Source organism: Podarcis muralis, chromosome 1 (assembly GCF_964188315.1).
Source record: "Podarcis muralis chromosome 1, rPodMur119.hap1.1, whole genome shotgun sequence".
NCBI classification, from domain to species: Eukaryota; Metazoa; Chordata; class Lepidosauria; order Squamata; family Lacertidae; genus Podarcis; species Podarcis muralis.
Genome location: NC_135655.1, coordinates 103,735,577 through 103,879,755, shown reverse-complemented (window position 1 = coordinate 103,879,755; position 144,179 = coordinate 103,735,577). Strand labels below are relative to the sequence as shown.

At 41.3% G+C, this 144,179-nt stretch overlaps 1 protein-coding gene across 3 annotated transcripts; it reads right to left on the bottom strand.

Annotated features, from left to right (window-relative positions):
• Positions 1–30,720: 30,720 nt before the first annotated feature.
• KCNJ3 (potassium inwardly rectifying channel subfamily J member 3) lies at positions 30,721–141,892 on the bottom strand. 3 transcript variants are annotated; one of them, XM_028746079.2, is made up of 4 exons: positions 140,753–141,052; positions 139,710–140,402; positions 133,046–133,262; positions 30,721–37,413 (listed from the first exon to the last, which is right to left on the bottom strand). In XM_028746079.2, exons 2-4 carry the CDS (start codon positions 140,388–140,390, stop codon positions 36,824–36,826), a joined length of 1,488 nt encoding a protein of 495 aa, XP_028601912.2. In that variant the 5' UTR covers positions 140,391–140,402; positions 140,753–141,052; the 3' UTR covers positions 30,721–36,823. The 3 variants fall into 3 exon arrangements, with proteins under 3 accessions (XP_028601912.2, XP_077792438.1, XP_077792434.1); XM_077936308.1 differs by lacking the exon at positions 30,721–37,413 and adding an exon at positions 136,386–136,481 and having other exon boundaries at positions 133,131–133,262; positions 140,753–141,892; XM_077936312.1 differs by lacking the exon at positions 133,046–133,262 and having other exon boundaries at positions 37,278–37,413; positions 140,753–141,890.
• Between the last annotated feature and the right edge of the window lie 2,287 nt (positions 141,893–144,179).

The following is a 144,179-nucleotide window of genomic DNA, read 5'->3' as shown; positions in this document are numbered from 1 at the left end:
CTCCCTTTAATTCTCCTTTTATTTCTAAAGTTATTGAATTATGGTCGGAGAAAGTTCTCGGTTGGATTTCACATTTTATCACTCTTAGGGTAATTTCTCTTGAGGCCCATATTTGATCTATTCTTCCCCAGCTTTTATGTGCTTCTGAGAAGAAGGTGAACTGTTTTTCTATTGGATGCATATGTCTCCATACGTCCGTTAGGTCCATGTTCTCCTCCAATTCTTGAAATGATTCCGGTAACTTTCCTTGTTTTCGTTTTCTCTTTTCTGTCTGTCTGTCCATTTCTAATGTCGGCACTGCGTTAAAGTCTCCCAATAATATCGTCTTGTTATTTCCTAATTCTAGTAACACTTGTTCCAATTTTTTATAGAACTCTGATTTATTTGTATTTGGGGCATAAATGTTTACTACGTCGATCTTTTCTCCTTGAAAGCTTATTTGAACCCCCAATATCCTTCCTTCTTCGTCCTTATAGATCAGTTTAGGTTCCCATTTTTCGTTAACATACATTGCCACTCCCCTTTTTTTCTCTCTCCCAGAGTTTATAAATTCTATTCCCAGGTTCTTATTTACTAATACATGTTTATGCTTTTTGGCTACATGAGTCTCTTGTATACAAATTACATCCAATTTTTTTTCTTCTTCAACACATTTACAATTTTATTCCTTTTCGTTTTTTCATTCAGACCATTTACATTCCATGTTAAAATTTTAAGATTCATTATTGCTTTTATCAGTTAACAAGTCAGTAATTTATCGGCTTAGGTTTTAAGTTTTAGCCGATTTGGATTCGAGTGTTTTAATTCTCTACTTCCTCCTGTTCCTCCTCTGTCTCTCCCTCCTTCGCCTCCTCCTCTTTGTCCTCCTCCTCTCCCTCTCCCCCTCCCCCCTCCTCCCCCGACCCCCCTCCCGCTCCCCCTCCCCCTCCCTCTCACGGCCTCCTCCCCCATGTCTCTCCATCATCCCCCCTAGCTCTTTTTCGTATCTGCGAAGGAATTTACTGACTTCCTGAATCTCTGTTATTTTGAACTTTTTTCCTTTGTAAAAAAAAATGAAATCCCTTCGGGGAATTCCCATCTATGCCGTATGCCGTTCTTTTTCAAAGTGTTGACTATCTGTTTGTAGCCCTCTCTCTTGCGAAGGAGTCTAATTGGTATTTCCTTAAAAACAATAATTGGTTTCCCATCAATCATTAATTTCCTCTGATAGCTTTCTCTCAAAATTGTGTTTCTCATCTCTATCGATCTGAAAAGCACTAGGCAGTCTCCTGGAATCTTTTTCTGTTTGTTTTGCTTCGATCTTGTTTTTATTCTAAAGGCATTTTCTATAGTTTGGGCAACTTCCTCTTCACTCAGTGCTAGCCACCTTGCCAGTTCTTTTATCATTTTTCCTTTTATATCCTCGTCCCTTACTTCCCCTATTCCTCTAAATTTCAAATTTAGCTGCTTTTGCTTCATTTCCATCATGGCTAAATTATCTAAGACTTGGTCTTGGCTTTTATTTAGTTCTTCAAAATTCTCTTTAATTTTTTCTAGCTCTCTTCTATGGTCTTTCATTTCTTTCTGTATTTTCTTGTTTGCGTCCTCTACGGACTTTGTTCGGCCCGTTAGGTCTTTAATTTTATTTGAAAGTTCCCCTACCACCCCCTCTATTTTTTTATCAAAAGATTCTTGCATCTCTTCTAACTTTTTCCCCATATGGATTTCGTTCTGTCTAAATTCTTCTTTTATTTTCAACCATAAAGCGTCCAAATCCCTTATTTCCTCTTGTCTTGATGTTTTCCTCTCTATTGGTGTTCCCACCGACTTTTTCCCGTCCCTCCCCGCCATCTCGGTCTATTCCGATCCTCTTTCCCCAAACCTTAAAGATAAACAAACTAATGTTTCTTTTTGCTCACCCCTAGGGGGCGCACACTCTAAAGGGGGATTCGGCCTGCTCCTTGAACAAATCAGAACACTATTGTAAAATTCAATAAAAAGGAAAAAAAGAAAAAGAAAATAGAGGAAAATCGGAAGGGGGAGGGGGATAAAACGGGGAGAGGACTGAAAAAAAGAGGGGGGACAAGAAAGGGGTAGAGAAGATCCAGCGACCTTAAGAAAGGAGGGAAGGTTTGAGATTCTTTCTTCAAGTCTGGCTTCGGCCACTTGTTTGACCCAATCCAAAGTTCGTTCCGACCTTGTATAGATTAATGTCTCCGTGGGGGCTGCCCGAATTGCGAACCAGTGATGGAGGGGGGAAGGGAAGGGGGGGTAGGCGTGGGAGGAGAGAAAGGAGGCAAAGGGTAAGGTGGTGCTATGAGTTTCGGAGTCTTTCTACGAGGTTTTAATAGTCTGTAGAGGAAGGGAAGGTGGCTAGGTTTCACTCCTAGCTTCCAGCTGGAGAGAGGTGAAAGGCGAAAGAAAGAAGGTGTTCTTCAAATTAAACAAAACTGGGCGGAATCGCGTCTTTCGTAAATCTAGTTGAAATTAAGTCTAAGCAATAATTTGGTCTGTCGAAGTCCAGCCAAGTCTCAGAGTCGCGCCGGGTTTCCAAGCCAGGTTTCGCAATATCTGCTTAGTTGCAGCCCTAATGGAGGTAAAAACTGGCGTACGTGCTCAAGCTCACACAAAGTTTTCCTCCCCCACCCGGCAAGTTGCGAGAGCTATGAAAAACCGGCAAAAGTCGAAAAGCCGAAAAGTACGAAATGGAGAGAAAAACAAAAGAGAGGGGGGGGGACGGAGGCTCCAAGTCAGCAAAGGTTGTTTTATTTATCTCCGCTGTCAAAGACCCGCGGGCAGTTGGAGGTATTGAGGGGGGGGCAGGGCTCGTCTCTTCCGCGTTTCAGGGCTCTTCCCCTCTCCCCCTCCTTCTCCCTCCTCTCCGACTCTCACTGTCGCCTCCTTATCCCTCTTCTTCTTCCAGAACTCCCTTTAGTCTCTCTCCAAACTTGCCGTTAGCAATCTATTTAATACAAAGTCTCTAAGGTCTCCTTTCCAAGTAAACTCTTTCTGTCTTGGATACTTTGCCCCGTGAAACTCCCAACGGGGACTTCTCTTCTTTGTTTCTACAGCGGGTAAGTAAGAGTTTCTTTGTTTCCTCTCCCGATTAGCGTCCCAGCGCCATCTTGGCTCCGAAATACAGGTCGGGCTCCTTAGTTTAATCAGATTAAATCCAACACGCCTTGGGCTCCATTCTTCAGATTTTCAAATTTGACAACTGTTTGACTACCCAAAAGGCGGTTATTCTTAAAGTTACGGAGATTTGTCGCCACTATTCAGCTGGGGCTCGAGGCATTACTGCATGGGGTTCGCAGAGCTTACCATAGTGCGTCTCTCGATCCGTCACTCCTGAGTCCTCTCCGAAATAGAGAAGGCTCAAGAAGGGGTCCCTCCGACGCTGCCGGTTGCGCTTCCCTCAAGGGGGCCCCCCTTGAGGTTCCGGGGGTCGCAGTGCCTTTGCGTAGCCCCCTCAAAACCCCCTATGCAGTTCGGAGAGGCTTCTCCGCGCACCCATACTGCGGGCGATCCAAACCGGAAGTCAGCAGGGTTGGTTTTAAATGGTCCCATTAGTGTTCCAGAGGTAAATTAGCTTGAAGGGGATAATTGAGAACCAAGGTTGAGTGCTTTTGAGGCTGCTACCCATCACTTACGTCTAACGCAGGTAGAAAATTGCGTGGCAGAAGAGGTTTGTGAGTGTAGTAGTACCGTGCTTTTGCAGGGACTCAGTGTATTTCAATGGCATATGGGCAGGAGAACTTCCCACTAGATTCTGTGCCTACACTCCTTACAGACAAAAGCCACTTCATCTGCAGGGGATGAGAGACCCACTTCTCTGAGGACACTATCGCTAGCAGACAGCTCATAAAAACAAGATCACGGGGATTGATAAGCAAACAAAAAGGCCTTTAGAGCTGCAGGATAACCATTTTCTGAGCTCATTAGAAGCTGCTCTACTGTTAAATATTTCATCATTCCTTGATTCAAGAGTTTAAAAATATTTACCCACAGAATATTGCATGGTGAGATTGTTAGACACCGACTTGCTATCAGATTGCAGGAGACACAATTCTGGCAGAAAATAAATGCTAAGCTCTAGCAATTGTGGGTGCGCGTATATATATATATATATATATATATGCTTTCGTAGATTTTCACGGGTACAGGAATGCAGGTTTTGGTGTCCTCGGGTATCTTCCCGTGTAAAAGTTGGGGTGTCTAGGCGACGTTTCGACGAGGTCTCACTCGTCATCTTCAGGCTGGTGCTTTCGGCTTCTTGTTACTGGAACAGAGCAGGATCTCAGTGTTTGAGTTCCTATAAATACTGTTGAGGAGGTGTGGCCTCCAATGTTCTGGGCAGAGAGGAAGTTCCCAGGCTAGTGTGCCTTTTCTTCTTTTGTTCCTTAATTGCTTGAGGGATATCTTGAGTGATTTCTTGAGTGATATCCTGAGTACCACTTAGGTGGGTCATTAGGTGTGGATTAGTTGCTAAAGCCTTTGTGTCTTGACCTCTTGAACTTTGTGAAGAGTTTTTCTGAGAAGATGGGTGTACTACATTTAGTTGTGCTCTGGCTTGGCTTCGTGTATAGGGGCGAGCTGTGGTTTTGTGGCCTGTGCCAGCCAGATCTGTGTAGGGATTGCAGGGGGGTGCAGCATCCGGAGGTGCCACCATGGTTTGGCTACTGGATGGTGTCTGTAATTTATCTGTGGAGAGGGTCTGGGTTTGGGTCTGGTGTGGTTGATTGGTGATGGCGTTCTGTGTGCCTCTGGATCTGGTGTCAGTTTTTGTGGGGAGGGCTAATTTCCAGATGTCTGGCAAGCGGGATGTGTCGTCACGCTTGTTCATGTTGTGAGGGTGTTTCTCTATCTCGATGGCTTCCATGATTATTCTCTTGTGGTGATGTTCCATGTTAGAGAGCAATTTGGAATCTGCAAAATTAATTTCGTGTCCTGTTTCTTTCATGTGTTGGAAGAGAGAGGAAGTTTTTTCTTCTTTTTTGACGGCATTCTTGTGTTCTGCGATACGTGCATTTATTCGTCTGTTTGTTTGTCCAATGTACGTGGCTGGGCAGACTTTGCAGGGTATTTCATAGACCCCTTGGTTTTCCAACTGGATTTTATCCTTGGGGTTTCTGAGGATATTGGCTATTTTTTGGTTGGCGCAAAAGGCTGTTTTGATATTGTGTTTATGGAGGATTTTGCTAATTTTATCTGTAGTGCCCTTGATATAAGGAAGGAGGGCCATGCCATTGTTTTCTTCTGTGTCTTGGTTTTTGGGGGGTGTTTCTTTTTGGATTAGCTTCGTAACCCTGTTTTGCTGGTATCCATTGGCAATTAACACATTTGAGAGATTCTGTAACTCAGTTGTCAAGTGGTCTTTGTCAGCCAGGCGTTTGGTTCTGGAGATGAGAGTCTTGGCTACGGAGTTTATTTGTGCAGGGTGGTGGTGTGATTGTGCATGTAAGTAGCGGTTGGTGTGTGTTTTTTTCGGTAGATAGTGTGTCCTAGGGAGCCATATATATATATATATATATGGCTCATGCTGCAAAGGGAAGCCACTGAAAGCAGCATGTGGCCCTTCCCAGAGCTTTTACACTTGGACATACCAAATCTTAGCCAATTCAGAGTTAACCCATTGAAATTAATGGACCTAAGTGAGTCATGCCTAATTATTTCAATGGGTCTGCTCTGAATAAAGCTTAGCTGCATGCAACCAAGTGTGTGGATTGCTGCCAGTGCATTGTAAATCTCCATGCCCTTATATCATGTTACTGGAGGGTCCTGGCTGACACCTAGATGATGATCCATTCACTCCAATTGCAGGTTGCTACCTTCTCTGTTAAAAGGAAGGGGAAGCTCTTAAAGGCTGGCATATATTCTGTTGAAAGTCATGCAAAGTGGTTGGGGCAACCCAATAAGATAGGAGGGGTACAAAAAAACCCCTATATTATTATTGTGATTATTATTCTTCCTAACAATAACCTCAGCCCCTGCAAATGATTACTTAACACTTTTGGGTTGGAGTAATCTGATGGAGGCTGCATGCCAGCAATAGGTGAGGCTGGAACCAGTGATGGATGAAGGCAGAGACAAACCTGGACAGGTTGCCCATTCCTGGTTCAACCAATAGCAACAGAATTCATAGAATCATAGAATTGTGGAGTTGGAAGGGATCCTGAGGGCCATCTAGTCCAACCCCCTGCAATGCAGGAATACACAGCTGTCCCATTCAGGGATTGAACCTGCAATGTTGGCATTACCAGCACCACACTCTAACCAACTGAGCTATAGAATCCCTCTTTCCCTTTAGTCCACCAGGTGAGCTGTCCTTTATCTACCTCAGAGCTAATCTTCACATAGAGAAATAATGTGTGTCCCTGCACTGGTTGTCTGGCCTGAAACCAAATAGATAATTTATTTTAGTGTTTTATACATATTTGGAAACTGCTTGATGGTGTTGTTGTTTATTGGTTTTTTATGACATGTGATGAGGCACATGGAAACAATTAATATAATGCAGGGTAATAAAACAGTTTCATTGGTTGCACATTGGCACTATTAATAACAACTTGTTAAAACAGAGGTGGCCAGCAGTACACTGTCCGGATGTTGTTGAACTAGGACTCCCATCATTCTGGCAACACAGGCTGGAACTGATGGGAGTTGGAATTGAATAGCATCAGGGGCAGGGGGACCCATGTAAAAAGCTGGTTCACCATTATACACATTCTTTATATACTTTTAGTTTTGCATAAACCTTAGAACTGAGCTAGAAAGCTCATCTGAAAAGTGTAGTCTAAAGGTTCCCTTCTCCTTTATCTCATTTTCTAGGAGGTAATCCATTATTTTGTACGAGTGAAAGAAGAAAACATCTTCAGAATTGAGCACATAGCTATATAATTAGATAAAAAAACATTGTTTCACGGAAAAAAAACTGTTTGCCAATTTGTTCTATGCCAATTGTTATTAATGCTATTCTTGGTAACATGCAGAGATCAGGTAGGCACCAGCTCCAAGCACAGCAACCACAGCACTTTGGAATACTTGAAACAAACTAAAGCAGATTGCTGTACTTTTCAACATTCGTTCAAGAGCTTATTTATTTATTCGTATTTATCTACCTGCACTGGCGTGCTTTCGAACTGCTAGGTTGGCAGGAGCAGAGATCGAGCAACGGGAGCTCACCCCATCGTGGGGATTCGAACCGCTGACCTTCTGATCAGCAAGTCCTAGGCTCTGTCATTTAACCCACAGCGCCACCCGTGTCCCTTAAAACATACAGAAGATTACTTTAAATATTAGGCATCACCATAAATCTGTGACATTTTAGTTTCGGTCATTTCCCTTACAAATATGTTTCCTGACAGTATTTAGTGGTGAAATTCTATCCTTGGTGTCTAAGAATTTGTCCTCTTGCAGTCTCTGAATTTTTGGACTGAAATTTGATCCCAGATACTCCTAGCAGGAGAGGGAAATGAGCTAGAAGCCGACCTGTTTCCACTTCCACCAGATGGGTAGTTAACAATATCTTGAAGAAGATGGGTGAGGCTTATTAGCATAGACGAGGTGGTCATCGTGCAGACTACAGCCTAAGCTGCTCACAAATACCGAGTGACTATCTTTAGCATCAACTTTTGCAAGGCGTGGGGTTCCAAAAGCTGAAGCGCTGGGTTTTAAAAGTAGTTATTTATATGATCTACTGTAAGAAAACAGCACAAAGGCAATAATCACTTTAGGGGCAACAATAAGAGCACAAATATCGACACCAATTCAGTAGTGGGGTTTACAAAGAAATTTTGAAGATTTGTAACATCTTTCCCAACTTTCTGATTTATGTTTTCCTTGCTGTTCTTTTGGAATATAACTTAGTTTAGCTTCTTGTTTTGTTACTCTGTGCTGTGCTAGAGTTTCCCAGACCCATTTATCACAATTTTAGAAGACTCTTAGAACAGCTTTCCAACCTACTCAAGAAAATATCCAAGACCTTACTCCTGTAAGGTCCCTCCAAGCACCACACAATAGAATTATCTGTGATTACTGTTAGAAAATTGCATCTTAAAATGACATGCTACTTTTCCATAATTATTTCCCATCAAATCTTTTTTCTGTTTATAGTCAGAAGGCATTTTTTTTTTTTTTGGTTTAAATTCCCAATACAGAACAAGAATGCAAAACATCAGTCAATTGCACACCTTCTTCTCCTACTCAGACAATTAGACCTTAGGTAATCATTTGCATCAAATGGATGTCTGTGGATTTATCCTGTTTGTTGAATAAAATTAAACCTTTGCCCATCTCTCCAGGGGGCAAAACATAAACATCTTACTTTGCCACTTTAAAGGGTGAAAGATGCTTACTTTATACAGTCAATAACCAGAGTTTTTATTTTACAGATTAAATTGTAATAATGTTATTTTATAAAACTGTAGGAGGTATTTTTACATTTCAAATCTGTTTGATTTGTACATAAGTGGAACCTCCCTCAAGTGAGATATAAAGATATGCAATTGGAAAATGGGATTCTTGAAGTTCATGAATGGCATTTTAAACAGCAGGGACCGTGATTCCATTCCCGTTTTTCATCGAAGCAGAAATTGCAGGTAGCACTTATTAATGCATGCTATTCATCATTAGTCTCTCGCTTGCATGCTGTACGAGAAGGGTGTGATTTAACACTTTGGGGAAATTTCAGAATATGGCTGCCTAAATCTTTCTGCAGACATGTTTATGGCCAGGCCCTTTGAAAGCTCCAAAGAACCACTTCCAGCTTTTTGAGGCCTCTAGCCATAATTGCATGGCACCAAAAATAGAGTGATAGATAATTTGATGTTTTTATATGCAACAAACGCTTTTGTAGCCTGAGAGGACTATGTCGCAGTTTGGTCTTGTGTGCATAAAAACGAGTTTGAAACTCATCAAAGGCCACAAAATGAAGAGGGGGGAAAGTGTCTAAATTTGAGGCCCACTTTGAGTTGGAGGCCCCAGGCCTAATAGCCCTCCTGACCCCGTGCCCCAATTGGCTCAGTTGATGGTATCAGTACAAGCCATACATACATTTCTTGGACGTTCTGATTCAGAAAATGCCATCCCTGGAAGCCGTGTGACATCTATTCCGACAGAGCAAACTTGGGGACTTATGAGATGAACACAGAAGGCTCATACCATCCAAATTGGAGCAAATTCCAGAGTTTAACTATGCACTGTGTGGAGAAGCACTTTTTGCCTGTCCTCAATGCTCCAACATTTGCTGAACAAATTCTAGTGTTTTGAGAGGAGAAAAGCTTTTCTCTACCCGGTTTCTTCATGCCATGCATAATTTGTACCCACTTTTATCAACTTGTCTCTTACCTTTTCTCGAGTTTCCCACATAAGGAAGCTATTCCATCCCCCTTGATCATTTTTGAACTTTTCCGAACTTTTCCCAACTCTGCAATATCCTTTTTGAGGGGAGGCTACAGTAGGTGATATTCCAAATGCATCCAACTAACACTGATGACAGAAACAAAATATTGCACTAAATGTCCTGTCAGGCTAGCATGCAGACAGACCACTGGTTCTGCCCATAAGATGATGATGAAATAAGTGAAAGCTTGCTGCATATCTACAACACAGAGTGAGGATTTCAACTAGTGTTTACTCAGAGTAGACCCATTGAAATTAATGAACCTGACTAAGTTAGGTCCATTACTTTCTGTGGGTTTACGATGAGCAAACATTAACTGAATAGCACCCAGACACACCAAACTGGGAACCATGTGTCTAACCCAATGTTTTCCATATCTAGGCAGAGGAACTATTTCGATACCACCACTAGCAAACATAGAATTCTGCTACTCTGAAGATCTTGCTCACTGTTTCGATGTGACCAGCTGGTTTACTCCTCCCATAGGAAATTAACCAAGAAGTAAAAAAGGAAGAACTTTCTGCAGAGATAGCTTTTTTTATTGCTGGAAAATGAGTTTCCCAGATATCAAAGCAGACATGGAATTCATAAAAGTCTCCACCAAAACTCCTCTAGAGAGCTATTGTTGTTTCCTTTATTGCCACAGAAGATCTGGTGTAAGTCACTGAGCAAACACACATTGCAATTATTGATGAAAAGCCTGCACTACTTTCAGAGGGCCAAGGTTTGGGCATTAAAGTCTAATCAAATGCCTAGAGTCTCATAACACAGAAGAGCATGGAAATTGCTGCACCAAGTGAAGCATCAAGTGCTCTAGGTGTCATGTCTTCTTCACATAGGCCCTAGAAGACAAGGCCACCACTCATTCTTAAACAAGGAGGCTGTTTTTGCCCACCAAAGCCCTTTTTCTGGGGCAGACCTAGTTGTGTTTTATGTTTTCAGTAGTTGAGCTATCCATTCTCCCTTTTATGGTTGCCACTATATCACATCAATGAAGTCACTTATCTATTTTACATCATTTGTATTCCACTTTACAGTTTTTGGAAGGAAAACAACCCAAACACCTCAAGCGGTTTACAGCATATTTTGAAATACAACATTCCAAAATCCCAGAAGAAAACGTTACACAGACAAATCATTTGTTCAAAAAAAAAAAAAATCCTCATTAATGCAGCATAATTAGCAGCAAAACAAGACATCCTCTTAAATGTCAGAAAACATTGCGGACAGAAAAGTGGGTTTCCAGGTGGAAAAATCGAAATTGGAGACAGAATTGTTAGAACCAAAGACCAAGATACTATCGAGAATGTATGCTGCTCAAGTGGAATACACAGGATGAGACAGTTAAATCTGCCATGATAAAATGGGCACAGGATGTTGGACATAACATTATGTTTGAAGACTGGGAAAGGTTATGGAACACCAGAATGAAATTCACGGCATGTACTGCCTTGAAGGAAAATATTATGAAAATGATATACCGGTGGTACATGACCCCAGTCAAGTTAGCTAAGATATATCACCTGTCTGACAATAAATGTTGGAAATGTAAGGAGGCAGAAGGGACATTTTTTCACCTCTGGTGGACCTGCCCAAAAGTGAAGGCCTTCTGGGAAATGATTTATAATGAATTGAAAAAGGTATTTAGATATACCTTCCCTAAGAAACCAGAGGCCTTCCTGCTGGGCATGGTAGACCAGAAAGTGTCAAAGAAGGACAGAACCTTGTTTATGTATGCTAGCACAGCAGCAAGAATACTCATCGCAAAGCATTGGAAGACACAAGATTTACCCACGCTGGAGGAATGGCAGACGCAGTTGATGGACTACATGGAATTAGCTGAAATGACTGGCAGAATCCGAGATTTGGACGAAGAAACAATCGAGGTGGATTGGAAAAAATTTAAAGATTACTTGCAAAAATATTATAAGTTGTATGAATCTTAAGATAGTGCACGATTAGGAAATGCTATGCTTTTGCAATATGTTTAAGTAAACGGTAAAATAAGTGATAAAGGAGAAAAGGAGACAATGTGAATCAAACATATTATGTTTATTTTAAAGGTATTATAACTGAGTTACAATATATTGAATTTGGAGACATAATAATTGAAAGTTACAATAAGGTGTGAAAGAAGGTAACAAATTTGCTGACATTGTTAATATAAAGAACGCAGATCTGGAAGGTGTGGGGAAGTCCAACAGGAATTTATGGAAAGTGGAACTATTACATACTTATAATTTTTTTTGGTAATGTTTTTTGTCAAAAAAAAAATCTGTTTCTTGTATTGTCTTTTTCTGTACTTCTTGGAATGTATAAAACTACGAAAAGAAACGCAATAAAAAATATTATTAAAAAAAAATTAAATGTCAGAAAACATTGCAAGTAAAAATCAAATAAAAACCCTATGCATTAAAGCATTGTTAGCAGCCCAACCAAATAACTCAAATAGAAGCTGCACCCATACTTTCTGGCACAGTAACATTTCCCAAGCACATCCTTATTACCCTTCCACATACAGATTTCATTCTCAGGCATTTCCACCAACCATACCCATAATACAGTTGATCCCAGAAGCAGCTCAGGTGGGGGCTATGCCAGCTTCCTGGCTGGTGGCTCACAGTTGCTCACCAGGAGGAAGACGGAAACAGGAGAGGTGGCAGGGAGGTCAGCGCAGTGCAAATGCAGTGGCAGAGCCAATCTCATGCTATTTGGTGGTGTGTTTCTACCTTGCTCACCTTAATGCCATCTCATTCCTTTCCCGTTTGGTAAGCAACAGCTACCCAACTGCTGGGAAGCTAATATGGGCTCCAACCCAGCCATACAATTATGTTGCTAAGGCTTAGCATTGGGGGGGGAGGGGGAGGTGTTATCAGCCATCCACAGAAATGTCTGTGGGTAGCTGCCTGTCTTTAGCAAAGGCTCACAGAATCAACAACTTGCGTTTCTCTCTCTCCATCCAGTCTTACGTTTTAGCCAAAGAGACACAAACTTGAACGCTCATTATCTTTGCTCTTTGCTCCTGCTATTAGCATGTCCCTGTGATATTTTTTGAAAGGCGTCACATTAAAAACACAGGTTACTCAGTAGGAATTTAAGAAAGGTCATTCTGCTTATTAGAGGGGAACAATGACATACTGTTTTGTGCAGAAGGCTTTAGCTCCTGAGTGTCAAAAGACTCCTTCCATGTAAAACTGAACTTCAAAGTAGCATAATAATATGGTAAACAGCACAGTACAGTGGTACCTCGGGTTACATATGCTTCAGGTTACATATGCTTCAGGTGACAGACTCCGCTAACCCAGAAATAGTACCTCGGGTTAAGAACTTTCTTCGGGATGAGAACAGAAATCGTGCTCTGGCGGCACGGCAGCAGCGGGAGGCCCCATTAGCTAAAGTGGTGCTTCAGGTTAAGAACAGTTTCAGGTTAAGAACAGACCTCCAGAACGAATTAAGTACGTAACCAGAGGTACCACTGTATTTGAAGTTACAACCTTAACTAAGAATGTGCCAAGTATTATCTGGCTTTGATTTTCAGGCCAAAATTTGTGATTTTACAGATGGAAATATTTCTTTGCCCCCTCTCCCAATAACCTTGTGTAAATATTAATTAGGGCTGTGCATCAGATTGAGATGAATTGTGAGGTGAAGCTGGATGCCCCGGGGAATTTGGCCTTGCCAACGGTGAATCAGATCTCTATCAGGAGGCACAGATTGAAGCAAGGAGCCCTAAAGTGCTTTGTAGCACCTTGTTGATCCAGGCATCAAAATAATGCTGCAGACAAGCGTCTGCTGAAAGCAAAAGCAATGTATTTAAGCTTACCATAACATTAGGGTAGGGTGATGGGAGAGCAAACACTGAAGGAGAGAGTGGGTGCAGAGGCAGGGCCTTATTGTAATTGACACTCCAGCTTGCAGGTAGAGAATTATTTCACCCATACTCTCAATTCCGGTACTTTGGGAGAGCATTGCAAGAGTGAAACCTATGTCTCTACTGTAAAGGAAGATGGGGAGGTGAGAGAGTACCAACAGAACTCTGAATAAGTAATCAGAAACAATCATTTTACCTGGAAATTGAATTCTTTCGACTCCAAAATCATATTGTCTGCAGTTTGGCACATTTCTTAACTAAGGGTAATTCTCCAGTCAAATAAAGGAGCCTCCTAATTGGTCCAAGTTGACCAATGTTTTATCAGCACCAAACCGAATATTAAACTTTTCTTCTTTTTTATTAGTTCCATTGTTGTTTCTGCTGTTTGGGTTTCCACTGGTTGCGGTGTCTTTCTTCCCCTTTGCTTAGTCATATGGGTGATGCCTGCCAATCAGCGATCATAGAAGTACATAGCCAATCAGATTTGGCCCTGTGGTGACATCACTGAGAGCAAACGAAGTCAGTTTGGGAAAGTACACAAGAGAGGGCAGTATAAACAAATGGAAATATTTTCACTAGTAGCGCCAAAGATCATTAACAGAGAAGTCATTTTAAACGCTGCCAACAATGTTCTGGAAAACTAATCCCTAGCCTTAATGTTTCCAAGAAATCTAACATATAGAAAAGACGCAAATGCTTCAAAATGCTTCATTCATTCATTTAAAACTATTTTAAATGCTTCATGAATGAATAACTTCCTTTCCAAATAAACTTGGCAACATATTTAATTAATGCATTTTCTCCTCTTGAGGTCACCAGAGTAGCAGTTTAAAATTGCAGTGTCACAGCGTTCCATAATTCACTGGCAGTGAGTTAGTAGAAAGAGGCAAAGAGGCATGAACTGAGGAAGCTTTTAATTTGGTTAATGGAAACCAGATTCTCAAGGGAGACATTTTTTTTTAAAAAAAATCACATAATCTTAACAGACAAAAGCAGCACAAAGGGAAGTGTTTGTGTGTTTGACCATGGGATTGTTTCACGCAATCCATTTGGCTACAGTGGAACCTTGGTTTTTGAGTGTCTTGGAAGCCAAACGTTTTGGTTTTTGAACGCCGACAACCTGGAAGTAAATGCTTCCATTTTCGAACGCGCCTTGGAGGTTGAACAGCTTCCACTGAGTCCCCCCCCCCTAATTTTCTCCATTGAATTTTCAGACTGCCCTTTGCACCTCAGTTTTTGAACGTTTCGGAAGCTGAACGCTCTTCCGGAATGGATTATGTTCGAAAACCGAGGCACCACTGTACTTGATAAAGTAATTTTACCAGAAGGGTTCTTTACAGTTCCACCCAACGATAAGTTCTTTGGTTCAGGCCTTTGGTTCTCCGGAGTAATTAATGTATGAACGCATGGAATATCCACACCCTCAGGATACTGACATGCATGCTGACCATGCCCCTCAAGTTGACAGGAGCAGGCTGGTGAGGATGGGCAGCACTGTGTACCTTGCCTCCAGGAAGTCAAGTTGCTGCCACTTACTGGGAGGGTGCTGGGAGGGCTGGATTGGCCTCCCTGCTACCTTTCCCTCCCATTAAATGGCAGGGCCTCCACTGCTGAGAGTCCAGATGTGTGGTGGTGCCCTTCCTCATCTCTGTCAGTCTGAAGGCGCAAATGAGGGTCTGTCTCCATGACAGACCAGGGTTGACATCCCCATGGAAGGAGTCCTATGCATGCACAGCCATACTCATGTAGAGCATATCCAGATAGATCACACATCTGTCTTGGGAGAACAGCTGGCATGCATTGGCAAGGGGACTTAAATTATTTGACTAGGTCTCAAGTTAATTGAAGTGCAATAATTTGAGATTGCTACATAATGCTGCGGCAGAACTCCCAAAACGATAAAATATAAAACTGTATTAAGAAAATGCACCCAAATTCAACTTCCTATCTCGAGCTGACCAAGGTGCTTAAGAGAACTTTGCTGGCTAAACTTTCTTTTTCATTGGGTTGCTTATTGAAAGTACCTGTGCACCTCTAGAAGTAATCAAAGAAGTTAAGGAAATAACATTAAAACCGAAAATGACTAAATGTTTTGATTAAAACATTTTAAAAGGTGAAAGCTAAACGAAACTACCTAACAATGAGTGCAAGGGCATCAATAATAAACCAGGTGGTTTAACAACATGGCAATGAATTCGAATGTGACAAAAGTCACATCTTTGTTGATAGCCCTAAAGGAAAAAGAGAATTATTACTCAACAAGGAACTATTTTATACACTCTTTCCAGAGAAGCCTGTGGCTGCCAGTTATGTTATTTTTGTGCCATAAAACTGAATGAAGTCACTTCAAATTTGCCCACTGTGTTTCTTGAATTGTTTCTGTCTTTTGTGTGTGTGTGTGTGTGTAAGTTTTTGCTTTAATGCCATAGCTGTTGATACCACACTGATTTTAAATTATCACCTAATTCCTTCCATCTTCTAGCAATTGTCATTCTTGCTGCTGCTAATTGATTATTTCCCTCCCCCCCAAAGATCATTCCCCCACCTCGTCAAATACAGAAATGAGTGCCATTCTAGGATCCAGGCACAAGGATAGCCCAGTTTGTAAAATGCACTCTTCCCAAATTATTTCATTTTTGCATGGTACTGCAAGTACAAGTGGGGAAAGGTGCCAATCTTCCCACATACCTCTCCCCTGCAATGGGCTGTTAATTACTTGAAAATCTGCTGAGGCTGTGGGGAATCACACCTGGGAGTTGATTTAAAGGAACTCTGTCGGTGGCTAATATGTAGAATGTATGTGTACTACTTCTAGTACCAGAGGTAAAGTGGGTCTGAATACCAGCTGCCAGCAGAGCAGGGTGATCCCCCTCATTTCCTCCCTGTGGGCTTCCCACAGTAATCTGGTAAGCCACTAAGGGGGCAGAAGGCAGGACTAGATACTATCGATAATTTTGTAAGCTGTGAGTCTTTGTTTCTTAATTTGACCATTTTGTATGCATTGTTGTATTTTATGTCTTTGTAACTTGCCGTTATTTTTATTGATTATAGTTTAGTAATTATTTGTTGTAATGGTTAAGAGTGAAGTTCTGGTGAGTTTTTTTATTTGCTGATATTTGGAGAGTTAATTTTACTGCACTTTTCTAATGGGTTGTTGAATATTATTTGATCTAAGTTGGTTGTTTTAAAGCTGTGTTTTTATTATGACTTTTTGCATTGGATCAGATTATTATAAGGTATATGATCTTTGTTTATTTTGTTGTTGTAAAGTGTCTTGTGTTCAGTAATATAGAAAGGCGGTATACAAAGTGAAATATGAAATATACAGACTGATAATGAGCTGAATGGTATAGCATCCCAAATTTTACTCCATTTTGCTGGATCTGCAGTTTACACCTGAATCACTTCCCCAGTTATCTGTAAGAGAATTTAAGGAGCCCGTAGTTGCTTCTAAGAGTATTTTGCAAATTTCAGATAAATTTTGCTTCTCTCATTAAGTATCAAAAAGATGTCATTGGTCTGGTATATATGTTTCCTTTCCCACAGTGCTTTGTGTCATATGAGAATAGTAAAGCTGTTGGATAATTAGTGCCATTTGGAGGAAGTTGTCTGAGACAGTATATGCCATATAAGCCTACAAAGTGTGGCACAAAATTCTGGCTGTGTTGCAGTTCCAAAAAGTCATGTTTCTGATGCAGACATATATGAGGAGGGGAAAGAAGGCATATTGGTAGCAAGAAACCTTGTCCTGTGTGGTTGGGTGGAGAAAACAATACATTTACAGGGTTCTAGAGCAAATATAACAACTGATAGCTGATAATTTTTTTTTTACCAGTGTTAGCCAGGGAATTACCTCTGGTTGGTAAACTGAAATCAACCAACCAGAAATTTTATTTATTACATTTATATACCAATTTTATCTTCCAATGATCTCAAGGTGGTGTATATGATTCTCCACCTCCCCATTTCACCCTCACAACAATCCTGTGAGGTAGGTTAGACTAAGAGATGGAGACTGGCCCAAGGTATCCCGGTCATCTTCAAGGCTGAGTGGAGATTCGAACCCTGCTCTCCCAGTTCCTAGTTGAACAATCTAACCGTTACACCACACTGGCTCTCTAGAGCCTGTTACCAACTAATCTAAAAGTTTCAATGGTAGCATTTGCCAAAGGAAAGGAAGGACAGTTGTTATTCTTTCTTCAGTGTGTAACAATGCAGCAATCTCAGACCAGAATCGCAAACCTGACACATTTATTATAATAAAACCAAAGGTGGCATAGACCAGATGGCTTCCATATTCACTTGTAAGTGCATGATCAAATGGTGGCCAACTGTGGTTTTATTTTTGTGTGTGATATAACTGCAGAGCTGGATTTCTTGTCTATTTTTTTTTTTTAATATCTTACATTTCCTGGAAGCTTTTGTTGCTTTATATGAACATATGCAAAACTGGGTGATAATGATGCAAAGTTTTCTTTAACTTGGAAATTTAAGAAAGCTGATGAAAGTGCTCTGTTTAGCTTTGATGCTCTATGCTTGCTTCAGAAATTGGTGGTGATTAAATGGAAGCAGATCATTTTTTAAATAAGGGAAATGCACCCAAACATTGCACTGCGAGCCTCTCTCAGTACTTAGCATCTACAGTGCTTTAGACGTATCATACTAAATAGTGGAAAGTTCATCATATCTCTACAGAATAATTTTGGTGCGTATTTAATTATTCTTATTTTGTGGAAAGGAGATGGCACTGAGCTCAGCCAGTGTACATCAAGCAGAGCTGAGGAAAGCAGACAACCAAGAAATAAAAAAGCAATATTTCAGCCTTTGGATATTGCAGGTGTATAGCTGAGCTACAATGAAGAATGTGAATTCACCCCCTACCCACCTCAGTGCATAGCATGAAATGATGAGATTTCCCAGTCTCATAGCAGCCCTGGAGACATGCTGATGGCAATGAAAACATCTTATCATTCACATAAATCCTTTGACGACTAGGAAAACACGCTGCTACCAATCCAAGCTGGGGGGAATAAATTTTCAGCACAGGGGTTCAAATTCAGAAGGCAGACACATTTCTCTCTTATCTCCCTTCTGTTTTAAATCATTTGCAGTCACACGCTCCCGGATGCTGCTGGTTAGATCTCTGTCAAATTGACTGCTTAGGCTGACTGCTCTCTACACAGCTGTCCTAAAAAAATAAAAAATAAAAAGCATGTTCCAGCACATTCCTGGCTCATTATCACCATCCGACTAGATGGCACAAGTTCTGATGTGGTTCAGGTTTAAAATGCCCTGCTTTCTTCTCCTTCATTTTGTATCCTTGCCTGGCCTATGGTTAGCAAACTATAAAGGATGGCTGCTCTCCATGGAAGTCCATTTCAAATCAGCAAATTTTGTTGTCCCTTCTCCCCAGAACCCGAAGCACCTCATTCCAGGCAGTTTTAGGAATCAGACTGATCTGCTGCAGCTAGATCTCCCTGAATATTCATTTCGTTGAAGGCTGAAAAGGGGGTAAGCAGCGTCAAGCTTCAATTTAATATTGATTTAAATATGCATTTTTAGACATGCTTTACCTCAAATTGTGCATTTCTGCATGTATCTTCTCTCAAAATAGACACCTTTAAATGTGTTTTAGTATGTGCTTAGAACCAAGAGCTGCATGGTAACATCACCGAATTGTGAAAGCCAATGGATAAATCACAGCACACATCCCTGACTGCTGTTGTACATACATTAGCCCTAAAGGTGCATACCAGGTCACTTCATACTGGAATACTCAAAAGACTGAATTCTCAAGCAACTCTACTCCTACTTTAGGCACTGAAATGTCTTAGATACTGTAGGTCTTCCATTGACAACACATACCTACAGTTCTGCTTTGGTTCTCAAACGCCCTGGTATTTGAACAACTTGGAACCCAAACACTGCAAACCCAGAAGTAAGTGTTCCGGTTTGCGAACTTTTTTCGGAAGCCAAAGTGCTCCATTTGAGTGTTACTTTTCCGTTTTGAGTGTCACACTTCCGTTTTGAGTGTTACACTGAGGTCTGTCTGTTTTTGCTATTCCTTTTGCGTTTTTGTTTCTGTGGCTTGTGTGTGCGTATGTGACTGTGTGGAACCCAGTTCAGTTACTGATTGATTGTGTGACTGCAGTACATTGTCTATTGCTTTCATTTTATGGATCAATGGTCTCGTTAGATAGTTAAATTCATGTAAAATTGCTGTTTTAGGGTTTGTTTTTGAAAGTCTGGAATGGATTAATCCATTTTGCATTACTTTCTATTGGAAAGTGCACCTTGATTTTGGAACGGACTTCTGGAATGGAATAAGTTTGAGAACCAAGGTACCACTGTATCAAGTTTTATAATATGCTCTTCACCACCCGCAAGGCAGGAGTCGGGGCTTGGGGAAGAGGAAGAGTCAGGGACGTCAGAGGCTGGAAGTGTAGAAGGAAGGGGAGGAAGAGGCAGACCCTGAGAGAGTCTGGCTGTTTAAGATCTCCTCTGTCCCATCCGCTGTCTCCAAGGACAAGGAGGGGCTTAAAGTGCCAGAAGCAGCAGCAACTACCGTGCAGAAGTCTCAGGTTGTTTGTACACACCCTGGCAGGCGAGGTGATTTAAATTTGGGACCCAATCTGGTTTGGACCCTGAATCTGAATCTAAATTCAAAAATCTGAATCTTCAGTCCTCCCACTGAATTACATTAGGAAACCAAAACAGCCATAACTGTATTTTTCACATAGGTGAATGAAATTTTGAGACGTGGCAGCCCCTCAAGAATGTATTAACTCTGCAAAATTTCAGGCAGATAGGTAAAGGAAAAAAGTTAGCTTTTAAAAATAAATAAATAATTTTTTTTAAAAAAAAGTAGAATGGCCATCACGTTCTTGTTGTATTACATCATCATCCTCATTACCACCACCTCCACCACCACCATAATTTATTATTTATAGCCTGCCCATCTGGCTGGGTTTCCCCAGCTACTCTGGGAGGCCTCAAACAGAATACAGTGGTACCTCTGGTTGCGAACGGGATCCGTTCCAGAGGCCCATTTGCAACATGAAAGGAATGCAACCCGCAGCAGCACGTCTGCGCACGCATGGTTCTGACTTGCCCCTTCTGCGCATGCACGTGATGCCATTTGTGCGTCTGCACATGCACGAGTGGCGAAACCTGGAAGTAACCCTTTCCGATACTTCTGGGTCGCAATGGGACGCAACCTGAAAAAACATAACATGAAGCAAACGTAACATGATGTATGACTGTATTAAAAATGCCTGAAAAGGGTACCACACTCCTGGTATTTAGGAAGATTTCATATACAGACATAAACACGCACCCATAAGGGACATGTGTAGCATCTCAGTGGGGACAGAATATTTATCGGCATTATCGGCATTAAAATGCCGATGCAAATATAGTTACAAGGACATTGTAGGAAATTTCAGCTTTTCTTAATTATCAAATTGCAAAGAACATTTAAATTAGTGCTTACTTTAAATCAACTTCAGGCCATTTAACTTTCCTGAAGGAACAGTAAAGTATTACAGGTGAGTACCACTGAGCCTTGGACTTGCCAATCAGAAGGTCGGCGGTTCGAATCCCCGCAATGGGGTGAGCTCCCGTTGCTTGGTCCCTGCTCCTGCCAACCTAGCAGTTCAAAAGCACCTCAAAGTGCAAGTAGATAAATAGGTACCGCTCCGGCGGGAAGGTAAATGGCATTTCTGTGCACTCCTCTGGTTTCGGTGTTCCGCTGCGCCAGAAGCGGCTTAGTCATGCTGGCCACATGACCTAGAAAAACTGTCTGCGGACGAACGCCGGCTCCCTTGGCCTGTAATGAGAGATGAGCCCCACAACTCCAGAGTCGTTTATGACTGGACTTAACTGTTGGGGTCCCTTTACCTTTACCTTACATGCGCTGCACTTCAGCTCATGAGGTGATTCTTTGCCAATTTACAATGATGCAAGGAAACTGGTTTTAGCCAGCGCAGTGGGTGGATCAACTGTTTCTTTGGTTATCCTACACTTCTCTGTCAGTTCATAAGGGGAGGTCTTATGTTCAACACAAAGTGCCTCTGTAGCTGCTAAAGAAAGAGGCATAATAGAAGGGGAATGATGTGTGTAGTGTAATACTGTATTTCTCCAATAATAGTTTTTGAGCATGTGAACAAAGGCCCAGCTTCTAAAATTCATTAATCCGACCTACCTAGGCCAGTCCTATGCCCCACTGGGGATGAAACAATTGGATGTAGCCTAAAACCAACCAAGTACAAACCAAAGAATTCTGTTCTTTGTGCATAATTAAGAGATTATCACAGATGATTCTGCAATAATGTGATAATGGGAAATGGCACAGTGTTCAAACACTCTGGCTTTTTACACAGCCCTTTTTGATGTTGCTATCTTAGTTTTAATCAGTATCAATGCAATTTTACTTCAAGGCATTCCTGTCCTTTATGTTTTCTCTTTCTGTTGTTTTTTTTAAACTGAATTCTCTGGTTATTCATTCCTCTCTCCCCCAACAAGGGGGGAAAAACTGTTCTGAAATTACTGATATGATTACAAATTGAAGGTCAAATCTTAGGGTGCAAAAAATGGATAATTTTTTTTAGAAAAGTAAAACACAGATTAAGTAGACTCAAACCCAAACTGAGAATAGTAAAATCAACTGATTTATGCAATAGCTGTGATAGGTGATGTGTTCAGTAATGGGGAAATGTCGCTTGATACAGGGGGCCCAAACCTTTTTGGTCTTATGGGCACATTCAGAATTTGGGGAAAACCTAGTGCGTGTGATCACAAAATACCTGCAATGTGGAAATGCTCATTTGCAAAATGGCTGCTGTGGTAGGTGCATTCAGTCAAAGAACACCCATTTCTATAAATCTTCCCCAAAAAACCACCACCACCACGCACCTCTAAGTACTAGGCAGAGGTGCTATTTAGGCCCCCAAACACAAAGCCATTTTGGGGGTGGGGTGGGGAGAAACGACTACCAAAATAATTTTTGTTCCACTTTCCCAGAATGCAAAACACCAATTTTGGAGATTTTCTCTCTGTCTTCCAGGCAAACTACACACAGAAGGCAGTTCCCACCCCCAATTTCTCTCCATGTCAGACAAAATACCCATTTTATAGATGGCAAATCTCTCTCTCTCTCTGCCAGCCAACGCACACCATTCCCATATTTCTTCCCACCCATATCACTCATACATACTGTCCGAAACAGGCCCTGGGTGGTACATCTTTTTCCTCTCTCCCCACCCTCCAGACTGCAGCTGTTACGTTTTCTAATTCCACCCCCCCCACACACACACCATTACTTACCTTTCCTCCTAACACTGAAGCACAGGCACAGCCTCCTCTTGCCTCAGCTGGTGGTGTCCAATTAAAACTCTCTTCTGATGCAATGGCACCAGCCACTGGCAGAGAGGACCATTCTCTCTCCTCGTTTCCAAGTCTGCCAGCCAATCAAAATTGCATGAGGGCCTAAACAGGCAACATGGCAGGACTGTGTGGCCATTATAATTTTTGAACTGGGCCAGGGAGGATTAAAGAGGTTGGTAGGCAGCCTGGTAAGTCTCGTACAATAGTGCCCTCAGGCACCATGTTGGGGACCATAGCTTACTAGCTGGATTATTGTTAAATACAGGGGTTTGCTTGTATTTTGGGTGTCATGGACTGGTTGGACACAGAATGGTGGAAGCAGCTGGGGAACAAGCAAGGGGGAAAGGCTTACAGCCTGGGAAGTGGTGTTGGGACTGCAATGAGTGGTCACCTAGAGAAGAGGGAGAAGCCCCTGAAGGACCAGGTGCACAGCCTGGGAGTCATTTTGGACTCTCAGCTGTCCATGGAGGCGGAGGTAAATTCTGTGTCCAGGGCGGCTGTCTACCAGCTCCACCTGGTACACAGGCTGAGACCCTACCTGCCTGCGGACTGTCTTGCCAGAGTGGTGCATGCTCTAGTTATCTCCCGCTTGGACTACTGCAATGCGCTCTATGTGGGGCTACCTTTGAAGGTGACCCGGAAGCTGCAATTAATCCAGAATGTGGCAGCTAGACTGGTGACTGGGAGTGGCCGCCGGGACCACATAACACCGGTCCTGAGGGATCTGCATTGGCTCCCAGTACGTTTCCGAGCACAATTCAGTGTTGGTGCTGACCTTTAAAGCCCTTAACGGCCTCGGTCCAGTATATCTGGACCTTCATCGTTCAGCTTGGACACTGAGATCCAGCGCCGAGGGCCTTTTGGCGGTTTCCTCACTGCGAGAAGCCAAGTTACAGGGAACAAGGCAGAAGGCCTTCTCGGTGGTGGCACCTGCCCTGTGGAACGCCCTCCCTTCAGATGTGAAGGAAATAAGTAGCTATCATATCTTTAAAAGACATCTGAAGGCAGCCCTGTTTAGGGAAGTTTTTAATATTTAATGCTGTATTGTTTTTAACACTTGATTGGAAGCCGCCCAGAGTGGCTGGGGAAACTTATTATTATTATTATTATTATTATTATTATTATTAGTCAGGGAAGAAGTGTTGGAAGCTGAAGAGGTAACAGGGCTCAGTGAGCTGGGGAAGCTCAGTGAGCAGAGAATCAGAGGCAGGAGCTGAAGCAGGAGGGTGGGAGGAGGGAGACAAAGAGGCAAATATGATTCAGGCTGGTGAAAAGTGATGGGGTGTCTCCTGCTGCTGCTGTGAAAAGCTCCCATCCACCTTTGTCTCCCAGAACCAGAAGAGGCATGAAAAGGGCAGAGAGTTAGCAGGCAGTGTCTCCGATTGAGGACAAGCCCTGGAGAGGAGGGGACAGGCAGCTGTGATGATACAGGGACCTTCAGTCTCAACAACTGCTTCATGGGGGCAAGACCTACCAGAGAAGAGTTTCTGTGCTCACTGGGCCTGACATTCCTGTGCAGATTGTGTTCTTGCTAAGCGTCAAGCCCAATTTTCATGGTGTGATTTACTGCTGGCTCGCTCCTGGCAATGGGTTTATAATGTGGAACATAGGGAGTTAGTTGCCTTATTCAGAGTCCGACCATTGGTCTACTGAGCAAATGTGAGGTTGCGTAGTGCTGGCTGCTTTCTGCCTCCTATTCCACCTCCCAGCACTAGAAGCTAAGGGCAGGAATGCCCTTGTCCTGTATCATCTCACCATGGTGGCTGGTACCCTTCTGAGGCCACGGCCGCTGGCTTTAATCGCTTCATTTTGACATCAGCTATTTTGTAGACCATTTTCTCTAAAAGGGAGATTGAAATATTTTAATCAACAAAACATGTAAATGAATACATAACAGTGTGATCCTTAACACATGTAAATGAACAGATAAGTGTGATCCTTACTCATAAGTAAGTCCTACTGGATTCAATGGGGTTTACTCCTAAACAAGTGGGATTAGCCTGGCAGCCTTAATCTTTACATGCTGTTTTGAAAAGTCTCACTTCGCCACACAAATGGGCAAGAGGAATTAATTCTGTAAGTCTTTGGATCATCCCTCTATCTCTCTATCTCTCTATCATCTATCTATATCTCCAATAATATAGATTCATACATCTGACATTTTTACTTTGAGAGAAATTAAAATGATAACATGGTGAACCACTTACAAGAAGCCTAATTTTGAGCCTAAGTACTATTTAAAATGAGTGCAGTGCTGGTTTTGTTAATCTGTTTACAGCATTTCCAAGTACAGGATGATTGCTATGAAAAGCACTTGAAATATTACTCCAAAGATATGTGCATAATCTCCTAGATGAAACACACAAGACTGCTGTATCACAGTCTGGTGTTGTTGTTTTTAAAAATAATCATCAGGGTGACTTCGTGGAAATAGATCAAATAGTTTTTCATCTTTATTATCAGTTTCCCAGAAGAGTTTGCTTGTTGATACAATCCACAATTGCAATTTAAATTACCGGTATGTTCCAGGCTAAATTTTATTTTAAAAAATGCTCTTGGGCAATCCATTTTCTGAAGGAAGCCATTTTCTATGTATGGCTCCCCTTCTAAATTGGATCTCAGCCCCACTTCCTGCCACACATACAACACAGGTTTTAGAGAGGAAAATAATTTCTCATTCAACCTCTGCTCTATATATTTAGGACAACAACTAAATTCATAGTCATCCCTATGAAAATGGTAGTCTTTATTTATTATGAAAACTGATAATTTCCTGATTATCTAATATTTGATTAAACTAATATTTTATTAGTTTTCATAGTATCATCAGTAGCGTTTTTTTTACAAGCACACCCTAGAATAAGTCATGGCTTAGCATTTTATAGAACACATAACCTAGAAAAGTGCCAAATCATAAGAATGATACTACATTGTTACATATTTTTATCAGCTCAATCAGCTTTTGAAAAAATAAGTTCCAGATTCTTCATCTGTCATTGCTGCTGGAATCCTGTCTAAATTAACTTTTAACATCCGCTGGCACATTACAGTCATTACCACTGAGACTGGCAGAAAAGCAGTCAACCAGTCATTATCCAATTATTCTCAGCAAGAAATCCTAGGGTTAAAATTCTACTGTTTGTCTCTTTGGCCCAACAGTGGAACTCACAATGCAGTCGAACTTTTCAGCCAGGCTAGTCAGGAAATGGATGCAATTAAATGCAGATGAATTCTTGTGCCAAACCTAGTTTGGTTGCTTTTAAAATTGATGCTTTGCCCTTGCTGTGTCTGCAGTGTCCATTTCTTTTGAAATCAACTATGTAATCCATTTTCCTCCTGTAATGAAAGTTCATAATTCTGCTTTTGTGCAGATCCTATTACCTACAGACAACAGCCATTGCTTTCAATTAAAGGTTTCAATACAGTGCGTTTAGGGGAGAGCACTCACAGGAGAAAATGTGCTCTCAGCCAACAGTTAAAATCAAGCTTAATAGTTTTAAAATCTTGCATTGCCCAAACTGGCCTAAGCAAATAATTAATTGTACTGATCAGAGGAGGAAAAGAAATGGATTCGGATGTTCATGATACACCAATTTATTACACATACACACTTGATGTTATACCACTTTAAAACACTATACAAAGTTCAAAATCTGAGGACTTAAAGTGGTAAATAGAAGTTGCTAGTGACACAACTTGTGGCAGGGAGAAACTCTGAAAGCTTGAAGTACAGCAATGTAACTCCTTGTACATTAAAAAGAAATATCCTGCCAGTCACTGGAAGGTCAGTTTGAGCCAATTAACTCCCTCAAATGAGCTTTAGAGGGTATGGGGAGTGGGGAAAGAGAAGAACAGAGGGGGTTGCCTAGAATAACTTTCCCTGCATGGTTTTTATAAACATTTCTGTACCTGCCTCTCCATTAGGAACATGGGAAGCTGCCTTATACAGAGTCAGGCCCACCTGGAGATGCTGGGGATTGAACCTAGAACCTTTTGCATGCAAATGAGGTGCTCCACTACTGACCTATAGCCCTGAACAGCAGCTGCATCCCCTCCACCATTCCCCTGCCTGAATACAGACCAGATTCCCTCTGCCCCCAACCAAAAATAATCAAGGAGATGGAGGAACTCCCCTGTCACTTGTATTCTTGTTTCAGTTTTGCCAGGGCCTTTCTGGCATTTTCTTACCAACCACATTGGTGCAAACGCTCAGACTTCACACAAATGTAATCAGGGCTCCCCCCCCCCCCCGGCAGAACATGCTGGAACTCAGTTCCACATCTCTCAAGTGGGCTCCTTTGCCATTATAAGAGAACAAGGGAGGCGTTCATGGTGAGTTCCGGCACTTCTTTATATATAAAAATAGCACTACAGTGGTGCCTCGCAAGACGAAATTAATTCGTTCCGCAAGTTTTGTCGTCTTGCGATTTTTCCGTCTTGCGAAGCATGGTTTCCCATAGGAATGCATTGAAAATCAATTAATGCGTTCCTATGGAAACCGACTTCAGACCAGGTCCGGGGACAGTCTGTCCCCCGACCTCTTCTGAAGGCTGGGGGGGGGGGGGGACCAAGGGCTTTTCTTCCCACCCCCAGTATTTTAAAAAAAACCCGGGACAGCGGGGGACTTCTCCGCTGTCCGGGGCGATCTTAAAATGCTGGCGGGTGGGAGCGAAGCCTCCGCTGCCGCCCGCCAGCATTTTAAAAAGCCCCGGGACAGCGGGGGACTTCTCCGCTGTCCCGGGGCGATTTAAAAGCCCCCGGGAAGGCAGGCAGGGGGGACAAAGACTTTTGCCCCCCCGCCGGCCTTCAGAAGAGGTCCAGGACCTCTTCTGAAGGCGGGTGGGGTGCGAAAGTCTTTGCTCCCCCCCCCGCCTGCCTTCAAAAGCCGTCCGGGACAGCGGAGAAACACGCTGCGTTTCTCCACTCTCCCGGGAAGGCAGGCAGGGGGGACAAAGACTTTTGCCCCCCGCCAGCCTTCAGAAGAGGTCCAGGACCTCTTCTGAAGGCGGGCGGGGTGCGAAAGTCTTTACTCCCCCCCTCCCCCGCCTTCAAAAGCCGTCCGGGACAGCGGAGATACACGCTGCCTTTTTTCCACTCTCCTGGGAAGGCAGGCAGGGGGGACAAAGACTTTTGCCCCCCGCCAGCCTTCAGAAGAGGTCCAGGACCTCTTCTGAAGGCGGGCGGGGTGCAAAAGTCTTTGCTCCCCCCCCCCTGCCTTCAAAAGCCGTCCGGGACAGCGGAGAAACACGCTGCGTTTCTCCGCTCTCCCGGGAAGGCAGGCAGGGGGGACAAAGACTTTTGCCCCCCGCCAGCCTTCAGAAGAGGTCCAGGACCTCTTCTGAAGGCGGGCGGGGTGCGAAAATCTTTGCTCCCCCCCGCCTGCCTTCAAAAGCCGTCCGGGACGGCGGAGAAACACGCTGCGTTTCTCCGCTCTCCCGGGAAGGCAGGCAGGGGGGGGCGAAAGTCTTTGCTCCCCCCCCCCGCCTGCCTTCAAAAGCCGTCTGGGATAGCGGAGAAACGAAGGCTGGCGGCGGGAGGAGGTCTCTCCGCCCGCCACCAGCCTTCGGAGGAGGTCCAAGGACAGTGGGGAAGACGCGCTGCGCTTCCCCGCTGTCCTGGAGATTTCCCTATGGGCTTTCGTCTTGCAAAGGAAGCCCATAGGGAAATTCGTTTTGCGAAGCGCCTCCAAAACGGAAAACCCTTTCGTCTAACGGGTTTTCCGTCTTGCGAGGCGTTCGTCTTGCGGGGCACCACTGTATATGCAATGTTGTAAAGCTGGAAAAGGTGCAGAAAAGGGCAACGTGAATTACCAAGGGGCTGGAGCAAATCCCCGATGAGGCAAGGATACAGCTTTGCAGTTCTGAGAAAAGGCTAGTAAGATAAGATGTGATAAGAGGTGTATAAAATTGTGTGTGGCACCGAGAGAGCAGACAGTGAAACGCTTTTCTCCCAGTCTTGTAAATACTACAACTTGGGACATTCAATGAAGCTGAATGTTGGAAGACCAACTAGCACATGGTTCGGCTATGGAGTTTGCTCCCACAAAAGGCAGCGACGTCTACCAATGGCTTTAAGACGACTGGACAAATTCACGGAGGATAAAGCTTTCAGTGGCTTCTAGCCATGATGGCTATATTCTTAGCTCTACTGTTGAAGGCAGCATGGCTCTGAATGCCTAGCTGCTGGGAACTGCAGTTGGAGAGAGCGCTGTTGTGCTTTGGTCCTCATTGTGGGCTCAGGAGCCTCTGGTTGGCCACAATGAGAACAGGATGCTGGTGGAGATGAATCTTTGGCTCTTACGTTCTTGCATAACTGTTTCCAGTTGTGCTATTCCATGTGGCTGCCGTGAGCGCTTCTTCATTACACATCACACCTGCCTTTTTGCTTCCATGGGATCATCTGCTTTCATACAGAATGGCAACATCTGATGTGGCAACTCTTTTATCAAAAGCACAGATGTATTTTGTTGTGGGAATGCTCTTCGTCAGTTGCCCCATGCCTAAGTTCTGGTATACTGTGGTATACAGCAGGTCATGGGGGAGAGGCAGAGAGGCAAAAGGCTGGGCAGGCAGGTGGGCCTGCCTCATAGGAGGCTGAGTAAGATCCAAATGTGAAATGGTATCTGTTTGAACAAAGTATTTGCACAGCAAATATCCATTATACTTATTAAGCTCATGATAAACAAACTTTCCTTTTATTTATAGCTGTCCTTCATAGTGTAGAGGACATTTATTTATATATTCAGGTCTTTGGCACTGGACTCGTATTTTCAAAAGACTTGAATGAGTTTTATAGGACACATTTAATTTCATTTGCAGATGATAAATTGGCATGTTTATTTTGAGATATGTGCTGTGAAAGCGCAGTGGAGTAAGGAATAGAATTCTTTAGTGTGCTCCTCTATTCAGTCTTGTTACAGATTTATCAAATGAACAAGATGCATGTGCAGTCGTACCTTGGAAGTCGAACAGAATCCGTTCCGGAAGTCTGTTTGACTTCCAAAATGTTCAGAAACCAAAGCGTGGCTTCTGATTGGCTGCAGGAAGCTGCGGAAGCTCCATTAGATGTTCGGCTTCCAAAAAAAAGTTTGAAAATGGGAACACTCACTTCCGGTTTTCAATCGTTCGGGAGTCGAAACGTTTGGCAACTAAGCCGTTTGAGATCCAAGGTACGACTGTACTGCAAGGAAATGTTCAATATAGGTTGGTATAAAGACAGACTATGAACAAGTAGTACGAGCATAAAATAAGCTGCAGGTTTACTTCTTTGACTACTACTTCCATTAAATAGAAGCAATGTGATCAGGACTTGGTACCTAACAGCTGTCCAAGGAACACAGAAGAGGAGCCATGGGTGGTTCTACAAACATTTGAAGTTAATAGAAACTCAGTGGTTTGCAATAAATATAAATGTCTTGAATGTGATCAGAGGTTGCTGCACCCTAGATTACTGTAATGGTCTCTGACCATTAGCTCTTTGGCCAATCCTGATTATACATCAACTCCTCCATCAAAATGAATATGATTGCTGTTTGCACAACAGATCAGCCAGGAATGAGTTTGGGAAAGTTGATCAACAAGTTATGTGCTGAGAACCTGGCAGTTCAGCACAATTTAAAGCAGAGTTCTTTTCCTGTATTTGCCAAATATATGTAAAACACTTGGACAGAATAAGGAAATATGGCTGCTGATCATAAATTTTGAACAGAAAGGTAATGAGATTAGGGTTCAATATTATTTAGTACGTTTCCTCAATGAATCGGCAGATATGGTCTCTAGTTCGTTTTTGGCTAGTATCTTAATATTTTTACTTCTGTTTGTTGTAATGCTTGTTTTCCACTACTAGGTGTCACTATAATGCTGATTACTAATCTAAAAAGACTCCATCAGTGACAGATAATAAACATATGCTCACAGAACAGCTTGTACTTGGAAGTAATCCCCTCATTTATTAAGAATATGGTATAAGCCAAATTCTGAGGCTATTTCTAAAGTCTCTATGCAATTTTTAAAACAAACTGAATATTCTTTTGCTTTTTTTATATATAAAAAAGTCAATAATTAGATAAACTAGACAAACACTGGTGTTTAAATCCAATAATTTTCTGAAAGTTTAATATAGTTTTAGATAAAACTGAGCTTGCAGTATTAATGAGTACAAGAGTTTGTTATTTTTTTTTATATTATCCAAATAAAGTTGTACATTTATACAGTTATAGAGTGCATGCCAGAAAATGCAATTACTTGATTCTAATTTGAATATGTACAATTTACAATATAATTCAAGCATAAATTCAGCAGTCAAAAACACAGACCTGCTGTGCAGTCAAACAGAATTGTCTTGGTAGCATAAGCACTAGGGCCAGGCAGAAATGCAAATGATGGAACCAGAGTGGCCGCTTGACTAGTAAAAAAGATTACTAATGAAAAAAATATACAATTGCTTAAAAAAAAACTTCCAATTTTTTTTATAACCACTCTTTGATGTATTGATTAAAAGCAAATATATTTTAATCTAAGTACACAGTGCATGCTGCAGGGTTGGCTAAACAATCTTAATTCCAGCAGGGGGAAAAACTATTTTAGCTTAATATTTCAGGTCCTTTGAATAAATTGAAGTTAACTTTTTTTTAACACTTGTGCATCCTCACAAGTGACTAAAGAACAATCCTGTTTCCGTGTGCTATTTTGCACTGCACAGAGATTGCCTTGTACTGCATAGATGAGTAACTCCTCTTACTCCTATGCAAACTCAGATCCTAACACATGATTAAATAGTAGACGATTCATTCATTATTGAAGTTTCAATAATGAGGCATGGATAAAAGTTAACATTTAAGCATGGGACAGGCAAGTAGCACAAAATGTCCAGCCTCCACACTTGAAGTACAGAGAAGTGGCGTTTTTTCTCCAAGAAACAATGTGAGTTCTTTAAGATGTGTGTACAGTATGCCACAGAAATCAAATTACATATTGCCAAAGAGGCTCTGGTCACAAGACGGGTTCTCTATTTTTTGCTGTGTTTCTTCGCATGGAATTACAGACACAGTGAAATGAATTGACAGTTTGAGCTTAAAGGTCGAACAGCATGCATTTCAATTCACACATTTTAAACTAGTAAACGAAGTTGGAAGAAAATGCAAAGCTTGTACAAATACAGCGTGATAGACACATCTCCTTGTGTTATCTGGGTTTCACCCCTTGGCTCCACAAGCAATGTGGCATAGTCTCCTTTTCACTGCTTATAGTTTACAAAATGATTGACTATTTTCAGGTTTTGGTAGATCTGCTATTATTTTTGCCATTGAGTTATACAGAGCTATGAATTGGTCACTCATTCATGGTTTTCTTTTTCTTTTTTCCAAATGGTTCAGAGCCCTTTTGAGATGCTAATGTATATATGGATTCATATTTAGCTTAAATGTATGTCATTTGAATAAAATAACTTTAATTTTCTATTGTCCCACCAACACTCAAAACATACCCCACCCCAACCAAGCAATTTTCAGGTAATTAAAAACAAATGGCTTCACACAGAATCCAAAACTTGGACAGATTTAGTATTCATTGGTTTTAATCAACCCTGTTTTGTTCCACAGAATAACCGCTACATACTATACAAAGAGTTGAAAGAACAGCGATGAGGGTGATCTAGAAGATATTCATCAAAATGGCACTGCTACCAGTTATCTTATTATCACTCAGGGTGAGTCCATTTATGCATGTTGAGCACTTGATGGCAAGATCTAGAGATGACTAGTATGTCTGCAACAGACACTCCTGCATCTTTCATCCTGCCTCAGAGCAAACGGAGGATCCAGTGATTTGGGTCCAATGGGGCAATCATAAGAGGGAGTCCAAATTTCTGTTGATCCCTCTTCCCACCACAGCATCCCACATACATCACATCCTTTCTGCAGTGTATTTTTTTGGATGCATGGGGAGGCTGCCAAAGGGAGAGAGAAATAGGAAATCCCTCTTATGTGAGTGTTTTGCTGCAACTGAGCCAGAATGTTTCGTTTGTGGATGTTCACAAGTTCAGGTGAAATTCGTCAACTGATGAGAGATCAGGTGATGCACATTCATCTGTGGAATTAGCCCTCTGTTTGTAGTACTGTACTTTAAAACAAATAAAAATTGCTCAGTTCAGATAATCAGCACAAAACCTTTTCTCCAGGATGTAAAAGAAAATTTCCATCTACTGTCGCATTGGGGCTCAAAGCAAACCGGGGGGGGGGGGGGGATGTCAGGCAAATTCTCCTAATGTTATTTGCAAAAAATAAAATAAAAATCTAACATTTCCTTTATTTTTCAACATTATAAATACAAGTCCAGTTTAAAAGCAAACTAAATGTTTGCCATTCAAAAACTGGTATACCTCATGTTGCGTCCGCTTCAGGTTACATCTTTTCAAGTTGCGTCCCACGGCAACCCGGAAGTACCAGAATGGTTACTTCTGGGTTTCACCGCTCGCGCATGCACAGAAGCGCTAATTCGCACTGCATGCATGCGCAGACAAGCGCTTCTGGATGCGAACGCTTCGAGTTGCGGACGTGCCTCCAGGACGGATTATGTCTGCAACTCGAGGTTCCACTGTACAGATCACAGAACTTTGCTATGTTCTGAATTTGTTGTCATTTTCTTTCAGATCTACCCCAAGACAGCAGAGTAGGATCTAGATCTGAATAGCTACACAGCTAGCACTGTATTTCTAAGAAAGCTGTGTGCACTTCTGTTTCTCTAGTTGCATTCCCTCACTTCATATTTTGGCAAACTGAGACCAATTTCAAAATTGGGATCTGCAACTGAAAAGAGGGCAGAGGCAGTGAACTTTTCTTCTAGTTGGACGCAAGCCCTTGGGATCACCTAGTGTGTCTCTTGTGTCTACTGGCTAAAGATTATGCATTTATATCAATAGTAGCGTTTTTCTTTTGGTACTTAAGATGTTCAGTCAAGCCCCAAGCATGAAAAGCAAGGGCAATATATTATTGGGAAAGTTTTGCCCTTGGCCAGATAATCTCATTTATTTGTCTTTCCCCATAGCATGTAGAACAATTTCTATAATTAAGCCAGCTGGGTTTTATTAAACATTTTCCTGGTCCGACAGGCACCTCTGGCATGATTCACCTTGATCCCTGATGTCTTATGTGTGCAGCACACTGTAAACGGAATTATTGTAGGCTATATATTATGGGCTACTTGTATTACTCCAATTAGCAATCCTATTCTTAGGACTGTGGCTCTTGTCTCAGTGCAGGGGAGGTTCAGCTTATGACTTCCAGGCGATTATTGAACACTAATGCTTTAGAATTATATGAATTTCACAAAACAATTGAACATTCAAGTTTCTTGTTAACTAGAAAAAAACAACAACCCTATGAGCTCAGTGCTATATTTTGTCTTGTCTAAGATTGCAGAGAACAAAAGGCTTGTGCTTTTATAGCTAAGTTTCTCCTAAATAGGAATTGGCAGGAACACCTCCTATTGGGTCCCCTACCGCCATTATGGTTAGGTTTCTGTTGAAATTCCACAGATCATTACAGTATCTGTTGGGCGCCCAAGAAGTCTTCATCCTGGCTTCTGTGCACCTGTCAATGCTGCTTTTCACCAGGGTGAACCCCTAGCTCAACCACTGATTTCTGTATTAGGTGGAAGTAAACAATCCCAACTCTGGAGAATGAATTTCCTCTGAATTTCCATTCCGCATCTGAATGGAAAATGAAATTTCCTATGCAATTCTGACTCCTGCCAGGAACTGCTGACTTATTTGCCTATTTATTACACGAAAGGTGATGTGCAAAATTTGTTACCATTCTCCCGATACTTTCAGCATCATTTTGGCTGCTACACTGGCACGCAGAGGCAAGCACAAGGGATCAATACTGGTGTAGCAACATCGATGGCTCCTCATTGTATGACTTTGGATCGTTACTCCTGAGCTTGCCTATTCTGCTAGCAGATAATGTCAGCTTTGGACTGGGCTAAAAAGGTGCTTTTTAAAAAAATCATTTTTGTGCACCAAATGGGAGAGGCCCAGGGGACATTATAGAATGGATGCTAACTATGCAATATTTTTAATGATGCAGTCTTGGCACATAGTCACCATTTATCTTCCTCTGCTTTAATTTATCTGATAATTATTGCCTCACAAGGCAAGGTTGGTAGTGTGAGAAAGCACCCTAAACTAACAATGCTACACACCTTAATGCAGTAGCCATCATAAAAAAAAACACCCTTCCAGGTAGATTCAGATGACCAGGAGCCTTGCAATAGACAGTGAAGTACTTACCCTTTGTGTCACTGAAATGGTGATAATGCTAGGCAAAACCATAAACAATGCTTTCGTAGTTACAGGCAGGGGTAGCTAACATAGTGCTCTTCTGACGATTTTTGACTACAACAGGCACCCCCAAACTCGGCCCTCCAGCTGTTTTGGGACTACAACTCCCATCATCCCTAGCTAAGAGGACCAGTGGTCAGGGATGAGGGGAGTTGTAGTCCCAAAACAGCTGGAGGGCCGAGTTTGGGGATGCCTGGACTACAACTTCCCCCATCCTGTCCAATGTGGCTAATGATCAGGGGTGATGAAAGTTGTAGCCCAACATCATCTTGAGAACACTACACTGGCTACCGTTGTTAAAGTCAAACACTTCTCCCAGGATTTCAGATGCTACACGTTAAGCTTCTAAGCAGTTACTGGGAGGCTCTCAGTTGTCTAAATCCAACTGTATTCTAACTTGTTCTTCGGAGCCTTCTACAAGTTATGGAAAGAATAATAATCTACTTAAGTGCAGCCTTCTCCAAACTGGTGCCCTCCACATATTTTGGACTACAACTAACATAAGCCCCACGCAGCATGGCCAATAGTCAGGGATGGTGGAAGATGTAGTCAAAAGCACATGGGGGGTGGCACCTAGTTGGGGATTGGTGATTTAGGCAAGATGAAGCAATCAGCATAATAAATCAAGGGGGGAAAAATCTCTTTTTGAACTTTACTTCACTCTTAGAGCTTGTTTCATATTATTTAATATGTGACTAGAGGATGAGACTCTTAATCTCCCAAGGTTGTGGGTTTGAGCCCCACATTGGATGAAAGATGCCTGCATTGCAGGGGGTTGGACTAGATGACCCTCGTGGCCCCTTCCAACTCTACAATTCTATGGCTCTAAGCACCTATCACTCTTACATTCTTTGGGTTTTTATGCACTGTGTCTAAAATGGAAACCTGTCCTTATTTTGCACGCATTAAGCCCATTGAACTTTTTTTGTTTTTTAATATAAAGCATGGGTTCAGGGATCTCTGTAGCTCTCCCTCCCAAAGAAGTGGAGGAAACTGTTAAAAGTAAACAATAAAGTTAGGAGATTAAGGCTAAAAGTATTGGTGTTCATTATTCCTAATACTGATAGCCTGAATCTAACAAAGAAACATGCACTATAACTGTCTGAACGAAACATCACAGTTTACATCAGGAGAGTAAAAAGGTACTGGGCACGATTCAGCCAACATGAAACATTTATAATTTCCATTGATGGAAATAGAAGCCATCTAAGGTCTTACTTAAATTTTAAGAAAGTGACTGCTCCAAATTGTCCTTTATGTGCACTTCTGCATAGTTCTCCACCTACAGGGGGTGGGGGACAGAAAGAGAAGGAGGCTTGGCAGCAGATGACCTCTCCACATGCTGAGAGGCTGGGAAGATTGCAATGGGCAGATGGATCATGCCTAAAATGTTTAACTTTGGCTGGATCATGCCCATTATAAATAAATGTATAACCTGCCCTGTTAGTAACCCACTTGGATGTTTTATCTACTACTTAACGCTTAAGAAATATAGGAGAATAACACCCCATTTACACACCCCGCCCATAATATACAGTATAAATATAGTAAGAACCATGCCATAAAACTATATGCAAAATTTGCACACTATTATTGCATGCTTGTGGTGATATTACATGCCGATTAATATTAGCTTGTTAGCTTTCATATGGTCCTATACTGAAGTTCATGTATTTTATTGTATAACTCAACAAGAGTCCTTAATTTGGGGGAATACAGTTGTCCCAGAGTGCATGTAGCTCTTAAGGAAAACCAGTCATCAAATGCAATTTTCAACGTGTTTGCTTTCCTGCTCAATTGGATTGAATGGCAATTCAAACTTGAAATAATACCTAATATGTCTGTTCATGTTATGTAAACCGATCAGAATTCATTTTCCTCAGTTTTGGGGGGAGGTTTCCTTCCATTCTACCTCCTCCTCCTCCAGATAATCTTTGAAGTTTCGGTGGCAAGTCTGCCATAGACTGGCTCATAGGATCTGACAACATTTTTGTGGTTTTAGATACCAGTTTCTCTTCTGAGTTGCCAGGGACAGAACTTATTCGCTGGAGTTTCAAAGGTAGGTCCCCCATGCTGTAGGCTTTTTCCGAAGTGGTGGAACTCATCCTCAGCAGTTTTTTAGGAAAGTCATCCCTTCCAGTCATTTTCTGCAATTTTGACGGTAGCTTTGTACCAATGTCATCTATGCCATCTAGACATTCTACAGAATTATTCCTTTCTTTACTGTTACTTACAGCTGGTGCTATTAATGGGGAGGACATAAGGAGCATTTCTTCCTGTTCTTTCACACTGTAAGGTGCTGTAGGGACTTCAAACGTTGCATGGAACTGGGAATAGTCTACTTTGAAGAATCCTTCCTCTAAGGAAATAACAGGGAAGAAACGATGGCCCCAAAGAACTTCATCTTCTGTGTAGGATGTTCTGGCTTGACAAGTCATCCCTACAAGTTCAAAGGCAAACAAGAGCTTGGTCAGAAACTTGAAAATAAAATGGTTTGGTTCATATTTAATCCACTAGGTCTATTTATGACAGTGGAACATGGCAATGATTCACATGATAGAAACACCACAATAAACTAGCTTCCACATATAACAGAGCAGTTTGTCTTAAGGATCCAAGGCATGGTGCAGACTTTCTCAATTGCTGCTCCACCCCCAAGAAAAGTATAAATATTAATCACAATAAGAATATATTATTAATGCACAGCTGGCATATGGCACTGTACTTCTTGGAGACTCAGTTCATGCAGTAAGGTGCTGAAGTCAGAATTACTGTTACCTGGAATTGAAAATTGATCAAAAACAAAGAAGTCACATACTTATTGAAAGGAGAGGAGAGTCATACTTTGGTTAGAATTCCAATCAGTGGTAGAAACAGAGATATGAAAGCCAGGGGCAAAATGGCACCTTGAATCTAGATTATGGGTGCAACAACAGAATGTCTAGGGGCACTTTTTTAATAAGAATACAAAGCTGAAAATGAATGAACTGCAGCTAAAATATTATGTTCATGTTCCACATGATCTGGTCCTTCCCCCGTGGGTGGCGCTGTGATCTAAACCACAGAGCTTAGAGCTTGCGGTGGTGGTTCAAATCCCCGCAATGGGGTGAGCTCCCGTTGCTCGGTCCCAGCTCCTGCTAACCTAGCAGTTCGCCAGAAGTAGCTTAGTCATGCTGGCCACATGACCCGGAAAAATCATCTGCAGACAAACGCCGGCTCCCTCAGCCAGTAAAGCGAGATGAGTGCCCCAATCTAGAGTTGTCCGTGAATGGACTTAACGGTCAGGGGTCCCTTTACCTTTTTTTTTAGTCCTTCCCCTGCCAACCCCCTAATATTCTTAAAAGGGTCTCTTTTCCAGTCTTCAGACAGTATCTGGAAGTGGGGAGGCGGTAAAAGGTCCTCCTTTGCTTCCACTCTGCAGTTTTAATCTGAAATTTTAGCACAGTACTGCGCTCAGAGCTCAGAAACTGCTCGTGCTAATGAAATTCCCTGTCACAAAATGCGCCTAGAACAATGGGAGTTTCAAACACTGATTCCAATGCAGTGGCATCTCGGGTTAAGTAGTTAATTTGTTCCGGAGGTCCGTTCTTAACCTGAAACTGTTCTTAACCTGAATCACCACTTTAGCTAATGGGGCCTCCTGCTGCTGCCGCGCTGCCGGAGCACGATTTCTGTTCTCATCCTGAAGCAAAGTTCTTAACCTGAGGTACTATTTCTGGGTTAGCAGAGTCTGTAACCTGAAGCGTATGTAACCCGAGGTACCACTGTACTGTCAAATTTCAAGACTTGAGTGGTTTCCTATAACACATGGAAAACATTTCATGAGGAACATCTTTCTTATTAGGCCCTTGATTTATTCTTATGGTTAGGAATCACGTGAAGGATTAGATTAGATTCTTATTTATGTAACACCTTTGCCCAAAGGATATTGTATTGACTGTGGCAAAATGGTCATCTGTGTGGTTAACCATATACATAGTAAATAAGCAACAACACTAATATAGCATTGATACCAAAGGGAATTTCCTTTCTACCTTGTAGGCTAAATCCCTGCTGTTGAGGAGTGCTCCAATGCACCCACCCAAATGAGGGGCAGGTGAAAGCTGCCACTGGAAGCATCCTCCCTGACAGTAGCTAACCATGGCTACTGTAGTCCCAACCATGGGACATTTTGGGAACACAACTAGGCTGGCACAAGAGCTACTCAATTGACTTTGTATACAAGCTTGGTAAAGAAAATGTTACACAATGACTGCTGGGGAAGACTTTTCACCTAAGATAACTCATTACTTGGGGAGGAAAGATACATGCATGCAATTATATGCAAGTGGGGTTTTTTGTAATTATTTTCCAAATGGATATAAATTATATCACAGCCCAGTTTTTCGCCCACTCTTGTTTATGAAATTATCGCATAAAAGAACCACATAGCACAACAGGTTGGGTAGAAATTAATTTTAGACACAGAGCAATTAGTCTGAGTAGTAATTACTCTGAGCCTAGGGCTTGCCAATCGGCAGGTCAGCGGTTCGAATCCCCACGACAGGCTGAGCTCCTGTTACTCGGGTCCCTGCTCCTGCCAACTTAGCAGTTCAAAAGCACGTCAAAGTGCAAGTAGATAAATAGATACCGCTCCGGCGGGAAGGTAAACGACATTTCCGTGCGCTGCTCTGGTTTGCCAGAAACGGCTTAGTCAGGCTAGCCACATGAGCGAGATGAGCGCCGCAACCCCAGAGTCGTCTGCAACTGGTCCTAATGGTCAGGGGTCCCTTTATCTTTACCTTTTAGTCTTGCCAAGCCAGGTCCTTTATTTGCTGCTGTTCACTAGTTATAGCTACGTTGGATTTGGGCTATTATGCCAACAAGAGGACCATCAGCTCCAGCCTCTCTAGATCTGCATTCAGCTAGAAATCTCATTACTAAAGGTTTGCTATAAAATGAATGAGTGGAAAATGAACACCACATCTTTAGATATTAGGTACAAGCTTGCAGTCTAGATGTAAGAAAACAGTGAGATAAAGCTGGAGTGAATTAAAAGTGAGAAGGCAGTTTCATTGATGCTGTTCATAAAAGAAGGAAACCACATACTATCTGTCTCTAGGGAGTAACAAATAATTCCTAAGTCATTCAAGTAGTTGGTGATCCTACTTAATCGTTTTAGTAATGGATTTGTTTGTGGCGGGGTGTTAGGGCATGTGCAACCCCCTGCAATTGTCAAAATCCTGAGGGTGCATAATGATTTGGCACCTGCAGCCAAGGAACTAGCTAGTTCATTTCATGAGGACAGTGGTACCTCGGGTTAATAACTTAATTCGTTCTGGAGGTCTGTTCTTAACCTGAAACTGTTCTTAACCTGAGGTACTAATGGAGCCTCCTGCTGCTGCTGCCACCATGCAATTTCTGTTCTCATCCTGAAGCAAAGTTCTTATTTCTGGGCTAGCAGAGTCTGTAACCTGAAGCGTCTGTAACCTGAAGCGTCTATAACCTGAGGTACCACTGTATGTAAAAGTAGAACTGTGATCTCTCCCCCCAACAGATTGCTGTTGTCTCCCCTTCAGGTTATCCACTCACAATGCTGCAGTGACTTTGGAAGCAACTACTGACAAAACCCTGTTCAGATGAGTAAAGCTAACAACCTGATGCTCTATAACCCAGAGTACCCAGTTTGCTAATCCTCCCTTTTGCCTGTCCACTTCCTTCATGCCAACAGTGCACAGTCCTGCTTGTTCCTAGGCTCTTTGCCTCACTTTTTAAAAATATAGCTTGCCTGTCACTTCATCAGACACCTAATTCAATCCCCTCATAGCACTGAGCTCTTTCTGATGTTAGGGCTGGGGAACATTTTTTGACTTGAGCATTACCTTAGTGCATCTGTAGTATTCCAGGGGCCACAAGGCAGTGGTGGGCAGGCCAGAGGCAAAAACTGGGTGGCAAAATGGTTGTGACTCTTAACTTTCTATATTTCCAGCCCTGCAAAAGTCAGAGGTGCATATGCATATATACCTCTCTAATCCAGGAAACCAAGAGGCATTATCACAATTCATCCCACACCCAGGCCAGTCATGAGATTGCTCGCCCATACCTTAAGTGATTTCAGCTATGCTCAAAGAACCTACCTATCTCCTATTTCCATGTCTCCTCTGTGAAGTTTCTGATACGTTTGCTTCCTGGAAAGTTTAACACTGAATGCCTGGACTAAGTTGAACAGTTCAGCTCACAAACATTCCATGGGTTTCATCACCACAAGCAAAATACAAGCAGCTATTAGAAATAAAACCAACCAAGGCCACAATATTCCTGTGAGGCCAAGTATAAATTCACCTTACTTCTGTTTTTTGGCTAATGCCAAACAAGGGTAGAACTGAGATGTCTCAGTGTTTAGTTTGCTGCTTATTCTGTATAACTGTGGTCATCGATCGAGTAAAATCTGAGAAGAACTTGAACATAATTACCCTCCCCTCCTTGAACAAAAAGAAAGAGAGAGAAAAGAGAATAGGGGAAAAACTGATTCCAGATTGTATCCCCAATTAGTAGATCATTTCCCTTTCTGTTGCATTACACTTCCCCCCCAAATGCTTTAAGATGTACTGCCATCAATGTGATTTTTTCACTTTAGTATGCCAAGAAGCAAAAGCTATTGACTGTGATCCAGTTTGCATGTAATGCTAAGCCAAACCATGGCTTAAATGAGTATGAGGCTACTCAATGCAGAAATTGTAGCCACTTAGCTCCTCCCTTGGTCCTGTTATCCAGAGCGAAGCCATAGATTGGCTTAGCATTAGATTTGAAACTGGGCTTGTGATTTATCTCGCTCCAAATAAACCACAACAAGACAAACCACAACTCCAGGTTTGGCTATAACACCTTAGCCCTAGGGAGCACGAAAGCAGCAGGGTTGGGAAAGGATTGAAGCAGCTAAAATTTCTGCTATGAGTAAATGCACAACCATTCACCTTAGTGTTACATGTGAGCTGTACCACCATGTACAGTGGTACCTCGGGTTAAGTACTTAATTCATTCCGGAGGTCCGTTCTTAACCTGAAACTGTTCTTAACCTGAAGCACCACTTTAGCTAATGGGGCCTCCTGCTGCTGCCGCCACGTGATTTCTGTTCTCATCCTGAAGCAAAGTTCTTAACCCGAGGTAATATTTCTGGGTTAGCGGAGTCTGTAAGCTGAAGCATATGTAACCTGAAGCATATGCAACCTGAGGTACCACTGTATTGTGTCCCCATTGTTCCTGTGCTGCTCTTCATGCATGCAGGCTACATATGGGCTAAAAGCAGCACCGAAGGAAAATGAGAAATAACGATCAGCAAGTAAAAATATATAGCTGCAAAAAAGGCATTTTAGTGCAAAAAAATAGGTACTGAATGATTCATGCTTTTTCTACAGCATTCCCCCAAATAATCCTAAAGTAATTCCCAAATCTATATAGAGCTACTTATTAAGGATGGATAACACCCTTAAAGGGACACAGGTGGCGTTGTGGTCGGCGGTTCGAATCCCCTCAACGGAGAGAGCTCCTGTTGCTCAGTCCCTGCTCCTGCCAACCTAGCAGTTCAAAAGCACACCCAAAAGTGCAAGTAGATTAATAAGTACCGCTCCAGCGGGAAGGTAAATGGCGTTTCTGTGCGCTGCTCTGGTGTCAGTGTTCTGTTGCACTAGAAGCGGCTTAGTCATGCTGGCCACATGACCCAGAAATACTGTCTGCGGAGCGGACAAACACCGGCTCCCTTGGCCTGTAAAGCGAGATGAGCGCCGCAACCCCAGAGTTGTTCGCAGCTGGACTTAACTGTCAGGGGTCCCTTTACCTTTACCTAACACCCTTAAACAGGTGCCCAAACAAACTGTGAAAGAGAAAGTACATTTCAAGACTTCCAGAGAAGAGATTTAAGGAAAGTGAAGTTACAGGAAAGAAAGGAGGTAGTGTGTGTGTGTGTGTGTGTGTGTGCACACACCATTTCTTAGCAAACTTTGCTAAGATTTCCCTTAGAAATTAGTCATGACAAAATGCAAAACACTCCAAGAAGAAAGTAAGTAGTGAATATGAGAAAAACGAAATCAAACTTTGACACACAAAGGAGCTTATTCATTGCTAGTTCCTTCTATCTCAAGCAAAAAAAACCCCAGTCTTCTAAAACACTGTAATTGTATGCATTTTTTCACTTACAAAAAAAACACCCTTTAATTATTTAAATTAGGTGTGTATGATACACTTTTAGAGTAAACCTTGAAGGTGGAAATCTTTTTGCTTCAGAATATCACAGAGAAAAGAGCTATGTTAGAGCCTCAGAGAAAACAATTTTCAGGGAGAAGACTCGTCCACAGCAGGCAGCTGGAAGTGGCATAAAGTATTAAATGATCTGCTCACCAGTAAAAGGGGCTGACTAGAGAAATGTGTTAAGGCTAGAATTAGAGCACTATTTAAATCAACAACCTATTAAACTAATCATTCCAAGGCATTCTGATTTGTTACACCTTATTGGGAGGGGGGGTGACATTTATGTCACACTGCTTTAGGCAACAATTAAGTGTTTGTCTTCAAACTTGAGTGTACTGTCATGACTCAGGGATGCACTGCTTTTTACGGTCTAATCTTTCATTAATGCATTTTTGCATGATATCTGGAGCTTCAGTTATCTTAGAGAAGGTAGTATGAAAGAAGCATGCTGTTGCAATTGTATGCAGGCTATGTATAATTGCATTTCTTGGTGAAGCTTTCCCCTCCCACCACAAAAGAGTGTCCTTGGAGCAGTTTTTGTATTTTGCTGTGAAAGGGAAATGATGGCTCTTCACAAAGGCTTCTCCTGCACTATCAAGTTGTTATTATATAACATGATTTTGTCCTTAGTATTACCACTCGGTGACAAATGTGATGTGACAGCAGGGCTCAACTTGTTTGGGAAAGGGAATGGGCATTATTATTTTTATATGTGCATTAGGATTGTCTGATAATACTTTCCAATTTAAATGGTATCTGCAGCACGGTACACAATTCTAGCTCTGCATTTATAGAAAGGAGTTGCATAATTATCTCTGTGTTGCTGTTAATGCAGACAGCTTCCATCACTGTTACTGATCACTGTTACTGAGATATATAGTTGCTGCAACCCTGCAAACTGAAGCAGGCCACAAAATAAATCGACAGCTTCCTTGGTACACCGTGTTGCCTTTTAGGGGCAATTGGATTCGATTTCAGCTCCTGGGAAGGCTTAGTAAACATTTACACAAGTTTTGCTAGTGGTTTTCTTTTGACTAAACTTCAGTTCACAAGAGGTCTTAACGAGAATCGGGTGTTGAGAGACACCATGCCCATTTATCATCCTTCTTCGCATCACAGACCCGGAAGCTGGGGTCTTCTATGCTTCATGTTCAATAGACCATAATAAACGAAGGGTGGAAGAGATTCTACGAGTTGTATACAGTGGTTAAGAAGACCTTCCCTGGAAAGACTGGCTTAACATTATGTGAACCTTAATATTAGTAGCTGGCTTTGCAAGCAAGTCATGTAATTAGAAGTGTTTTAGAAATGTACAAGCACAAGTTAGGGTAATTGAGTATATGAGGAGTACAAGGTCCAAACTCTAGCCCAGTGGTGGGGAACCGCTTGCCAGAGACCACACACTTTCCAATTTAAATGGTATCCATCCACACTATCCATGAATGCCAGGTTGGAATGTGTCATTGAACTACGGTAATGCTTCTCGCTTGCCTGGATAAAGAGATGTGAAAATGTGTAGAAGCCTCTGACCTTTGCATGGCTACTATACAAAGAGTCACATCCATTGATCTGTCCACTTTTGTCCCTCAGCAACATTGGTATGCGGCATTTGGAAGTTTTATCACAAGGGAATGCAGCCCTCAGACTTAAAAGTTCCCCAGTGATGCTTTAGCTTTTCAGCTTTTAGGAATATTATACTTGGTCATCCTGGACCAAAGGAGTATGTTGGGGCTTATACAATCGAAGCGCAGCCCCTTTGCCAGTGGAGCCCAGCAGCTGAACACCACAAGCCCCAGCAGTGCAGATTACTGTCTAAATAAATTATTTGAAAATAATCCCACTTGCATCCATGAACCTTTCTTTCGAGTAAGTTCTATGACAATAGCCGAAAATGCTCTCCTTGGGATAACGGAGTTCTTAACAAATATATACCATTTCAGTAATAGTGTAAATTCTATGCAATGGTTCTATGCAGCAAAGAATGCCTGCTTCATATGGATTTACACTTTTAGCTAGTCTCCCTGAAACATCTGCATACCTGTTACTATGGAAAGCTACGGACAGTAATGCATAATTACCGTATTTTTCGCTCCATAGGGCGCACCGGACCATAAGGCGCACCTAGTTTTTAGGGGGGGAAATCAAGAAAAAAAAATCTTAGCAGCCTGTCCGCTTCTCCCAGAGCTTCTGTGGCTGTCAGGGGAAGCCCGCCCCCCTCCCAGCCCCAAAGAGCAAAGAAGCCAAGACAGTGAGCGGGATGGATCCCGTTCGCTGCCTTGGCTTAGTTTTTAGCCGCGCGCAACCTCTCCTGACTGGAGATGTTGCGCGCGGCTTCGGCAGAAGCCAAGGCAGCAAGCGGGATGGATCCCACTTGCTGCCTTGGCTTTGTTTTTAGCCGCGGGGCTGGGGCGGGGGAAGCCCGAGCTTCCCCCAACCCCAGCCCCCAAAACAGGTCGGGGAGCAGTGTGCAGCCTTGCCTCCGCTCCCGGAGCTGGCGGGGGAACCCCGGGTTCCCCCACCCCAGCCCCAGGGACCACACATTTGCTCCATAAGATGCACAGACATTTCCCCTTAGTTTTTAAGAGGAAAAAAGTGTGTCTTATGGAGCGAAAAATACGGTACTAGGATCAACATAAGATTGCCTATTAGTGGCAAAAAGGTATATTTGTTGCAGTTGTTGCTGCAAGGAGCATACAAGATGCAATCCAACTTTTTTAGAGACTACACTCTGGATTTGTGTAGGGTTAACTCCAAAGCCTTTCTTTCTCCCAGCAAAGCAGAGTATTCCTTCTCCCAGATGGGCTACGTTCCCAGGTTGACGAGCCCCATCTGTCCTTCACTTCCCTCTACAGCACAAGCAGAAACTGCCTTCTTGACTGTAAGACCCACTATTAGTCTCGTCCACTCAATCCACCGGAACTTGTAATCAACTTGTAACCAATTTAGCTATGTAGACTGTATCCACATTCTTCATACTTTAATTTCTGAAATCGCAATGTTAACAAATAGCAATGTTAACATTTCACAAATACTTCCTTAAAAAAAATATGGGGAAAAATACCAATTTTATGGGGACTGGGTCTCGGATAGGTGAATCTAAGATATGGGAAACGTCATTTTAAAACTTTTTAGAATTTTTTCCTGTAGGCTGTTAAATATATTGCTGCCTTAAACTTTTCTCATACCCCTTCAGTGTTTTATTGCTTTTAATTATCCCTTTTTCTGTTTACTGTAATAAATATGTTTACTCTACTTTGGGCAACCAGCTAACGCTATTCATCTAACTTCAGTTATATTGCTTTATAAGCTAGACAAATTTAGTTTTGCAAATACATTTTACAAAGCAAAGTGATAATAATAGCACATGCTATTCTCATAAAATTGTGATAAAAGATATAAAGGAACACCACTGTGTAAACAGCCTCGTTTATAACCATTTTCAGTGTTTGTCCTGAAGCCCTTCAATGCACACAGAGCTCAGGACATGGTCTTTTCACAATCTGGATGTCAGAAAGAAGGTGCCAAAAGTGGTATGGGATATTCATAACTATTTAAAACATTCAGGAAGCCATACATATTTAAATAAGACAGGAAATTCTAGCATGATTCATGTCTGAAATGAGAAGGTGACACTATTCAATCAAGTTATTCTGGAATAGATATGTGTATGAAGGGAAGTATATAGTCTCAAGTAAACCGTTTTAAGACCTGCGCATTTGTTTATGATTATTATTATTTTTAAGGTAAGCTACTATTCTGGCCCCAACATTGGAGTGTTCAAAATGAAACACTGAGCTAAAAGCAACAGTGAAACCAAGTCGGCTTTAAAGAATAGTGACAAAGGAGTAAGGCCTAATGAGCTCCATGATGCTGATTTCTGAGTAACCATGGTTTCAATTGCACCACACAACCAGCAGACATATATACTCCCCACCCCACTATACCACAATACAACATAATATTCAAATGCTTTAAGTCACCAGTGGAAAAAGCAGAGAAAGGGGAATAGTCAGAGTTCATTTGGAGGAGAGTTTTGAGGCACAGCACCACAATGGACAACTGCTCAGACGTAAGATACTGCAAACTGAATTCTGTGAAAGTAATTCATGTTTTATACTACTAAAACTTGTTAGTCGCTTTATCTTGCTCAAGGCAACCTAAAGTGACTTACAACCAACCCCAGATACCTTAAAACCAAGGGAAGGAAGCCACCCCAGTACATTAAAAACACCTGGTCCACTTCTAAAAGGCCATAAAGCCCAAGGCCTGGTTATAGAGGAAAGTTTTTGCCTGGCACCAAAATGGTGAGAGCATTCCACAAATGGGGAACCACAACAGAAAGGTCTGTTCTTGTGGGTGTATTTAGTGAGTGGTTGTCATGTCCAACTCACATCTCGATTGTGTTACTGCAATGCACTCTGTGTGGGGCTGCCTTTGAAAAGTGCTTAGATACTTCAGATGGTGCAGAATAGTGTGGCAAGATGGGAGGTGGCTATCAGGAGGAGCTGCAGGGTTATCGTTTTTGGTGGTAATCGCACATGACCTTTAGCATCTAGCATCAATCTAATTTTGCCTTAACTGCTGGTCACTTGCACCTCTGCTACCTAGCACTTTCTGAATGTTTTCTGTTCATACAACTGATGTCGTTCCCTGTCACCTTGGGCTACACAGATACACTTCTCAAAGCCGAAACGATTTCACTAGTGTGCCAGATGCCACCTTTTCTCATTTGGAATTATACTTTTTATTGGACTTTTTCTTTGACAAAATGTTCAGTTTAAAAGCTAATAATAACTATTATAGTGATTATAATGACATAATGCTACTCAACATTTGTAAGGGCCTGTTGTACAGAATAACAATATATTCTCTCTAATCTACCATGCCATTGTCTTAAGTACTGGCTTTCTTTACTGTATTAGGGAACTAAACCAGATGATTAACGTTCATCTCCTTTTTGTATGTTCTTTTATTTTCTGTAGATTCTTTTTAACAAGGAAGAAAAGAATTGGTTCATTACGAAGTTATGGTGACAGACACTTTTTCTTGCTTTCATTAAGTTAATGGCCCTATTAAGATTTAACAGAGTCTATATACTAATAATGTCTATCACTGAACACATTCTAATTGCACTTAGGAAGACAAGTTTTGTTGCAAGCTATATGTTTACATTAACAATCATCCGATGCACTGCTTTATTAAAGTTATCTTAATTTTATGTGCTACTTCCCATGTTGACATATGCGCTAGTAATTCAGACTGAGTTTTAATAGCATATGAGAAGACAACTGCACAAACCATTTTCTGTATAGCGATATCTATGTTTAAATAGGTGTTAGGTTGTTGGTCGAGGAAAACCAAAAAAGAGGCAGGGAGAGAAATGGAATTGGCTTATAGTAAATATTCTTAAAAGGAGATTAGGGTTGGAGGGATGCACACTATAAGGTTAAAAAACACACCCACCTCTCTCTTTTCCCTATAGGGATGTTTCCGATTGACAAGCCGAAGAGCAGGGGTCCTTAATAGGGATATTTCAGAAGAAGAAAAAGGGAAAGCAACAGCTATTCCTTTTCCTATTTTCCATACTTCTTCTACTCTTTATATCAGAGATAACCAACATGGGGCCCTTCTGATGTGGATGGGAACTATAACTGAAGAGCAGCTGGAGAGCACTATGTTGGCTACCCCTGCTGCCTTTTTCAGACTTGCTGGAGGCATGAACAGGAACGTGCCTGTTAAGAGTCTGGAGAAACACAGTAAAATTTTATTTTAGTTTTTTTAAAAAAATGTATTTATATCTATGTCACTCTTCCATATGAAACCAAAGTTGGAATATTTTGTTAAGGATCCTCTTTGTAGCCTGTGAGCTTCATGGCTCAGCCAGGATTTGAACAGGAGTCTCCCAGATCATAGTCCAATACTCTAACTACTACACCACACTGATCACAACTGAAACGAAAATATGACCTAGAATACTGACAAATACTTTGTTACATTCATAAATAGTAGTATGGCATTTTAGCTTTCACTTTTTGTTTCTAGATTACCATTTTTCACATGAGGACCCTAGCAGTTATTATTTTTCTGTCTTTTGCTTTATTGTTGACAAGCATTTTTCCTACTGAAAAGGCATAGCTGCCAACATTTTCCCTTTTTTAAGGGAAATTCCCTTATTCCGAATAGGATTCCTTGCAAGAAAAGGGAAAAGTTGACAGCTATGAAAAGGGCATCCAAATTGCCAACTTATAAATGATTAAATACAAATTATTGCATTCAATGAGGTAGAACTTTTGGCTTCAGAACAGAAGATCTATGACTATGCACAAGGCTAAAACACAAATGTAATTGCTTTAGCCTCAGCTAAGATAGGAGACTATTTAAGCTTTCATCTTAGCTAATGAAGAAGTGCAGCATTTTAATCCCAGGAGCATGAGAATGCCTCAGAAAGGCTGAGTTGCACAACTATTTCAAGCCAGCTTTTATGTCACATTACCTAATTAGTGTATGCTGGTTTGCTACCCCTAGTACTCCTCACATTACAAATACTTACACTTTTTGAACATGCTGGGTTTCTCTGAGTCTGCAGGAACAGTTTAGATTCTGCCATTCTGCTTTTGACTAACACTGAGTGGACTAGAATGAAATTCATAATGTTTATTGTCCACAGGCTTATTTCTCAATTCTAGTAAAACGAAGCATGAACATGATTCCTTTTCACATGGAAACACATGACATGATCCCTGTGTATTGTCAGAAATGAGGTGCCATTTGGTGTTACGTTACGCTTCCATGGCAGCCATTCTGTGAAATGCCATCTCCCACAGCAACATTTTGTGACGTGTTATGTCCCCACGGCAGCCATTTTGAGAGTGGCACTTGCAGCACCTTTGCAAAAATTCCAAATGTGGCCAGTGGCAGTAAAATGCTGGCGACTGCGGTATCAGATCGTTGTTGCTGTTGTGTTATTACAGTGGGGCCCCGCAAGACGAAATTAATTCGTTCCGCGAGTTTTGTCGTCTTGCGATTTTTTTCGTCTTGCGAAGCACAGTGTCGGAAAAGTTTTGGAAAAGCTTCAAAAATCACCAAAGTCTTCAAAAACCTCAAAAAAGGCTACCACACTGCGTGCTATGAGTTGCTCCTCGAAGTCAAGTCGCAACTGTATTAACGGTGTTAAGAAAAAGGAAACAAACTTGCAAGATGTTTCCGTCTTGCGAAGCAAGCCCATAGGGAAAATCGTCTTGCGAAGCAGTTCAAAAAACCCTTTCGTCTTGCGATTTTCCATCTTGCGAGGCATTCGTCTTGTGAGGTACCACTGTACTTTAAGCTAAAGGAATTGATGCTTTCCCATTCATACCAACCCCTGAATAGGTCCCATCTTTGCAGCATGCACTGGTGGTTTGAACTACTAAGGTCAGCAGTATATAAATAGGGCAGTTTGAAAATGTGGTGTTTTGCTCTGACTCATAATGGGTTCATTCAGCCAGCCCGTTGTCTCCTGCTCCCAACCAAGTTTACTCTTGGCGGTGATAGGGAAATGGCAGTGGAGATGGCTGGGCAGTCCTTACAGACTGCATCCTGAATGAATGCTTCAAGTATCCTTTGCTGCTACAAAAGAAGGGAGTTGCGGTTTTCAATGCCCCCCCCCCCCCCGCTTCAAGTTATTGAACTGTAAAAAAGAGCAAATTTCAAGGAGAACTGAGCAGTTTACCCATGACTAGCTGGGGCCAACTTTCAAATTCCAGACAGTATTGTTTGAAAATCACGAAAAACCCTTTCAAAAAATGTTATTTTAAGGAACATTTACAGAGCACACATGCAACAACTTCCCTTGTAGTAAAACTGGTGCATAGCCCAAAAGGACAGGCAGATGCCACAGTTGCCTTATACCACATGCTGTTTCTGTTATGTCAGCACTTGTCATCCTGTGCAAAATGACATCTATATATAACTTTGTACATTGGGATGCCAAAGTATATTACGTTCTGTTTCCAGTTATGTCTGAGCATGTTCAATATGACCACTGAATGTTGGCTGACTGGTAGAAGGCTGGATTAGAAAGCAAGGGAGAATGTGCTTTTTATTCATCTTGCTTTTTATAGCCTTGTTTTTAACAGAGAATTATTATTATTTTTTTACTGACAATCTTAATGTATATTTTATACTCTTCGTAAACTGTTTCGAAATGTTATACACAGTTAAATGGGTTACAAATTTTGTTAAATAAAATAAAATAAAATCATAGGAAGAGTCTGTGGCTGACAGGCTGGAATCTTGAACTGAAACATTCCACTTTGTCATGCTTTTCTGTAGATCCCACTTGTAAACCATTATAAGGAAATAAAATCTTGAAAATCTCGAGGTACCAATATGACACTGGAGGGAAATTCCTGGCACCGAGTTTACAATATTTTATGACTGATGTTATATTTAGAAGCAAAGATTATGGTCATTGTTGGATACTGACTTTGATGCTACAGCTCTAAAATGTATTTCGGTTGCTCCAATAAGTAAAAGTGTCTCGAGTATTTTGAACATATATAATTGACATATTATGTCAAACACGGAATCCATTTACACAGTTCTATGAGAAAACAGCAAGTGTGTGTATGTATGTTGTTATAAATAAGTAAATATAATAATTTTATTATTTATACCCCGCCCATCTGGCTGGGTTTCCCCAGCCACTCTAGGAGGCTCCCAACAGAGGACTAAAAACAGAATTAAAACTTCGAGCATTAAAAACATCCCTAAACAGTTAAGAGATGCAACGGAAATGTATTTTCTTACAAATAAGAAGTGTGAGAAATATATTTGAATACAGTGGTACCTCGGGTTAGGAACTTAATTTGTTCCGGAGGTCCGTTCTTAACCTGAAACTGTTCTTAACCTGAAGCACCACTCTAGCTAATGGGGCCTCCCACTGCCGCTGCACCGCTGCAGGAGCACGATTTCTGTTCTGATCCTGAAGCAAAGTTCTTAACCCAAGGTACTATTTCTGGGTTAGCCGAGTCTGTAACGTGAAGCGTATGTAACCTGAAGTGTCTATAACCCAAGGTACCACTGTATTTCTTTTTCATAACTGAATACTGAAATGCACACAGGGTGTTATCCAAACTATGTCAGACTCAGAGCAGACCTATTGAACTCAGTTGAGCAAGGTTCTATAAGTTCATTGATTTCAATGGGTGTGTTCTGAGTATCTAACACTGGATATCACCCATGGTTAAACCAGAATTCTCAGTCTGTGAAGGCTTATGCAAAACCTTAAAAAAATCGAATCTTATGATTTTTAACGCTCCAGTGTATCCTTTCAGGATTAAAAACAAAAACATTAATGTTGGCATGGTGGTGGTTGCTAATATAAAGTAGATAAGTAATAACACGAACTCCTGTTGGAATTTACAAACCCTTTCTGCGATATGATAATGAAAAGTCGACAAAGAGAGAGAAGGCTTAATAATCAGGAATTAGACTTGCACTGCTTCTGCACTTTCAATAATGATTTAGTATTTGCTATGAGGCAAATACCTTTGCTTTTTAACTCAAAAGAAACAGGAGCACAAAAGCAGGAGAAAATCTTTCCGTTTCTCAACTTATTACACATCCTGTAGACAAATGGACAGTGACAATATCTTGGGTTTTTCATTGGGCAAAAGCACTGGGTTGGGTGCCCTAGGAGAGATATAACTGTAATGAATATGTGCTTCATTTATTGTGGTATTAATTCTTTATTCCTGTTAGATATAGTAAAAAGCATCTTGGCTCCATTCTGGACAGCTAACCCTCCTGCTGGCTTTACTTATCTGTCTGTAAGCAGTGTTGCAAGAGCTGTGAAAATGCAGATTTCCACAGGCTGTCTAAACTAGCTATGTCTTCTTACAGAGAAGTCTCTTTTCACCTTTAAGTACCCTTTAGTACTGAGCCATTGCACCACTAGCTGATAAGCACTTTCTTTTGAGGGTGTTAATCATTTTTATTTTCATAGCCAAATGTACCAAAAGCATCCGGAGAAGCTCAGGGCAGTGTGGATATAAATATGACTTCCTTCACATTATCACATGAGGGCAGCCATCTTCCCCCTCATGCTATCTCTGGAACTAATGTTACATTATTTCGGTCCCCAGTATATAAATAAATATCTAAAATGATTAAATTACTTGTTCAGGCCACCACCCACAGCTATCATTACTGAGTACAGTGGTACCTCTGGTTACGTACTTAATTTGTTCCAGAGGTCCGTTCTTAACCTGAAACTGTTCTTAACCTGAAGCACCACTTTAGCTAATGGGGCCTCCTGCTGCCGCTGTGCCACCGGCACATGATTTCTGTTCTCATCCTGAAGCAAAGTTCTTAACCCGAGGTACTATTTCTGGGTTAGCGGGAGTCTGTAACCTGAAGTGTATGTAACCCGAGGTACCACTGTATGTGGACTCACAACAAGAAAGCTTATTGCCATGGAAAGTTTTAGATGCTGGTTGCAGATAGGATTTCAATATTCCACCAACGGAAAACCTTGAAAAAACTACATTTTTATGGTATGAGAAATTGTGGACTTTGACTGTTGCGGGAAAAAAATCACATATAAACTGTGTGTTTTCAGGGGTGGGGGTGGGGTGGAGGATCCAGAATGCTTTTATGTAACCTGGTGGGATTTTATTTCCTATGCTTCAGAACTGGATGCCCAACATTCACCACCCATGCCAGCTCAGGAAATATGGATGCCTTCATTTACATTTGTGTGCCACCATTTCCTTTCCTTATTATTTATTTGCTTTGTTCTGCTACTGTACCTTTTGGTTTGTTAGTAATGATCACTATGTTACAAAGTCAAAAATATACACAAATAATTACAAAAAAGAGAGGGGTGATTACATAACGCCATAGAGACTTTCAACCTCATTTTTGAAGGATGTAGCAGGAGTGGTGCTTCCTAGCCTGTCAGAGAGGCTTTTGCCTTTAAAGAAGTTAAATGAAACAAAGAAACAAATACTGAGTTCAAATCTCGGGAACCATGGCCCAATAACATAAATAATCAACACTAATGGTCTGGTTGCACAACATGGCAAGTCAAACTATGGTTTATCAGGACCATGCAAATATGTGGGCTCCTCTTGCTCCACCCCAATACTTTTTACTTCTGTGTTCACCTGTGCTAAGCCAAGGTTTGGTTATAGTGTAATATCTGAGCATGGGCCCATGGTAGCTAAGAATAAACCTTGGCTACAACCCATGGTGCATAACCACGAGTCTGGGTTCAAATGACATGTTAAGTCAAACCTTGGTTTAGCTCAGTGAAGTGCTGGAGTAAAAAAATACTGGGGAAGAGCAAAGTGGCTATAAGCTCCTCATTTGCAACTGTTTGTGAATACGTCCTGGTACGCCATAGTTTGGTGAATGTGCTCTGCATACCAGGCAAAAGGAAAAAGCAAAGCCTTCTGGTGGTTCCCTCGCTGCAAGAAGTGAGGTTGCAGGGAACCAGGCAGAGGGCCTTCTTGGTGGTGGCGCCCGCCCTGTGGAACACCCTCCCATCAGATGTCAAGGAAATAAACAACTATCTGACTTTTAGAAGACATCTGAAGACAACCCTGTTTAGGGAAGTTTTTCATGTTTGATGTTTTACCGTGTTTTTAAAATTCTGTTGGGAGCTGCCCAGAGTGACTGTGGGCTGGGTATAAATAATAAATTGTTGTTGTTGTTGTTGTTGTTGTTATTATTATTATTATTATTATTATTATTATTATTATTATTATGTGATTTTGCTCTGCTCAAGCTTATCACTGTTTTTGAACTTAGCTATAAATCTCCAAAGGGAACTTTGTGAAAGCTTAAAAGGCCAAAGCAAGATATTAGTGTTAGATAAACCTAATAGCAATATATCTTTACGGATTGAAAAAGTTCAGTTAAAGCTTCTCTTAGGTAATAAATTCAAACAGTGACTCGCGTCACTGCAGCGTTCATTTTATATGCTAAATAGTATAATCTGTAATGCAATGTTCAAACTAGGGCTTTGCTGAAGGTTTGCCAGGTTTTTTAACCACTTCTTTGCTGGTATCCACTGTCATTGTCTCCCCTCTCTGCAGTTCCAAAGGCAAAATTTCCCCCTTCAAATGACTTCATCTTCTCCCTCCCCCACTGTCATCCCAGCCAAATGAATGAATGGGATGATGTCATGGTGCTATTTCACTGCGGACAAGTGAAGTGAATTAAGAGTGAGGGCAGTTCTTCCTACATCGATTACATGGATGAGCTCAGCCAATCCAATTGCTTTCATTATGCACGGGTGAACGCTTTTGCTCACTTTCCAATGCAATTCCTGAAAAGCTGCCCGAGGGAGGGTGCTTTTTTTTTGATGCTGCTGAAAACATTTTGTGAAAAATGGCCCCTTTGAGCTCAGCCTTACTTCTAACTGCCTTGTAATATTTTTTTGGTACACCAAGATTGGAAAGTTACAGTTCTTGAGTTGCGACAACAGTGTTATGCTACGCTGGTACTCAGCAAAATATTACTTCAGCGAGATGTAGTTGAGACCTCTCACAAGATAGGAGATGAAAATGTCTCCTGTCATGATCTCATACTTAGGATGCTCACTGAATTGTATTAACACTGAATGCAATTCAAATATTAAATTAACTGCTGCCTTTAGGGAACAACTGCTTGCCATTTTCAGACAGTAATGCTATCTTTACTTGGAAGACAGGTGCTTTCAGCACTCTGCCATTATCTGTGCATCTATAGTTTATTACACAACCGCAGATGGAAGTTAAATGTTAAAAAACCATTTCTCCCTAACTTGATGCGTTTCTTCATTCCTATAAACAAATCATTTTGCTTCAGTTTTGGTTTGCTCTATAAGACGCAGAAAATATAGAGGAGCCTACAGGACCAGCTTCCGTTTGGAGGAAAGAACACTTGAAGACTTGCAAAGTCCTTGTAATCATCAGAGCCACAGCAATCATAAGGACACACAAAGGTAATAAGCCTGGGAGGCCAACTCCAGAACAGCCTCTCTCATGGAGACAGTGAGTAAGAAAGCACGCAGGCGAAGGCAGGAAGAGGTGGGAGGGGGTCGCACTCAGAACACTGATTGCTTTCAGTTCATTCTGCATCCAACAAGCAAACCCCTTTCTTTTGCTTGCACCCCTCTGCTGCTCTCCTTGCCACTTGTCTATCACTCCCCCTTGCAGCACAACCTTGCCACAAGAGTAAGGTAAGGTAAAGGGACCCCTGACCATTAGGTTCAGTCGTGACCGACTCTGGGGTTGCAGCGCTCATCTCACTTTACTGGCCGAGGGAGCCAGCGTACAGCTTCTGGATCATGTGGCCAGCATGACTAAGCCGCTTCTGGCGAACCAGAGCAGCGCATGGAAACGCCGTTTACCTTCCCGCCAGAGCGGTACCTATTTATCTACTTGCACTTTGACATGCTTTCGAACTGATAGTCCACTGCACCATTGCATGTGTGTCCCACCCTCTCTCTTTTCCCCATTTGCTGGCATGGTGGGGTTATAATTCATGCATTTGGTGCAGATCATCCTGCAAAATCCTATATGCATTTACTCAGGAGTAAAAAACCCCAAAATTAAAAGAGGCTTACTGCTTCCAGGTATGTAAGTTATATGATTGCAGTGCCCTGTACTCATATGTACAATTGTTGTTGTTGTTGTTTTGGGGGGAGGGCAAAACTTTTTTGCCCTGGGGTGTCAGATGCTATAAATATACCAACTGCCCTTTGGTTGAAAAAGTTCCCACCCCTGATCTAATCACTAATATACCAACAAAACTGGAGAGAAAGCGTTGTTATCCGGAAGCCAGCTCAGATGAGACAACTGCTGTGGTTCACCCAGAAGGCTTTCCCAGAATCATTCTTGCTTGCCTCTTGGCAGTCTCTAAGCCTGACCTAGATTAGTAAAGCACCCCTGGGTCCAGGCTTCAAATCCTTCACATTGCTGACATGGAGCCTTCCAAAGTTCCTCTTCAGCCAACCTACACTCCTCCGCTCTCGGTGAAACGGTGCAATGAGCACAACTAACTTAATCAAGATTGGTGTATTTGTGTTCCGCCTCCCAACATTCTATGCGCTCCGAGACCACCATGACACAAAGCCCAGCAGGGCAACCTCTGGTTTGCAGAGGTATTATATATATATGGGAAGCAGTCCAACTCAGAGCATGACACTTTTAAGCTCATGGTTGTTGAGCGTTAAGCAAAAGATTCCAGCATTACAGAGAGTTCGACTAGATGATCCTTATGATCCCTTCCAACTCTACAATTCTATGATTCTATTAGAAGTGTGCTCAGTGCCCACAAGATGCTGGCTGTTGAATGAAAAAAAAGGGGGGTACCTGAAAACTTGATATAAGTGGGAATGGAATAGAGGGATTCTCATCCCTGAAAAGAGGGATGGAAGAAGAGACACATATATATGAAAAGTCTTGAGAGAACCATATATGATTATTTCTATGGGCTATTTCTTGGTTCATAAGGTAAAGGTTCATAAGGTTGGCAGGAGCAGGGACCGAGCAACGGGAGCTCACCCCATTGCGGGGATTCAAACCGCCAACCTTCTGATCGGCAAGTCCTAGGCTCTGTGGTTTAGAGCACAGCACCACCCGCGTGCGTCCCTTCTTGGTTCATACTTATAAGCTATTTCCCCAGTGACAGGAATTAGAGCTAGTAGCACCTTAAAGACCAACTAAGTTAGTTCTTGGTATGAGCTTTCGTGTGCATGCACACGAAAGCTCATACCAAGAACTAACTTAGTTGGTCTTTAAGGTGCTACTGGAAGGAATTTTTTTGTTTGTTTTGACTATGGCAGACCAACACGGCTACCTATCTGTAACAGGAATTAGAGCTGTTTGTAGAAATCAATAGAGAAATCCCAAGATTTGAAGGGAGTTGGAACTGGGCACTAGTGTGTCCACTCAACTCCTGACCCCCACAAAAACCTCCCCCAGAACAGCCCAATAAGGAATGGGCATCCTCAGGGGGCATGGAATGTGGTCTGACTATTCGGCCCAAAAAAAGGAAGGAAGGCCGGGGAGGGGGTTTGCCTACATGTGCAACTGTACACAGGCTATGTATATAGGTAAAGGTAAAGGTAAAGGTACCCCTGCCCGTATGGGCCAGTCTTGCCAGACTCTAGGGTTGTGCGCTCATCTCACTCTATAGGCCGGGAGCCAGTGCTGTCAGCAGACACTTCCGGGTCACGTGGCCAGCGTGACATCGCTGCTCTGGCAGGCCAGCGCAGCACACGGAACACCGTTTACCTTCCCGCTAGTAAGCGGTCCCTATTTATCTACTTGCACCCGAAGGTGCTTTCGAACTGCTAGGTTGGCAGGCGCTGGGACCGAACGACAGGAGCGCACCCCGCCGCAGGGATTCGAACCGCCGACCTTTCGATCGGCAAGTCCTAGGTGCTGAGGCTTTAACCCACAGCGCCACCTGCGTCCCACGGCTATGTATATAGACTACTTCAAAAGATCTGGGTGGGAAACTAAATTATTCAAAGACATATGCACACTTCTGAAATCTGCCATGTCTTTTGGAGCGACATCTTCTGTGAGTTGTCTACACCACCTTGTCTCCACTGTGTCAGAGATAGTGTAACAGTTCCTGCTGCTACCCATGACATCAGAGTGATGAGCAAAGGAAGAATGCATGGCCTTAATGGATTAGAACCAATATAATTTTCACATAGGTTGAGTGAAAATCACCCATTCCACATGCATCTTTTCTGGGTACAGTGGATGACTGACTGTGGAATATAGATAAATGGGTCTATTCTGTTTGGATGCAGCTGCGCACCTCGTATGAATTTCATAAGGCAAGAGACAGAAGAGTTCTTACTGCTTCTGTAAGGGTATCCTGAAAATGTGAAAATGCATCAGAGGGTCTTCTAATGGCTTTGAGAAATATGGAGAAAGGAAAGGGGCTATGAAGGGTGATTTGCACTTGTCACTTCATAACTTGGAGGCGTGGAACGGCTATAGCATAAATCATTATGAAACAAATCACTATGGATCATTGCTTCTTATCACCTGAAGCCAAGGCACCAGAATTGGAGCAAAGAGAGGAGGTAATAAGGGACAGAGATCCCTGATGACCCCAGAATGTGATGATTTAGCTGCCTGAATGTGTGAACTTTCCCTAAATATTATGGCAACAGGCACAGAAAATGTCAAGCATATTTTGCTTCCTTCCTTTTTCTACGGAAATAGTGCATCACACTGAGAGGAAACACAAAAGGCTTTGCTCTACTATTTTTATATTTAAATGTTTAGGGCATGGCAGCACACATCATTGTTGTTATGTGGCAAAGTGTGAGATGCATGCTAAAAAATGAAAGTTCTTTTGTTTCCTTGGCTCTTTGCAGTACAAACACTTGAAAGCACCTGAATTTTATTATTTATTTATTTTATAGATTATTTACATGCCGCCCGTTGCACACCACATGGTGGTTTACAACAAAAACAAGATAGAAACAATATATAAATACGCAAAGCAATGGATCAGAAAAACTCATAAGTAGCAATTTATAGCAACAGCGGCTAAATCAGTTTAGCTATTCAAGTCTTTCCTGCTCCCAACAGGTATATCTTAAACAAGCCACTTGAAACTATGAAAAGATGGGGCCAAATGCACCTCAGTAGTGGAGGAGTTCTTTATGCAAGGAACCACCAAAAGAAGTCCCTTCCCTGGTCCCCCAAACTTCATTCTGAGTAGGGGCCAACAAGAATTTAGCAAATGGCTTAAGATGGCTGAGGTGAGCTTTTAAAAAGTTTGAATGGAAGTGAGAGGGATGGAGTGTACCAGATGAGTTCTCCCTCAATGGTGTCCCAGATTTTGGGTTGTTTCCTTTGTCACACAGAACTCAATGGAAGCCACTGAGAATCAAGCTGTGTCCTATAAAAAAAGGTAAAGGACCCCTAGATGGTTAAGTCCAGTCAAAGGTGATTATGGGGTGCAGCGCTCATCTTGCTTTCAGGTCGAGGGAGCCAGTGTTTGTCCACAGACAGCTTTCCGGGTCATGACCAGCATGACTAAACTGCTTCTGGCACAAGGGAACACTATGACAGAAAACAGAGCACACGGAAATGCCGTTTATCTTCTCACCGCAGTGGTACCTATTTATCTATTTGCACTGGTGTGCTTTCGAACGGCTAGGTTGGCAGGAGCCGGGACAGAGAAACAGGAGCTCACCCCGTCACACGGATTACCTCCCCCTGTTCATGTGACTGTTGCCATTTTGGCTACATAAGTGACAAGACTTAAAAAGCTGAGTTTGAACATTTAGATCACCTTTTTCCTCCAAGAGGCTCATCCTATACTCCCCCTCCAGTTTATCTGCCCAACAAACCTAAAGACTAAAACTGAAAGATAGTGACTGGACCCAGATCACCTGAACGAGTTTCATTGTTGGTTGGGGATTTGAACCTGGGCTGCCACTGTTCTAGTCTGACATGCACGCCAGAAAACCACACAGGTAGCTGAGCTGAAGTCTCTGAAATGCAAACTTGCTTGCAAAAGTTGCTTGCAAAAATATGGTCTCTATTTCTGTTCAGTCCAGTCCTAATTTGAATTCCTACAGAGGAGCCTATATAGCAGTATCTCCAACCTTACTGGAATATATACTAATAATAAACAAATGTAACAAATTGAATATATCCCCAACACAAAAACAGACAAAAGATTGGGATTCCTTTGCTTTCCTTAAATATATCTAGATGCCAAAAAAATGCATGCATCCACAATAACAACATTTAAAATCTAACCATGCAGAGTTCTCATTCTTTACTTGGCTGTTTTTGAATGCTGCAGAGAAAACTGGAGCTTTTGTTTTGTTCCTCAATTTAGATGCTTTGTTTCTGCACCATTACTATAAATACTTTTACTGCACATTTAGATTGTGTTCTTCTCCCTGGAACAATTTCACTTTGTGAAAATATAGTCCCTCCTTTTTTTTTGGGGGGGGGTGTATTCAGTCATTAACTTTGACTCATTATCATAATCTGGGATAGTATAGTTAGTAAGACTTAATATTATTATTATATGAAGCAAGGGCAAAATGGAGATCTGTGAAATGTCACATAAATGGTAAGCAGGATCTTTACATTTATGCTCACTCAACAAGGGGGGGGATATATTAAATGAATTACAATTATTTGGTGTTTTGTATTTTGGAAATATCTGCATTTAAACGAACGAACGAATGAATGAGGTAAGTGGGGGCGAAGCAGAGATCCCAAACAATGCAGAGCCATACTGGTGGTTTACTGGGAAGAAACTTCAATAACGGTCCATCATTATCCCTCTATCTATGCTACCAATGCCTACAAGGGTAATCTGTTTCTAGCCTTGAAGGCACAGTATTAAAATACAGTATGTATTCTGAACACCGAAAGTGGAAATTATTATATATGCTGTAGTATGACAATGATGGGACGCAGGTGGCGCTGTTGTCTAAACCGCAGGGCCTAGGGCTTGCTGATCAGAAGGTCAGTGGTTCAAATCCCCACGATGGGGTGAGCTCCCGTTGCTCGGTCCCTGTTCCTGCCAACCTAGCAGTTCAAAAGCACATCAAAGTGCAAGTAGATAAATAGGTACTGCTCTGGCGGGAAAGTAAACAGTGTTTCCGTGTGCTGCTCTGGTTTGCCAGAAGCGGCTTAGTCATGCTGGCCACATGACCCAGAATCTGTATGCCGGCTCCCTCGGCCAGTAAAGCGAGATGAGCGCCGCAACCCCAGAGTCGTCTGCGACTGGAACAAACGGTTAGGGGTCCCTTTACCCTTTACCTTTATGACAATGATATGTGCCTTGTTCATATACAGTATGTGAATGTGCATAATAAAGGCTATTTTTACTGAAACAAAGCATACAGCACCATACTAGTGATATATTGCTCTAGTTCTGCCGTAGATGCACAGACTGGAGTCATGATCCCCATAATGTCGGGTATGTACCACGTGGCAACAGAATGCCAAATAATGACGTGAACAGGAATAATAATAATATAATAATTTATTATTTATACCCCGCCCATCTGGCTGAGCTTCCCCAGCCACTCTGGGCAGCTCCCAATCAAGTATTAAAAACAATACAGCATTAAATATTAAAAACTTCCCTAAACAGGGCTGCCTTCAGATGTCTTTTAAATATAGGATAGCTGCTTATTTCCTTCACATCTGAAGGGAGGGTGTTCCACAGGGCGGGCGCCACTACCGAGAAGGCCCTCTGTCTGGTTCCCTGTAACCTCACTTCTTGCAATGAGGGAACTGCCAAAAGGCCCTCGGTGCTGGATCTCAGTGTCCGGGCTGAACGATGGGGGTGGAGATGTGCCTTCAGGTCTGGAGAATGGCTGGAGAAAGGGCTTGACTCCCATAGGAAGCTCATATTGACAGTGTTTGTGGACAACTGTTTGTCCAGCTAATTCAATTTTGCCAATGCTGACTGACAATCCTAGATTACGATAATGGGTCAAAGTTAATGACTAAAGAAAAAGTACACCCAAAAAAGAAGAGAGGCTATAATGAATTTGATCAATATATAGGCTGCCACCACTGTATTTTCACAAAATGAAATGGTTCCAGGGAACAGAATCTGTCAGCCACCATTGTGCCATGCTATCCAACAGCACAAGTCAATATGCTTTATATATCACATCCAGATTTGCCATAGAAATTATTCTGACTCTTCTAAGAAGCTGCCTTGTAAGTATATTGAGTAAGGAGTATGAGATTTGACCGGAGAAGTAAGGAAGAGCTGCTCATATATTCATTGTAGCTACTTCATTCCAAGCAGTAAAATGGTAAAGGTACCCCTGCCCGTACGGGCCAGTCTTGCCAGACTCTAGGGTTGTGCGCCCATCTCACTTAAGAGGCCGGGGGCCAGTGCTGTCCGCAGACACTTCCGGTTCACATGGCCAGCGTGACAAGCTGCATCTGGCGAGCCAGCGCAGCACACGGAAACGCCGTTTACCTTCCCGCCAGTAAGCGGTCCCTATTTATCTACTTGCACCCGAAGGTGCTTTCGAACTGCTAGGTTGGCAGGCGCTGGGACCGAACGATGGGAGCGCACCACGCCGCGGGGATTCGAACCGCCGACCATGCGATCGGCAAGTCCTAGGTGCTGAGGTTTTACCCACAGCACCACCCGCGTCCCTATTCCAAGCAGTACCAATAGCTATATCACTGAAGTGTAAGGATGCACTTTCAAGCACATTTCCCTATAAAATATATTTGAAATCAGTTGGTGTTGCTTTCATGTACTTGTACTCAGCTTTGAAATTGAAGTTATTTAGAATTTATAATAAGTACTGGTGAGCAGCATTTTGAAAATTCCTCCGGTTATGATGGGAGAAGGGCTGGAGTTAATGTCAAAACGAAATCCATCACGTTTACAAATTTGCAGAGTAAAAACCTGAATTGAAACTAGAGCCAGGAACTTGTATTTGAAGCTGACTGATGTGGCTGTCAATTTTTATTATTGGCATTGTTTGCGCTTGTGTGTTGATATAGGTAAGTGAGGAGAATGCTAAGAATAGCACAGAACACGGGCAGCCTCATGAACTGCATAAAATAAGCCACAGTATAAACATGGTGAAATGAATTAATTTTTTTCATCAGAATAAACACACAACAAATCTCGATCTTCCAGTACAAGAAAAATCTTGACTAGTTGCACTAGGTGTCAATCCTACAATTCATGAAATAAAGGCTGAAACAAAAGAATGTGACACACTTAAGAAAACCCAAGATTCCATTTTGTGTAGCTTTGAATAGAACAACTGAACAGAACATTCTACTAAGCAGCTTTGTTACCTAGTAACAGATATTGTAAAAACACCCCCCCCCTATACTACAACCAGGGAGTAAGGAATTTTAAGGTATAACATGATCTGGAGAACTGCGTGTTTATTATGATAGAAATAACTGAAATAAATATGAGTACGAGAACAATTAAAATGTCAGCTGGGGAAAATACAAGCCTCCTGCTTTCCCAAGAAGACTTGAGTGGATAAATGATAGTCACTGGAAACGGGTATTTAGAACATGTGCAATGGCAAGTTAATATTAAAATTCAAGAGAAGAACTACAGATGTCCAGCAACCCACAGCTTCTTTCTAAAGGCATAATGCAAAGGCAATTATTTTACTATTATCATCCCTTGAAATGACCATAAATCCAACACTTGCAGAAATCCACAAAGCGAGCTCCTAGTCTCTCTCTCTCTCTCTCTCTCTCTCTCTCTCTCTCTCTCTCTCACACACACACACACACAGAGAGAGAGAGAGAGAGAGAGAGAGAGAGAGAGAGTGCACATATGTACAATGTGCTAGTGTGCAGCCTTCCTTCCAGTCTGCGATGGTCATTTTGGTGGCTAACAGAGGGTCATATATGAAGCAATGGTGGAGTGATTTAATGCAGAGAGTGTATCTATGTTGAAAGCGAATTTGACTTACTTGGATACAACCTAGAGTTTATTTTGTTAAGATCTGCACATGATACAGCTTGCTTTTACTGATGCATAAGCTCACTACTCAAATGGGGACAAGTTAAGATTCTGCAATATATATGGAATGTATTATCAAATGAAGTGCACATTGGTCACAATAGAAATAGGACCTCATAAGAATAGCACAATCCTTTTGCCTCTGTCATCCAAAACCTTTATGATGCAACCAACTTCTGCCTTTTAAATACGTTAGTCCCACATTTTCCCCTAGCTAGGAGATTTTGGTTTTTAGCAGTTGTCCTGTTAAAAAAAGAGGGGGGGGGGATGAAAAGAAATGCTATTCTATTTCCAGTCTTGTGTCATTGTCAGAACTGTGAAAGCTTTAGGCTTTGGGTTCTTGTAAGAAAGGATTTCTCTGTAGATTCCACTGAATCACAGCCTCAGCAGTATTTTCTTTTCTTTTTTTAACCTAGCATGCTATTTCTGAAAACGAGTGTACATCTTCAAATAATTTTTTTTCTGAAATGGAAAGATGCTATTCAAGGAAAATGTCTTCTTTTTAAAAAATGAAAGAAAAAGTTTTCTTTTTAAAAACGAAATAAAATATTGTTTTGAAATGAGGGGCAGTCTGATGAATTGTACAAAAAGTTTGAAGTCAGTACTGAACTGCACCTCAATTTGACTGCCAGTTTTATTTGTCATAAAAGTGAAGGTTAAGCCCACCATTAATAGTTCAACGTCAGCTTATTTCCACCAGAATTCAGTCACTTCTATCAGACAATGCTAAAAACAGGAACAAAAGTTTTCAGAGGCAGATTTTGCCTAGTGGATACCATACTACTGAAGGGGTGGGAAGAGGAACTCTCAAATCTAAAAACTAGGGTACTAATATGCTATGCTTGCCTCCAATCGCATCGGGTTTCTGTTGGGCAGTGATAGGTAGGAAAATGGACATTTGGATGCTTCTCAGAAGGTACTCTCCATGTGATTTCACTTATGCACATGGGGAACGTAAGCCCCACATAAGTGGGGTGATGCCTGTATACATGGTTGAAGGCTGGCTGGTTCAAATCCCACAAGTTAAATACAAAGTCCACACTAGGAAATGGCCTTGCTCAGAGGCAGAGAGCTTAAAAGCTACTTTTCACAGTGGATTTCCCTAGAAGGGCAATGAAGAACACAAGGGCATAGTGTCCATTTCCCCCCAGCTCTCTAGCTCTCCTACTCTATCGCCACACAATTCTCTTTAGTTGAAAATCCCAGCTCTGGGGCCACCCGGAGGACTGGTGGGAAAGTGGCTACTGCTGCTGCGCTACTCCACGTATCAGCTGTTAGGCGGGGAGGCGGAACAGCTTATACAAAGCCCTGCTGCACCTCTGCCCTCACTGACATCCTTTTTGGGTTCTGGGGAGGGTCTCCTTGTGAGCCACAATGACTCTCCAGCTTTCCCCCTCCATTTCCTGATATGATTCTATTTATTTATTTCCCAGTGCCGCCTGTATATGCGATCACATTTAAGTGAGGGGGGGGGGGTCGTGTAGTTGAAATCATGCAAGTTAAATGTACATAGGATATTATCATACTGTACTTGAAGAGAATGCTTGTGGGGGATAAACAAACAAACAAACCCTAATAAGATTTTGAGCTGAATATTTGTGCAGCCCTCATAAGCCTGTTATTGCTTTGGTCAGCTGTGTTACTTAGGGCTGAATTAAAAATCTGGCAACTACCATTTCTCAGAATAAGGCAGGTGGGAGATTGCAAAGGAAAGGTAGCATATGAGGGAAGAGGGCACCAAAGCCCTTGCTCTCTGAATATCCCAGGCTGCAAATCCCAGGGGCAATTCAAAATAGCATTTGCTCAGAAGCCTTATATTTGTGTGCTTGCACAACCACATAATTGATCCGCTCCCAAATCACAACAAAAGTATAAACAGACAATTTCAAACTTAGCTCTCCATCATGCAAGGAAGTTTACAAAGCATTAAAAAAAAATAGTGTTTGTGGCTATCATTGAATTAAGCATACTTTTCAGATCAAGGTCTATTGCAGATTGGAAACACTTTGCTGATTTAGCTTGGAATAGTGTCCAGTCGCCTTCTACTACACAAAAGCCAAATTTGCACCAACTTTTGGTGCAAAACAACTGGATTTTACAACTTGAAGAGTTTTTGGTTTTAAAAAAATACTGTTTCAGTCCACACAATACTTAGTGGAACATTATGTCCAGGCATAGTGGAAACTAGCAATCACTCTGTCAGAAGGGAGAAATTAGAAGTTAAAAATACCGTGCACTGAAAACAGAACATTTTAATTCTAGTGATAACAATCCTCATCAACACCAACAAATAAAGTTCTTGGCAGTTTTGAAGTAATCCAATGAGTCTCTTTTTGAAGTCAACCTGTGTTGTATGGAAATGTAACTTTTCCACTGATACTTTGATTGTGTCCTGTCAAACTTAAATGTAACTTTTCCACTGATACTTTGACTGTGTCCTGTCAAACTTAAATGTAACTTTTCCACTGATACTTTGACTGTGTCCTGTCAAACTTAAATGTAACTTTTCCACTGATACTTTGACTGTGTCCTGTCAAAGTTACATGGATAACCCTATACATAAATATATTTTTGTATTTTTGCAAAACAGTCCCCTCCGAATGTTTGGACATCTGAGAAGTTTGTATTTGCATTTTGGCAACATTAAAATGAACAAAAATAGTTGTCTTAAGAGTAAAATGGAATCTGTTTTTTCTGTGTTACCAGGAGAACTTGTAATAGTGAGGATTCTTCCTACACTCAGATTTCAGTATCAGGCTTCCATGTGTGTTCACTTACAAACTTGATAAGCAGAGACCAATTATAGTTACTGTATTTACCATCTTTAAGAAAATGTACTTTAAAGTACATTTGCCTGGCAATAGCAGAGACTGCAAACACCTTCCACTGCCTGAGAAGATTATGACATTACTGTTTACCTTCCCCAGCTACTGATTTGCAGCCTGACAAAATCCTGCCAGACCCTTCATAAGGTGAGCAATCTGCCACGGCTGAATACTTGATCAATCTTCCCACGGTTTCAGTTTTCAGTTAGCTTTAAACTACGTACTTCTTAATGAAAACTATAATAGCTATAACAATGACTCTTTTTGTCTTCTTCTATAGATATTAACTTGGCAACTATTGACAGCGCACTGGATCCTGACATTTAGAAGAAATCCCCTCTCTCCAAGCACGTCAACCATTTGCTCATGATTCACATTAGTCTTAATATGAGGCTACAAATGTGCTTTTGAGGTGACTGAAAAAGCTATGCATCAGATAGATCTAATACTTTTCTGTTAAGCACGTTTGTGTTCTGCAAACCTGCATGAGGCAATGTGGTGCATGCCAGATTTGTGACCTAGAACTTCCATCATTCCTGGCAACTGGCCACACCTCTGAGGCTGACTAGAGTCCACAACATCTGGGGGGGAGGGCACCACATTGACTATCCCTGTTGTAAACAATCATGAGTAGAATGATGCTGTAATTGTTCCACATATTCACTGGTGCTTGTACCTTACTAGCCTAGAGAATATAAACAGAAACACAACTAAGAGGTATCCTGTATACATAAAGAAGATATAAAGGGCCCCAAACTGCTATTTTTTAAACAATTGCTAATTGGGCAGAAACTTAGAGTTTCCCCCCATGAATATGTCTTCTTGCATGAATTGTCCGAAAGAATACATTCTTAATATCTTAATATATTACTGATATTTAATAAAGTATACCACCTTAAATATGAGAATCTTTCCTTTACATACAGTAGGTTCTTATTACTGTAATTACTGTTGTGACTGACATAATATTTGAATATGATTTCCCTTCAAGTGAGTCAAGTTTACAAGGAAATAAGTTGAATTCACATAATGGAGTAAATAATTAGATGAATAATTTGATGAATCAGTAACACTATGACAGAACTATTAGGAAATGAAACCTGCAATTATGAGTATTGCTTTTTGAACCAAGCCCTGCTTATTATTCAAAGGATAAAAATACTTTCTTTCTTTTTTTGCATTTTCTGTAGTAGAACTTGAATGTGGTTATATGTTGAATGAAGAATCGAATAAAACCAATTGGTTATAAACAAAATTCACCTACCTACCCACATATTTTAATTTGGAGAAAGGGAAACTGTTCCTGCCCTGCAAGGGGTTGGACTAGATGATCCTCAGGGTTCCTTCCAACTCTGATTCTATACCTGATAGCATGTTGACAAATTTCTTTCTTCAGTTGCTTACCCTATAGACACTTCTTCATGGGATTATATGGATGACTGAACATTTTCCTTTGGTAATTCATTGAACTTAACGTTCAACCACGATTGAAGGCCATTTATGCATGCGAGCATACACTAAGAGTGAACTTACTTGGCTATTATTGCAGAGATCATAGCACTAAAAGTTAAAAGGTAAGTATGTTCACAATGACCCCAATTTTAATGTCAACTTTCTTCATTCTTCCAATGGATTTTTCCATTTATTGATTTTTTAAGTTATATTGGTTGAAGTGCTGGCTCAATGCACCTAAATCTTCACTAGCTTCTAATCATTTATTAATAAATTATAACTACTACTTCTTCTGAGAAATCTGCAAAAAAGCCCATTTGCACAGTAACTTTTCCCTCATGCAATGAGACTTTCCTCTCCTCTCCTCTATGCAGTCCCTCCCACAGCCCCCAAACTACTCTACATAGGAGTCGTGGGGGCTTCAGTCCTCACAATATAATATTTGAGGAGGCTGGGCTCCCACAAAGTTGATTGGAATTCCCATTCAAATGGTGTGTGTGCACTGCATCATGTGGGGTGGGGCTTACCTGGGCCCCCACAATATTTCATTCAAGTTGGCACCCCTGCTGCTCTAGATTGTTGGGGGTCCCTTCAGAGTAGATTGGGGGCATGAAAAGCTGCAAGAGGGAGCAGAGGAAGAAGTCCCACTGTCTCCGTTGGTGTGACACTGGATATTATTCTTAATCTACACTGCAAGCTGTGATTTTGAAGGCAGAACGATGTGCCTGTCAATATCTTTTTGATTTTGTTTTCCTGCTGAAAAATAAGAATACTGAAAACTGGTGTGCAAAGTCAACATTCACCTCAAATAATTCCCAGTGTGGGATCTGTTTTGTGATTGAACTAGCAATTAAAATGCAGCTGGAATGCAAAAAAAGAGCATCTGAGCATATGGTAGATGCATTTAGTTGTAAATGAAGCACACAACAGAAATCACTGGCTCAAAATGTATTTGTTTCGATTACTTTCCTGCCTTATACCGGGGCTTCATTCATTAAAGATTACCATTTGTCTTTACAAGGGTTGGTCCTCCTAGGAGGAAATCATGCAAGGTTTCTGATATTATTTATTTTTTGCCTAAGATGCACAGAATCATTAATAGCCAAGTAAGCATTTGAACCTCAGTCTCCAACCCAAATGAGATATTCTCTTCACTCTGTAAACTACACTGGCTGAAATTCTTAAATAAGCAGTATTTTTGTGTACACTGAGAACTCTCGTAGGTGTAACTGGACACAATTAATGTCATGTTTCCACCAAGCATACTGGTGGCCTTTGCAGACTTGAATTTCTTTACCTTCAGTTTCCCTCTTCTTCAAGTCTCCTAAAAATGGTACTAACTTCTTTCTTTTTTAAAAGCCCACCTAAGATCTCATTTGTTCCTGGTGGACTTCTTCGAGGTGGCACCCAGATTGTGAAATTCAGCCCAGGAAACCTTGTTTTACAGCATTAGCTAAGAACGGTGCTTTTTAAACCTGTCTTATACTTTGGTACCTCTAGTTACGAGCTTAATTTGTTCCGGAGGTCCGTTCTTAACCTGAAATTTTTCTTAACTAGAGGCGTGCTTTCACTAATGGGGCCTCTTGCTGCTGCTGCGCCGCCAGCTCACAATTGCTGTTCTCATCCTGGAGCAAAGTTCTCAACTCGAGGTAACTCTTCCAGGTTAGCGGAGTTTGTAACCTGAAGCGTTTGTAACCTGAGGCGTTTGTAACTCGAGATACCACTGTATAGACAAATTTACTGTTTTGGGTATTGCTTTTCATGCTGATCCTTGAACTTTGATTTTTATTTTGTTTTATTGTTAAATTATTTTAGATGCCTTGAAGGCCTCCGTTAAATTGTTGTGAGAATATGCAATAAAAGGACACATTTTAAGCTTAATATCAACCTTACTGAAAAGCCTTGGGATAAATCGAACTGGAATATAAAAGCAAAATGACAAAGGATTTAAGGGTACCCTTCAGTATTAATTAAGCAAACATCAATAGCTTTAATGTTTGTAAGAGCCATAAAGCAAGACAGAGAAACCTTTCGGGATGTAATTAGTACAATTTTTGCTACCTTTAGTGGACAATAACCATAAAAAGCAGAGCAATATTTACCATTACTCTTATGTTGTCAGTTTGAAACAACAAGAAGATGAATCAGAATTAAGTGTTCGACAGTGCCCTAAGAAAATATTTCCAAAGTCATTATGGGGTTATTGCTTATTACTGTACACTGCAGTGGGCTTTAAGGGAAGGAAGCCGGAGAATGCAGGGAAATAAAGCGAATGGAAAGGTACCATTTTCAAGAAAAGCTAGGAATTCTCTCTCTCTCTCTCTCTCTCTCTCTCTCTCTCTCTCACACACACACACACACACACACACACACAAAACTTTTTTCTAAAAAAAATGTTTAGGGGTACTCTCATTTTGACTCAAGAAAATCACCATTTTATAGTTCAAATGAGGGGAAATACAGTAAATGGACAAAAGTACAAAGATTCACAAAATGCTTAGGGGTATGCGTACCCCTGCGTCCCCTCAGAAAAAAAGCACTGTATGTATATATATATACAGTGGTACTTCAGGTTAAGTACTTAATGTGTTCCAGAGGTCAGTTCTTAACCTGAAACTGTTCTTAACCTAAAGCACCACTTTAGCTAATCGGGCCTCCTGCTGCCGTTGCGCCACCGCTGCACGATTTCTGTTCTCATCCTGAAGCAAAGTTCTTAACCTGAAGCACTATTTCTGGGTTAGCGGAGTCTGTAACCTGAAGTGTATGTAACCTGAAGCGTATGTAACCTAAGGTACCACGGTATAGATGATAGATAGATAGATAGATGATAGATAGATAGATAGATAGATAGATAGATAGATAGATAGATAGATGATAGAGATATATACACATATACACACATACATATATACACACACATGTGCAAGGTATTTATTAAGATGGATAGATACAAAGAGGACTGATCTCTGGCATCTTTTATAGCTGTACAGAAGAGAGATTTTCATCAGGTGTAGCTTACATGGGTACCCTAGTACTCATCAGCCTTCTACTTATACTTATACGGTGGTACCTCGGTTTATGAACTTATATATTGCTTTAGTTATTTTGTAAACCAAGCATCTGCTTAATATTAAAGAGCATACTATCATACACACCTAATCATATGATACAGATAAAACAAAGGAACACTTTCGTTCCCTAAGGACATAATTTATTTCAATGGTTTAATTCAAACAGTAGTCTACTGTTTTCTTTAAAAATAAGCAATGGTATCACATGCATTCTGAACATTGAATTCCTACATTGAAAATACTCCTTGTATTTTCACAGGCTGCATTATTTTTACAAGGAGATGTAGATGTTGCACATATTTAACATGCATGCCAACATTTGCAGACTTCTTAATATAAGTTACAATGTTATAAGGCACCAATCTTAATTGAGTTTTGGTGTCAGCTGAAGACCTTTTTTGTCAAGTATGCACAGACTTTAAAATCTAACCTTTAGGGAGTGTGTGTGTGTATTCTGTTGTGTTTTACTGTACTGATATTTTCACATTACTGTGTTTTAATATATACTGTTTAATACATCTACCTTTAAATATATTTTGTTTTAATATACAGTCGTACCTTGGTTTTTGAACAGCTTAGTTCTCAAACGTTTGGGCTCCCAAACGTTGCAACCCTGGAAGTGACTGTTCCGGTTTGCGAACTATTTTTGGAAGCCGAACGTCTGACGGGGCTTCTGATTGGCTGCAGGAGCTTCTTGCAGCCAATCAGAAGCCGCAATTTGATTTTCAAATGTTTCGGATGTGAAACGGACTTCCGGAACGGGTTCCGTTCGACTTCCAAGGTACGACTGTATATTGTAAACAACCTTGGAATTTGATAATGAAAGGGGTATATCTAAAAATAAATACTCTTAATTGAGTCTCCCATTCCAAATGACTTAAGCATTTCTCTCTTACATGCACATACACAAAATGAAAACCATCCCAGTGATGGTTTGAATCATGGGTAGGCAAACTAAGGCCCAGGGGCCGGATGCGGCCCAATCGCCTTCTAAATCCGGCCCGCGGACAGTCCAGGAACCAGCATGTTTTTACATGAGTAGAATGTGTCCTTTTATTTAAAATGCATCTCTGGGTTATTTGTGGGGCATAGGAATTCATTATTTTTTCCCCAAAATATAGTCCAGGCCCCGCCACAAGGTCTGAGGGAGAGACTGAAAAAGTTTGCTGACCCCTGGTTTGAATGGTTCTTAGCTCTTTAATGATACCTTATTTCCTCAGCTGAATTAACACATTTAGGTAAGAATGTATCATAACTTCCTACTGCTGTGGTAGGAGTAACAGGTCCAGATGGCGTTTAGCTGAGAGTTTGTCTCTGCTAACAAAAATATACAACTTCTTCCGAAGATCAGCCTTGGTACCTGAGAACTGGAAAGTGGCCAAGACAGCATCAATTTTTGCAAAGGGGTTCTGGGGGGATCCTGGAAACTACAGCCTTGTTGGCTTAATGCTTGTTCTGGGAAAGCTGGTGGAATGCATTGACATATTAGCAAACATATAGAGGAACAAGTCTTGCTGAGGCTGACCCAACATGGCTTCTTTAAGAATAAGTCCGATCTCACTATCTTATTATTTGAGAGTGCCAACAAGCATATAGATAGCAGTGATTCAGTTGACACTGTGTACTTTCAAAAAGCTTGGGGTTGATAATCCATTAAGATCTGGAGGTGACGACGTTTGCTACCCCTGATATAGGTGATGTAACATGACACAACTTATGAAGTCAGAAATGAATCGCACAATGCAACACTTTTTAAACAAGTATGTGCAAGGAGTCAGAATATTTACAGTAAAAGTGCAAATTAGGACACTAAGATCTCTCAGACTCTTGAACCACTGACAATTAACAATATTTTCTTACTTTACAAAAAAAACACCCCAACACCTTGAGACTGGCAACATGATAAATTAAAAATATCAAATGAAATCCCAAATGAACTTAAAAACTCTCTCTGACAGCTGGAAACACCACTTGATATGGCACACAAGAAATTCTTATCTGTTCCATGTTGAATTAATTCACTAACATGCTACAACTGCAAAGCCTCCACAGAGATTTTATGTAACAGTCACATTGCCAGTACTGTGCATGTTTTTCAAAGAACAAAACAGTAATGTGGGTGTTAATATGGCTGAGTTTTAAATAGCTATTAGTTAAGTAACTATAGCATCAAAATAACTTGGATGAAGAGAAATTTCGCAATCTATTATGCCAAATTGGCTTTTATCACCCCCCCAAAGGAAGCGCATTAATCAGTCTTCAGTGACTACCAGTACTCAAGGTCATGCAATGAAACCGAGTGTTGGAAGACAGACAAAGGGAGTACTTCTGCATAAACCATGCAGTTCAGCCACTGAATTTGGTCACCAGTTTGGTTGACTTTAAAAGATGGTTAGACACTTTCAGGGAGGATAAGGCTATCAATAGCTCTTTGCCATGATGGCTATGTTATACCTCCACTCTTGGATGCATTAGGCCTATGGATGGCAGTAACGTGGCCCTGTTTTTCTTCCATTTGGAGCCCTCTTCACATGTATAACCACTAGGGTTAGGAGCACAGGAAGCTGTGTAATCCTGGACCATTTGCCCATCTAGTTCAGTACTGTCTAGATGACTGATGGTGGCTTTTCAGGGTTTCAGGTAGGGGACACACCTGGCCCTACCTGAAGATGCCATGGATTGAACCTGGGAGCTTCTGTATGTGAGTAGATGCTCTATCACTAAGCTATGGCCCTCTGCAAATGATACCCATAAGTGTTGTCCTGTATTTTTAGTATTTCATCATCAGACAATTGCTGTAGTGCAATTTTTTTTTAGAATCATGGGCTAAACTTTGTCAGTGAGACTAAGTGTACCATCCTAAACCCAGCAAATGAGATGTATTTCCCACTGAACTCAATAGGACTTCTGAGTGTACCCGCTTTTTTCTACACATCAGCTTACTGTTGGGCACTCCTAATTTTGACTTGTTACACTCAGGGGCACCACTGAACTCGGAGCTAAATATCAGGTTTCCCTCTGTCCCAGTTGTATCCCAGACTGTTCCCTGTTTACTTTGCCTCATATCATCAAATAGTAGTGATTTAAAAACAAGTCTGTTTTTATCTTCTCATCTGCATAGCCCTCCTAGATTCTGGCACAGGGAGATATACAAATAGATATATTTAATAAGGGCTTGGCATTTCCATTCAACATTATATTTAATTTTCCCCACATTTGCTAAGTGAAAAGTAATTCACCTACTGATCATAATTTTAGCCACCAGTTTGTAATTGTTTTGTAATATTGGCAACATCATAATGACCAAGTGTTACTGTTACAACAAAGAGAACAGGGTGATTGTTTGGGCCTGTAGTTTCCCCCCAACCCAAGTATTTTAGAGATGCCACATCAAAATTCCTTTGCAATTCCTTTTATCACATTTACAGTGCAATCCTATACATGTCCACTCAAAGAAAATAAAACATAAAACACAGGTTTAATCTAAAGTAAGCAGACAGACAACTGCAGCTGTAACTGATTAATTACTGCTGTCCTTTCTCAGTATAGCATATTTTCTTATTTTTTTGTAAAGATTCATGACTACTTACCCCCACTGCTTTAGGACCAGTTAACTCTAAAATCTAATCGCCTCAACTGCTGGATGCACATCTGTAACTAGTTTATTCCATTACCCAAATGCTATTAATTATTCTGTTTGACTTTTCTGATGTTCTCAGGTTGAAATGCTCAGCACTAATGAGGCATTTACTCTCAATTAGAAAGCTCCTTCAGAATGTAGCTTTAATTCCAGAGAGTTTCACAGATGAATTAATTAGTGCCTACATTCAGGCACTTTTCTTGGAATGTGTTGACAATGTTTCTGAGCACAGACCTCACACTGATAACCACAACCCTTATTGTGCTCCATATCAATGCTTTTGTTTTATCTTGGATGAAGAACAAATTTTGTGGCTTAAGCAATAAATCACATCTCCTGGAACACATTTTTGGTAAGTGCAATAGAAAGCTGTGTTTTAAAAATAATTAACAAGGTAAGGAAAAGCTTATGTAATGATTCAACAGACCATGAAGCACTGGATTTCCAGGGCATATTCAACTTGCATTTATGTTATATAAAGCAAAGAACTGCAAAGCATTCTAAGGCAAACCTAATAAACCAGCAGCAAGCGGTGTAATTGCAGATTAAATAAGCTGTACTTCAAAAAGTATGGAAATCCCAATTGCAACCTATTGCAATAGGACCTAAGCGTTTCCCCCATCCATCTATTCAGCTTCCTACAATCATAATCAAACCATTCATTTCCACATTTACTGTGGTGGCATCTAAACCAGTATGAATCAAAGGGGAATGTGTGGTATTCAGAACTGTCTCTGCTACTAAGAAGTGCCTCCTTCGTTTGGGCAATGGAGCAAATCATTTTCTGAAATGGACTTACGGTATTTTAGAAATATTCCTGTTTCAGAGATACTTTACTAAAAGTACCTTGCACTAAAAAGTCTACCATATTGAATTGTGGCATTCTACTTGCACAATGGGATTTACCCAACCTCTCCTTTCCCCCTCCAGCGCCCATCCCCATGTGCCCCCAAAATCTGCTCTGGATGGTTGGGCAACCTTTACAGAGATACAGAAGCACTTTGCTGCTGAGCAGATAGCCATAGCTGTCAACCGTCCCTTATTTGGCAGGAAACCCTTATCCCAGCGCCGTGTCCCGCTGCTGTCCCTTACTGATGATGTCCCTTAAATTTCCCGGGTTTCAAAGGAAGCAGCTCATTTCCCTCCCTGCCTGCTGGCCAGGGAGGAGGGAGGCTCCAACTGTGTTGCCTGGCTGTGTTGCTCACCCAATAAAGAGTCTAAGAATGACTGGGGGGGTGGAGCTTGCATGCCTTGTGCCGATCAAATCGGCCGCGTTGCCTAGGGACTCGCCTTTGCTCAGCGCTTCCCAGCGGAGAGGTGACGGTAGTTTTCCTTGCTGCATCCCCTTTGCCAGGTTGCTGCGCTGTGGGAACCACCGCTTGAGGCTTCGTTTGGCTGCTAGCTGGGCTTTCTGCCTTTGACTCGGAGGGGCTCAAAAGTTGAACATACCTATGCTTGCAAAATCCCTTATTTTCAAGGCTGCTGATCCCTTATTTTTGAGGCTGCTGGTCCCTTATTTTCAAATCTGTAAGTTCACAGCTATGCAGATAGCGGTGCCTGGCACAGACTGTTGATGTACTGGCCCATGCCTGTGTGAGGTCATGCTAGCTAATTAGTAGCCACACACTTCTACAGCACCCTCTGCAGGTACCTTGCGATGCTCTGCTCAGGAAGACAGCATCTTCCATTTCCCTTTGCTCAGCAATAAGCAACGGCTGCCTATTTGCAGGGGAACCACACAGAGAGCTGCCATTGTGCTTTCAGCGTATCAAAACAAGTAAAGCGCACTGTTTTTAGATGCTCAGCATAAAGTGTACAGCTCAGGTCTTATTTTGGCACACAGGGTAGGCATAAAACTAATACAAGGAGCAAAAGCTATATTGGATTACTTACTACACAACATTCCATATTCCTTACATATTCCCTCAAATATTTTATTCTGAAATTAAAAACTGTCAGGAGATGGATGTCCTGAATTGCTATTTCCCATAAATAATTTCACTGAAGTCAGTGCACAGGTTTGGGATGCATCTTAGAACTCTTAAGCAAGAGGATGCCACATGCTCACGGAACAGCTAAAAATGAATGTTTTAAATATTAAGGAGCCCTTTTTTACACAGTTTAACACAAAAAATGCCATTGCTTTTCTTTAAAGAGGAACAAGCAGCAGGGAGGATTAAGGATGTTTTGCTTTCAATTTTAACAGGTCATGCTATTATGACAGAACCCAAAACCTAAAATTGTTTTATACAGCTAATGATGCACAAGAGATTTTATACACCTAATGATGCACCACTTTGATCCTTTAGTGCTCTTCCCGGGCAGCGTCATCAGTGAAACACAGACTTTACACAGGCTTTTGAATGCTCTAAATTGTATTCAGTTGACAAACCCACCAAAGTTACATTTTGAATGTAACAAGTGGAAATAAACAATCATTTATAGTGAGAGCTGTCTCTTCTGAAAGACCACGAGCAGTAAGTCACTGTATGTGTTCTATGCAATGTAATGAGGAATATTCCATACAGGCATAGCATTGGAGGAAACCCTGTAAGCCATTTGGTTTAACCCCTTGCTCAAACTCCAGAGGGAGAACATCTGCAAGAGAAGCAAGAGATGGTTGTCTAGTCTCCAACTATCTTAGGCTAAATCTGCTCCAAGTTTGGATTTTAAACAACATATAGTGAGGTGTGACATAACCTTACTATAATCACCCCAAATTGTAATTTAAAAAATCCATATGATATCAAGACTATATACAACCCTAAACGATATATATATATTGGGATCTACTGAGCCGCAAATCCATTTACTGACGCTAACCATTCACCTCGTAAACCTATTGCACTAAATGTTTCAGGATGAATTCGCTTTCCTTGAGGATTTCAGTGCTTATGTGCATACAAATCCAATGCTCACTTGCAGTGGATTGAATCCTATAGTTATAGAACTAAGGGCCAATTCTCACAAATTTGTGACCACAAGGTTTTTGGGGCACTTATTTAGTAGCAGAGATTGTGTGCAGCCCCTTTATTGCACTTAAGAATGAACCTATAAGACAAACCACTGCAATAACCTCATAAACCCCGCAAACCTAAAAAACAATAACAAGGGGTGCTTGATGCATGAGAAGTCATTCACTGGAGCACATTTTGAACTCATTCACAACAGAGTTGTCTGCATTTGTCAAGTGATGACTGACAGCCCAGACAGTTGCTGAGAGAGAAAAAACACACACACCCCTACCTATTAGTAAGGGACAGAATTTCATTCAGGGCTATGAAGCTGTTGCATAAGCATTCAAGAACAGCAAAATGAAGCAAACAGGAGATTGTTCATCATCATAGTCTGAAACTGGCCTTAGATAATAACAGATGGAGAAATATTATGTTCATTTTGGAATAGTCCCTGGCTGAGTGATTGCTCTCTCATACGACACGGAAAAGAATGCAGTGGCAATGACCTATCTAGCCAAGAAAACTGAAAATATGCATGTAGGGTTAAGAGAAGAATGGAAGCAAGTATGTGTGTGTATTGGCCGGCGGTGGGGCATCTCCAATACTCTGCAATGGATGCAAAAAGCCAAAACGTTTTGGTAGTTTCTTTGTAAAATAGCTAAGGCCAAAAAACAATATGAACAGAGGAATGAGGAAGAACATGATGATTAGCTCCACTAGGAGCACTCTTAATGCCTTGTTTCTCTCTCTTGCACGTTGTTAGAGTGCTAAGCTGCACTTCAAGGCTTTAAGAATGCATGAGAGATGCACTTACAAATGCAAAGATGTTATATTCTGTATCTAAAAATACCTATCCTTGCACAGGACTGCAGGATAACTGGGCTGCCAAGCTACCCAGTTGGTACTTGGCTCTGGTACAGCGACAGGACATTTTAAAGATTATTATGCTTATATAACAATGCTACATAAAATGAACTTTTATTATATCAAATTCAATTCTCAAACAGAAGCTGTTTTGGAGCATGCAGTGCCCTGCAGTCTGGGCCCCCAAATCCTCATCTTTTCTGTCACCTCCAAGCCCCCAAATTCTTCTTATTTTTTGTTACTTCCAAGCCTATTAAGCAAAGAAGTACCAAATACAGTCACTCAGAAGCTACCACACCTCACCTGGAATAGCATATCTGAATGGCTGTGCAAAGGGATAACTGGGAGGTCTGCTTTGATACAGGATTTCAGGACATTTTGTCTTCTGAACTGTACTAAATGAAGAGGTTTAAGATCTTGTAACCATTGTATCACACATTCAATTCCAGTGAGCCTTATTGGGACACCCTTTTACCAATGAATCAAGACTGGACGCCTGCAGTTCTTGTTTGTCAAATTCAATAATTCAATTTTTTGGGTGGTGGCACATCATTTACCAGGGATAAAGGAGCTTTACATTGAAAGAGCTTCTCTTGCCGTCTCCCTGACAAGAGGTATCGGCGGAGAAGATGGGACAGTAAAGTCAGCACAGCAAGTGAGCTAAACAGAATTAAGGGACTATCTCCCTCCTCTGCAAATCTCCCTCCACATTCTCTTGATTGACAGACATGTTGGTTGAAAATAAAAGAGCATTTCTTACCCAGACTTGACAACACCCCATCTTCTCTGCCAACATGTTTGAGTAGTGGGTACTGTTTTTAAACAATGCCTAATACATTTGTTCAAAATCATCTGGTGTAAGAAGTTCATATATGTGGAAACACTGACATTACTATGAACAGGTAACCTACCAGTCACTTTAGTGCACAAAACTGTTTTATAGAGTGGGAACTATGTTCACTTTTAAAAATAAAAATAAAAATAGCACACCAGTATTTCTTTAGTTCTCAAACAGCTCAGTTGGGTAGACCACGAGAGTCTTAATCTCAGGGTCATGGGTTTGAGCACTGCATTGCAAGGGGTCCAACTCTTGGGGTCCCCTCCAACTCTACAATCCTACGAGTCTATGAAATGATATTGCCAACAGAGGAGGACCATTTCAAACAATTAACAAGGTAACAACAAAAAGTAAATCTGAGTGATGAAAAGAATAATTTATGCATTGGAAGTGGAATGAAATACTAGCTGTAGACAGTACTATTCTTCCCCCACCCAATGTACATAAAACTATCACACTGAATCAACTTCTCCTAAACATAACACCAGAGGAAAACCACACTTACATCTTCATTAATACATTATTTTTAAAAGCTTTTAATGTATGAGAAAATGTGCAGAGCTAAGGAATACAGTGGCCTTCTGATCAAGAAGCCATTGCTTTTGATAGAAGAAACAGAGATAAGCAAGATATCTATTGATTTCTTTTCAATTGTCTCTTTGCAATATATATGCATCACTATCATCCATTATAATGGGAGTACACATTGACTTTGAGGAGTTATATGATGTGTAGCAATTCGAAGTAGGCTTTGTATCAGCAACAGGGAGCCATTACCTGTACAACTCCCTGCAAGCAGAGCTAATGCAAACACCGCCACATAGACCATATGAGCACAGGAAGCTGCCATAGGGCCAGAGAAGATGCACAACTATTCAAAAATGGGAGCTCCCTTCCCTCAATGCAGGTGGATTCGAACTTAGGTAGGTGGCAAAGAATGGAAGCCCCCATACTATCTGCACCCGGGTTCCAATATGGATCAGGAGGCTCCACACATGCCCTTTCCTTTTAAAAAGTGCAACCACCAACTGCATGAATGGTTTCTCATTTAGTTTGGGCTTGTACATAATCAGACCGTTGGACTAGTTACTCCATTGCTGTTTGCTCCAAGCTTGACAATGGTTCTCCAAAATCACAAGCAGTCTTTTTTCCCCTTTTCCATAACTGCAGTCTGAGATCCTTTAATTGGAGGTGCTGGTGACTGAATGTGGGACCTTGTGCTTGCAAAGTACAAGCTATACTACTCAGCTATAGCCTAGTCTATATAATTATCAACACTTAGAGCCTTTCTGCACTTACCATTTATAGTGGTATAGTTGTTGGCTTTTTAAATTTTTATTTTTTGTTACAGTGCTACATGACACCATCATTATTTAGCTATTATTCTTGAACAATATTCTAAAAACAACAACAACCCCAGTTTTTCTTTTACTGCAAAAAAGTGACCTTTGTGGAAGATCCAGAATAGATCCTCAATATTTTCATTGGTGTGGCATGTGTACAAGCATTGTCGTTGGTTCCTATGTGAAGTGGTTGGTGGGCCTGGTTTGGGGGACATCTGTGCAATCAATTACAAGTTCACTCGTAACAGTATTGGATCAAGTCGCAATTATACAACTGTATATGGGCAGTGCAGGGAGGGATATTATCAGAAATATGCAGAATCTCTTCCAGAAATATAGACAAGATTTTTAATGCACTGTTCTTTCCGGTGCTGCAGCAAGTTTTACAGTCACTGTTGTTGGCTCCATGTTCCTCAGTAGATCTACAAAAAGCATCTTCAGGATGTGGATATGCTGAAAACAGTTTCAACCATTACTCATACTTGGTCTGTTAAACATCATGTGTGAGGCTTAAAAATTATGTCACTAAACAACAACAGTCCCCCAGCAGGGGTGCATACCTGAATAAAATGTGCCCCACATAATCGATCACAAGATGCAGTGCACACACACCATTTGAACAGCACTGCCCAAAAACTTTGGTGGGTGGGTGGGCCTCCCCAAAAAATATTTTATGGAAAGGCGTAGGGATCTTGGCCCCTAAAGGGGGCTCCTATCCTCCCTATTAAAGCAGATCCCTTATTTCACAGGCTCTTCTGGGTCACAGCAGTTGACCCACTTCTGTGCTCTGCTTGTGTTATAAACTGAATATGACCCAATCCTTTAAGGGGGCTTGGTATATACTAGAGCAACTTTCAAATTAGTCCAAAATGAGCTGATGTAAAAAAAGTTCAGGTCTTCACAAAAATAACTAGAACCACTTTGGCAGTACTTGTTGTCCAGGCAAAGTAGATTAAAGAGGAGAAGGCATTCTCTAAATTCTAGAGGGGTGTTGAGGAAAGCCAGTGTAAGTTGTTGTTTCATGAATAATTAACAATAATTTATTATTTGTACTCTACCGCCCCCCCCCCATCTGACTGGGTTGCCCCAGCCACTCTGGGCAGCTTCCAACCTATATAAAAACATAATAATAATCATTGGCCCTTGGCATCAGCCATTAATTCAATAAGCACTCTCATATTGTGGGGGAAGGGGTGGGGGTGGGAGGAAGAGAAGGGGCCAAAAGTAAATTGGCAGTGCCACCTTCAGCCTGACGACATATGCCACACACTCTGAGAGAATGGTGGGAGTAGATTTGTCATTCAGGGCATGAGGATTACAATATCTTCTGGATCTTTTCCAAGTCAATACAGTAACTGCATGAGAAAAAGCCTTAAGGTTGGTATCCAGCTATATTTTACTCAGAGCAGACCCACTGATAAACCTGACTTAGGGCCATTAATTTCAATGGGTCTACTCTTGAGTAAAGGTTAGCTGAATACCACCCTTAATAAAAGGGGGAGGGGGAACCAGCAGTCCCCATGTGAGAAATGTTATCAAGACTGCCCAGAATTGTCTCATCATGCAAATACAAGCACTTCTTAATTTCAATATTTGATGTATAAATGAAAAAAGGCAGAAGCCACAATATTTCACCATTATGGAAGATATATGCTTTTATGCTGAAAGTTTTATATGGTAGCATCTGTGCATGCTCTCATGGGTAATGAAATAACGATACTGCTCTCCTGAGAGCCAAGGGATATTTTTAGAAGCTATTCTACAAGGACTGCTGCACTGCAGATTGAATGTCCTTCTGTCGTATTGTACACCTTTATGAAAGCAGTATTAATTATTAAATACATTTATAATACAATTTTCTACTCATGATAATATCCCAAGTGCACTCAAACACATTTTATTACTGTAGTCTTAACATCTTCATAGGATGACTGAAACAAATGCCACAGTTGGTTCATTTTTGCAGGCACTGGTGCAAAAATTCTAGGTTTCTTGATACGCTAGATTTTCCATTCTGTGGCATGCATATTCAAAACGCACCGTTCTAGACTGAAATTTGACAAAACACAAAACTATTGGCATATTTTAAAGGAACGCAGGATGTTCTGCATCAGAAAGAAAGAGCCACACACGTAAGCAGCATTCCAAACATATTGCAAATGCAGATGAGCCTGGATATACATCCATGTCCCAATGCTCACCCTTCCTGAACCCTACAGATCTTCAACTACTTGTCAGGAATACATCTCACCAGTGCAGAGAGCTCCACTGGTTTTCATTCTGTTCTCAAGGTCCTGGTGTTGATCTATGAGGCCCTAAACACCTGCTCACATCAGCCTTTTGTATCCGCCTGTCAGTCTGTAGGGTATTGTTGTAGGACAGGCTTCCTCAACCTCGACCCTCAATATGTTTTTTTGGCCTACAACTCCCATGATCCTTTACTAGCAAGACCAGTGGTCAGGGATGATGGGAATTGTAGTCTCAAAACATCTGGAGGGCCAAGGTTGAGGAAGCCTGTTGTATGACCATAAATGATAACCCTGGGTGACTTCAATATCCGCAGAGAGGTTGCTGTCGGGTCAGCTCGAGACTTCATGGCCTCCATGTCTGAGCACTGCACAATGTACTCAGGTTGAAATTCATTACTATATTTTATGGGGCACATTAACTGATGCTATTTAAGTTAGGAACCTTAAAATGGGAGACTTGTTTACTTACTTGCAGAGATGTCTGCAAATAACCATTTCATTTTTTCCCTTTCAACTCCCTCCTACAGTGTTCATTATACAGTGTACAACAACATTTCAAGCAGGACAGCAACTGGCTAGCTAACTGTACCAATATTTTAGCAGCTAATTACAGAAATACAGCTGAGAAGACCAGTCATGATCATCCTGTTAAAAATGCAATTAAAGTTTGGGCAAATGGTGCCATGCCGGGAGAGACTGTTCACTTATATTAACACAATGTAGATGTATCTATGGTGTTGCTAGGAGACAAGCTGTTGTTGTATCATACTTCATTTAATTTCTTGTTTATTTTTTCGAAATCAAATGCAAATCCCCATAAAAGCAAACAAGTTGTACAACCGTGAATAATATATACAGATAGTCCTGAAATAAGCAAAATTTAGTAATGCTTATTGAATTCTTCCTGCCCTAATAGTGATGCCAAGCAAAGAGGGATAGCTTTTTTACATTTTGAATGTAGATCTCTCTCTCTCCCTCCCCCCTTTAAAGATAGTATTAAAATAATGAGAGGCAATGAGATGGAATAGACAGGGGAAACAACTTTATCACTGCCAATCACTTGCTGAGGGACGAGACAAAGAAAGACCAGACTCCATCTCAGTATTCTCCTCTGTCAGAAATGACACTACTGACCACCTGTTCGTCATTGTGGATTTTATCCCAAAGCAGTAAGGTTTACCTTGGTAATGCTAGAAGGGATGGACCAAAAGGAACCATAATCACGTCTAGTTCCCAATCCCAAAAAGGATGACAACACAGAAGTTTTCTTCTGTGAGCAGATACCTTTGTCTTGGGGCACTAATCTTGGCTAGAGACCGAGAAAAAGATGCTCGTGGTGCTTACACTTTTCCCGTCTTTCATATCCGATTAACACACTTTGAAATATTTCTGTGTGGCTTCCAAACCCTAAAAAACCTATTTGACAGCTGTTATATCATGCCTACACATAGTATGAACCAACGCCTTCTGTGAAGCTGCATTCAACACTTTAAAAATTAGTACATATTTACAGCAACTCTAATACTCCTACAATTACATCATACATCACCCAGCTATGGTGCCACCACTAAACAGGCTCTTGGTCTTTTAGTGACCTTCGGCTCTTCAGATGGCTAGGTCACCCACAAGAGATACTCTTTGGACAACTTCAATGGCCTAGGCATGATGAGGAATATATGGATAAGGCAAACTAGCCAAATCCAATAATCTGCTCCCCAACTTTTTGAGAGCTGCAATTTTTAATGTCTGAATTCTGCTGATTAATTTCAGTTTGGCAGCTCCACACTGGAACCAGCCTTTCACACTTTTTTTATAGTATAGCGACCTTAAGGTCTGTTATAGAATGTCTTGGGAGACTGAAATGTTCACTCACTAATTTCTGAGTATAACCATTTTTTATGGATAGACATAAAAAAGGGAACTTCTCAGAAACCAGTGGGCAAAAATGTCAGTCTCCCAGGACATTTCGTAACAGGCCTTAAACATTGAAAACAACTAAAAACAACAGCAGCAACAAAATTCTCAGGAGGAGACTGTCATGAGTTCAGTTTGGGTTTCTATTAGCAAATTTGAGTTGGTGGAGGTTGGTCTTAACAAATCCTGAGAGCTGTTAGGTTGCTAAAGAACTGGTGTTCATTAATTTTGCTATGTCTATGTGTCACCAATGGCTGCTAGGCATTCTGTACTCATTTGTGCTCTGAAATTTACTATGACCCAAGTACTAATACTCTTCCATTGCTTGGCCTTCTGGCCTCACTTTGTAAACAAACAAACAACTTCCCATTATACCTGCATGCCCTTAGGTGACCCAAGAGAACTTTGGTCCACAAAAGCTTATCCCACGATAAATTTGTTATTCCTCCAAGGTGCCCAGAGATTCCATGTTGATTTTGCTGCAGCAGAGTAACACCTTTGAAATTTCTCATTAAAGAGTAAGAAATGTATTGTGGCATGAGCTCTGATAAACAAGAGCTTGCTTTATGAGATGGAGGTCGACTCTCAAAGCTCATGCTACAGTATCTATACCTATTTGGACATATGGGGCCTGATTCAACCAGGCCATTCCACCAGTGGAAGCAAGCACAATAACTCCTTGTAGCACCTCCTCCAAATCTTCTCTGGGGGGTTGGGAGAACCACTCCCTGAACAGTGGATGGAGAAGGAGAGGGGAGATAACTGGGGGAACCCAAACAGATGGACGGGGTATAAATAAATTATTATTATTAGTCGTCTTCTTCCTCCTCCTCCTCCTCCTTTGGGCTAACAGAAATGTTCACGCTGACAGAAAGACCTCCCTTGTGCTATGTTGAATACTACCCATAGACTGCTTATATTAATCTATACATTTAAGTTAGAATTGATGGAATAGTCTTATTATGTCAGCTAGCAATGTCTTTAAACCATTTTTTCTCCCCCTCTTTCTTTTTATTCGGATTTTTAAAGAGGCAATTCTTGCATGTGCTTTTTTACAGTACTGTAACAAGCTACTTAAGAGCCAAAAATCTGAAACTCAACTCAGATAAGGCAGAGAAACTGTTAGGTAATTTCTCGGCTTGACCAAGATGCACTACCAATTCTTGACTGGAGTACATTACCTCTGTAGTATCCTCCCTGGCACAAAGTGCCTTTTGACCAGGCACAGCTGGTAATCTCTAATACTGCCTCCTTGATCAAAATATTAGCCCAATGCAGTTGCTTTGAAGTGAAGAACCACCATACAGTGGTACCTCGGGTTAAGTACTTAATTCGTTCTGGAGGTCCATACTTAACCTGAAACTGTTCTTAACCTGAAGCACCACTTTAGCTAATGGGGCCTCCTGCTACTGCCGCGCTGCCAGAGCACGATTTCTGTTCTCATCCTGAAGCAAAGTTCTTAACCTGAAGCACTATTTCTGGGTTAGCGGAGTCTGCAACCTGAAGCGTATGTAACCTGAAGCATATGTAACCCGAGGTAACACTGTATAGGAAACCTGATTATACGTCTACCACATGACATCTAACTTTAGCCACAGGCCTCCAGCCTAAATGAGGAAGAAACCAAACTTTTTTGGCTCTAACAAAAAGAAATATATTCTGTCCTAAAACAGAACTATCCTACCAGTCCAACCTATCCCCTACCCTATGATCCAATAAAGCGTGGGGGGGGGGGAAAAATCACAGACCCTGCTGCCTTTCATCACCACTACACATTTATATCTTAAACTATTAGGTTTTCAGGGGGGGGGGGGGGAGAGAGCACTACTACAGCTTGAATGAAGAATAGCAAAGTTCTACTGTTATTCAATAAGGTGTGTGGCTAGAATTTCCTTTGTAGAATGTAATTATCTCAAAACACAGATTAGCCTAGGTTTACAAGGTAACATTAACAGTTTCACTCTCTCTCAAGAGAAACTAGAAAGGAGGAGAGACCCACAAAATATTGGGTCTCTTAAGCCCTTTTATTGTTCCTGTTACCTGTAAAGTGGCTGAGAAAATCTTAGCTACAAGGAAGAGCCTGTAAAAACTCATCATGGCCCATTTGAGGAGCCCTAAGGCTTTTCAGAATGGAGAAGCATGCTTTTCATTTTAGAATGATTCAGTCTGAGGCAATTTTCTTGTGGAACTTCCATTGTGTTTCTTATGTAATAGCACTGTTAGCCTGAATTGACTTTCATATTTTAAAAAGGAATAAGGGGCTAAATTTTGCCTAAGGATCACAAATTATTTCTTAACCAATTCTGTAAGAGTTTTTGAGAGCCAATGTGCTTTTTACCAACCTTTCAACATGAATAGCTCAGGGAAGCATGGATATTATGTTGTGAAATCCTGAATGATTAAATTTGCCACACTTTCCAGCTAGTTCACACATGTATGTTTATCGCTTGACAACAGTAACACCAAGAAGCATTTTGAATGTTTGAATTATCTATTCAAGATGCAACACAACATATAAAATACCCATTATAATCAATGGATGTCATACATGGTTGTAATATGATTCTGATATACCGGTTGTTTATTAAATAGTTTAGTACAACATTTGATTCAGAATATTTTTTTTCTTGTTTTCCTCCTCTAAAAACTACGTGCGTGTTATGGTCAGGTGCGTGTTATAGAGCGAAAAATATGGTGAGTGTTCACAAATAGTAAACCTTTTTTTACAGATTCAGAGAGTGAAATGCTCCTGTCTCAACATAGTGACTTTCATTTGGTCAGTTAATGAAATGGACTAGAGGATATTGCTGTTCAGCTCGATTTCTTCAAGCCCCAAGTATCTCAAAGTTATTTATATTCCTTCAGCATAAACATAGAGGATCACACAGCATATCTAATAGAATTAAGATCTAACCCTCTTGAAGTTAAATAAAAGGATCTAGTACACCAAGCGAATCCTATTAGCACATTTTGACAGGGTGAGCTCTGTGCTCCCCAAAAACTTTTCTATACAGTACTTTGTTTACAAGTTTGCCAAAGTTGCAAGCATTAGTGTATAAATCTTTAATGGTAATGATGCCTTTGCCTGAGGCTAATTTCTGTGCAATCTGGATAAATAGCAAATCTCTGATAATCTCTCCTTGCATCAATTGAGAGTGCTTTATTTTCAAAGATTTGTTAGATATGTCTCTCTCCCACACGGATTCTACAAATGCTTCGTGGGACAACTTCCCAGTACTGCAAGAGGATTTTTCTACAGTTTCTTCAACAGTAGTGCAGGAGGAGTTTCTGCAGCTATTTTTAACAGCTGTGGCCCACAGGATTGAGTGTGTGAACTGACTTTAGGATTTCATTATTTTACATTGGCCATTGGATAAATAATTGATCATCTTTGGCAGCTCAGCCAATACATTTTACAGCCGATACATCATGTCCATCTTGCCAACAAGTCTATGCAATGGCCCACAAATTGTTTTGTGTGTGATTTCATGTCAACATGGATGAAGAATCATGGCAAGGAGGCCCATAATGGACAGCCATAAACCACCATGAACTCCTAGCCCTTTTCCTCACCAGATAGAGAACTGTGGGGCAAATGACTGGTCTACAAAATGTCAGCAGTAGTGTTAAGCCCCTGTAATGCTTACTATAGTATAACACAAGACAAGAGAGGACAAAAAATGCTGTTACTTGCACACTATTGGATATATTCCCTTGTAATGCTTTGAAATTGTTATTTTTTCTTTAAATTCCATTTTTATAAGATAAAATCAATATAAATAATTATTCGGTTCCCAGAACCACTGAAATTTGAATTTAACTTAATCACACTTTCTCTTGGTTTAGTTTTCTTAGTTCATCTTCTAAACTGATTCAATTCATCTTCTAAACTGATTTTAGGTGACTATCCAGTCTAAAGTACAGTTTGTGTAGCTGAAGTCAGCAGCTTCTACAGTCCTTTGTAGCAATGTTTAAATCTGTTTTGCTTAATTTTGCATTGTTGTGTGATTGCTCATTTTGGTTCCAAGACAGTTGTTATTCTAACTAATAGTCAAAGGTAGTATATCTATTTTTATTTCCAGTAAACATTTCTCTGGCACTCAACAACCTTTCCTGATGTGAAAAAGTCCATGGATGGCGTTGCCTTGTGGTGTCTTCCCTTAGGATTTAATAGATGTGCAGGCACCTGGGAAGGCTGCAGAGAGCAGAACACCAGCAAGACAATTTGTAGGATGAAAGAAAAAGGCACCCCTCAGCCATCTAAAAAATAAGGTAAGCATTTCACCACAAATTTAGCATTTTCAAATGCTATTTCTTTTCTCACTAATTAATGGAGAATAGTAAAAAAACGTACCAACAAAAACCAACAGAGGATAAGGTTTTGAAATAGCACTAATTCAGACCAAGCGATTGTGAGCAGCCTGGTTGTAAAAATGCAATAACGTACAGGCAAAGTGGAAATTTAAGCTATGTCCCCAGAGTACCCAATACTATTTGATAATCCAGATACTGCATATGGCTCCCAGTGTGTTCAGTTACCTCACCCACTCATGGAACAGAAGCCATGTTCCTGACTGATCACACACAGTTTGCTCTCGACTGGCCGCCAAGGACCGATTCATGTTACTTTTTTGATATGGAAAAGTCAACATGAGATTATTGTACCTTGTCAGTTTTACTTGGTGAATAATTCTTGTGCATATGCCCACGCACTGTGACAGCTGGTATTTACTTCAGTATGTGGATCTGGATTAATAACAATTTGCCAAATTCATACTTGATATTAAATGCCTGTGATCCAAACTGACATGAATAACCTGAGCCTGACCCAAAACTAAACATTCTTGGTTTTCATAGTGAAATGGTCTGCTCAATAGGGGCAGAAAGAAATGTGATATGTGTTCCAAAGCAAGTAAAGATGTTATTTGCTAATAAGAGCTAACTCTAGCTGCTCCTGCAAAATTTATTGTTGCTAAGGAATTACAAAAGGTTGGTCTTTTGGAATGGAGCAAACGTTTATTGTGAAATGCTACTGTTCCCATAAAAATATAATGTTGGTTCCTTAACTTATTATCCAACATATTTATATCCTTCCTTTCTCCTAAGTTGGAATTCAAGGTGGCTTACGACATTAAAAAACAATCAATTATAGAATACAGAATAATAAAAACAAGCTAGTTAGAAAATAATTATTAAAAAACCTTATAACCTAGCCAAAGCCAGCAAGTAAATTACAGTTTGCCCTGACAGCAACCCAGTGATTGGGTCTGAAGCTTAGTTTTCAAAGGCCTGTCTGAACAGGAAGGTTTTAGTTGGTTGGCGAAAAGGTAATGCCAATCTTACATCTCTTGGGACACAATTCCATAACATGGGAGCAGCCGCAGAAAAAGCTCTATTGGGTAACAACCAACCATACTTCTGGTGGTAATGGAACTGAGAGGAGGTGCTCACTCAAGGATCTTAGTACCTAGGCAGGTTCACATAGGGAGATGAAATCTTTTAGGTGGCCTAGACCCAAGCCATATAAGAGAGTTACCGGTATATAAATGTTATATAAAAGAATGACAAGTGGAATGCCATAGGGTTCTGTCCTGGGTTCTGTTGCTGAACAAATGTAAGGTTCTGCACTTAGGCGGGAAGAACCAGCAGAAGAAATCTAAGATGGGGGACACCTGCACTGAAGAGTTTGGATTTGATATCCCGCTTTATCACTACCCTAAGGAGTCTCAAAGCAGCTAACATTCTCCTTTCCCTTCCTCCCCCACAACAAACACTCTGTGAGGTGAGTGAGGCTGAGAGACTTCAGAGAAGTGTGACTGGCCCAAGGTCACCCAGCAGCTGCATGTGGAGGAGTGGGGAAGCAAACCCGGTTCACCAGATTACGAGTCCACTGCTCTTAACCACTACACCACACTGGCTCTCACTGCTAGTAGTACATGTGAAAAGGATCTAGGAGTCTTAGTAGCTGTTCAAATCTTGGGCTTAAACTTTAGCCTGATACTGGATCCTTGTTTCAATGCCAGCTCTGTCATATCAGTATAAAGTATATACATACTTTTAAGTGCATAGTTTTATTGCTAATTTTATCCCACTGCTACCTCTGATAACATTTTTCTGGGAAGTTTTGAATTGTGAATTATATCTCCATCCAGTAAGACTGTACTTGACTTTGTTGAATGGCTCAGATAAATATGTATCATATAAATAAAACATTGAGGAGAACCGTGAAATTTCTATTTCATTCATGTAAAAATAAACTTGCTAAAAATAATTCTCCTCAGAAGAGAGATCAAATAAGTGCATTAATTCTTAGCTATGCAGATACTTACGCATTGCTATATAGTAATTTTTAAATTACCATATTAGATATGATACAGGTCAAATGCTTCTGGGAATAGAGCTTTAGCTTTTAAACAGCTTTGATAGACGATGACATTTCAGGCACTCACTACACTTTAAAATCCAATCTGCAATAAAATGGATTTTTTTAAAAGTTCAGGTTTCGAGCATGCTCAACTATTTGACTGAAAAAAGGTCCTTTTAGAGATAGCCTTTTCATACAAGAAAATTATGGTGTGGTATTTAATTTATGAACTACCACACAAGTGCAGTTTTAACCTTATACCCTGATCTCACAGAGCAGCACAAGTGGTATCTGCAGAAAAAGTGACTTGGGTCGTTCCTGCTACAGCGTCCCAACTTTGAGAAGGGAAGCAGAGCCATCTGCCTCTTTCCATTGCCAAACAAATATTAGCTCTAATCATTTTCATTCAGTTGAGGTTAGTGCATGCTTGTGCCAAGGTAAGCCTACAGGAAAAACCAGTAGGTGTCAACCCCAAAACCTTAGGTCCAGGTTACACCCAGGGACACAGCTCCAGGCAAACTAAAATAAACTGGAATTCTGAAAAAAAAAAAAATTGGCAGTCTTTGCAGAGTGCCCCAGTCTGCAGCCACAACCCTCGGCAAACAAAGCCAACTTGGAATTTCAGGCAAATCGGCAAGAATGTTAGGCAAACAGTCTGTTGACACCAGATACAAAAGTCCAAGGGCAGCAATCCGAGAAACAGATTAGACTAAATAGACACTAAAGCAAAAATGCTGGTAAGCATTGGAGAGCTAGACTAATAAGAGATGACACTTGAAGAATTAAACCAGCAGCCTCAGTATCAAAATGCTTGAACTTCTTGTGCAAATTCTGCGTTTAATTCCCTGAAGGTTCGCAAGGCATCCCAGCAGCCAATCAGGCTCTCACCGGTCAACACATAAGGTGGGGCTAAAACACACGGAGTTGTTGAAGTCACAAAAGTCCAACCAAAGTAGTCAGTAATGGCAGCAGGTGACATTCATTTAATATGGCCACCATTACCACAGCCCCACACTTACTGTAAACTGTCCTGGTATACGGGAAAACCACTAGTAAAGCAGAATCACCAAATCCTACTGTACAAGCATTAGTTCCTTGATTAGATCCAGGTGTTAGAGTAACACAGTCGCTTATGACTTTATACTGGGCAAAGAAACAGAAAGCGTAACTTGATATTTGCACAATGGGACTTTCTTCCTCTCCTCTCCCATTTGCCCTCTATATATGTTCTAGCTTCCGCCTTCCAAATTCCCCCCCATCAAGAACAGATTTGGAGGTGCTGTGAAGCACATGCAGAGGTAGGCAGGGGGAGTCCTGCTGCACAAGAAAAAAGACTTTCTGCCCATGCAATGATTTAGTTCAATACGGTCCAATGCATAATATACCATTTGCACTGGGCATTGATCTACCCCTCACCCAGATCAGGAAGGCAAGGGAAGAAAACAAGAGAGGAAGGGATGTGCATAGTGCAATGATTTCGAGTCATATGCTGCACAAAACTAGGCAGGATGCCGGCAACTGAAGCAAACCACAAAATGGTGCTCCCACCCTGTCATGGAAGAAGGAGGAAGTGAAGGTCTACATCAAGAACAAGGGTTGGAATAAAGATCTACATCAGGATCTGCTGCCCCTGTGGATATTGCTGCCCAAGGCGATTGCCTCACTTTCCCTCATAGGTTGGCCGGCCCAGAAACTAGGCATACTGGAAAGGAACACACAAGGCACATGGAACAGCTATGTGTGCCTTAACTTCTAGTGAAGCACAGACGCTTGTTCACTCTAGGGGATGTGGCTGATATAGCTAATACTGTATGACAGTTCAGACAAACATTAAAGATAGATATAATCAACACAGAGAGTGTTCACAGTATGAAGCTCCCTATGTAAAAAGCTCAACCCTTCAAGCAGTACCTTTTTTTTAACAAAAAACAACAACAAATTTGTTAATGCATTCTCTACTTTGCAAGCATTGAATCACCTGCTGAGAAAGATTTGACTTTACCTTAAGAATGGAATAATAAAGTGCATTACAGACTGCACCATTTCCCCTCCCCCTTGAATACTGAAATAAAAAGGACAGTGGTACCTCGGGTTAAGTACTTAATTCGTTCCAGAGGTCCGTTCTTAACCTGAAACTGTTCTTAACCTGAGGTACCACTTTAGCTAATGGAGCCTCCTGCTGCTGCCGCGCCGCCAGAGCATGATTTCTGTTCTCATCCTGAAGCAAAGTTCTTAACCTGAGGTACTATTTCTGGGTTAGCGGAGTCTGTAACCTGAAGCGTACGTAGCCTGAAGCGTAAGTAACCCAAGGTACCACTGTAAATGCTAGATACTGGGGGGGGGGGCACTCAAAATGTGCTAACATGAACAAGCTCCTTTGCCACTTGTGTAAATTTAAGTCTTGTCTAGATGAGGAATCAAAGAGTATAATACATTACATAATCATCATATATAATTATTAGTAAATAAATTGTGTATGGTATCCAGAGGTTTATTGCAGCTTGCACAAAAATTATAAACATGGTAATTATAGATGAGTGATTTAGAAGATCAGTACCACAGAATTAGATTGGAACAACAGATAAATAAACAACAAAAAAGTCTTTGAACAAGTAAGGATTTTCAATATTAGAAGGGGAGGGGGGAATGCAGCATTGCTGTAGAAAGATAATATGTGATGAAAAGTCTAAGCATTTATAATAAAGTTATTCCATTCTGTATTTTCAACCTTAATAATTTATTTCCCTTTGAAGGGATTGATGAGAACTTGCAGTACTGAAATCCTGAAAGGATAAGTCACATGGTTGTATCATTTTCAATAAAGTAAAACCATGGTAAAGATTTAGTACTGTACAGTCGTACCTCGGAAGTCGAACACCTTGCAAGACAAATGATTTGGCTCCCGATTGCCACAAACCTGGAACTGATTGTTCCGGTTTGCGAACGTTTTTTGGAACCCAAACCTCTGCCGCAGCTTCCGGTTGGCCGCAGGAGCTTCCTGTAGCCAATCAGAAGCCGTGCCTTTGTTCCTGAACATTTTGGAAGCCAAACAGACTTCCGGAATGGATTCCGTTCAACTTCCAAGGTACGACTGTAGACCTCTCTACACTTTTCTTTTCTTTTGCAGGTATGAAGATGCTTCATTTCCTATAGATGAACAAAGCAACTTCAGCACCAGACTCTGTTTCATAAATGATTCCAACACTTGGGAATCTTATTTTGTAGTAGAGTTTAATATGCATAAAATGTACAAACTAATGGTACAAGTTCATAGTATAAGAATGCAACCTTGTTAGATTCATTTGCCACATCCTACATGTACATTTACATGCCACAAAGTACATCTATGTACAGTGGTACCTCGGGTTAAGTACCATATTTTACGCTCTATAAGACGCACCAGACCACAAGACACACCTAGTTTTTGGAGGAGGAAAACAAGGAAAAAAATATTCTGAATCTCAGAAGCCAGAACAGCAAGAGGGATCGCTGCACAGTGAAAGCAACAATCCCTCTTGCTGTTCTGGCTTCTGGGATAGCTGTGCAGCCTGCATTCGCTCCATAAGACGCACACACATTTCCCCTTACTTTTTAGGAGGGAAAAAGTGAGTCTTATAGAGCAAAAAATATGGCACCTAATTCGTTCCAGAGGTCCGTACTTAACCTGAAACTGTTCTTAACCTGAAGCACCACTTTAGCTAATGGGGCCTCCTGCTGCTGCTGCTGCTGCGCCGCCGGAGCACAATTTCTGTTCTCATCCTGAAGCAAAGTTCTTAACCTGAAGCACTATTTCTGGGTTAGCGGAGTCTGAAGCGTATGTAACCTGAAGCGTATGTAACCCAAGGTACCACTGTACTTTGTATACAGTATATAATTGTGGTTCAGTATGATGATGATAAACAAATTAGAATCTCTACTTTAACAGAATGGGAGGGAATTAATGTTATTCTTATTGCGCCCTGGTTGTTTGGTTGAAGTCCACTGAGTATATACTAAGTTACATTTAGTAACATATAGACACGGAAGAGTTCAAGAGAACAAGAACATTCATGTTATGGTTCCACATATCAGACACAAACCAGCTCATTAGAGTCAAGAAGAAAGCAGCATTATGGTTCTTGAATAGAAATTCGCTTCAAATAAGAGAAACAAGTGAGTTGTACTGTTATCTAGCACAAAACAAAATGATGCAAAAACAGGACTTCTACCCCATCTATCTTGTGGGACAATATTGAAGAAAACGCTTCTAAGGGTCCATGTTTCTCTCTGGTTAGGGCATAGATAAAGTGAGGTTCCATAAATACACACACTATTTTTTAAGTGGGATGAAAGCTCTTCATGCCACAGTAAGGTAGCCTCTGATGCACTAGAACAAATTTTGTAAGATATCTATTGCAAGTGTGTTCTGTGTTTTATATTCTACAATTGTTCCAGGAAGGCTTTTCTATGCAGATTTTATTTCAAAACTGTACGTCTTATTGGTTTAAAATCTTTATTTCTGCCTTACACATTAAACTTGTTGTAGGTACCAGTTCTCGTTCCCACAAATGTGGAGAGCTTTGGGGATAGGCAAACTTGGTGATGAAATTTGTGGGTATAAACACTGGAAACACAGCAAAATATTTTAAATCATTAGTAAGGTGAACTGAATAGCCTTAAACTGGAGTTAAGCAAAATAATTTTTAATCTTGTAGTTTTTAACGTGTTTGGGGGACTACTTTGGAGATTTTGGCCCACATCAGATCAAATAATCCATGGCAAGAGCCAGTGGAAAATGTCTCTCTTTTGAAGAACAGAGTTAGCGGGAAAAGGGGTATACTGTTACTCTATTCTACAAATATATATATGAGGGAGTAACACAGAACTAATACTATTTTGTTGAAAGATAATTGTCACACGTCAAGGAGAATGGATCTTTTACCAAAATGTGTGCAATTATTTGAAGAACAAAGTGCATTAGCCACATGTTACCTCTTGATTTGCAGACTTAGACTGACACAGATGCTTTCAATGGGGCTATGTATGAATTAAGCACATATTAAGTGTGCAAAATAGGAGCAAAAAGAAGCTAATTTTAACTGGTTTTTTAAAAAAGAATCCATGGTAGAGGTTAAAGGTAAAGGTAAAGGGACCCCTGACCATTAGGTCCAGTCGTGACCGACTCTGGGGTTGCGGCGCTCATCTCGCTTTATTGGCCAAGGGAGCCAGCGTACAGCTTCCGGGTCATGTGGCCAGCATGACTAAGCTGCTTCTGGTGAACCAGAGCAGCACACAGAAACGACGTTTACCTTCCCGCCGGAGCAGTACCTATTTATCTACTTGCACTCTGAGGTGCTTTCAAACTGCTAGGTGGGCAGGAGCAGGGACCGAGCAACGGGAGCTCACCCCGTGGCAGGGATTCAAACTGCCGACCTTCTGATCGGCAAGTCCTAGGCTCTGTGGTTTAACCCACAGCGCCACCCGTGTCCCATATGGTGGAGGTGAGAGGGAGACTTATGTTTCATATTTTCAGACCCTCAGTTTGCTACCAAGTTTGGGGAAAGGAAGGAAGGAAGGAAGGAAGGAAGGAAGGAAGGAAGGAAGGAAGGAAGGCAATGGGAGAACGAGACTATATATATATATATATTTACACATCCAGTGATTTTTAATATACCTTCACAAACATATTTGATTCACAAGTCCCCTGTCCTAATGTCTTCTTTCTGCTCTCAGACCATGAAGTGCATATCCTAAAGTACTTTTGAACTTGAAGCATTCATGTCAACCTCAAACAAGATCAAATGAAGGGTGAAATTAGAGGTCACTTAATTAGTACAGCTCGCAGTTAAAGGAGGAAAGAAAAAAGTGAGAAGGCTCACATAAGCAAAATAGTTCTCTAAATCTAGAAAACTTATATAATCAGAAAAGGTTAACACGGGGGAAAAGGCTTGTTTTAATGCTGCACTGTTAAATGGGAAAAGACAAATCAGAAGAAGAATGTAAACAGAATTATCACCAGAGGAAAATTAAGAAGCAGCTGTGGGTGTTCAAACACCTACTGATGAAACATGTTCTCATTTTCCCCTCTGCTCCCTCCTTCTTGCAAACTACCAAATCGATACACATACATTTAGTAGTCTAGGAGAAGTCATAAAATCTATGAGCGCTAGTAATTTAGGATTAAAACCTAATTAAAGTCTCTGCTGTTTCAGAGACGTAACATAATTCATCAGCAAGAAACTGGAAGACACCATAAATGAGATATGAGTTTTAGTATAACAAGGATAAAGAACATTTGAATACTGTGCCTTAAGAGGGGTTTTTTTAGAACAAAACAAAACCCATCACATACTAATTTGTCTAAGGACTTGGACTACTGCAATGCGCTCTACGTGGGGCTACCTTTGAAGGTGACCCGGAAACTACAACTAATCCAGAACACGGCAGCCAGACCGGTGACTGGGAGCGGCCGCCGAGACCATATAACTCCGGTCTTGAAAGACCTACATTGGCTCTCAGTACGTTTCCGAGCACAATTCAAAGTGTTGGTGCTGACCTTTAAAGCCCTAAACGGCCTCGGTCCAGTATACCTGAAGGAGCGTCTCCACCTCCATCATTCTGCCCAGACACTGAGGTCCAGTGCTGAGGGCCTTCTGGTGGTTCCCTCACCGCAAGAAGCCAAGTTACAGGGAACCAGGCAGAGGGCCTTCTCGGTAGTGGCGCCCTCCCTGTGAAACGCCCTCCCACCAGATGTCAAAGAGAACAACAACTAGCAGACTTTTAGAAGACATCTGAAGGCAGCCCTGTGTAGGGAAGCTTTTAATGTTTGATGTATTACAGTATTTTAATATTTTTTTGGAAGCCGCCCAGAGTGGCTGGGGAAGCCCAGCCAGATGGGCAGGGTATAAATAATAAATTATATTATTATTATATAAGGCTGTCTCATGCTACAGAAGAGAAAAGGAAGACTACAACGGTGATGAAACCACCAATTGGACTCATGACAGAAGCGAGTAACTAAGCTAAGAACATCAGCAAAGAGTTTCAGAACCTGATATTTAAAATAATAATAATAATAATAAATAACAATGATTTTGAAAGGGCAGAATTATGCAAAGCTGAAAGTCCTGGTCAGGCATCCCCTGCCATTTTTTCTTCCAGGTAATTGCTTTAGAATGGCATGGGATAATTTGTAACTACAACATGAAAGAGATAAACCATATAAAATGTTTATTTTTAATAATAATAATAATACATAAAATTATTATGTGCACTCACACACTAGAATTATAATATGCACGAAGGAAGAGTATATATTAAATGCTTTTGAAGCCGTACTAACGTATCACCCTCACTGCTTTCCATTCTAAATAAGTAATTTCGTAACAGAAAGCATTCACTACAGATAATTTTTAAAAATGTATTTAAAAAGAGTAACAGAAAAATATATAATTAATTCCTTTGGCTATAAACAAATCTTTTTTGTACTCAGCTGATGCTAACTGGAACTTTCTATTGGCATCTATGCACAGAATTTGGCCCTAATACAGTGGACATGTGGTTTATGGCAACGTGAATGACAGCTATGATTTAAAAAAATTAAAGAACACTGAGTAGAAAAGTGAATATATTTGTTTAATGCTGCTCTAGCAAGACATTTCACATAAAATGCTAAACCACAAAGGGGAGGTGAAAAGGATGTCTGTGTTTGTGTTTCACAGTCGTGGGGATAGTGAAATTTAGGAAATCTTGACACTCCATATACAGAAATCTTAGTCAAATGCCAGTTCTACATCAAGGACTGAACATGCCTTAAGCAGTGAATCTGGCAATTCACATTACATATTTTTACTCACTCTTACTTTTAGACATTTAAATATATGTGAGTGCTTTTTTAATTCAGAAAGATCTAAATCTAAGAACATATAAAAAACTGAAATACCGGCACAGTAAAAGAAAACAATAAAATGTTTCAGAGAGAAATAAAAGAATACTAAAGAATAAAGAAATGGATTCTGACTCTTTATTTAAAGAAATCAAATATTAAGTCTTTTCCAGGGCACACTTTCTGGGCACGGGTTCAAGCAGTTTTCTCCTTGCTACACTCATTTCCCAGGGAAAGACTGGTCTTTAGCTCTAAATCTGAAGAACTGCAATAAGCAGAAAACCTGATTGTCGTTTTCTCCGACTGAGCACTGTTGAACAGTTTTCCCAAGTGGGACAAGAGGAAGTGTGGATAAGGCCTCAGTCTACGGACTCATCTACACAGCTGCAAATAAAACGTTCTAAATGTGTTGTAATGTGACACTAGATGGCAACAGTGAGCTATGCAAAATTCAATGTATTTTTCAAAACTTTTTTTAAAAAAGCATTTTCACAGCGTTTTTTTAATATGTGTGTAGATTCTACCTAAGAATCATATCAAAAGGAGATTTTTTAAAGTAGTCATGGAATACAAGCTAAATCAGTCTGTGTGTCTATGTATGTGTATATGTGTGTCCATGCATGCCTACACACACAAACACACATGTATTTGTCACCTGCTCATGCTTGCCCAATTTTGTCACCATCAGCTCCTTTCCATTCCAGACCAAACATAGCTGGAAAAGCAAGGTAATGTCCCACCCTGCTGTGTACTGTCTACCCCGCAAAGGAATAGTACTCTGACTTGGAATCAAGTGCTCCTCCACCTTTCTGACAATGCCTCCTACGCATGTTGCTTGTGTTGAAAGAGTCAGTGCAGGCTCCAAGGATTCAAGAACCCCTGACTTAGGGACCCACAGTTCAAAAGCCCCTTATACAACAGGCTTGTGCTGTTGCTCAAGCCCAGTCATGGCGTTGGTGCCTAGGTTAGTTTCTTGCATACAGCTGATTTGCTCATGACACTTTGAAAGGTATATGTTAGTTCATTAATAAATGGTAACTACAGGTGGCGCTGTGGGTTAAACCACAGAGCCTAGGACTTGCCGATCAGAAGGTCGGCGGTTCGAATCCCCGCGACGGGGTGAGCTCCTGTTGCTCGGTCCCTGCTCCTGCCAACCTAGCAGTTTGAAAGCACCTCAAAGTGCAAGTAGATAAATAGGTACTGCTCCGGCAGGAAGGTAAACAGCGTTTCCGTGCGCTGCTCTGGTTCGCCAGAAGCGGCTTAGTCATGCTGGCCACATGACCCGGAAGCTATACGCCAGCTCCCTCGGCCAGTAAAGCGAGATGAGCGCCGCAACCCCAGAGTTGGCCACGACTGGTCCTAATGCTCGGGGTCCCTTTACCTTTACCTATTGGCATAGCAGAAATCCCAGGTGTTAAATCTGAGCCTCTTAAAAATGGGAGAAAAAACATCAATCCTGACTGTATAGCACTAAAACAATGTACGAAACAAGCACTATGCAAAAAATAAAAAATGTAGCACAAAGACCTAACTGAAGAGATGTTGCGGTATAGCACATGATATTCACATAATCTAGAGCACTGGTCTTCAACTGGTGGGTTGGGTACTACTAGTGGGTCGCAGCCTGACTCAAGGTAGGTCACAACAGGACAGGAGCAGAACCACCACACAGTTATATGGCAAAAGGTTAAGAAGCGGGTCCCCAAATACATGTTTTGGTTAAAAGTAGGTTCTGGGCCTGAAAAAGGTTGAAGATACCTGATCTATAGTATCTGTAAAAACCCTGTGATCTGTTACTTTAACTACAACATCCAAATAAAAACATAAGTGTTAATACATATGTAGCGTTAAACGCAAGTTGATGTGTTTCATAAGCAACAACACGATTAATCAAATAGCACCCTTTGTCTTACATCCAAGATAAGAAGCACTTCAAAACAGTTTTTAATTAGAAACAAGAGGCAGGCTTTCTTTATCTTTATAATCGCATTAGCTGAGGACTCTTTGCTGTAGCACTACCAAAAGCATTTAGAATAGAAAATATGACCTTCACAAGCACATGAAAATTACACTATCTTCTTCAGCACCCTTTCTTGATCCCTTATTCTCCCCCGCCCCACAATCTACTTAAAATGTAGTCCCTGTTTGCATAGTTCTGGTCTTCTATGCCAAAGAGTAAATCCTGTTCCTGGGGGGAAATAATTCAGCCTTTCCCATCCCAGCATGGATATTGTGCCTGCGACAATGACTACCCACCTTATGGAGAAAGAGTTTTCTTGCTTTTGCTACATATACTGGATCAGTTCTGGTGCTAATACAGTGGTACCTCAGGTTACAGACGCTTCAGGTTACAGACTCCGCTAACCCAGAAATAGTACCTCTGGTTAAGAACTTTGCTTCAGGATGAGAACAGAAATCGTGCTCCGGCGGTGCTGCAGCAGCAGGAGGCCCCATTAGCTAAAGTGGTGCTTCAGGTTAAGAACAGTTTCAGGTTAAGAACAGACCTTCGGAACGAATTAAGTTCTTAACCCGAGGTACCACTGTTTAGTGATTGTATAATTGTGCTGCCTATATACTGCAATCATTCATTTTCTCCAAGTGGCTCAGCCATCTGAGGTGAGGTAGGTAGGAAAAGGAGAAAGTTTGCTTTCAGCTATGAAGAAGAGAAGAAGAAGAGTTTCGATTTGATATCCCGCCTTTCACCCCCTTTAAGGAGTCTCAAAGCGGCTAACATTCTCCTGTCCCTTCCTCCCCCACAACAAACACTCTGTGAGGTGTGTGGGGCTGAGAGACTTCAAAGAAGTGTGACTGGCCCAAGGTCACCCAGCAGCTGCATGTGGAGGAGCAGAGACGCGAACCTGGTTCCCCTGATTACGAGACTACCGCTCTTAACCACTACACCACACTGGCTCTCAGTGTCTATGGTACTTCATCTCTGGAATTCCTTGTCCATGGAGGCTTCAGTGGGACCATTTGTGTTGAGGGAGGCTTCAAGGAAAGAGTTTTCCCCATGCAAATTACAAGGGGAGAGGTGTGATCACAGAGAATGGTGTTCATGGAACTTCATCTAAAATCCAAACCACGGTTTTAAAAGGGTTTGGTGGCCATGTTCAAACTGTGACTCATGAAGCTGCTTGTTTCAACAAGTCATAGTTAAGATTAACCACTTAACCCTAATCATTGGATTCAAACATAACGCTAAACTGTGATTAATCAAAAACAGAAGTGAATGCTTCAAATTTCCTGCTTGTGGCCACATAAGCCCAAGGCTCACCTATGCTCATTCATAAAATAATAAACAATACTTTATTGTTACATTCTAATCCAACCACCATGCCTCAAGTTTTATATAAAGTACCATGACTTAGATAAAAGGACAATTAATGAGCCGCTAAACAGCTTAGGAATTAACTGCACGGAATACCTCAGACACAGTTTGACTCTACAACCTGTTTTAATAAAGAAGGAAACTCATCTCCTGAATGTTATACAAAACATGTCAGAAAGGGGCAGCATTAATAAGATAGCTCACAACCAGCCTCATCAGGAAAGGTTCCATAACAGACAAAGCTATGAAACTTACCGTAATTCTGTTCTGCACCAACCCAAGTGCAGCCAGCTAGCCATATGTGGCAGTTCCTGGGAGCTCCGGAATGGATCCCGTTTGCATCCCAAGGTACCACTGTATTAATAAACAGTCGAGCCCCTCTGCTTGATATAAAGAAAGTTCAAACAGAGAGCAGAATAAAATGGGATTGTGTTAATTCTCACTGTGGAATATCCACAGTTCTTCTGTGTGAAGATGCTCGTATTAGTTTACAAGGCTTAAATCCAGAGCAAACACTGGGAGTTTGGAAAATCAAGCATTATAACCACCTGAATTCTGCTTGGGTTCAGGTTAAAAACTCAGCTGGAGAAGAATTCCCAGCTTTCAGCTGCTTTGAAGAGTTACCCCCCAAGAGAACTGGGATTGTAGACAAATCATCGTCATCGTCATCTGCTTTCTGCTCCAAGGGATTTTGCCTCAATCCCAAGCTTTCCCAAGGGTAGTACTGCTTTGAAGAGCTGACTCTGAGAAAACTGAGGCTTGGGGCAAAAGCTTCCCCCCCCCAAACCCGGAACCACTTAACAGCAGTGATTTATATGTGTTTGCATATGGATGGCTTTGAAGTGCTGCATCTGCAGAGCTTTAGTGAATTCTGATTGGTCAGAAATTAACCCACTTATTTCCTGAAAGACATGATGAAACATGTAGTGCCCATGCCCTCCTTTGGCAGGAACATGACAATCCACCACGCAGCAGGAGCTCTTCACTGCCAGCTTTGTCACTGCTCAAAATTCATCTTCTGATTTTGTTCTCTTGCCCTTTCCTTGTAAGTTTTGGGTCCTTGGTGGGGAGAGGAAGGAGGGGAAGGAGAAGCAGGAGACAGGGAAGGTGGCAGCTGGGTCTCAAGCCCTTGAAACTGCTTTATGTGTGCAAAAGATCAATCCTCATCTGGGATGACAAAGGAAGAGGCAGGTCAGGTTGTTCACTGGCAAGGTCATTAATAGCTTTGGGTATCTGCAATAGGTGTGAAGGGAGGAATACAAAGAATGAGGGTTTTCTTCTTCCTCCAGCCAAGGAAAAATATTTTATGTGTATGGGTGTATTGTTCAATATATTTAGAAAGCCATCTATCCCTGTGATTTGAGTACTAATAGGGAGAGGTAGAGAAACCCTTGAATAGCTCTACACTACACCTCATATTCCCATCCACCAGTCACAACAGAGAATAATAATAACAAAAGCAATACAGTCATACCTTGTTACGTTTGCTTCAGGTTGAATCTTTTCAGGTTGCGTTCTGCGGCAACCCAGAAGTAACAGAACAGGTTACTTCCGGGTTTCGCCGCTCGCACATGCGCAGACGCTCACAATGACATCATGCGCATGCGCAGAAGCGGCGAATCGCGACCCGCGCATGCACAGATGTGAGTTGCGTTCTGTTCATGATGCGAGCGGGGCTCCGGAATGGATCCCATACGCATCCAGAGGTACCACTGTAATAATAATAAGAATTTATTATTTATACCCCGCCCATCTGGCAGGGTTTCTCCAGCTGCTCTAGGCTGGCTCCTAACAGAATATTAAAAACATGATAAAACATCAAACGTTAAAAACTTCCCTAAACAGGGCTGCCTTCAGATGTCTTCTAAAAGTCAGGTAGTTCTTTATTTCCTTGACATCTGATGGGAGGGCATTCCACAGGGTGGGCGCCACTGCCAAGAAGGCCCTTTGCCTGGTTCCCTGTAACCTCACTTCTCGCAGTGAGGGAACCACCAGAAGGCCCTCGGTGCTGGACCTCAGTGTCCGGGCTGAACAATGGGGGTGGAGACGCTCCTTCTGGTATACTGGGCCGAGGTTGTTTGGGGCTTTAAAGATCAGCACCAACACTTTGAATTGTGTTCGGAAACTTACTGGGAGCCAAGACAAGAACTCCCAATGTCTGAACAACACAGGCTTGAACTTAAAAAAGAGAACTATGTTTCATACCCTCAAGCTCTTGCTTCTCCCCTGGAAAACAAATTTCCTCCCATACTCAGTGACCTTATTGAGAAAAATGACCATTTTCAACATCAGCAACAAACTGAAGGCAGCTGAGATCCAAGGGACTGCAGAGTGCTTGGAATAGGTCAGCTTCATAATATATTGCAGAAGCCACGGTGGAGACAAAGAAGCATTTCCTTTTCCACCAAGCAGTCATATCATGATTAAGCACGGAAACAAGTGGCAGACTCCCATGTCTCGTGTATCTGTAATACGAACCAGAATGACAGCAACGCTGAAATATTACATGGGCAGAAAATGAGCTGCCAGCTTTTATATGTTCGTGGGAACTTAAAATGCAAACCAATAAATCCATTTTTAATGCCGAAGCCATTCCTTGTCATAAAAATGAGAAAACATAGACATATTGAATGCTGCAGTACTTAACAGCACTTGGCCTTCTGCTTGTACTGTGGGGTGAAATAACTCCTCCATGCTGAGAATTTTCCTGCTTACCTCTTTGAAATAAGAAAACCACAGATTATTTTCAGACTTGAGCTGCATTAATGAGTATGTGGAGCATAACACTTCTGTAGCGTTGTGCATGGCATCTTACACTGATCTAATCAGAGTTGCAGGGATTGAAACTAAGCTTCAAAAATGCACTCAAGTGATGGATTTGTTCACTTATTATGCTCTATAATAATTTGACAAACTAATGGAGAAATGAAAACTTAACAGGAAAACGCTAAGAAACTGCAATAGATTTTTCTCTCTTTCTTTATAATAGTGGGTTTGGGGCATCTTTCTCAGAAGAACAGCTTGAATTAGCTGTCTAAATGTGTTCTATAAGGATTTACATAACTTAATGTATCTTTCTGCTAGAAAATAACAGGGTATTACTAAGATTTCTCTTAAAAGGGCCAATACATGTTGATTTAAAAAAACCCCTCTAGATTGTTGACGTTATTTAATCTATTTTACTTCCCTGAAACTAGCATTATTAGTCATTATTGGTAACTAATAACTGTTTGAGCTGTTTGCTTTTGAAAATGCATTTTTAACATTTTAAAACGCTTTCCCCCCCCCCCCAGCCAATGGTAATAATAAACCTCACTTCGTTTTAGAAAATGGGACCCACACATGGAAGCAAAGGTGCAGAAATCTCCCCCCATCTAAGGGGGATTTGGAGATGATGATCATGGTGTCACAGCAACTGTAGTTATCCCAGGGGTATCAGCAATAATCTCCCTTTCCCCCTACTGCACCATAGTGGTACCATGTCGATTCCTCTGCCTGCCACAGGCTATGACACAGAAACAGAAAGCTCTTTCATGCCTTCAGGCAAGGAAACCAGGTACCTGCTCCCAGGCTGCTGTTCACATGCAGATTATTTCTGCTCAGCAGGAGCAGGGAGGGAGGGGGGGAACGAGTTAGCAGAATTCTTCACATGACCCTTCCACAAGAGGTCTGGAGGGTGGCAACACAAAAACAAGCCTTTTCTGTGGTGGCTCCCTGTTTACTGAATGCTCTCCCCTAGGGGGGCTACCTGGTGCCATCATTATATATATTTACGGTAGTTGCCAGGCAAAAACTTCCCTCGACAGTCACACTTTGGAAGTCGAATGGAATCTGTTCCGCAAGTCCGTTTGACTTCCAAAACGTTCGAAAACCAAATTGTGGCTTCTGATTGGCTGCAGGAAGATCCTGCAGCCAATCAGAAGCCATGGAAGCCCCTTCAGACGTTTGGGTTCCAAAGGAATGTTTGCAAACCAGAACAATCGCTTCCGGGTTTGCAGTGTTCGGGAGCCAAAATGTCTGAGTTCCAGGGCGTTCGGGATCCAAGGTACGACTGTGTAACCAGGCCTTTGTAGCCTTTTAGAAGTCGGTGGGATGTTTTTAATGCTTTAATGCTCTTTTAGTTTTAATGTATCTATGTGGGGTTTGTTGTCTGCTCATTTGTTTGTTTGCAAGTCACTTTGGGTTGCCCTGGGGAAAATAAAACATCTGACTTAATAAAACAACAACAACAAAATTATTGCAGACCTGAGTGCAAAGAACAATATAAAATGAGCCCGTGCATTAGAGCATTCCAAAGTATACTCCTGAAGGTCTGCATGTGCTAGATTTCTTATCCTGCGGTTCTGGTTCAGTCTCCACTCCCTTCTCAAGACAACTACTTGTAGTGAATTTGCTAGCCAAATATGTTTACTAAAAGGTAAAAGCGGGGGGGGGGGGGGGACCTCTGTAACTCCTGCCTTCCATTTTTCCCTGTATCAGTTTACCACAAAATAAACAATACCCTTTGGTCCATTTCAGACCTAGACTGCAATCCAAACTCCATTTATCTAGGAGTAAGCTCCACTGAACTCTAAGGTACTTTCTTCCAAGTAAGTAAGCACGGGTTGCATTGTTAATCATATAAATGCTTTGTATGCTTTGACATATTGCACATTTGTATAGACTGCTCTGCTGTCCATAGCTTTACACTGCTTATTTCACAATCCTGTATCTACTTTGAAGTAAATCCATTAAGTTCAATGGGACTTACTCCTAGGCATCCTAGGACTGCAACAAAAATGAATATAATAATTACAATTTCTAGGGATCCAAAGCACAATAATCATGTGTTGTATGTCTCCCTACACGACAGCAAGTCATTATTACTGCAGTGCAAGGGATTCTTGTCTAGACTATTCCTTGTTTTGTTACCTTCTGCAATCCCAGTTTTTCAAAAGAAAAAGAAAAAAAGACTATCCTTTTCAAGATACCGATATTCTCTATTGTAAATAAGAAGCCACTCTAAATGTTAATAGGCCATTCCTTCATCATGTCCTCCTGACAGCTGACTTGCATTAATATTTTATTAGAATCACGCTGGGTCATCATTCTGTCATTGATATTCAGTAACAATAAGTTTCATTAAATGTTGGAAGAACTCCCTTCGCACCGACATTTCCCAGATCAGACAAGCAAGCAGAGGACAAGACAATTATGCAATCATTCTAAACACTGGAACAAAATGTTATTAAAATAGATTGCTTTGGGGGGAACTCTGGCTTTGCAGCCTTCTTCAGTTCTTGCCGTTAAAGCAACAGAGCTGGCTAATGTAAAGTGTCAGCACCAACATTCAATAGGCTGATCTGGCTTACAGACAGTTTTAACCTGGTCTTTAAAAAATATGCACCGTTGCATTAAAATTCTGCACATTCTGAACAATTATCCTGGAGTTTTCCTTATCATTAGAAATATGCCTACCAAGTGATGGGAACATTAGAAAATTGCAGAATGGCCCAGCTTGCCATTATGATCTCTAGGTTTCAACCCATGGGGGGGGGGGGCAGGTAGGCAGACTGGTGAATTGGATGCTGATGTCACAATGCCCAAAGATGCAATTGGTGAGATGGAAGATTAGAGTGATTGGTCCACTGGCTGTTGATAGAATCCCCCTTCCTGCTCATCCCAATGGGCTGGTGCATTTGGGGGTTCCTCCGCTGGGTAGAAGGGCCACAAGCCATCCAAACACAAATTTGCACAAACATCAGGTGAAAAAAACCTTAATCAACACAAATAAATCTAACTAGCCCTGTGGAACGCCCTCCCATCAGATGTCAAAGAAATAAACAACTATATGACATTTAGAAGACATCTGAAGGCAGCCCTGTTTAGGGAAGTTTTTAATGACGGATGTTTTAATGCATTTTTAATCTTCTGTTGGAAGCCGCCCAGAGTGGTGGGGTAGAAATAATAAATTATTTTGTTGTTGTTGTTGTTGTTGTTGTTGTTGTTGTTGTTGTTAATACTACTACTACTAGCATTAAGGGACAAAGGAATATGTTAAGGGTCTTAAGCAGGGGTCAGCAAACTTTTTCAGCAGGGGGCCAGTCCACTGTCCCTCAGACCTTGTGGAGAGCCGGACTATTTTTTTTTGGGGGGGGGGAAGAAATGAATGAATTCCTATGCCCCACAAATAACCCAGAGCTGCATTTTAAATAAAAGCACACATTCTACTCATGTAAAAACATGCTGATTCCCGGACAGTCTGCGGGCCCGATTTAGAAGGCGACTGGGCCGGATCTGGCCCCCGGGCCTTAGTTTGCCTACCCATGATCTAAAGCATATTTAAATCTCTCTATCTTGAATTCAGGAGATAGACTGGATTGTGAATGGTGCTGTTGTTTCCTACAGTTTCATATATTTTAAAAATCAAATTTCCAGGCATTTTTATACTTTGTATCAACATGGGACTTGTATATTAGTCATGATTACAGAGGCAACTTTGAAAGCAATATCTTGCTGGTGCATACAAGTATGTCCCATGATACATATGGGTAGGTAGAGAAACACAGGCCTCCCACTGCATTAAAGTGGCTGTACACTGAGTCGTGAAACTGTGATTTTACATAACAACAACTCTGAACATTATAATGCATGTTTCTGCATGCATGCTTCATTCAAGTATCTATATAATGGACTACTCTCAAACATACAAAAACCTCTAACTAGTATTTACTACCGAAAACAGTATTCACTGTGAAGGCGGATGATTTCTTTTTTTAAGCTAAACATGAAGCTGAACAATATGCTTTCACAACACCACACTATCACCTGAAGGCATGCATAGTTTAAAAAGGTACTTTGCTATACAATTTGTTGCTATGGGATGAGCCATACAATAATAAAAGAAAAAAGTATTAGCTTACTGAATAACCACAAAAGCCGACCAGCCTCCGATGATAAACATTAATGTGGATGTTTTTCAAAGCATGTGGTTGTAAATTAGAGAGAAGATATATGCATGTTGAGCCCAAAGCCATGAAATTAGTTTTTTCGCAATTCCTGAATGATCATGAAATATCTAAATCTGCATTATGTAATATGCCCTTGTTTCTTTTGAATTAGGGGAAAGTCTTCCAATAATTAAAACAGTTTAAGACAGTGCAAGGATCTAGTCATTTTGATACATTCATAAATAAAAATAACAATATTTCTAACATATGCTGAAGGGTATGACAACTGCCAAGTGTGAAATCTCAGAACTAACACTTTAACTTCCTTCCTATATATTTATAAAGTATATCAGTTGCTCCTCCAAGATCACTCAAAGAAATACGCAAAAACTGTTAAATCATGACAGCTAAAATGTAAGCCAAGTAAAATAATAGCAATTATAAATTATGTTAAGACAAGAAGCCTCAAAGCAAACATAGATGCCTTTTCCATTGAGCAAAGTTTGATCATCCAGCAGAAAACATCATGTGGTTTAGAAATATTTTTTAGGAAGTCTGTGTAATAGACAGGATACCGTATCAATAAAGCTGCTACTCCAAGCACTACAAAATTTTAAGGCAGAAAGAAGAACCCCACATGCAGATATGCATGGATGGGGGGGAAGCCTCTCCTTTGTTCACAAACATCACAAGAAACAGCCATAAACCATAAATCTTACTTATCTAGAACAAATACATCAATAATTATGCCAAAACCCTCAATAACAAATCTCTCGTTCCTAAACCTCACAACAACTCCATCACTAAGATCAACAAGCATCACTACATCATACAGTGGTACCTTGGTTCTCAAACACCTCGGTTCTCAAACACCAAAAACCTGGAAATGTTCCAGTTTTCAAACGTTCTTCGGAAGCCAAATGTCCGATGCAGTTGTCGGCTATTGTTTCCAGGGCGTCTGCACCAATCAGAATTTGCACCTTGGTTTTTGAGCATTTCGGAAGTCAAACGGACTTCTGGAACGGATTAAGTTCGGTGTTTGTGCAGAAATAGCAGAAATAAGCATAGGGCTGAAAGACACAGTACTAACCCACCATCAGAAAGGACATATTGGAATTTAAACCCATGGTTTGGCCACAGTGGGATTTGCTAGTTGATAGTTCATAGAGGTCATGGCGTTTCTCCATTTCCTCAGGAATCATGATGGCATGATCCTCAGGAAGGCACTTGCCATGTCTGGCCATGCTTCAATATATATTCCTTTATTACATTTATATATATTGTCTTTACTGCAAGAAGCTCAAGGCAGCATTCATTGCATTCTCCTGCCTCCATGTTATCTTCACTACAACCTTGAGAGTTAAGTTACACTAAAATAAAGTGAGTGGTCTAAGGTCATCTAGAAAGCTTCATGGGGGAATGGATTTTGAACCCACATTTTCCCACTCCCTGCCCAGTCATTATACCCCACCAGTATTGCATGTTGAGGTCCCCAAGCCACCCCAATAACTCACACATCACACATAATTTTTGTTTAAGGTTTTTGGCATAATTTTGGCCAAATACATAACTGTGAGTGGTTGCTTAGGCATTGGTTCCGACTATCTGTCCCCCTGTCCAGGGACAGAACTGACTTCCGGATTCCAGCAGAAGCCAGTCAGGGAAAACAATATTGGGGAGAAATGAAGCTGGGCACCAGACCCTCACCTCTCCCCGCATGCTCCCAGATGCTTGCATGGCCCAAGCCCGATGACAGGGACTTGGACAAAAGCATGGCAAGCCCCTAGATTCCTTTAACGGAATTCCCTTGCAACACCAGCATTGGAGGGGTAGCCACTTACCCCTCCACCAACCAATTTTTTAACCAATGCCTAACCCCAAGCCTTACAAGTTGTGATGATTTGCTACGCAGTAGGCAAAAACCAAATGGCTCCAGCCCATCAGCCAAATGCACAAAATTCCTACCAGGCCCCTGTCCCAAAAGCAGGCAACCCCATGACAGGCATAGCAAGGTCAAGAGCAAAATCCCCAGTTCAGGGAGGGTGGGCGGGTGATCCGGTGCACGCAGCAAAAGAGAAAGCCCAAAGCTGCGTGCCCAATATTTAAAACTTTTGAGCCCAACCCACAAATTGGTAACATCAAAATCTCCCCAGAAACACAAGTACCCAATCACAGCCTGTGGCCATCCAAATGGATCTGCCCAGCAACAGTGGGGTGGCCTGCTAGACCCCACCGCAAAACGTGCTCTCTATTAAGGAGAACATGCTTTATCAATAGTCTAAATGTTATGAGCATTTGCTCCTCTGAACTGTGAAGAAAGGGAAACAGAAACTAAGGTTATTCAAAACACACACAGACTGGCAACGTATCTTCTATCTACTGAATTATATGTGGTCCATCTATAAACCTAAATTATAAGATGTTCAGTCAGTCTGGTTATCAACAAAGGAAAATGGAGAGAAAGAGATAGTGATGTTCTCAAACTGCTACTCTCTCTCATCCAGACCTTTTCTTCCTTATTTTTCTTCTATAACAATCCTGTTTTCTTTTACTTGTAATAGTAAACCTTCTTCAGCAAGCTTTCTTTCAAACAGCAACCGCCTCCCTATTGCTGCTGAAGGCTGCAACCTGTTTGGAATAGGAAGCAATCTTTTCATTTGAAGCAGTGGGAAACTGCCAGTTATACTCTGAGCCCGGTTTCATCACTTAGCTTCTCTACAAGAGGTAGCCAGGCTGAATTTAAATTCATGTTTACTGGAGATAGCAGGACTTGTTGATTCTGAATTCTGGCTCCCCAGCACCAAGGACAAATATTCCCCACCTCAACATTTGCAGGCCATTTGTACCCCATAAGAGATGAGGAGGGCAGGGATGGTGGGTACTGTAGTCCAGCAATATCTGGAAGGCCGAAAGGTCAACATCCCTGCGCTATATTCCAGGACCTTCACTGGGACTTGGACAATTATAGCAAAGCCACAGGACATGCATTTCGCATGGTTGCTATCGTTACTTAATGCTTCTGTGTAGGCTGGAGAAATTCTCATGCCCTCAAGTTTGGAAAGGGCATTATGAACAAGGCTTGGAAAAGGAGCCATGAGAAGGTCCCATCCATTCTGGACTCAAGTTGGCCAGATGGGGATGAAGGATATTCAGCAACATAATCCAGATTCCTCAAATTATTTCTGAAATACAGTGGTACCTCAGGTTACATATGCTTCAGGTTACATACGCTTCAGGTTACAGACTCTGCTAACCCAGAAATAGTACCTCGGGTTAAGAACTTTGGGTTCAGGATGAGAACAGAAATCATGCTCCGGCGGCGTGGCAGCAGCCGCAGGAGGAGGCTCCATTAGCTAAAGTGGTACCACAGGTTAAGAACAGTTTCAGGTTAAGAACGGACCTCTGGAACGAATTAAGTACCTAACCCGAGGTACAACTGTAGATAGAGATAGTCTAGATGTCACTAAAAATGTGATTGTAAGTCACTTACAGAGGTTGTGTTTGTCAGTTACTTTGGGTCACTTTTGTGAAGAAAGTCACTAGATTAATAAACAACAGCAGCAGCAACAACAACAGTATCAGAACAGAGCCAAACAATACCAATAGAGCCCAACAATACCAATATCTTTAGCCATTTCCAGTCTAAGTAGTATATATGTACGCACACACGTACATGCCCCCGTGCCAATTTGCAAACTGCTTTGCAGTGCATTCATCAACCTTCAGAAGTGTTTTTAGTTTCCAAGGGATACAAGTGGATGCAGTAAGAAAGCGTCTGAAAATCTCAAGTCTGTTCATTAAGGTGCGTTTACCTATTTTTATTCTGTCTGTCTTTCTGTATTGGAAACAACTCTAAAGCTGAGCATCCAACAGCAGATTTCAAGTTATAGTACCTAATCCTGCCAAGCTTGGAACACGCAATGTATTGATAATGTCCACACATGGACTGCAAGCACTGCTCTACAGAAGCCTGTCCTCATGACTTGCTTGCTTAATCATTTATGTCTTGCATTTTCCCATACTCAGAACAGATGAAATGATCCTGGATGTTTCAAATTACAGTGGTACCTTGGTTTAAGAACAGCTTCGTTTATGAACAACTTGGATTAAGAACGCTGCAAAGCAGGAAGTAGGTGTTTTGGTTTGTGAACTTTGCCTTGCAAGCAGAACATGTTGAGTGTGTTCCATTTGTAAATTGAGTCCCCTGCTGCTATGGGAAAGCACGCCTTGGTTTAAGAACGCTTTGGTTTAAGAACGGACTTCTGGAATGGATTAAGTTCGTAATCCAAGGTACCACTGTATAAACGTAACCGGATATATAATAAGAATGATATAACAACAATGGTTACAGTATAGCAGCTTCCAGATTGCCAAATATTTAGAAGATTTATTAAAATGATATATTTGTGAATATTTAATTCCAGAGCCCTATGTATATGGGTTTCCCCACTTTTGGTAAGGAAAGAAAACGCCACCACACTAATAACAGATTTGGAATTCCTTCAGGGTTTCACCGTTTCCCCTTGTAATGTCAAAATCAAATTGCCGTTATTGTGTCTGTCAACAGCAATTGAGCAAATGCCTTGAAAAATGCCAGAACAACTCAGGTAAGCAAAGACTTCTTCAGAAACTTGAATTTCACAAACTATCTTACAGAAAGTGGCCCCTTATGCTTTGAACAGTCAGCACTGTCACTTCCTAGCAGTCTAAATAAACATAAAAGAAAGTGTGTGGGGTGTGGGTGTGGGTTCACAAAACAACTACAAGTCACAGTCAAATTCTGTGCATAACTGTACAGTATAGACTTCCGGATTTGGAAAGGCTGCAACAATAATCACCATTATTTATTAAAAGCCCTGGGGCATCACAGGGCATGAACTGGAGTCCTCACAAAAATTTCTGTCTTGTTCCTTCGTTTCAACCCTACCCCGTTAACCCAGCTTCTCCCATTTAAAGGCATGACCTTTCCCATCCCTGGGAAGTGGAAATTGTTTCCAAGACTTTTCATCCTACCACAGGACCTGGCTTCAAGAGCAGGTGTCATCTTTGGTCTGCTGCTAATTGCTTTGACACTGTCTGAGCATGAAAAATATAGGATGTTGGGAACTAGCCACGGCACACATACATGGACAATGTGTGACTGAGAAAGGGACAATACCATATTAAGTATAATATCACAATAATCTAGTGTATTAGAATAGCAACTAGTATAAAATCACTAATGTGATGATACGCTTTATATTACACCGCCCCCTTTCTCTGCCTTACATTCATATCAAACTACCAAAACTAATTCCCTTGAGCACCATCCTCAGTGCAAGACAATGACAACAAGGGGGTGTGCCTTTTGCACAGTGTGTGGGTCCCATTTTAATATATGGGAGTATGCACATGAACACAGTATGCCTGAGTAAAGATGAAGAGTTAGGCAAGATTTAAGTCAGAGTAATTGCATTTAGCAATATTTAGTCCCAATGAAAAGTATTAATCAGGCCATAGAACTAATTGTATATATTGACTTGAGCTGCACAGTTCGTGAAACAATTTAGATAAGGCGGAAATAAAGAGTCAGCGAGGGTAATAATTATGCTGGATAATATTCCTAAAGCTGATTCTCGGCACCACATAAGATAGCCTCAGGCATTTACATTAATAGCAGGAAGGAAATCTATTTAATATGCATTTGGTTAGTTAACAGAATTGGCCAGGGAAAGTTTCTGATGTGACTTTCAAATCAAGGAAACTCTGAGTCTAGATCTCTGTAGTTATGACTTCTAGCTCAGGCAGTAGAGCACCAGACTCTCAGGGTTGTGGGTTCCAGCCCCACGTTGGGCAAAATATTCCTGCATTGCAGGGGGCTGGACTAGAAGACCCTTGTGGTGCATTCCAACTCTACAATTTCTATGAAATTTCTAGGAAATTAACAACTAATATTCCCATCTTAATGCCTATTGCAGCCTGCAATACTAAATTAATTAATTTGTTACAGGGCCAAAGCCCTTAACAGAACAGTAATACATTCTCCAGAAATGGTTTAGTTAAGCATACTGAGTAAATTTTCATTTAATTACACACATCAAATTTAGATATTTATTTTTCAATATTTTCCCAGGCTTATTTCAGACATTGTGATATATCACAATGTTTAGCTGGCAATATAGCATGATATTGAAAACCAGATATCGCCCAGCCCTAGTCTAGAACATATCAAAACATGACAAGGCAAGCCAATTCACCAGCTACATATTGTTAACATATTGGTCCAATAGCAATATAACCAAGTTATGGTTTAGGCAATCATGAATGCTCTCTCCTTACCAGACCCTTACATGTGTTGCTTCACTTCCTTCCTCTTCCTGATTTCAGCAAGCCAAAATTTCCCATAGTTTATGAGTCAGACATTATCTACACATCAGAAGTTAAAACCTAGTTCAAACCACAATCTGGTGACAACCTATGATTTGCATAAACCATAATTTGTTCAACTTGGACATCAAAGCAAACCTTGGTTTGCCCAAACCAAGATGACAGGGAGAATATGTGAGTGCAAAACTAATTCAAGACAATCAGACTATTCTTTGGCTGTTTGGTCACAATGTTTTATCAAAGTAGACAAGAAAGCGTATAAAGAACCACAAATGCATGCTTTCCTGCCATCATATCCTGTAGCTTTAAAATAAAACTACCATTTTACTGGTGGCCCTCAGAGTTTGGTTTTGAAGTCTCTGTTTGAAAAAGTCTGATGAATGAGCATAACATTGCCAGCTTCTTGGGAAGAATAGTGGTATAGCACTTGATTTGCTGTTGCTTGCTGTCACATAACTCAGGTTTATTAATGATGTAACTGTCAAGTATAACAACATGCACAATAAGAACAGCTATTCAAACCATAGGGTAGAATAGCGTATTGCATACTGTAGATACTATTTGTCATCCACGTTAGAAAGAGAGGGAAAATAACCAATTCGGTTTTGTGTCAGGGATTGTAGCATTCTTTCCTCCTCTCTGCAAGTTCTCCATCTCAATATAGTCATGTAAACATGTTGTTGTTGTGCTAGTGGTTTTATTTGAGACATACATTACACTGTTGACATTCTAATAGCAATTTTGAATTGCAACATGTTTTGTACGTGATTGGCTTTAAGCAATAATGTAGAGGTCAGAATTTAAATATGGGCAGTCACACATCTCTATCATTGCGGCACTGAGAAAATAAAGTAGCACATTGCGTATACATTCTGTGGCTTATTTAATATGTACTTTTTTAAGCAAGCTTTTAGTTAACTCAGCAATAATGAAAGAAAAATACTGACAGAGGTTATATATACAGAATGTATACATGATTCTTTTGATTGCTATGAAAGTCTTTGGATAACTGCTAGGCACTTGTCTGCAACCATGCTGTATACAAATCATGATGCTGTTGTTCATCAAAGCACAGTTAAAACCATGAACAGATGTGGAATTGTACCCAATCTGTGCTAATGCTGATTTGTGCAAACATAGTGCTAGCCATCGTTATCTCCCAAACTGAAAGCAAGGGTGGGATTGACACATAAGAAAAATTGGGGTAGGAAAGGACAGTAAAACTTATTGGGGTGATACTGGCTTCGCAATCAGGGAAGCCTACATGTTTCTTCATATGAAGGTTGCAATTCTATACACAATTAAGTTGCATAGATTTTATTAGCTTCAGCTGGATTTAAGCATTCAAAGTTTGTACAGGGTTGCAGACCAATTGTCTTTGGACTAAAATGCTGGAGCAGAGGGGGGGTGATCCTGACTGGGGACACAACAACGTTTTATTAATAAAAGCAAATTTAATGTCTTATGTTGCTTGTCTTTGTTAGTTTAGTAGGTTCATCTGTTCATATTCTTTTCTGAAATAATATTGCTCCATTTTTTAAAAAAAAAATCCACACAGAACCACCTACAGGTTCTAATTTGCACTTGAAATCAGTTAAGGATTCAGTTGCATTAGGGCACATAAAATATAAGTTTGATAGCTAGCATTTCAGGGAAGCAAAATGTAAAGATCTGAATGCAGTATAAAAGGCAGGTGAGATGATGCTAGCTGTATCGCCCAAAATTTCTGTCAATAGCTCACCCACCATGAAAATGTATACAACCTGAAAAGTAAACACCTATTCACAATCAAAGAAATAAGAAGACTGTGCCGAAATATGGACTGAAGATAATTTCTTTTTCATCACAAACTTCATTGTGGGACAAGTGATTTAGAGCAAGAATGAAATGGCACATTATGTGTGTGGTACAACTTACTCATCCTCTGGCGCTATTGCGCTGTGTCTCTTCTCTGCCCACACTCCATGTGTGAACAGGGGAACGTGCAACATAGCTGGGTACTGTTGTCAGGAAAGCACACAACATGGTGGTATCAAGACAGAAGGTATGCAACTTTTATTACACTTCTCAGACAGGGGAGAGAACCATCTTTGGGGCTGCTATTTATTTCCCAGCTGAAGTCCCAGGTTTCTCGTGTATAGTTCTCCCATTCGTGCATTTGAAAATATTCAAGGTAGGAAGATTGTTTCGGGGGTTTTCTAACAGAATGAGTCCTAAACTAAATGCTGTAACGCAAGACACATAACAAGAATTGCTAGGCTCCTTTCTGGGAACTACTGAAGCCTGATCTTCATTTCCCTTCCCTTCATCACCATCATACCTAGCCAGTGTTCAAGGATCATCTGTGATTCAATGCAAAGCATCCGTGCTTGCGCTCTCATTTTATTACCATTACCTAAAGGTTAACTTGCATCCTGGGCATCATTTACTATACAACCGTTCCTAAAGAAAATAAAAATATCCTTGTTGCATAGGGAATATAGATCACAAGTGCTTAGTAAACTGGGAATTAACATCTTGCTTCAAGCACTTCTCAGATTTATGGATTCCACTGAGACCACAGTTTTCTGGATCACAGCACAAGTCAGTCCCTCTTGCTTATTGCTCTAGCACTTGCTCATGAAAACACTGAAAGAGACGTGAAGCTACAGCATGCACAGCCAATTTCATGCATCCCTCTCAATCAACAGATGAAGGTATAGTGTAAATGTACATACATAAATTTGGTAACTCACTGCAAACTCTATACAAACAGTAGCATTTTTTCTGTGCCTGTCCTTCCCCCATTGCTCTGGTTGGTTGAGCACCAGTGCAACACACTCACTAAAGTAATGGAAAGCACGAACTGGCTTACTGGAATTCTAAAAGCCGCACAGCCTGGAAATAAAAATGTTCGTTTTTGCATCTTTCCCGTTTTTTAGCAGCACCAGTTGCCCCCTCTTTCTGTCTGCCTTTGACTCAAAAGCTCCACAGCTGATAACTGATAATAAAACTATGTCAGAACGTGATTACAACCAATAATATTCCTCATTCCTCTTTAAGCCTTTTCCAAGATTCCATATTAACTGAAGTGCCTTGCGCCAGAGAAGTTCCATCTCCCTGAACTAATGTGTCAGTCCGAAATGTTGGAAACAGCATGCTCAACTGCTTGGACCAATAGGAAGACACTGATCATCTACAAAAGCAGTCTATTCCTGATTCAAAATCTTCTAGCTCATGTACTTAATGACTACCTACTCACTTTTGTATAATTGTCAACAATGATCATTCACTTAAACTCTCAAAACACTGTTTTCAATTAACATTAGCATTGTCTATCATGGGACTGCTAGGTGCTCCAATCACACCACATGGCTGCTTAAACACCTTTTAAGCATCATCACCTCTTACTAACCAGGTATTAAATTAAAACACTTCATACTAAGACCAACATTAGAATCCTGGGAAATTGCTGTTTGGGGCTGCAGAGCTCTTGCAACATTAAGTGGAATGCCACTAGCAGATAAACACACACCACCTTAAAAAAAAGGAGAAAGTAATAGTAATTCAGGCTTCCTCAACCTCAGCCCTCCAGATGTTTTGAGACTACAGTTCCCATCATCCCTGACCAATGGTCTTGCTAGCTAGGGATCATGGGAGTTGCAGGCCAAAAACATCTGGAGGGCCGAGGTTGAGGAAGCCTGGAGTAATTGGAGAACCTCTTTTAGACTTTTGTGTGGAAGGGGGGAAAATGAATTCTCGATGCTTGGACTTGAAGCCTGAGTAACCATTGCCTAGTAGGAGGAAGAACAGTTGGATACAACCCTGGAGTAAACATTTTGAATACTTTGAATAACTTTTATATATACAACTGAGATGGAGAATTGGAAGTCATCTTTCTCTTTCTTTCATTCTTTTTATCTTTTTGCTATTTTTTTCTTCTTTTATTTTTTATTTTTCTCCACTTTGTTTTTGTTGTTGTTATTGTCCTCTACTCTGGGTTAAGGAGGGGATTGCACATAGATTAAGGACCCTGTGTGAGAGGCACAGAAGGGAAGATATCCCTTAGGGTAAGAGGCTGTGAGAGGAAAATGAAGTTTCTTTTTGTGTGAGACAGGAGTTAAGACTGCGAGAGAGAAATTTGTATTCTTCTCTTTCTTTCTTTTTTGTTGCTTTTGTTTGGATTAGTAATGTACCGTATTATGAAAAGCCTTAGTAAAATCTTATAAAAATAAAAACAAACAAACTTGCACACTGTGTAGCTCTTACCAGTATGGGTATGTACTTGAGGAGGTGCAATCCATATTCTAATCAAATTAATGGCAAATCACCTACTGGTGTCAAAAGGTCTGGACTGCAGTTCAAACAACACTCTTCATGGCTTGACCTCTTAGGATCTGTACACGAGTCTGGTGTGTGCATTTTAATAATTATGAGTTGATCTTGCCAGAAGTTTAGGTGCTGGATATCACCAAAGTGCAAGTTAATTATGAAGAGTGGCCAGAACAGCAATTTAAAGCATCATCAAAGCAAGCTTAGCTCATAAGAATTTCATGACTACTAGCTTGCTTTCATGACCAAAGTCGTTAATGTCCAGCTTTCCACTTCAGCACAGCTTCATTCAAGGGTGAATTCAACCCTGAATAATTTGTAGTTTGTTCTCCCTTCTTATGTAAGCAGAAACCAATACTTCTTTCATTCTTTAAACATCTTTTTTCTCTTTTGAACGAGGTTTTATTATTTATATTTGCATGCTTCTTAGCTTTTTTAGAACATAACCAATATGGCAATTCAGTAAGCCTGGAACTTACGCAGTCAAAACCCATTGGGTTCAATGGCAAGTGGGATTGCCAAAGTCATTTTCCCTAGAACCTTGCACTTTTCCAATACTTTTTAGTAAAAAGAAAGAAAAATTTGCTACGTGCGTAAAGCTGAATGCACACAAGTTAAATGTATGTAACTTGTTGGCTTACTGAATATACTAAGGCAGCTCTTAATTATCTGTCGAAAAGACACTTGCCAGTTGAATTCATAACTTTTTAATTTAGGGAAAGAGACCAATTCAAATTCCTGCACTTAATGCGGATGCATAATTCAATGAAAAATAAACTAAATCCTTTAGCACTTTGGAAGATTACAAAAAACAACAACCCCACAACAACCCACAAAAGCAAGCGAAAATTTGTGCCACAGAAGAGGTAACTAGAGGAAAGAGGCATTAGAGATCAGGAGAAACTACTCTGCATGCAGATGAATAGTATGCTTATTAAACTTCTCCCTGCTTACTGTATCTAAGATAGTGGCCATGGGGAGAACATAAAGAAGGTAATCTCTAAGGCTGGGGTGGGGTGGGGAACATGTAGCCCTCTGGGTGTTGCTTAATGATAGCCCCAACTGACATGCTCAATGGTCAGGGATAACGACAGTTGCCGTCTGAAGTATTTGGAGGCCACAGGTTTCTACATTCCCTAAGGGGATACAGAAGCTAAGCCAATTCTGCAAAAGCAGGATTTATTTATTTAAAAACATATACACCACTTTTCACACAGGTATCAAAGTAGTGTACAATGTAAGATGTAAAATTATTTAAGGAACAGAATAAAACAGCACACAGGGAATCACTGAGCAGAAAAGCAAATCAGGATCAAGTTAATGTTTGGGCAGACAAAAATATTTTGAATTGCCAGGGACAATATACTGCCAAGAATGCTCACCAGACCTCTGGAGGGAGCCTGTTCTATAACAGAAGTACTACCCTTGAGAATGCCCTCTCTCAGGTTGTCACCAGGTATGCTAAAGCAGGCCATGACACCACTAAGAGATGGGGAGAATATTCTGGAAATACAAGAGGGACTAGAGAATATGCCAGAATAACCCATACAATGTGTTCCTGTGGTGGATCATCTCTTTCAGAAGTACATTTTGTATTGGTATGTGTATGTGGATGTGTATGTGTATGTGTATGTGTATGTGTATGTGTATGTGTGTATATATGTGTGTGTGTGTGTGTGTGTGTGTGTGTGTGTGTGTGTATGCACAAGGGTAGTCTAATCTTAAAGTTATCAAGGTGTGAGTGGTAATTCTAGGTCTGAATTTGAAGGAAAAGGTTAAAAGTGTTACAAAGTGCACATTGGGACTCACATGAATGGTTCAGCCCTCACATGTATTCCTGCATACACTCCCAAGAGGTTTTTGATGAAGTTATAATATGCATCCATTGTGAATATGTATTTACTCTTAAGTTTATGCCCTATTATTATAATTATTATTATTATTATTGGGACACGGGTGGCGCTGTGGTCTAAACCACAGAGCTTTGGACTTGCTGATCAGAAGCTTGGTAGTTTGAATCCCCGTGACGGATGAGGTGAGCTCCCGTTGTTTGGTCCCAGCTCCTGCCAACCTAGCAGTTAGAAAGCACGTCAAGGGCAAGTAGTTAAATGGTGGGAAGGTAAATGGCGTTTCCATGCGCTGCTCTGGTTCTCCAGAAGCGGCTTAGTCATGCTGGCCACATGACCCGGAAGCTGTCCGCGGACAAATGCCTGCTCCCTCGGCCTATAGAGCGAGATGAGCGCTGCAACCCCAGAGTCGTCCGCGACTGGACCTTACAGTCAGGGGTATCTTTACCTTTATTATTAATTATTATTATTATTATTAATTAAATTTATATACCACCCTATACCCAGAAGTCTCAGGGCTGTTCACAGAATAAAATCAAGATATAAAAACAAAAAATGCCTAATAAAAACAAAAACAGCCACCCTATAGGCCCCCCCCCCCATTTTTAAAGGGCATAGGATGTAAATCGGATCAACCAAAGGCCTGGAAAGGGTACTCCTGATCTTGAAGCCTAATGGAACAGAAAGCCAGGAATCAGAAAGCTGAACAGTTGTCTGTACCAGCAAGTCTACAGTGTCTATCCCACCCATTCTGTGCTCTGTGTACCAGCAAAAGCATAGAGCCTTGTCCTCAAGAGTGAAGAGTGAAAATTGGTCCCTTGTTGGAGCTTTGAAGGCTACCCAACCATTGAAAATCTGGAGCTTCTGTACTATTTTGAGCCAATGTATTCTAATGGAAAATAGGACGTGGGTCTTTTGGATGAGTAATCGTCATAACACCTTTATTTCATTGTTTATTCCGTACAAGTTAGTGTCTATTCTGATTAACTGATTGAGTTGTGGTAAAAAAATATTTTTAAAAGGACATGATCTTCCTCTACCAAATGCATAGTAAGGCTTTTCAGTTTGAGCAAGTACTTATTTAGCAAACAAGGAGAGGTGTAGGTGATTTTTTTTTATATTAAAAAAAATGTTAAATGATATCAGCAATTCAACGGTCTTGGAAGTTGGTGAACTATAAAAGCAGGAGTCTTATGGGGCCAGGACATGATACAGTCTTTTTCTGGAGGTTTCCATTGCCCTTAGTGCCCCCGGCATGAAATATGCCAATCCCTGCTCACTCCTTGACCTTTCCAGCAGAACCTGGTAACTGTCCTTGAACACACAAATGTGACATGGCAAATGCAGAGGCAAGCTACCAGGCTTGCCAGTATATTGCCTGTGGCGCTCTCAGTCTCTCCCACTCACCCTGGTGAAACCATTTTAATACAGATCTGTGATGAACTATCCTTTTTCTGACGTGACAAGTACAGTCTAAGTTCTGTTTGCAGAAAACAAGGCTAAAGGTGTTCTTGAAATAACATTAAGAACACTTTCAGAGAGCATTAAGAATGAATCCATGAACCCATTTCCTTTCAGGTTTCTCTATATTTCAAATTCTCATTAGCTAGGAACATGTAATACGTTCTGTAGCTTATCACTGTGTTGCAGGGTAACGCTGCAGTTTTATTAGGCTACCAACAACAGATAAGCAGGCAAAGGGCTTCCAACGTATCATTTCTGCCTATAATAGCATTTGATAGTTTTGTCGCACCCAGATTAAATATATTACTTTTAAAACACTGAGGATTATTATTATTATTTTTTGCCTCTGCTTCAAAGCTTAGACAACAAGATTGTTGTTGTTATTTAAAATGCTTTCATGAAACTTATTACTTTTTGTTTTAGGGTAGGTATTGCAATTTTAAAAGCATACCAATAATAGATGAATAACATCTGCTTACTCCTTCTCCATGTAAAGAATTAATAAAATAAGCACAAAGTACTTACATGAATCCCTTCTGAGGCAGCTGAGGAAATTTACAACACAACATGAAATTTACTTGCAGCTTTCTTTAAATAATCCCAAAATACTGCTGCTTTGTATTTTTAGTGCCCTTTGTAGATATAAACGTCTGTCAAATATTAGCATATATATTAACAATGTTTTCAGAACAACTGAAAAACTCATAAAATTAAGAAAACAGATTTAAAAGAGACAACTTCTATGTTTTCAAGAGTTTTAATCAACTTTTTTTTTACTGGACTAAATATCACCATCAACAGCATGCTATATTAATGACAATATATTTGCCTTTCCAAAAAGCAGAATGGGGAAAAGGGCCATAGAAACAGAACATTCTTTTGCCTACAATAAAAGCTTTCCTAATACTAAGGAATCACCAGAATTAATGAACAAAACTAAACACTTTGGCCTGTGCACATGGCCCTCTGTAAATCATAGTTTGCAAACCACGAACTATCTTTTCCCCTGCTCACCTATCCTTTCTAGAGCATTTTTTCCTCTTCCTTCCCCTCATCAAATCATAGTTTCTCAGTATATGTATACTGATGAAAACCATGGTTAGTGCAAACTGTGTCTCCCTCACAACCAGAGATTGAAACCGTGTTTGAGGGAAAGCTGGCTTTCACTATCCATGGTTAGGGAAATCCATACCACACAAAGTTACTTGTGGCAGAAAGCCAGGACTGTCCCTGAACTGAGCTTTTTGCATCTAAGATGCATATGCAATAGGTGTTTATTGGAACTGTACCAGGGACGCAGACTTATAAAAAATATTGGGGGGGCCCGGGAAAGCTCATGAATAATAAATAAGCTCATGAATATGCAAATAAAGTGGCGCCGCCTCCTCGTGAGCGAATAGGGGAGAGCGTGCTGCGCCTATTAATCAGCTCCAAAGGAAATTGGGTGGAGCTTTTGCTCGGGAGGGAGGGCAGGAGGCATGCAGCCCGCCCTTCCCTGTGCATTTTGGGCTGGGGGAGGGGCGGCGATGGCGCTCTGCTGGAGGGGCGCCGGAGATTATTGGGGGGGCAGAGCCCCCCCAAACGAATTTTTGAGGGGGCTCGGGCCCCCTCAAGCCCCATGGAGTCGGCGCCTATGAACTGTACGCATTTGCAACACATTCAAGATAGTATAGACTTCCAACATGCACCTCCTACTAAACACATATACAAACAAAACATGGTAGAAGTGAGCTTAGAGTGTGAATAGGGGGTGGAAAAAAATCAGAGCTAGAATGCCACCCAAAGCTCTTCGTTCTCACTCCTGAGCACCACACACATTTTCTATTTTAGGGATTTTGTTTTTCTCTGCAATGCTCCGATGTCTTGGGAAAAACAGGGAGTGTTTAACAAGAGAAGGCTTGCCTGTTGACTTGATCATAAAAGAATCTCTCTGTGTGTGTGTACTTCTGAAGCAGGGGAAAGGGAATATTTAAGCCTCATGCTCATTATACAATTTTGCAAGTAGCTTACCCAAGCAAATTTTATCCTAAAAGCTTAGTACAAGCAGGCAGGTATTGGATTTCCATTTAAATTCAATAAGCTTTATAAATGGTAAGCATGAAGACCTCTTCTGTTTATTTTGACACATTAGCCCTAGTGAATGCTCAGGATTAAGATCTTAATGAGAACCAGGAAGGGGCAGCATGGATCAAGTGGTACCTTTGGGGAGCTCTTCGCAAATGAAAGGAAGAAAAACACAACTCTTGGATGTGGCACTTTTATTACCTCTGTATTGATCAATCGCTCCTGAGGCTGACTCTATGCGCAAGTCAATTTTATATAAAGAGAGGGCAACTTCACAGCACTGTACTTTAAAATAACATTGCATCATGACTACCTTACAAAGCAATCCTACTGAGCTGGGTCGCTGGCAGGGCCAGATTTAGGTCTGATGAGGCCCTAAGCTACTGAAGGTAATGGGGCCCTTTATATGTCCAGCTGTCCTTTACCAACAACAAATTGTCACTGTTTTTTGTGTTGAATATATGCTATATGATAATTTATGGACCTAATAGGTACCTAAAGCCATTTGCACATAACAGATAGGAGCCTACACAAAACATTGCTGCTGTATGTAGGTTTTATTTTATTTGTTTTTTATCTTATATTTTGGAAATGTACATCCAGGTGTTGTTGTTTTTCCTTTAAAAAAATTTTGGGGCCCCAAGAGAGTGGGGCCCTCAGCTATAGCTTGTTTAGCTTATACGTAAATCTAGCACTGGTCGTTGGTAGGAAAGAAGCTAAGTGAGAGGGTGCAGCTTGTCACATCACCAGTTTTCTTATTTTCCCTCCCAATAGTCCCAAGATGTATTCTAGGGATGTGTCAGGGAATCAGGGTGCCTTTGGACCCAGCAGATCCCATGACACACCCCAGAATGCTGCCTTTTCGACCCCTCTTCCATTGGAGCACCAACAGTTGTTGAGGGACAGCCACGGAGATTTTTACAGGTGCAATAAGGCAGTCCCTATATAAAGTACTGACCTACTGCTGTGCCCATGGATTCCGGCCCCTCTGTCCTCAAAATCCTATGGCTGCTGGGAGACCTGCCAAAGCCCTAGGTTTCAGCTATTAATGTTTTATCATTTTTGCCATAATGTTTCATTATGTATGCTAATTGTACATTCAGTACAGGAACATGAAGGGAAGGGTGGACAAACAGAATGAGAAGCAGACAATGCATGACAACAAATATGGATTGGATCTGGGGTAAGATTTTTCTCATTTACTGTGCGTTATTATTATAGTTGCAACCCAGCAACTTAAATCTTTACCTCTGGTGATTAAGAATTGCCTCCAGGTGACCAGTGACGAAGCAGAGATTTTATTTTTATTTTTTTGCAACTGTTGCTTCTCTTTTTCTACCTCCCCCTTTTCAATTATCAGTGTTGCATGCATTGAATAAGTGGGCAGCCTGGCTAGTAAAAATGTTTGTGAATGAGTAACTCTTATGGACTTTATTTGAAAACTTCTTTTGTTCATTGAATAATCCCATGCTCGGGGCAAACAATTGAAATGTAACATAAACTGGCTAAGGTTTTAAAAGACTTCTGAATTATAATCCAGCGATATTTTAGGAATGAATGAGAAAGAAATTTATCCCATTCCCAAAAACCTTAAGAGCTACTTTGTAGATCATTATTCCATGCATTTTACATTTTGCTTTAAGGTACTATGTTTCAGTATCAGCTAAATAACCAATAATGCTAACCAGTAACTACACTGAATTATTATTTTTTGTATGTTTCAGGAAGTCTTTGAATTACACTCCATTCCTATGCTCTGCAGTATTGAGGCAGTAGTGCTTTGAATTCATTGCTATATTCCCAATACTGACATAATAAATAAGTATAAGGCTATTTTAGGATTAATTTGCAAATTTAGGATGTGACATAAAGGGCTATGGAAGTCCTGCCCACTTTGCTCCAAATACTTTTGTGTGATAATCCATTGTTCATCACATGGTTCAGGCCTAGCTCTTAATTTTAGCACCAGAGAAATGGGTGCAAAAAACCACCCTACATGTAAAAATTAGTTTGCTTTCTTGGGATAGGTCTCTGCCCAAGCCTGGTTTTTTATGTACAGAAAGATAACTGTAAATGTTAAGTGCCTCAAATTTGGAAGAATTGTTTACTACTATGCAGGTGACAATGTCCTACAAATCTGAGCAACAGGATGAGCTCCCCGTGGTACATGACCCCAGTCAAATTAGCAAAAATTTATCATCTGCCCAATAATAAATGTTGGAAATGTAATGAGACTGAAGGTACTTTCTATCACCTTTGGTGGACCTGCCCGAAGATTAAAGCCTACTGGGAAATGATCTATAATGAAATTAAAAAGGTCCTTAAATGGACATTTTCTAAAAAACCAGAGGCTTTTCTCCTGGGCATGGTGGGCCAATTGGTGCCAAGGAAGGACAGAATTTTTTTTATGTATGCTACCACAGCAGCAAGAATTCTTCTGGCAAAGTATTGGAAGACGCAGCAGCTACCCACTCTGGAAGAATGGCAAGCGAAGGTGATTGACTACATGGGAATGGCAGAGATGACCGGCAGAATCCGTGACCAGGGGAGTGAGACAGTGGAAGAAGATTGGAAGAAATTTAAAATATACCTTAAAAATTGTTGTAACATTCAGGAGTGCTGAGATGTTATGGTGTTAAGAAACAGAGAATTGCAGCTGTAAATCATAATTAAATGGAGGGTTGCTGTTAAAAGGAAAAATAAGGATGCAGAAAAAGGGAGGTATGGGGAAGTCCGGGAAATAAGGTGAAGGAAAACGAGTTTATGAAATTATACATGTTTATTTGTTTGTATGTTTTATTTTGTTTTATTGTTTGTTGTTATTACATGTTTGGAAAATTAATAAAAATTATTTAAAAAAAAAAAACAGGATGAGCTCCCGTTGCTCTGTCCCAGCTTCTGCCAACCTAGCAGTTCGAAAGCACACCAGTGCGAGTAAATAAATAGGTACAGCTGTGGCAGGAAGGTAAATGGCATTTCTGTGCGCTCTGGTTTCCATCACGGTGTTCCATTGCGCCAGAAGTGGTTTCGTCATGCTGGCCACATGGTCCAGAAAAGCTGTCTGCAGACAGACGCTGGCTCCCTCAGCCTCAAAGCGAAGATTAATGCCACAACCCCATAGTCAGATTTGACTGGATTTAACTGTCCAAGGGTCCTTTACCAATCTTAGAAACTGAGATATGAAAGCAAGGAGCAAAATGGCACCTTAAACCTAGGTTATGGGCGCAACAACGGAATGTCTAGGCACACTTTTTTTATAAGACGAATACAAAGCTGAAAAGGAAAGGACTGCAGCTAAAATATTATGTTCATTTTTCACATGCTTTAGTCCTTCCCCCGCCCACCCCCCTAATGTTCTTAAGAGGGTCTCCAGTCATCAGAGAGTAGCTGGAAGTGGGGAGGCAGAAAAAGGCCCTTCTGTCCTTCCACTCTGCAGTTTTAATCTGAAATCTTAGTACTGCGCTCAGAGCTCAGAAACTGCTTGTGCTAATGAAATTCCCTGTCGCAAAATGCGCCTAGAACAGTGGGAGTTTCGAACACTGTCCTTTACCGTTTACCTTTACTCAGTGAATTTCATGGCTGAGTGGGATTCTGAACCTGAGTCTCCCAGATTCTAGTCCAACACTCTAACCACTACACCACACTGGCATGGTGACATACTCTTCGTTAGGCTACAACCTAAACCATGGAGTAAACCCCACTGGCTTACTACTGAGTAGACATGCTATTGAAATGCACATAGCACATCAAAACTAGAATACGAATCAATCTGGCTAACCTGATTCAAAAATACACACTCATACCCTGCTCACACACAAAAACAATTCTCCCTACAGCCAACCAAAGACAACCAACCACACCCTAAGCCACCCGCAACCTCTCTCACCACCAAGAAAATACAAGAAGTGAATAGCAAGAGAACCCATACAAGTTACGCTGACACAACCCCCACCCCAAGTAGAATGATAGAAGCATAACCACTCAACCCCACCCCACTCACCATTCCCCCTCCCCCTCTTCCCCCCTTTTCTTTTTTCTTCTTCCTAATGGTTTAAACCAATTCATGAACCATTAACTTCTACATTGACCACTAATGATGAAACATATGTTGTAGATATTTTTCCACATTTATTACGCTAACTTTGTGGTATACAAATGACATGAGGAAACTTGCTTTACTTATTTGTGTAACATTATTCTTGTTTATAAAAATCAATAAAACAAAACAAAACTAGAGTCACAAATCTGAAATAATGAGAACTCCTTCATACCTTTTAATACAGTGGTGGACAACCTCTGGCCTTCCAAATGTTGCTGGAATAGGAGTCCCATATTCTCAGACCAACAGTCATTCCCTAACAAGGAACTATTCAGTGCAGCTGATCCCAATCATGTCCTTAGCTGCCTGAGGTCACATGTGACATCAGGTGGTCATGGTTTGGGGAAAACAGCCTCATAGGCTAGGATTCCCACGGCTGATTTAAAGGTTGCTTAAATACAGATTCCTTAAGTTTTAAATTAATACCAACTCTCTATAACCCCTATTTTGGAAACAGCCACCCAATGATGCATTTGTTACAAAACCTAAAAATCAGAATTACTTAATATACTGTCATTAATGTTCGGACTGTGGTGCACTTCAAACTGACCTACAATTTTAAGTCATATGTACAAACGTGAATAAACTATTCAAACTGACTCATTTCTGCTACTTGCAGCATTTGCTAGAAAACAGAACTACTGGGAGACTGAAATTTACTACTCTTCTACAACATTGTCTTCTGCTAATTTGTTTTTTACAATCTGGTTTAGGTTGCTTTGCTACGCAAACTAAAGAGTGAAATCCTATATGTGTACAATCAGAAAAAGCCCACATTTCATAGGGGCTTATTACCAGGAAAGTGTGTACCTGTATAGGCTTACAGACACTGTTTTACGGTGTTTTAATATCCATACCAGGTCCACTCTGAGACGTGGCTCAATGGGGTGACAGCCACTTCCACGCCCAACAATATTCATGACTATAAATCAGGATTTCCTTGGTGACAACTGCAACTGTTAAACACTATCATTGTCAAGACATTTAAAGGATGGTCGGTCTCCACGCTCAAAGGAAGGATATGGCAAAGCTCATGAGTATTCTGGGGCAAGCAGTTCATCAAGGTATCAGAATGCCTGCTATATTTACTGCTAAAATTAACTTTCCAAACCTTCTTGGTTTAATGAATGTACACTGAATGAACCTACATTGTAATTTGGATTTAGCTTCCTTACCTATATATCACTTGCCATTTCTCTTCTCTGAAACATAGTCAATAAAATCAATCTGTAGCACAGAAATCCGATGTATACGTCTTCTGCATGAAATCAGTTTCCGTTTTTGTCTCTGTCAACTTACAATACCATCCCTTTCTCCATTAGATTTATTATTAGCTGCCTTTGATTCTACACTCAACTTCAATTCTCCAGCTACAATTGCTAATAACCATACCAATGAGTTTTCTGAGCTCCAGCAGTTTCGCCTTTCATTTCCACTACGGTCTGAATTGTTTTATCCTACTATCAAAAGCTGAACAGGGATACAAAACAAGCAACATCCTAACCCACCAAAGTAAGCGGAACTGGTGTGGCCCTCACAGCTCTGGATTTCAACTGAAACAAAACACACAGAGTAAATGGAGGAGCTCATTCGCTGTACTAGCATAAACATATTTGACACACTAGGAAGCAAGTGGGAATAGACCAACCAGAGGGTAAGAAGCACTAACAGACTCTAAACTGCTCTCCTTTATCAGAGCAGGATATAGCTTGGAGGGATAAGCACGTATCTGTAGTAATATGCTTTGCATAAACCAGACAGGCAACTTTCTCTAGCACTGGAACCCACTCCTTTGCTCCATGCAAGGTTGGTGTAAGGAGATCCAGAGCTAACCACTGCAGATAATTTGAAGGTTGTACGTGTACCCAAAATTAATCCATATCTGCTACAGTGAATGCAAAAGATTATTATTCCTTACATCCTCCAGCCAAATTTCACAAAGTGAGGTTAATTAATTACTTGCAAGAAAAATCCTAGTCCACCTTTCATCATATAACACCAGAGCAGGTTACAGTACAATAAAACCATCAGACAACAAGTTTCTAAAAACAGATTTAAAACACAATACATTTTAAACACTCAGAGGACCACAACCTGGGACTCCTCACTTGTAGCAGCAACAAAATCCCTAATTAATAAAGAGGTGGGGCTCGATTCTACAACCTCTGCACAACTACAATTCAGCTCTGATCTATATTTGTGGTTTTGTAATCTGTATTCTGATCTGAAGTCTCCATAGGAGTGTTTCTGGAACATGGAGGACTGCACACCAAAATACTGGAATTAGAATTCCTATGAGTTCCCCTCACCTGCCCAGGGCAGATATATCAGGAACCTATTATCATACTATGTCTAGTATTTGGGGAGGCAGGAAAAGCAAATCCAAAGCGTCAACTCAGTTACTCATGTACAACCTACTGTGTGTTAATGCAATACCAACATTAAGAAATAACCTTTTGTTTTATTTGTCTTTAGTGCCAAGGTAGGGAGGAATAATATTTGAAACTAAACACAAACATGTGGTTTGAGCGACTTTGAGATCACTGTACTCACCAGTTGTTTCCACGATGCCCTCTAGGATGACAACAATCTCAAATTGTTCCGTCTGCATGCTTCGTTGAGAAAGGTCATAGAAGGGGCTTTTGGAATCTATCACATGGCAGATTGTAAGTGGCGAAACAAGAAAAAGTTGGTCTGCCCCAGTGCTAAAACCTACATCCAGTTCAAGTTGATCGAGGGGGAGAAATTCACCCTCAGGCGTTTGCCGAGACTATATAAAACATGAAGAAAGAAAGAGAGAGAGAAATCACAAGCTAATACAGTGAGTTTAAAGAGAGTGACAGCAAGTCACATCCTTGCCAACAATTCCCGCTATCAATCATCCGAAAGAAAATCCAAACAAAAAGATCATGCAGAAATGCTGTTTTTAAAGGGAGGAGGGAAGGAGCCAAACATTACAGAACATGCATGAATTATTTATAAATACATCTTACTATAATTAAACGTTCAGCAGCTCATGAGCTTTGGAGAATTGTTGGGTGTCATAATGTGGTTGCTAAAAGAAGCGAAAGAAAAGTGTGTACATCCTTTTTAGTTGTGTCACTGTAGGACAAGAGTCAATAGCATTTTTTCCTGCATTTCTGTAGGAACCAGCCCAGTATCTGCATTATTGGGGAAGATTCCTTGAATGGTTCTGGATCTTGAACATTTGTGTCAGTGTGTGACTGAATGAAACTGTTCCACCATTTCGTGTTCTATTTGGTTGCTATGAAATGGTTCCTTCTTGCTTCAGGTGCTCTCTACCACAGGAGAGTTAAAAGTTCAGAGGGGAAGTAGAGCACAGGAAGGGCAAAAGTTTCCTGGTGGACCTTTTGCAAAGAAGGGCCAAGGCTTCACAACCTAGGAACCTTGCAGTTAATGGGAAATAGAAACTATTCCCTTTCTGATTGGCAACATCCCTAAAATGTTGGCAGGAAAAATAAAAATACTGTCAAACTAGAAGATAAGGAAATAGGGGAAATTAGTCATGGAATCAGAAAATTGAAGAGCTGCAAGAGAGAGAAAGGCCTGAAACCCTAAAAAAGGGTTAGATAGTAGTGTTGGGCAGGAAAGAGCCAAGAGAAGACCACAAGAGAGACTTGGAAGGTGATCATTAACAGTCTAGAATGGGTATAGCTGGATGCATCTACCTTTGTTTATTTTTACTATCGTTATTTGAGGGTGTGTGCTGAAGGACTTCTTATGACCCTTGACCAATCTCTGAAGTTATTCAGACTAAGAACTTGTTGTCCGTTTTCTTTCAGTTCTTTTTATATTCAATAATTATATTAATTTGTCTTTTTTTTTCCCAACGGGCACGGCATGCTTTGCATGGTGCTACACCATGTTATTCTCACTATAATGTTGTGAATAAGTTAGGCTGAAAGTTGTTGAAATGCCTAAGAATATTCAGTGACAATGATACAGTGAGAAGTTGAACCCTGAGGAAATACTCTATCTACCACATGCCACACTTTCTATCCTTGGTGAGTGTTTCTATTCATTCCGATATTGCTTCTATTTCTTCCGGCAGCTAGTGCTATCAGGCAGCAACTCTATTCAGAAACATTTGCTACCCTTTCTTGGACGTACAACTACACTTAACATGCAGCAGTATAAGCAGACATGGTTAATTAGGCAGATGCTTTTGGCCATGGGTAGGCAAACTAAGGCCCGGGGGCTGGATGCGGCCCAATCGCCTTCTAAATGCGGCCCACGGACGGTCTGGGAATCAGTGTGTTTTTACATGAGTAGAATGTGTCCTTTTATTTAAAATGCATCTCTGGGTTATTTGTGGGGCCTGCCTGGTGTTTTTACATGAGTAGAATGTGTGCTTTTATTTAAAATGCACCTCTGGGTTATTTGTGGGGCATAGGAATTCGTTCATTTATTTATTTTTCAAAATATACTCTGCCCCCCCCCCCATAAGGTCTGAGGGACAGTGGACTGGCCCCCTGCTGAAAAAGTTTGCTGACCCCTGCTTTTGGCTAAACATACTGCTTTGCTTGAAATATTTTTAAAAAGCAGCTCTAAAACTACAGGCAACTCCCCATGTGTGATCGGAACACACATGACCACTGGCGCATGCACCATTTTCAAAACTGCAAGGCGGCAGGGCAAGGGCTTTAGCACATCCCAGTAATGTGTACAGTGCCTTGGAACACCACCTCTGCATAAATGAGGAGTTGCTTGTGGTTCGTATCAGCTGATAAAATACATGGGGTTGTATTGGGCTAAGTCACACTCAGAGTTGTTCCACTAAAATCAATGGTGCATGGAAAAGGCTGCAATTGAACCACCACCATCCATATGCCAGGCTGCAAAAGGGTTTAGATTGAGCACAGAAGTCCCTACCACTGGATCCTGAATGGCTCTCACAGCCACTGCGGGCCTGATCATTATGCCAGACTAGAGCTGGCCAATCCACCTGCTCCCAGCAACCTATCTACGAGGAAGCAGAAATGGGGAACTTAGGACTGCTCTGTCATACTCTGAATATGACATATTTGGATACAACCCAACTATTTTCATTAATATCATTCCTGGGGAACTTAGTTTCTTTCTTTCCATATTGTTTCCTTAACTTCAAGGGAAACCCCACTAAACTGAATGACAATAGCGTGTGAACATTGCCGTATCCTTGCCTGGCCCTATTTATTTCACAAGGGTGAGAACCCACCAATTAAAGCCATTCCTGAATTGCTGATTGGGTATAAATTTTAGAACACATTAATACGTTTTACAATAAAATAGAACTAACCCCACTGCAAGGCTCCATCTCCCTGTATGCAATTCATAGCTGTCAACGTTTTCCTTTTTTAAAGGGATATTCCCTTATTCTGAATAGGATTCCTCGCAAGAAAAGGGAAAAGTTGACAGCTATGATGCAATTTACTTGCTAACTCAGGCCCTTTAGGGTGAATCTCTCTCTTCATCTACTGTTAATACCTAGCTTCATAAACTATACCACCCAAATGAAGGTGCCATTCACTGTGATTCATGTTTTCTGAACCTTGCTTCACCAACATGACAGTGTTTTCTTTATTAAAAAGAGAGAGAGAGTATGAACTGAACATTAAGATGATTGACTGGGTTCCTTTGAGATCTCATACTTGTAAAATAGATGTATATTCTATGCTAACTTTTCCAAATATGGTGTCCTTCAAATCCTAATGTGTTCAACATCAAATTATTTTCAACAAACATATATCACTTTGCTCTCTGTAGTCAAGAGATGGGGGGAAAGATATCTGCCACTTTGGCATTGGATCTAGATTTCACTTTATTGAATTTGCTGTGATGCTTCTTAAGCAAATTCTTTACTCCACCCTAAAGTATGTCATCCACAATTTACCATTTTCTTTTCTTGGGGCTGTTCAGCAATTCAGCTTTCACACATAAGCATGACATCTGTGCAACTATCGTTCTCTGTTAACGGGCACAGCATATACTACAAAAGATAGATATTGTACAGATTTAAAATACAACATTAAATTCTTATTGCATTTGGTCTAAATCCCTTTTCCCCCCACCCTCACATGATAGCAGAAGAGTTAAAATGACTATATTCTTAAAACAAAAAAAATTCCTTGCAGTAGCACCTTAAAGACCAACTAAGTTAGTTCTTGGTATGAGCTTTCGTGTGCATGCACACTTCTTCAGAAGAAGTGTGCATGCACACGAAAGCTCATACCAAGAACTAACTTAGTTGGTCTTTAAGGTGCTACTGCAAGGAATTTTTTTTGTTTTGACTATGGCAGACCAACACGGCTACCCATCTGTAACTATATTCTTAAAGATATTCTGAAACAAATCTACTCACTGGACAAGCGTACACTACACAGCTATGTAGCTGCGAAGTATGATTCCCTTCTATAAAGTTCATCGCATTTTCTGAGCGACTGTCTAACTCTAAAAAGCTGCTTCAGCTGTCTAGTAAATCATATGCAGAGACATCTCAATGTTATAGAAAGCAGCAACTTCATAATGTATCAATCAGCATGGTAATTGGTGTGCGACGCAAATCAGAACTCGGGAAAATAATTAATTTAAATGCAGGGTTGTGCTAAATTCCATCATCTGTACTTCATAATTGGTTATTACAGCCTAATAATGAAAGTCCATTCTGTGGTATATGTCGGTGCCCTCTAGACAAATACTAATGAGGATACTGAACCTGCAATTTAGTTTACTGATTTACATTACTGATAAAAAGCTACTTCTCTACATGGAAGCTGGAAAGTTGTGACTACAATGCTTATTAATGGAAATTTCCAGATTGGTTTTTTTAAGTATGTCTTGGTAGGAAAAGCTGCAATAGTTCTTCATGCATTTTTTATCACAGTTATGAATTTTATCCTAATGCAGCTATGGGTAGCTTCGCGTCATCTTTTAATAAATAATAGCTTGGGGTATGCTATGTCATGGTCCAATTTCCTAAATTTATTATAATTTACTTTTCATTATTCAATCAATTAAGAACTAGGCATGTCACTAAAAGTTTCATCGAACCAGTGACTCCTTGAGCACACAAATGTTTAACTATTGTTGACCTCTTTCTTAATGTTTTGAATTTCTTCACTCTTGAGATGTTGTATTGATGTTCAGGGGTCTGGATTTAATTACTATTAATAAAAGTCCCATCTAGCCTACAGTGCTAAAAAGCAATGTGGGCAACCTACTCGAACCTATATGGAACTTTCTCTTCACAATCTCCATTCTTGAGTGACACTAGTACCCACAATGAGAGTCCCAGTGAAGTCAGTGTTATCTCCATAAACTTAAAATGCAATAAGACTGTCAGACCCATTAAGCCTCTGCCACAAAGTCTTGAAAGAGTGTTTGGGGGAAAACCTAGCAGAACGCAAAAAAATTTTTTTGTTACAGCAGCCTTCAAAAATTACAAAACCAGAGAAGAACATGTCCCTCTCAGCAAAGAGCTCTCGATTTTATTGTCACAATAGTCTTTCATCATTAATCTATTTTTTATCACCTCCACACTAAGCTTAGCATTTATTTCTCCACCAGTATTTACTCTAGCCATAGTTAGCCCAAACAGTTTGCAAAGCTGCCTCTAATCCCAACTGCAAAATGCGGTTTGGCACTAATTCAGGGTAGTAAAAATGCCACAACAGGTGTAACACTAACTGTAGTTAACTCCAAAATGGAAAGGAAGGAAGAACTATTATCCCTCATGCACAAAAGGAAGGGAGGAGCATGAGAGCTTATAGAGCAGTCCCAACAATTAGGAGATAGGCAGCACTGCATCTCACAAAGCCTCGGTGGCATGAACTGCCCTTATTTGATATTATATAACCATGTACAGTACAGACAGTATTTTAGCAGGGTATTTAAAAGGCTGTAGCTATACTCCTGTACACAGACCCCCAAGGACAGTGATGATAATGCATCTATATGGTGCTTTAGAATATTCAAATCACATGATATACATTTAAGCAAGCTAACTGTGTACATAGATGTGGCCGGTGGAGAATATTATTTTGACCTGAGGCTATTGGAGCGATTCTAGATTGTGGATTCTGTTTATCTGATCAGTCTTAAGACAGAGGCAAAGCAATATTCTGGATGTAGAAAAAATGAGTCCTTCGAAGGTATATATGACATCACTATCTGTCACTCATACTCCTAAAGTGAAACCTCCACTGAACTCAGTTGACCTTTATGATGTGGGGGTGATCAATATTTTCAATCGAAGGACTGAACTCTGAAAAACATATTGTTCTATTAAGCTCCAGAGAGCAACCATCTTTCCATTTTACTTATAAGAACAGGTGGTTTAAGGAATTTAAAGGATTCTAAAAAGGTAACATGCTAGTGGACTGTTTCACACAGTACTACAAAAAGAAGAGGATAGGAGAAAGTCTTGATTTAAAGGCTGGATGTCTCAGAGAGTTTATTGTTGATTCCAGTTTTTGGAATTTGCCTGTGGAAAGGGGGTATGCCCTGAGAACTGGGAAAGATATGAAGGAATTCATGCTTTTTTAAAGAGGAATGAGAGACTGTGCTATAGGGACTACATGGTGGAAGGAACCACAGACAGGCAGGGGATATTTGCTGAAGAGAACTGATGAGAAATGACAATGCAACTGCACTAGAGCTGGAAAACCAAGGAAGGGAAGTGCCGAAAGATCTCCATAGGGTGGGCAGAAAGTAGATTGATCGGGATCTGCTAGTAGATTTGAAATCTGATTGAAAAAGTTTCTTACTCTCATTGCTTAACAGCAGCAACAAAATGACTTTCCCCACCAAAATTAAGCAGCTTAAATGAAGAAAGCTATTGAGGAGTGGGCTTCTGTCTGAAATGACTAGGAGCCCTGGTACTGAAAACAAATTCCAAGGCTCAAAACGATATGGGCAGAGGCACCCTGTTCTTTCCTATAAACTATATGTCTCAGCACCTGGCTCTGGTTGGTAGACCTTGAGGTTCTAATGAAAAAGCAAAGCAGATCCAGCAAACTTAAAATACAGAAGACTGCATGGAGGCAAAGGAGACACCGTAAGGGGTGAGCAAAAGGCAAAAGGGAGGCATGAATGCTTCAATGAAATCTTGTTTAATGAAGAGAGGTGTAGAGTGCAAACTTGGAAAAAAGGTGAAACATAGAGAGGAACATGCATGTGTGGTTAGCACAGATGACAAGAAAGAGAGCCTTGAACTTACTTTGAGGAGTTTGCAGCGGATCTGTGCAGAGACCATGTGACTGTTGCGGAGGTTGCCCACCCTGAACATGAGGGTGAGCTTGCCATCTCTCATGGAGATGGCAGCATGTTCGCTGAACATCAGCGTCTCTGCCCTTTTCTTAGGTTGGGACATCTTGATGAACATGCAGCCAATGAGAAATGCATCCACAATGGAACCCAGGATGGACTGGAACAGGAAAAGGATGATGCCCTCCGGACATTTGTCCGTAATGTATCGGTAGCCATAACCAATGGTGGCCTCTGTCTCTATGAAGAAGAGGAAGGCGGAGGGGAAGTTGTAGACGTTGGCCACACAAGGAGTGTACTTCTCGTCATGGGCTTTGTTCAAGTCACCTCGCATGTAGGCAATGACCCACCACATGGAGGCCATGAAAAGCCAGGCCACCGTGTAGGTGAGGATGAAGATGAAGAGGTTCCAGCGCCACTTGAGGTCCACCAAGGTGGTGAACAGGTCCGACAGGTAGCGGCTCGTCTCGCTGCCCAGGTTGCCATGCTGAACGTTGCACCGGCCGTTCTTGTCCACAAACCGCTGGCGCTTCTTCTTGTGCGCCGGCGCCTGCTGCTGGTGGAAGCCGGAGCCACTGGACGAGGTGGTCACTACCTGGTAGTCGTCCCCAAATTTCCTTCGCAGTGCAGACATAATACACCCAGGCTGGCCAGTGTCGCCAATCCACAGTTTGTAGGGTTGGGGGGAAGGGAGGAGAGAAAGAAAGAAGGTGGAAGGACTTGGTAGGACTGCTGCACCCTTCCCTCTATTCTCTTCTCCAACCTTCCTCTTCTCCTCTCCGCTCTTACTTTTGTTTCCCTCCCCTTGTTTCCAACACACACAAACACATTTGCTCTTTTGGACCACCTTCTTTTTCCCCCCTCCCCACCCCAGCCACCCCGTCTCCCTTTTTTTGGGGGGGGGAGAAATCAACTCTTCCTTCCCCTACTCAAACCCAGCAGGACCCCGCCACGTACAGGAGGAGCAGGGCTATCACCATCACCTTATCTTTTTACCTTCCAGCAGCAGGCAGCTCAATCGGGCATCGTCCTCCTCTTCCTAATCCGCTCCTGGAAGTTGCGCGGGTGGGGGGGGGGGGAGAGGAGGCGAGAAGAGAGGCGGCGGATTCGGCGCAAACTAGCCGCAGTCCGCCAAGCGGGCGGCCGCTTTTTGGCGCCCTTTCCTCGCCTCTCGCGGGCACAAAGGCATCGCTGGGCAGGTCCTCTTTTTTTCCCCACCAGCCTCCTCCTCCTCCTCTTGCCGTCCTTCCTTCCCTCAGAAGCGGGGGGGACAAAAAAACACCCCGAGAGCGAGCTGCCTCGTCGCGCCTGAGGAGTTGCTCTGTGGGTGCGCGCCGCGTCTGGCGTGCGTCCCCGTGGGAGAGAGAAGGAGAAGAGTCCCTCAGCGGCGCCTTGCCACCAACTGGGGCGCAGCAGCCGCGGCTCTGCTGCCACCCATTCCTACGGCTTCTTCGCCGCCGAAGGAGCTGCGTGTAAAAATAACATTAAAAAAGAGGGGGGGGGCGTAGAGAGAGAGAGAGTCCTTCCCCTCTCGAGGCTGCTTTTTCGCCTTCCCCCTCCCTTCCACCCGCTCAGCACTAAGCGAATGGATCAATCCACGTTGCTCTCTCGCTCAGCCGCCCTTCAGGCTGCGCGGAGGAAACGACTCGCGTGGGTTTCTCCCCCCTCCTCATGCTCGTGGGAGGCGGGAGTTGGCGCGGCGGCGGCAGAAGACGTCCCTGGCTGCGCGCGTGAGTTACTGCCTGCGGTCATCTGCAGACCTTCTGCTTTAGCCCCGCCTGCCCCTTGCCTTCTTTTCCCGCCGCCCGCACCGTTCAGACCCTTCATATCGCGCCGAGGGGCCGAAGGAGACGGCGTCGGCGGCGTCGGGAGTGCCAAAGGCCACCCCTCCCTACCCTACCCTGGGCGCCCTCGCCTCGCCCACCACCTGGCTTTGGCCCCGAGGCGCCGTCTCCGCTGCCCCGCGCGCACACGCCCACTTCGCCCCCCGGGGCAGACCTCGCTCCCGGGGAAAGAGAGAGAGAAGCCACGGCGGTCGCCCAGGAGGCCGGTGTGTGCCAGCTTGTACGGCGGAGCAGTGGCACTTACAGGGGGAAAAATAGCATAGATCGGAATGTGTGCACAGGGGAAGCTTGAAGTGGGAAAGGATTTAGACGCTCGCCAATGCAGAGCAGAGTCACCCAATGGAGGGATCTGAGGGGGTGCCGCTGGTGGAAGTCCAATCCTGCCTAATAATATTGAGAGATCTTGCCAGTTTCTGGGTAGCTGCTCCCCCCCCCTTTATTATTTTTTGGTCACTCTGCCTGTTGGAAACATTGCACCAGAAGCTACCCACTTCCTTAATTTCATCAAAGAAAGAAAGAAATGCTGCAAAATTCCAGCACTGCAGCAGCAGCAGCACTGCTCCATCAGACCCGGGCATGGATAAGTGGTTCCGTATATGTTCGCCTTCTCAACTAGAATAGACTTTCTTGACACAAAGCGCATAGTAATGTGGGTTATAATTATCACGCTGTGGGACCAAGGCACAAATGGAGGAAGGGTGATGCTAGCCCTAAAGTCTGCTGTGGGCCCAAACAGAGAAGGCAGAGTGAGAGCGGCAGCCAGAAAGGCAGAGAAAGGGGAATTTGGAGTAGAAAATACGGGCCAGCACGGATGAGACCCTTTCCCCCCTGTGGGGCACAAACTATTTAGTACAGGGAAACCTCTGTGGCGATATCCTGGGTAGGAAGAGCACATGAGACTCAAGGGTGCCACTGCATGTGTGTGTTTTCTCCCCAGAGCAGGAGTGACATCATCATCTGGTGTGGCACTAGGATAATGAATGGACTTTCCTTGCTCTGGCAACTGAATGAAGGAATAATGAGCCTTTCAAGTTTGTTTGGTACAGATTCATGTGAGGAAAATACCAAGCAGAGGCTGAATTCTACTTCACACTAGTACTTTGTATAGTTACACTTTTTTTGCAAGATAGTTTGCCTTTCTAAATAAAGGTTGGGTTTCAACAGGTGGAGTTCCTTTGCATGAGGTTGTAGACCAGGCATCACCAAACTTGGCCTTCCAGCTGTTTTGGGACTACAATTCCCATCATCCCTGATCACTGGTCCTGTTAGCTAGGGATGATGGGAGTTGTGGTCCCAAAACAACTGGAGGACCAAGTTTGGCCATGCCTGCTGCAGACATACTGATCCTATTACATGCTGTTGAGAGAGAGAGAGAGAGAGAGAGAGAGAGAGAGAGAATAGATCAACACTGTTTTCTGCCTTCCTGGACACTCCTTGAGAGCAGGACCATGGACTTGGGGGTGTAACTATGGAGGCTGCCATGGTAAAGCTCCTACACTTCAAATTAACACTATACCACAGCAGGAGGAGAAGGCCAGCTAGTTTCATTCCACTTACCTTAATTCACAAGCTGTTCAAATGTCCCACAGGTGAACAGATGATGACTTTTGCCTCTCCCTTTTTATCCTCAGTTTGCCTTTTGGTTACATCTCTGTTTTAAACAAACATACAACACAGTATAGGTATGAAACAATAGCCATTGGTCACATTCAACAATCTCTGGTCATTCAATGAGTCGATTGCCAACATATTCATATATGATATTATAAAACAAATTATTGGTCACTGAACTCAGTTCACATTTCATTTTTTACCTAAATGTATTTCTTTATATCTCATACAGTTATTAATTCTTCTGCTTTTTGAGGGTTCTTTACATGATTCTGATATCTGCCAAATGGGAGTCTTTTTCGTTGCAATGTTATTTACACATGCTTACCTGGAAACTCAAGGGAATTTCCTCCCAAATAAGTGTACTCAAGTTGTGCAAAACAAAAAAAAAAAATTCCTTCCAGTAGCACCTTAAAGACCAACTAAGTAAGTTGTGCAGTCTTTGTCATCTATTCCTTGCGCTTATTACATTTCTCATATTTCTGCCCACATACAATCTAAAAGCCCTGCATTCCATTGTTAAACATGTGACACAACTTATATGTAAGAAGGGATAATAACGGAAGATTTCTTGGAAGAGTATTTGTGGAATATACCAAATGAAGCGTAGAAATAAGTAATGTACATGTGCAACCACCAGCAACAAATCCCATCGCTACTGTACAGTACTCTTTCAAAAAGCAACATCCAGCACACTGTTTTGCATAACATTTCTTTGAGATTAAAAATGGAAAGTCATGATAAAGAGCTTTAGTATCCAAATCACTGATTTAAATTCAGTTCTTACATGTTGTGCAGAACAAGAGCTGAATGCTCATTTAGCACCTAAAAATGAAACAAGCAGATGTTTCACTGATAAAATGTTTATATGCAGTGTCTACAAATACAAAGAGCATAGCTAATGGTGCTTTAACAACACAATTCAGACAATTAGGCTCTACCAATAGAGGGCATGACTGCCGTGTTTA

Excerpts from the sequence above, each read along its gene's own strand:
- KCNJ3 (XM_028746079.2), bottom strand. The coding sequence starts at position 140,390 with ATGTCTGCACTGCGAAGGAAATTTGGGGACGACTACCAGGTAGTGACC. Across the intron at positions 133,263-139,709 it reads TCCGCTGCAAACTCCTCAAA|TCTCGGCAAACGCCTGAGGG; the intron begins GTAAGTTCAAGG and ends TGTTTTATATAG. Across the intron at positions 37,414-133,045 it reads GGGCATCGTGGAAACAACTG|GGATGACTTGTCAAGCCAGA; the intron begins GTGAGTACAGTG and ends TTGAACTTGTAG.